At 34.4% G+C, this 121,896-nt stretch overlaps 14 protein-coding genes across 21 annotated transcripts in view; 5 read left to right on the forward strand and 9 right to left on the reverse strand.

Moving 5' to 3' along the window:
- The window catches only part of LOC120769127 (LIM/homeobox protein Lhx3), a 97,044-nt gene extending 63,142 nt beyond the window's left edge, over positions 1–33,902 (forward strand). For 3 of the 5 annotated variants that reach the window (XM_040095990.1, XM_040095989.1, XM_040095988.1), the window contains 6 exons: positions 28,732–28,906; positions 31,116–31,327; positions 31,431–31,623; positions 31,695–31,846; positions 32,001–32,192; positions 33,425–33,902. In XM_040095990.1, coding sequence (XP_039951924.1) covers positions 28,732–28,906; positions 31,116–31,327; positions 31,431–31,623; positions 31,695–31,846; positions 32,001–32,192; positions 33,425–33,618 — 1,118 coding nt within the window. In that variant the 3' untranslated portion in view covers positions 33,619–33,902. Of the gene's footprint in view, positions 1–20,740; positions 21,254–28,731; positions 28,907–31,115; positions 31,328–31,430; positions 31,624–31,694; positions 31,847–32,000; positions 32,193–33,424 lie in introns of those variants that run through there. The other 2 variants (XM_040095992.1, XM_040095991.1) reach the window with 2 other exon arrangements.
- A 7,873-nt stretch (positions 33,903–41,775) lies between these two features.
- On the reverse strand, positions 41,776–53,234 carry LOC120769461 (protein phosphatase PHLPP-like protein). Its single transcript, XM_040096472.1, has 3 exons — positions 52,827–53,234; positions 45,380–45,533; positions 41,776–44,759 (listed from the first exon to the last, which is right to left on the reverse strand). Exons 1-3 carry the CDS (start codon positions 52,995–52,997, stop codon positions 42,202–42,204), a joined length of 2,883 nt encoding a protein of 960 aa, XP_039952406.1. The 5' UTR covers positions 52,998–53,234; the 3' UTR covers positions 41,776–42,201.
- An 11,390-nt stretch (positions 53,235–64,624) lies between these two features.
- Positions 64,625–70,970, reverse strand: LOC120767949. 2 transcript variants are annotated; one of them, XM_040094335.1, is made up of 4 exons: positions 69,648–70,970; positions 68,469–68,603; positions 68,080–68,337; positions 64,625–66,688 (listed from the first exon to the last, which is right to left on the reverse strand). In XM_040094335.1, the coding sequence occupies exons 1-4, from the start codon at positions 70,350–70,352 to the stop codon at positions 65,066–65,068; spliced, it is 2,721 nt and encodes a 906-aa protein (XP_039950269.1). In that variant the 5' UTR covers positions 70,353–70,970; the 3' UTR covers positions 64,625–65,065. The 2 variants fall into 2 exon arrangements, with proteins under 2 accessions (XP_039950269.1, XP_039950268.1); XM_040094334.1 differs by having other exon boundaries at positions 68,080–68,349; positions 69,648–70,969.
- An 841-nt stretch (positions 70,971–71,811) lies between these two features.
- Positions 71,812–73,522, reverse strand: LOC120769011 (probable 26S proteasome non-ATPase regulatory subunit 3). The gene is made up of 2 exons (XM_040095855.1): positions 73,280–73,522; positions 71,812–73,213 (listed from the first exon to the last, which is right to left on the reverse strand). The coding sequence occupies exons 1-2, from the start codon at positions 73,441–73,443 to the stop codon at positions 71,896–71,898; spliced, it is 1,482 nt and encodes a 493-aa protein (XP_039951789.1). The 5' UTR covers positions 73,444–73,522; the 3' UTR covers positions 71,812–71,895.
- Positions 73,523–74,087: 565 nt separating this feature from the next.
- Positions 74,088–75,900, forward strand: LOC120768966 (FAD-dependent oxidoreductase domain-containing protein 1). Its single transcript, XM_040095759.1, has 3 exons — positions 74,088–74,536; positions 74,629–74,932; positions 74,993–75,900. The coding sequence occupies exons 1-3, from the start codon at positions 74,177–74,179 to the stop codon at positions 75,817–75,819; spliced, it is 1,491 nt and encodes a 496-aa protein (XP_039951693.1). The 5' UTR covers positions 74,088–74,176; the 3' UTR covers positions 75,820–75,900.
- On the reverse strand, positions 75,891–77,144 carry LOC120768967 (calcium load-activated calcium channel). Its single transcript, XM_040095760.1, has 4 exons — positions 77,003–77,144; positions 76,865–76,942; positions 76,305–76,479; positions 75,891–76,237 (listed from the first exon to the last, which is right to left on the reverse strand). Exons 1-4 carry the CDS (start codon positions 77,061–77,063, stop codon positions 76,000–76,002), a joined length of 552 nt encoding a protein of 183 aa, XP_039951694.1. The 5' UTR covers positions 77,064–77,144; the 3' UTR covers positions 75,891–75,999.
- A 589-nt stretch (positions 77,145–77,733) lies between these two features.
- On the reverse strand, positions 77,734–81,593 carry LOC120768278 (apoptotic chromatin condensation inducer in the nucleus). 2 transcript variants are annotated; one of them, XM_040094879.1, is made up of 5 exons: positions 80,220–81,593; positions 79,941–80,157; positions 78,920–79,115; positions 78,729–78,841; positions 77,734–78,660 (listed from the first exon to the last, which is right to left on the reverse strand). In XM_040094879.1, the coding sequence occupies exons 1-5, from the start codon at positions 81,428–81,430 to the stop codon at positions 78,457–78,459; spliced, it is 1,941 nt and encodes a 646-aa protein (XP_039950813.1). In that variant the 5' UTR covers positions 81,431–81,593; the 3' UTR covers positions 77,734–78,456. The 2 variants fall into 2 exon arrangements, with proteins under 2 accessions (XP_039950813.1, XP_039950812.1); XM_040094878.1 differs by having other exon boundaries at positions 78,920–79,160.
- Positions 81,594–82,619: 1,026 nt separating this feature from the next.
- LOC120768961 (twinkle protein, mitochondrial) lies at positions 82,620–84,785 on the forward strand. Its single transcript, XM_040095754.1, has 3 exons — positions 82,620–83,005; positions 83,059–83,490; positions 83,595–84,785. Exons 1-3 carry the CDS (start codon positions 82,771–82,773, stop codon positions 84,686–84,688), a joined length of 1,761 nt encoding a protein of 586 aa, XP_039951688.1. The 5' UTR covers positions 82,620–82,770; the 3' UTR covers positions 84,689–84,785.
- Positions 84,749–85,156, reverse strand: LOC120768962 (cysteine-rich PDZ-binding protein). The gene is made up of 2 exons (XM_040095756.1): positions 84,971–85,156; positions 84,749–84,905 (listed from the first exon to the last, which is right to left on the reverse strand). Exons 1-2 carry the CDS (start codon positions 85,123–85,125, stop codon positions 84,776–84,778), a joined length of 285 nt encoding a protein of 94 aa, XP_039951690.1. The 5' UTR covers positions 85,126–85,156; the 3' UTR covers positions 84,749–84,775.
- Positions 85,157–85,868: 712 nt separating this feature from the next.
- Positions 85,869–87,064, reverse strand: LOC120768235 (putative RNA polymerase II subunit B1 CTD phosphatase RPAP2 homolog). Its single transcript, XM_040094820.1, has 4 exons — positions 86,920–87,064; positions 86,750–86,864; positions 86,495–86,592; positions 85,869–86,436 (listed from the first exon to the last, which is right to left on the reverse strand). Exons 1-4 carry the CDS (start codon positions 86,943–86,945, stop codon positions 86,241–86,243), a joined length of 435 nt encoding a protein of 144 aa, XP_039950754.1. The 5' UTR covers positions 86,946–87,064; the 3' UTR covers positions 85,869–86,240.
- A 7,489-nt stretch (positions 87,065–94,553) lies between these two features.
- LOC120769027 (FK506-binding protein 59) lies at positions 94,554–99,619 on the reverse strand. Its single transcript, XM_040095868.1, has 10 exons — positions 99,412–99,619; positions 99,213–99,355; positions 99,012–99,132; positions 98,658–98,796; positions 98,211–98,319; positions 97,989–98,136; positions 95,272–95,366; positions 95,092–95,202; positions 94,901–95,038; positions 94,554–94,751 (listed from the first exon to the last, which is right to left on the reverse strand). Exons 1-10 carry the CDS (start codon positions 99,602–99,604, stop codon positions 94,635–94,637), a joined length of 1,314 nt encoding a protein of 437 aa, XP_039951802.1. The 5' UTR covers positions 99,605–99,619; the 3' UTR covers positions 94,554–94,634.
- A 637-nt stretch (positions 99,620–100,256) lies between these two features.
- LOC120769248 (ubiquitin carboxyl-terminal hydrolase 14) lies at positions 100,257–102,254 on the reverse strand. Its single transcript, XM_040096150.1, has 7 exons — positions 102,152–102,254; positions 101,910–102,085; positions 101,739–101,843; positions 101,299–101,684; positions 101,051–101,207; positions 100,922–100,987; positions 100,257–100,831 (listed from the first exon to the last, which is right to left on the reverse strand). The coding sequence occupies exons 1-7, from the start codon at positions 102,165–102,167 to the stop codon at positions 100,295–100,297; spliced, it is 1,443 nt and encodes a 480-aa protein (XP_039952084.1). The 5' UTR covers positions 102,168–102,254; the 3' UTR covers positions 100,257–100,294.
- A 2,432-nt stretch (positions 102,255–104,686) lies between these two features.
- Positions 104,687–105,530, forward strand: LOC120768135. The gene is made up of 2 exons (XM_040094693.1): positions 104,687–104,917; positions 104,982–105,530. The coding sequence occupies exons 1-2, from the start codon at positions 104,752–104,754 to the stop codon at positions 105,479–105,481; spliced, it is 666 nt and encodes a 221-aa protein (XP_039950627.1). The 5' UTR covers positions 104,687–104,751; the 3' UTR covers positions 105,482–105,530.
- A 1,177-nt stretch (positions 105,531–106,707) lies between these two features.
- Positions 106,708–120,594, forward strand: LOC120768654 (heart- and neural crest derivatives-expressed protein 2). Of its 2 annotated transcripts, none has more exons than XM_040095427.1 (5): positions 106,708–107,180; positions 108,867–109,010; positions 113,422–113,621; positions 114,801–114,956; positions 120,332–120,594. In XM_040095427.1, the coding sequence occupies exons 1-5, from the start codon at positions 107,075–107,077 to the stop codon at positions 120,410–120,412; spliced, it is 687 nt and encodes a 228-aa protein (XP_039951361.1). In that variant the 5' UTR covers positions 106,708–107,074; the 3' UTR covers positions 120,413–120,594. The 2 variants fall into 2 exon arrangements, with proteins under 2 accessions (XP_039951361.1, XP_039951362.1); XM_040095428.1 differs by lacking the exon at positions 106,708–107,180 and adding an exon at positions 107,697–107,736.
- The last annotated feature ends 1,302 nt before the right edge of the window (positions 120,595–121,896 follow it).

Below are 121,896 nucleotides of genomic sequence, written 5' to 3' on the forward strand. Positions count from 1 at the left end.
TCTTCGCCTCACCTTTGTGCCGGCTCATTAAGAGTGCGCCGCACTCCGTGTGCGGATGGGTGGCTGTGTATGTGTACGGTGACCTCACTTACTTACTAGCCACTAACGAAAAGCACCTGCGTAAGTTCGTTCATGTTCGCCCACGCATATAAACACACACAACGGAAGTATGACCGTGACATTCGGTTCGGAGGCAAGTTAAGGTACAAATGGCAAATGATAAGTAGAAATTGCACTTGTTTAACGCATTTCGCTTAGCCACAGAGCGTTGCCAGCGAAGCGTGTTACTTACTCGACCTACTCATCTTCAGCGGCGTCGCGTCGTAATTGCTAGTGGCTTCTTTTTGCCAGTATTATCGCATTACGATTATTTGCAACGCCACGCAAAGCCACGCCATATGTGGAACTCTAAAGGAAGTAGTCATCAATGATTGGGGTTGAGAGGGCATACACATACCAACTACTTAGCCATTTACATACGCAGGTTTGTGTGTGTGTTTTGCTGACTTGAGCGCTTGGTTTCACTCGATATTGAATTACTCGTTGGCTGAGTGTCTGGCACGTGTGCTACTTAATTGCAGCATTTAGTTAAAGTGTTTAACTTAACTTAGTTTATGCACAGAAAGTAAGTAAGCAGGCGATCGACTTTTACGGCTTTTTTAAACACTACGTGTAAGATTACATAAACACTCACATGTGTATGAAATCAAAGCAGTTAGCAGTAACGCCTCCATACGTGCTTACATATAATTTTCTTTGATCCCATCCTTGTAATTCGTCTTCATAAACCTCCTTAGTTGTTGTTTTAAAGAATGTAGAAGCTTGTAACAATTCTGAGGCACTTAGTGAACTTTCTAAGTAGTCATATTTGAATATAGATACGCATTATCCCTTGATACGTATAAAAGTATGGATGTCGCTATATGTGCGATCAAAGCTAGACAGATATCTATCCTCACTAGAAAAAGCATCAAGCTACTTTATTATCAGACTCGTTTGGGTGCCTGGTCATAGAAGAATCGCTGACAACCGCAAAACCGATGAGCTAGTCAGAGGTGACAACTTTGTCCTGCTCAGATCGGAATGGGTCCGAGTTGGATCTCCATTGACGTTTCGAGTTTTAGTACTGGGCCTATGGACATTCCCTGCGCTTAGAAAGAAGGAGATCTACATACTTAGTGAAAGTTGTATAGAGAGGGTGAGATGGAAACATCCAAACACTTTCTACTCCATTGTCTAGCCTTTGCAATACGGAGATACAAACATCTCGGCAGTCTTACCTTCGACAAACCAGAAGACATAGCCGAAATATATAATATATTGAAAATGTTGTAAAAGTGTTTTGGGAAGTCTACTTTATCACGAACCCAACTATTTGAGCTGCACAAAGCATTCCGTGAAAGTTGTGAAGTCTTCGAAAATTTATGCGAGTCGTCCATCGATTAATGTTAATGACGATATAATCGAAATTGTTAAAAAAACAGTGCTTGGAAATTGTCGTGTGGTATTAGAGACCCAGCAGAGAATCTCAACAACTCTTACGGATTGACTCAACCATTCTAGTTCAAGTTTGCGGTACGAAACTGTTTCCACCTCGGAAACTTTACAACAGCTGACATGAAAGCCGAATCGGGTGTCAACTGTCCAATGAGCAAAGCAAAGAAGGTGGTTGAGTAGCTGCAACCGGTATAAGCAAGCTCCCGAAGACACATATATAGTGCTGAATATTATCTGCATGCGTGGAGTTAGTCAGAGATTCCAAACCCTAATCGACAGCATCCTGCCTGGCTCATACTATAAGTAACAAAGTAAGTAACAAATGCCAAATCCATATTGAACAAACCACCAATCTGTATGCACGACACTTTAAGAAAGACCCCAGACATCATCACCAAGATGTCGCTTGACTGGAACCCACAAGGAAGACCGATGCCAACATGACTTGGAACGGCGTATTTTATAACTATCTGTTGTTTTCAAAATAAAGGACGTTTCGTTTTTTCTCTACTTCCACACACTGGGCATCGCAGGCTGTCGCAGTGTCGATACGCAGCTGTGTTTCAGGGCGATGTCGGGGGTGTAAATGAGGGCACAAAGTGAAGCTCCGTTTTAACTTAAAAATTACTATTCATTTTTTGGTGAGTTGTTAATTAAGGAGCACAACAGGCTTAAAATCGGTTTTTGGGAATCAACAAATCATTTCATAAATTGTTTTCAAAATTTATGAATATACAACAAAAAGTTTTGAAGAAAAAAATTTATTATTTTTCGAGTTGCATTGAACTTTCTACGACGCTAAAATAAGTATCCTCCACTGAATGAATTTTACAGGTTTTTGCTAAAATAACTGGAAGTCATTATTTGGAGAAATTATACGAATACAAAATATGTAGTCGTCAACGACCTGCTGAAAATCTTGAAGATTGTGGTGATTGCTTATGCAGATGACGTAGCAGTCATGGTCAAAAACAAGTTATTGGTATACGAATTGATGCAAAGGTATCTCAGCGCCGTGACTAATTGGGCAGTTGGAAGTAGCTGAGTAACTGAGATGATTTTATTTACCTACGACATAATAGTCAAGCGCATTATGTTCGATATTTATGTGGTGATGGGCCCCAGAAGAGACAACACTTGCAAGGAAGCTCGAGAGGCATTCTGCATATAGTACTCATAAATATCGCCGGAAGGAGTTTGGCCACGAAAGTTGCAATCAGATTCAATAAATCTGGGTTTTTAAATGAACATGCGTCTGAACATTCGGAAATCCATGCACACTCTGCCTTCATACGGCAACTTTTGGTACACGGATTCAGCAAACGAAACTTTTTATCTGCCTACACACCTGCGAGGATGTATAGGTGGGTAGAAGCCGATGGATGAAATGGGCAGTGAGCTTCTTTAGGAATGGGTGAAAGTTCAGAGGGAAGGTTGGTTGTAGACTTACTAACTATTGTACTGTTTTTCAAGCCGACATTGCCGCCATTAAAGTGGCGGTAGATTTGCTGTGCCGGAGTGCAGCCTTCTTTAGAGAAGTGACTATCCAATCCACTCTGGGCAGGACGGCGATACTAGCCTTATACTCACTAACAGTGCTTTCAAGGATGGTTAAGGATTCCCTCAACTCAAATTATCAATGACATCGTGTCATTTTATGATTAAACTTGTGTGGATGCCAGACCACTGCGGAATAGCAGGTAACTGTAAAGCTAACGAGCTGGTAATGAAATGCACCCTAATCCTGCTGTTAGTAGAATGGGATGGATGGGCGGTGTTCGAATCTTCTCGTGTATTCTGCTACTGGATAGCTGAGCTTCACGAGAGCTTGGTCAGCGCTGGGCTCCCATTAGTTCATGCGCTGTCACAAGATCCTCTTAACCAAAGATTGATTGTAAGAGATCCAGTGTGCTATTTTCCCTCAATATGACGGCCTAGTTGTGAATCAGCCATCGAACTTAAGAAAATATATTTTAGACATATAATCATAATTATTGATTTATGCCAAAAAAATTGAACTGTTAACAATACCACAGGTTGGTGTCGCGCTACCGGGCTGCCTACCAAACGTGAGCGCAGCACAAATACCCATAATGTGATTTATCTTCAAATTGAGTAAGCGCTCTCAGTGGATTATTATATTTAACATTAACTTTTTCAATTGAACGTATAGAATAACTTAATTCCGCCTTTGTGCCGATACTCAAATCACGACTCAAGCCCTAAATATATCATTTTAGATTTTCCAACAACAACAATGGCACTTACATAAACAAAAACAACAAGGGGCATTCGCAAAATAAAAATAAGAGACAACAACAACTCAGCATTTCGTCAAAGTGATTTAAGCAAACAAAGCATAAAAGCGAAACGGCGCTCAACCGACACCACCCCATTACGAATGACTTACCGACCAACATGCACACATGCATATGTACATGTAGCAGCCGTGTGTGTCAGAATTGCTGGTGTGCGCATCTGTTATGAAGCATTTATCAAAATGTCAATGCAGCACTTAAGCCGAATCCATTAAATAACTTACACTCATTCATTGGCCACGATGACAAAAACGACGAGGACGCCGACGAGCATTTACCGTTGCCTGCATTCCATTTACCAAATGTGTGATTGTGTGTATACGTATGTTTATATGTTTAAAAGCCCGCTGTTATGCCATTTGGGCAGGACATCGGCGCAGCGAGTGGGTGTGGTGTAGCAGCGCACCCAGTGCATTATCGCACCAGTCGCCAGCTCACACCAGCCGCTAGCGTTTTGATGGCTAATGGCATAAGGACACTAAGCACGCAACACAATATTCAACCATGTAATCCTTTAAGTGTATGCAAGTGCAATAATTTGTTTGCAGTTTCCGCTAAGTGCTCTATTTACTTCAAATGAAAGCAACAAACACACAAACACGCACAAACCGACAACAACAAATGCAAAAACCTCAACTAAATGCGACCAAAGTAACAATAGTGCTTAAGGAGTGTACCAACAACAACAACACCAACGTCATAAACATATCGCTGGCGTTTCGTTGGTAGACAAACGGGTGACGGGTTGCAGGCTAACGGTAATAATTCAAAAGGGTGTTAACATTTTCCCTAACAAAATCATTTCGAAACTTTAAATGTTGTGTGGGGGAAGCAGCGCGTAGGCGTGTAAAACGTGAAATGCAGTGGAGAAAAACGTCAGCAACTACAACGACCGACCAAACTAAAGCCTGCAGGGATATTTAGTGACATTATAGCAAAATGTGCTACCGCGGTAAATCTACATACATACATACATACATATGTAGTTAGGCGAGATATAGGCGCGAAAAACGCAGGACAAGCACGATGACACGAACAATACTCGCGTTTCAGCTTGCAGATGGTCGAAATGTAGCACATTTGATACAATTTTATTTTATGGTAGTAAAATCTGAAAGTACCCAGTTTCGTAAGCGCGTATTTCGTAGTAAAATTTTTGTCGCAAATCCGTCTCGCAGGCATTAAGTCGGTTTAAGACTATCGATTTTCGGCGATGTTTTTCAATGACCAACCTCACAATTAAGTACACAGCTCGAAAGATTTTGAGTACGGAAACTGTGAGGATGGTCTGTATTGTTGCTATTGTTGTAGTCCTTTGAAAAATATAAATCGGAGTTCGTTCCGGTAACCTTGATCAGACTGTGGTAGATCTACAAGTATAGCTTTAGTATATAAAGTAATTGTATTGCTCCTTGCGATTAAAAGATTTGTCAGTGGCAGTCCATATTACGGGTAAATTTTAGAATAGCATCCCCTGTTTTCGGGGTTAAAACGGATATGATGGAGAAGGTCATCCAGATCATGAAAATATATATATATATAGTTTCCGCTGACTTATGGTTTTTGAGATGTTTGCATAGTTTTTGAGATATTTGCATTTAAAGTTCAAAAATTCAACTATTTAAAACGCGTGTTTCTCCGATTTATAATGAATTTTACACTTAAATTTTTAATTTTTATATCCACTAACACTTCACTAATTCGTTTCTAACCATTTATTTTATATTATATAGTGCAAAAATAACTTTTATTCAATATTTAACTTTTGTTCAATTATTTTTGTTCACACAATAACAAAAGGGTTGCATTCTAACTAATAATCAGTGTTACCTTACGTACATATTTCACAGAAGAACCAAAAGAAATAATAAAACAAATAATACCCCAATGACAAGAAATAAATAACACATTAGTTTTTCGCATAGAATTCCTTTCTTGATTGGCGGCCTTTGACAATAATCTGCACTAAATTTCGTGAAGATATCTTGTCAAATAACAATACGTACAAGGATTTGGTTTTGATCGGCCAATTTATATGGCATCTATATCTTCTAGAGGTCTGATACCGGCGCTTTCAAAAAGCGAGCAGCTTCTTGAGGAGAAAATAATGTGTGCTAAATTTCAGATCGATAACTCAAAATCGGATATATATGTATAGGCAGACACGAATACGGAACGTCACTATTATTTATTATTATTGATTATTTTTTTACTTTTGCAGCATGTTGCTACAGACTATAATATAGGGTTATATACATATATAAAAATGATCAGAATGGCGGGAAAAGTTTAAATCCGGGTGGCTGTCTGTTTATCCGTCTGCCTACGAGCAACCTGTAACTTGAGTATAAATTAATATATAATAATAATCGGACCGCTTACAAGCCCACAAAACACCATTAATCGAAAAAAATGCCATAACTAAGCTCTAAATTAGGATATAGAACTATAATTTGGTACAGGAGTCGCAGTAGCAAGAGGCACCTGTGGGCTTTTCTTTCACATTCCTGTGCACAAATTAAGAAACAATTTAAATAACGTGTTTAAACTTCGCACAAATAATGCCTCTCGAGTATGCTACCTTATGACCAAAACTAGTCTAAATCCAACTAAATGCTCTTCAAAATCCCTAGCTCATGAAAATTTGGACGCCAGCCGAAATATCAGTCCATGTATGGGTTATACAATTGAAATTCAAGGAGAATCTTTTCTTTATAATATTGTAGTATATCTGTATATCAAAAATGGGTTGAATTGGGTCAATACTTGCCTGAGCCCGCATATAACTAGTAAAATATTTTCGAACTTCCGGATGACTTTATACCGCATCGGCCAATGTGAGTTGTCTTAATGAAAATGAGAGAGCCTGTTTTACTTATAACAGTGTATCTTTGTGCCTAAAATAGATAAAATTGAGCGAAAACTTAACCTGGCCCTCATATATGTAAGTAATATCAGGTTTTTTGAACATACGCTGTCTTTACTCCATATGATTGGTGATTATATGTATGAAACCTAGGACTCATTTTTTTAGTATGTGGCATGTTAATTGTAAGTGGTATTAGCAAAACAGATAATATCGGGTCGATACTACCCCATCTCCCAAACCTTTTTCTAACAAACCTTATGTCGAATATGTCGGTCAGAGTTTGAGTTATGTATAGTAGTCTAGTTGACGTTTTATACCTTAAGGTACTTCCATGGCTTTGCTTCTTGCATGTTTCAAGAGTATACAATTTTCGATTGTACCCGAACTGAGCCCTTCCTTACTTATTATAATGTATATGCTTTATATCTCCAACGTCTCCTTCTAAGGGTTTCAAACTTCGTGGCAAACACAACACACACTTCAGGGTATAAAAGCAACAGTTTCCAAAGCTTTTCAGTTCCTTGCTGGGTATTTACTTGTATGATATATTTATTTATACATGTCACTCATATTACTAGTGACTTCATTTAAATTTTTTGTCAGATATTGTGACTTTATTTACATTTGGCATAAGATATCTACAAACGTGCTTACATTCATACTCACATACAGACAAGTGAACATCAGGACATTAGTTGGCGGAAATCCCACTTTTGGTTTCGATATTTATGTGTCTGCTTATTACCGCGCTCTATTTAATTCATTCACCCTTCAGTCACATTAACTGTTATGTAGTCACAAAAAAATACAACAAAAAGTACTTGTGCGACGTAATGCCATTAAGGGCGACCGCCCAGACCGCCACTACCACGACCATATTATGCATAGTATACGAGGAGTCATCGCCGTCGTCCTTGCAATTAATGAATGCCATTCGTAAGTGCTTCCAACTTTTACTCGGATTAGATTCAATCAGGTTGCATAAAGTCAATGCATTATTGAAGATTATTATATTTTTGTTATTTTCTCTTCGAGCCCTAATTTGTTATTGTGAATTAGTAAGTTATTTGAAGAAGAGATAACTTTGCAAGAACTTTCTCGCTTTTAGCTGGTTTTCCGATATAAACTAAACAGTAAAGCCAAGCCAATGTTTGTCTTTTGTCTAGAGCTTTCGAGGTAATAAAAAATGTCTGAAATTAAGAACGTTGCAGGCTCCGCATGAACACCGAATATCTTCTCAAATAAGAGTATTCAAAACAAAATTGCCAATGTTTATCACATAGAAGAAAATTTCAATCCTCACAACATATTTGAATAACGAAATAACCTTTGATTAAAAACGCTCTCCAAATATGTTCGTTCCCACAATTTGTCTGCCTGCACAAACCAAAAGTGTATGACTCAATCATATAAAGCTAATACCAAGCCAATGGATGCAGCTTTTTATAAAAACATAAATTTAAAGAAGTTTCGGTTTGTCAAAGTGATCAAGAACTTTCTTTCAGTAGAATCGAACAAAACTTCTTTGGCAATGACAGTGAAAAATATGTAGAGTTTTAAAACCTTAACGCTTTGTCGCGACTAAAATTTGTCCTTATAGATATTTGTTGGGTTAAATCAATATCCCTTCATATCTGTTAACTTTGTTACCATAGATGGACGCTTATTCTATCAAGACATCAAAACACTGACTGTTTTTTGAGAACCCAAAACGAATATATTTAATTTCATCTATTTTAAAAAACAGTTAAATTTACTTGCATTCGTTATACATTCTCGAAAAGGAAGAACTAACAAGGATATACTTTCAACTAAGCATTTTAAGAGCTGCCTATAAAATTTGCAGTGAATAAAATAAAAAATATAATATGTATAAAATTTGTAGTGAAATAATTAGAAAACAAATTCTTACTACTTTTTTATAAATTTTGATTGACTGGACATCATATTTCAGGAAAGAGGCGATACTTTAGGATATAGATTTTGATATTAAAATTGTATGTAATATTTCGCAAGCTTTAATGTTGTTGTTCTCCATCTTCTCAGCCATCGATTTTTACGAGGATATTCGTCAAGTCCAAAAAATCGAAAATTTATAAAATACCTTAATTAAGCGACAAATTGAAATACAAAACACTAAATTGGTAAAGCGAAGCGAGTTAGGAGAAACCAAGTCCCATAATAAGTTTAATATACATAACTGAAAAACTACTAAAGTTCAGCAAAAGTTCGTGGGCCGGAGTTCTCAAAGAGCCCCATATTTTCCAAGAAAATAAGTGACTAGTTCAAAATAAGAATGCTTTTGAACGTTCCTTTAGTGGTTTAGCAAGATCTTAAATTTTCTTCGATCGTAACAGGACAGAATATCAGAACTAGCTACAAAGTGTCTACATGTTCTGCATGTTCAAAAACTTAATCCTGATAGTCAAGAGATTTCAAAGAACCCTGCTATCAGTAATTAGAGCAACAAATAAATGTTTGAATGAAATGTTTCTGTCTTCTTATTAACTGTCCCTCTATATTCATATGTTTCAGAAAGTCTATGCATGAACTGATTTATACAACATAAACAAGAAAGCACATTTGATATATGTGTAGATGTGATGAGAGCAAAAAGCATATTTGACTTATTCTTCAAAAATATTGAAGTAGTAAGTGAGAAGATAATTAATAAAATATATTACGTATTAGAAACATTTTAAGCAATTTTTATTTTCTTAATGTACATATGTATGTATGTATGAATGCACACAGAAAACTTCATATCGTTCCGATGAATATTTTCGAAGTTGCACGCAAATTTGGAAAGGCGCTTCAGAGTGATTGGAAGTGCATTCCAAACTTTAAACGTGGCTTTTAATCAAAATGGTGCTTTCAAAGTCGGTGACCAACATTACTCGAAGACGGCTAAGCCGATTAGTCTCAAATTTCAACACGAGCTTCTTAAATATATTTCTTAGTAATTAATCGTAAAAAAATTTTTTCACTGATAAATATTTTTTATAAACAATTTAAAGACGAAATTTTTGTCAAAAATCGATTTTTTTTTAGAAAACGCCATTTTGTCAAACAATTTTATTTTGCTTATTCCTTCGATTATTTACTATATTTAACATTATTTCAACGAAATCTGTTTGGTTTTTTTAATTTCAGAGGATACAGTACAAAGATATAGTGGTCACAGCAAAACGTCTTTTTTGAGAGGAACTCCCGGTACTTTCCAAATACATATTTTTACTAAAACTAATTTTAAAAGTTTTCTCAGAAAAAAATCCGGAAAATTCGTAGTTCAGTCTTCTAACTGTATATAACCCCTTAAAAAAGTAGAAGAAGTAGAAATGAATCACCCTTTACATATATTTTATATGGTCTCCTACGTTTCCTTTTGAGTGTTTCAAACATTGTACCAACTGTAAACACGCCCTTAAAGACAAAGTTATAAAAATGCCAAATTGAGATATGACACGTTCATAAACTTCTCACCTAAACAACAGATGTGTTCAAAATAAGAATCTTTAAATACAAATAAAACTCGCATACATACATATGTATATCCATAGACAAATTCAGACCAACTGTTAAATGTATGTTGTTATGAAAACACTATACGAGTGCAACTAAGTGGCCAATAGTGTTCGCAGTGCCTCGCGGTGAGTGCCGGATAACGTGCAAACCCATCGTTAGTTTGACCACACGCAATGCATTAAACTCTCTTCAAAGTTAATTTCAGGACATTTATTCACGCTTGCACAATATTTGGTCGTTTCTGCGCGCATTGCGTAAGTCCATAACGCCCCCTTCAGTGGACGCAGGTGTGTCAGTGTGTACCTATAATGAATATTTAAGTAGGAAAATGTTTAGCACGCGCCAGCATTTTGTTAACTCTCATTAAAAAGTCGCTCACTGACCAAAATGAGCAATATTTAGTTGCCGGGCGCTTATCTCACTTTCGTGTTATTTGCAATTAAAACAATGCCGGCTAACAAAAAGTTTTGCCATTTAGGTTCAAATCGTAATTTCTAAACGACCTGCTATAGCAAAAGTGCTTCCTCTTATACAAATGAATGCATATACGTACTATATATGTATGTATGTACGTAGGAAAATATACATTTTCGCAAGCAAAAGAGGTTTTGGTTTTGAAAAGATTTTGTTAGATAAATTTATTTATTTTAATTTTTTTCAAACGAAAGGTCTTTCAATTTATTCAAGAGAATTTAGAACCCTGAAATTCTGTAATAAAAATCAAGAACTGGTCAAATTTCATTTATTACTATTAATAAAATATAAAAATTAAATAGTTTTGTTGTAGTTTTTGTTCGTAGAAAATTGGACCGACTATTCAATCTACAAACGCCATGAATTTTTAAAAAGGCAAAAATTTAAAATTTCAATAATTTTTATGTGTATTCCTTCAAATACAAGCTCTAGACCTTAACAACGTTTGTATCTAATCTCACATGAATCTAACACAAATAGATGATTTTTGTTTAATTCCGGGTTGGTATGCATTTAGAAATTAGTCTTGAGTCTGTTGCACTACAATCGTGATTTTATAGTTTTAATACTCTCGCAACAATGTTGCTAAGGAGAGTATTATACATAGTTTTGTTCACATAACGGTTGTTTGTAAGTCCTAAAACTAAAAGAGTCAGATATAGGGTTATATATACCAAAGTGATAAGGGTGATGAGTAGAGTTGAAATCCGGATGTTTGTCTGTCCGTCCGTCCGTCCGTGCAAGCTGTAACTTGAGTAAAAATTGAGATATCATGATGAAACTTGGTACACGTATTTTCTTTCCATAAGAAGGTTAAGTTCGAAGATGGGCAAAATCGGCCCACTGCCACGCCCACAAAATGGCGGAAACCAAAAACCTATAAAGTGTCATAACTAAGCCATAAATAAAGATATTAAAGTGAAATTTGGCACAAGGGATCGCATTAGGGAGGGGCATATTTGGACGTACCTTTTTTGGAAAAGTGGGCGTGGCCCCGCCCCCTAATAAGTTTTTTGTACGTATCTCGGAAACTACTATAGCTATGTCAACCAAACTCTACAGAGTCGTTTTCTTCAGGCATTTCCATATACAGTTCAAAAATGGAAGAAATCGGATAATAACCACGCCCACCTCCCATACAAAGGTTATGTTGAAAATCACTAAAAGTGCGTTAACCGACTAACAAAAAACGTCAGAAACACTAAATTTTACGGAAGAAATTGCAGAAGGAAGCTGCACCCAGGCTTTTTTTAAAAATTGAAAATGGGCGTAGCCTCGCCCACTTACGGACCAAAAACCATATCTCAGGAACTCCTAGACCGATTTCAATGAAATTCGGTATATATTTTCTTAACACCCTGATAACATGTACGAAATATGGGTGGTTCACAACCACGCCTTCTTCCAATATAACGCTATTTTGAATTCCATTTGATGGCTTTTCAGTATAATACGAGTATATACATTAGGAACCAATGATAATAGCGGAATAAAACTTTACACAAATACGGTATTTGAAAAATATGTAAATGACGTATAATGAAATCTCGATTATCACTTTATCATGCGAGAGTATAAAATGTTCGGTGACACCCGAACTTAGCCCTTCCTTACTTTTTTAGTATAGTTATATTCTGTAAGTTCCTGGTTGCGTTTGAAGTTCAACTTAATTTGTATTACTTTCGGTACTACGCTTATTTTGGCACACAAGTCTTAATTAATCGATTTTATGAATTATATAGTTTAGTAGGCTAAGTTATGTTAGCCTGTACTGGCCGGCAATCACGGTATACATGAACCTACTGGTCCTGAGAAAAGCCAGATGAAGGTTCAGTTTAATTTGAGTTGAACGACATGCATAACGACAAAGATTTTTGCGAACTTTAAGAGCGATTTGATATCAAATTTTGGTATTTCATCTAGTCTCTTCAACTGCTTCTAAATATCTAAAAGTACTAGATAATGCTGGAGGAGGTGTTCCAGCGTCTACTTCATGCTTACTTCTCTGCACTTTCTGCATGTATCATCGTTACTTGTCTTTATCCGGCTCGCTTGCGATCTTCGCTGTTTTTAATATTCAGAAAAATACTTCCACAAATTTTTTTTACAAAATTTATTATAAAAGATAAAGAGCTGTATACTCACAATGTAATAATCTGAATAACATTGAAAAATATTAATTTTTACTCGAATACTCTTTAGTCTTTGAATTTGTCTTATATCTTTGGGCTTATATGTTTCTTAAAAATAGTGATAGAACTTAAAGATGCACTTTTCTAGCTTTGTCTAGCGATGTGTCACTCTCACAGTTACCCTATGCCTTGAATGTAACAAATACTTTTATTTCTCCAAATTTTCAAAAATGGTATTTGAAAACTCCAATTCGGGCTAAAACTCCTGCAAATTGTGTCAAAAGTGTACAAGATATATGGCGAAAATCGATTTTTTCTATGACTTTTAATAAAATTTCTTGTAAATTCACTATCAATTTCCTCGTATTGTGAGAATTTTGGAACTTCAGAATTTACGTGGCTTCTAGTTCCTAAATTTTATATACTTAATATCGAAGATATTTTGTAAAAATTTACTTTTGTTCGAACCACCTCATGAAACTTGTGGGTAGGTAGATAAGGGGGGCGGCAGAACATCCTTGGCCCCGGGCGCCCGAAGTTATTTACTGATTCGAAAAACACGCGAAGTATAAATTAAAAATTTACATTTCAATTTGATCCAGTATGTTGGCAGGTTTCTTTTCAGTTATTCACAACATAAGTTGTGTTATATGTATGTATGTATACAACCTAAGACCTCGATTTAGCCGTGTCCGTCTGTATATATATCTGAAATTTTGCACACGTGCTTTACTATCCAAACTGAACAATCAGGAAAAAGTGCTTGCATGGAAAGCTTTTCATTTGACGAGATATCTTCATGATATTTAACTTGGGTTACTGTCCAAGGCAATTGTGCAATTTTCGTAGAAATCATTCAGATCGGATCACTGTAACATATACCTGCCACACAAACTGTATGATCGGAATCAAGTTTTTGTAAGGAATATTTTGTATTTGTGAAGCTTGTAGCCTCGGTTCCACGTTTTTTCTTGTTTTATTGTAAAATAAAAAATCGATGTTCAAAGATATCCACTTAATTGATAGAGACTTATGTATATTTTCATCAATCTTCATCCGGTCCAATAGACAATTTAAGTATTCGTTAAAAATATTACATCTTAAATTTGCTTATACAAGAATCTACAAAATGGCAGCAACTGACAAGTTGATATGTCAAACAACTGAAATAATATTTTACAGTTGAGACGGACAGCAAATACAAGTATACATATATTCTCTTACAAAAGTTTTGTCGCCAAATTATATTTTGGGGAACGAAAATTAGAAAATACAAAATTTTTGCAACCTTTGTAACTACGTACGCATGTATGTAAACGTAAAAACTTTCTACGCATAAGTCATGGTATATACTATACAAATACCTATATTTTCAAGTACCGGTGCATCCTTATAAATATGTACATATATCTTATTATATATGAATAAACGGTTTTAAGTACATATATGTATGTGCATCGGGGTAAACGTCTCACTTATTCCGTATGCGAAAGAGAAAAAAATATAATTCCACCCCAAAACAAGCAATGAGTCCACCCACCTTTTTGCAACTACTCATTACATACATACATACGTATTTATTTACAAGAAATCGCGACTCCTCTGCACTTGCAACGTTTACAACCCTGGACATGCGTCGATATGAAGTCAACTAGTGGGGAGGCATTTGCGGCACGCCCTTTTTACATAAGTGTAAGGATACGATTACTCGGTTGGATTTTTTTTTTACTTCTTATCCTAGACATTGTTGACTTGTTTACTTTTAACGAATGGTTGCCATTTTATTGTATTTAATGACAATTCATGGGTACTCCCTTGGTGATGTTGTCACCGAGTTTTTTATAGTTTTATAGACACTGTAACAATATGCAACGACTTAATAGTGAATACTCTATATATATGTATATGTCAGACACGCTGACTTTTTACATTCGTAAATTATAGTTTCAAATACATGAGTGTAACTACATATTTATATATGTATATATCAGTGCCTACATAGATATATTTATGAATGTAATAGTAATCTGCAGTAATAACCTCTGGTCGGCGTTGTAAAATTCATTGCCTTTTCTTTCGAGTATCACAAGAAATGCAAAAGATCCATTAGCATACACAATAAATATTTTGAGTTCTTATAATAGGTATAACCTACTTATGAAAGGTTAACAGTGTTCTATGTAAAGAAATTATTGTTGATAACGCAAACTATTTCTGAAAGAACATCTTTTACGCTAACCCCGTGCTAGACGCTCCACTATATCAACTGCTAGTGAAACTATTAAAGAAGTGCGGGAGAGAGTATTGAGGAATACTCGAAAAAAGAATTTGTGCCTAAACTGCTTAATTTATATAGGAATATATACTACAGTAAAAAGTGTTACACATTGTGATTATGCCAACGAAACTAGTTTATAGTCATTTTACGCCTGTGATGTTTGACGCTGCTTCTTGCTAATTTTGAGTTACTAAAACCGAAAATGATAGTAAAAATTTCCTAACACGTAGGATTTTGTTTGTGGTAGTCAAGGGGAGGATGGAATCATGTGTAGAAGTGCACGCAAGTGAGGAAAGTTCTCTAATCGCCATTCACTTGGGAATGGTTAGAAACGATTCCCTTACATATAGACCAAGTATCCTCTGGGTTGCCAAAGAACATCCATTTGAAGGCTAGCCAAAGTGAGAAGGCGAACCATCCCAACTCTAGGTTATGCGTTGGGTTGGGACTCGCCACATAAATACGTCCCTAATGAAAACTAATCAACAGCCTCGGATGAGAGAACAACCGCGCCGTTAGTTCTACTTTCTGCAGAATGGATAAGGCAGTGAACGCAAATGGGTCTGGTGCTGAACGAGGGAAATATCTCCTGTTATCGTTTGGCTACTAAGCTCCCACGTCACTTTTGACAGTCATAACTTCGAAGTCGTAGATAATTCATCTATCTTGGAACCAGCATTAGCACCAACAACAATGTCAGTCTCGAAATCTAATGCAAAATATTTCTTGCCGACAGGTGCTACTTCGGACTAAGTTGGCAATTGACCAAAATCCTATCTCGACGAACAAAAACCAAACTCTTTAAGTCACTCATTATTCCCGTCCTGCTATATGGTGCAGAGGCTTGGACGATGATAACATCTGATGAGTCGAGGTTTTGAGTTTTCGAGAGAAAGCTTTTGCGGTAGATTTATGGTCCTTTGTGCGTTGCCCACGACGAATATCGCGTTCGATGAAACGATGAGCTATATGAGATGTACGACATTGACATAGTTCAGCGAATTAAAAGACAGCGGCTACACTGGCTAAGTCATGTCATCCGAATGGTCGAAAGCCAAGAAAGAAGAAGTCAAAGGGTGTAGGAGTCAAAACACCACCATTTACTAAAATGACAAGAATAGCTGTACGTGATGGAAAATTTTTGAACTCAAATTCGCAATCAGGACTCCTCAAATACCTCATAAACCTCTTAGTACGTCAGTAGCAAATATTTCCAGTATATTTGTTGAGTTGTGTAATTTATCACGGCAAGCGAGGTTTCTTATGTGGAGTCATAAAATATTTACAATATATCCAAAATTTCCTTAATAACATTTGTCGAACTTTAAACTTAGTTAAATATTCGGCAGAATTAATAATTTACCTTTTACAGATACAAGTTAAAGTTTTCAAAAATAATTTCAACAACAAAAATATGTTAATATGTATATAGAACCTATGTACATATATACATATAATTACATGTGGACTTAAAATAAAATTTATTGAAAATACAATTATCACCGTAAAATGCATGTAAATGTGTATGTATTATAAGTATTAAATATGAGGAACCAAGGAAGCGTTTACTATATGCATATACGTATATATTAACGCAGTATATTACACACAGTCATGTTCATATTAATAGCAGTTAGGATGTGCCTAATGCATAACAATTAAAAGAGGGCTAAATTCGAGTGCAACCGAACATTTTAGCCATCTACGTCAAGGAAATACCTTAAAATATAAAACGCTAAACAAAGGATCGGAATCTTAGCAATTTTATATATACATACATACATATACCAGTGGCGGATTCAGAGGGTGCAAATGGGGAAAACTTCAACACAGAAACCCAGCACTCAAAGATTGATGGATGCTGGATACAGCTCCATCTGTGATATGTTCGATTGATACATGCTCCGCGGTTTATCTTCCAAGTTTTCCAACATAGAAGAATTAGTAACCGGGAAAATAAGGAAATAGCAGGAAAAGTAACGATACTCAACGCAGCCGTGTGCAAAATTAAATTTTTAATTGGGATTTTTTGCCTATGTGATATTTTATTTCCAACTCATTGATTCAGCGTAATTCTTCAGAAAGAATGTATCGATCTGGCAAAGGCATCAAATATGATAGATACGCTGCTTGTAACGTTCCGAAATTGAAGACAAAAAGCTGAGGAACATTTTCGATCCATTTATTCAGACACGAAAAAATGGCGGCAAAACTGAAAGTTAACGAAGAAAAACCAAGAACCTGCGGACGACAAACAAAACGCGAAAATTTCTCAAAACTTCCTCTGTTGGATAGAATCGGCAAAGATTTGAAGACGCGTTTTTCTAAAGAAGAATTGGATGGGTTTCAACTGAGTTTGCTGCTTTAAGAAAGAATATGTTTGAAAACAAAAGAAATGGAAAATCTTACTGACTGCTTAATAGATAGATCGATATTTGCTTAAAAAGTCACCTATAGGTACAAGGTTCTAAATATTTGGTATCTAGTGGCCGATTACGCTAATTTTTGCACGTCATGTACCAAATTTGGTTGAAATCGGTAGAGCGGTGCCCCTCGTCCAATTTTTATCTCGACTCTGTTAGTCTCATTTTAATTACGGTAATTCACATATTGACCAATATGTTTGGTATAAGACCAACCCGTAGTTTAAAAATCTTTCTATGAAGTAGGTGTATAGAAGTTAAGAGAAATATTGACCCGATTCAACCAATTTTTGACGTGCAGACATAATAAAATAAGACATAGTCTCTAGGGATCACATTTTTGGTATCTAGGGCTGTGAATAGTTATGGTCCGATTTTGGCAAATTTGTATACTGGATTCAAATGGAATTTAAAGTTCTCGCACTGTAACATGAAAATGTCAAAATAATACCTTGTACCAAATATGGATGAAATCGGTTGAGTAGGCCCGGAGATTTGTTATTTGACCTAAAGGTGGGCGATTCCACACCCAACGTCCAATTTTGACAACTGCTCCTATGAAGCCCTATGGTGTCATCCATGGATATAGAATTTATGTAATTTCCGTCCTCCATCTATCTCGTCTAGTTTTAGGTGACACAAACAACCGTTAGGTGAAAAAAACTATCAAACTCCGTAGCAACATGTTACAAGAGTAAAAAACCGATCTATTTGCAATAGCAACTTCACTTAAAACCTTAAAATATAACGGTATAGAAAATCACTACTTGCTTCAAGTAAGCTTAGCCCTATATATGAGTACATTTAACCTCAATCGAACAATATATGAAGTTCAGCTATGTCATAGTAGTTCGATCAGAACAATTTCTTCGTCGCTTGTACCATTACTTGGACAGTAATATATATGTACATATGTACATGCCAAATTTTCTGCAGATATCTCGTCAAATGAAAGAGTTTTCCATATAAGCATATGTTATAGTGATCCGATATCGGTTTCTCCAACAAATGTGCAGCGACGTGTGCAAAATTTCAGTTTGATATCTTGAAAACTGAGGGACTATTTTGCGTATTTACAGACGGATAGACAATCGAACAGACAAACAAGCATGGCTTAATCGACTCAGCTCATCATACTGATAACTTGAGTTCGATAAAAACAGAGTCAAATTTCCTAAAATTGAGAAAAGAAATGTTTGACCAAAAAGGATAGACAAACAAATAAACTTAATGAAAAAACCACTGAATTGGTTAGAAGACACCCACATATTAGCTCTCAGAAGGTTAAGGGGACACAGCTCTCAGCTTAAATTCTTGCCAGAATTAAGGTGTCATATCTCCTATCGTGTACTTTTTTTTCCACCGAAGAAGGTCTGCACAGAATTTTTTAAAGACAACGATAATGACGAATTGAGCCCCATCAAATTATAATGTGATTTACACATTCGTGCATATAGTAGTAACCGAACATGAGTTGAGTTAAATTCGAATTATACTACTTTTTGAAAACATACTACCTTTTTTCATTCTGAATACTATTTTCATGAACATAACATAACTGTATATACATATGTACATATATGAACATTTGATAAATTGCAATTGTATATATGAAAATAGTATATATTTACTTATGTATTTATTATCAAACTTATTTATAGACATCTATATGTATGTACATATGCAGATAATTAAGCAATTTAAGGTCACTTTAATGTCTAAACCAAAAAGGCATAATAGAGATGACAAAAGTCATTTTAACGTCAAAGCAGTCAGACCTGTACATACATATGTACATACATATATACATATGTAGCACATTGTTAGTACTTAGTGTAAGTCTCTCGGTTCGATAGTTATGTACAAAGGCATAAGCTTTAAGTGCGTGATAGACTTATGTGCTTTATACATTCAACTGTACGTCAGCCTAGACATTCATACATATTCACTTCAACAGATATGTACTAGTAAATATGACATAAAACAGTATTTAAATATGTAACTGCAAGCTAAAGCAAATTCAAACCAAACTCACTAAATACGCACCCGCATTTCAACAAATAACCATACATATGTATGTATGTGTGTACATACATACATATTGACATCCAAACGTGCAAATAAATATACACACTTAAAAGACCACTCCCTAAAATTGTGAATCCACAAAACAACCAATCCAGATCAGTTGAAAAGCGCTTCAGTGCGCTCTCGCAATAGAAAATATCTCCATAACACACATACACACAAACTCTCTTTGTCGACCCTTCCCCGCTTTTCCAATTCGAGTCTCACAAAGCTGCCGCAAAAGCACTTTGTATCCTGGCAGAAGTTGGCAGTCCATAGAGCAAGTCGAAAGCATAGAAGGACCAACCCAACGCAGCCCATACACATGCATGCATACATGTAGATATATTTGTATGTGCGTATATACACGTTGTATGGGTAAAAACGAGCATTCGACCCGACTGACTTTGCTGGAGCTCAGCAACAACTCCATGAGGAAAATGCAACACTTACCCCGTGTAGTCGAGCAGCCAGACAGGCCGCCAGCCAGCCAGCCAGCTAGTCAGCTAACCATCCAGCGAGCCAGCCATCCATCCGATATAAAGTGTTGAGCGCACAATCCGCTCACGATGTACCGAAAGTCAAACGGGTACGAACAGCATTAAACCGTGCCAACAAACCGAATATACAGATTGTCAGCCAGCCAACCTCACGCCCACCAACCCCAACGTTACCTTGGAAGTTCATAGCAACACACTAACAAAAATACATACATTTGGTTGTATATATGTTTGTGTATGTTAAATGTACCCCTTGTGTTCAGTGTGTGCTGGTGGTTGCTCAATAGATTCAGCAAAGCACTTTCTTCCATTTTCCACTGGAAGCAACAATTTTCAGCTTGATTTTGAGGGTAGGGCCACCGCGCGATTATGTCAGCAACTTTATACAAATCTGACAAGAACAGCAATAACAAGAAAGGAAACAATACCAGCATAAAGTTATAAACTTGGTTTGTATTTGCTTTTTTATTTGTTTTTGTATTCGTATTTGTTATTGTTATTGCATTCGTTTTACAGTTATTTGTTTGTTGTTGTTTTCATAGCAACATACAGCTATTCATAAATGTATTTGTAGCTGTTTACCGTTTTTACCCCTGAATTACCGAGTGCACTTGCAGAGAGCACACCTAACCTAACCGTCCATCCGTAAAGATGGGCTTGTAGTGCAACGATTCGGTTAGCGTCAGTACGGTACGAGACGCACCTTTCGCGACGACGACTATTCTCTACTATCCACATAGTGGCCGATTTTTGAATGTGCTTTGCACTCGCGTTGAAGTTTCGCCGTTGTTCGAGAGTCGATTTTTACTTGTCCGTTATAGATCGTCGGTATTTTTGTGTGCCACTTTTTTGTTTAAGAAAAAGCTAAATTAATAATAAATATATTACTCAAATTGTAATTTAAGCAAATTTGTATTGTGTAACGGATGTGCGCGTAATGCCTCAAAATAGGTGGGCATATTTTTAATCGCAATTAATATGGATTATGTGTGAGCGTTGCAAACACCGCACGGTCGTTTTTTAGTGCTGTGCCGTGCCGTTTCGAAATCAACAGGATGGAACTTTTGAAACTTATGATGTTTAAAAGTGACTTTCTGTGTTCCGGTGGAGGAAAATGTGATGATCGTGTACCACCAATCAATTTAAGTCAATTGCCAGAATTTTTATTGTGTAAGTGTGCCAAACGAAATGCATGTAGTATGAAAACTGCAAGAAAATCTAAATAATAATTCATTTAAAGTGGAAAACAAGTATGCTGCCAGCTGCAATGCCTAAAACTTAGGAAAAATGCCAAAAGTACACCCTGTTTTTCATATACAGATCCAGCTTAAATATAAAGAAAGCGTCTTGTGAAATAGCTGAACTGGACTGAACTGGACATTAAAATTTTAGTCTGTAATAAATATTGTCAAATTTTTGTGTTGCACGTTTTTAGTTCACCAACGGCGGAAAATAATTTTAATGCAACTTTTACAATGCGGTTGTTAATTTTATAGTAATAACGAAATAAAGACAATGCTTTCATTTTCAATGCGAACGAATAAAAACAAAAAGAAAACGTTAGCTTCGACTTCACCGAAGTTCTAATAGCCTTCACAGCTGCATTTCTTATAACATAAAAATTGCTTTAAAAAATCCTTATATTTCGTTTGTCTGACAGATATGTATATCATATACACACTTGGCCGTTATCGTCAATTCCAACAAATGAGCATCTTATTGGAGAGAAAAAGACGTATTCAAAATTTCAAATCTATATCTCAAAATATAGGAACTAGTTCGTGAATATACAGGCAAAGAGACAGGCATAGCTAAATCTATTTAGGGTCTCCTGCGTTTTCTTCTGGATGTTACAACCTCTCAGTTTACACCCTGTAAATGTTTGAACATATTTCGGCCGAGTAACCGACTTTTAAAAGAAATTACTGTTTCAGTGTTTTAAAGACTATTCTGTTAAATTTTCAAGAAGCACTATTAAAAATTCTGCAATGTCAGCAATTGCTCTGAAGTGTTTAGAAAATAAGTTGAATTGCGATGCTGCTCATAACAATGTATTAGATCGGCTGAAATGAAAAATTTGTATAGTTAGATAATCGCTTTGACCAGGTTACACTAAAGGAATTTTTCGATATTTAAATTTTTCACTCTCTGAGAACACGTTGAAGGAAAAAACGCGATATTTTGCATAAAATCTCATAGTCTGTTATTGTGAAATTAAAAATATGAATAAACTCTCCAGCGTTACCCTTTAAATTATGTATGGAAATAGTGTTCCAATTTTCACAAAAATCGATGCAGTAGTTTTAAGTCATGAGGGGCATCAACTTTGAAAATGTGATTTGTGGGGAAAACGCTTTAAAGCTTTGAAATTTGGTGAAACTTCATAAGACAGACATATATGTATATACTCATAACTTCATTAATTTTGCTACAATCGACTTGCAATTTTTGAGATATTATGCATTCAAGGTAAAAATTAAATTAAAAACTCTGTTCCCCTCTTAATAGCAATGCTAAATAGCCTGGCTATTATCTTTACAGAATTTTTTTTCATTATTCTCGCATACTTGAACTGTCACTTTTTGTAACAACGATTTCCTAGAACATTGTTTTTGAAAAATTCAATAGTGTAATGAAGTAATGCTAACTGCATTACTTATGCTATTGGAAACTACTGACGCACGTTGTTTATGATGCTTTAAAAACAAACGAAGTTCCATCTTCGTAAAGCTTAGTATGTTCTTCAACTGATCTACAAAATCAAGCATTTCAAATGTCATTTAAAAACGTCTATTATAATTTAATACAACTTTGAAAAATAAAAGAACAGTGATGTAACGTACTGTTATAATTCTAATTATGAGTCTGTATGAATAAATGTTAAAAAACTGTAAAACTCTAGAAAACGTACGAAATACATACGAAGCACAAATGTTATAAGTTTATAATAAAGTGATTTGACCATTTCTAATTGTTTAATATAAATTAAACATTTCAATCTTCAGCTTTGAACGCAAGTACATCCTAATACGGTTTTTTTTATAATCAGTGAAAATAATTACTGCTTTTGGCTACATCCGACGGGAGAAATTAACTGATTATAACTAGAATCCACAAAAACTCAAACACATACTGAGGTAGCAGTAGATTCATTACGAGTACGAAAGGGCTATGTTCGGGTGTGACCGAAGAAAAAAAATAAATATATATGGAGTAAAGTCAACCGCGTATTCGAAAATCCTGATACTGGTTATAAGGGCCAGTTCAAGTTTTCGCCCAATTTTAAACATTTTATTCAGAGTTGCATTTTATTAAGATAACTAACATACATATCTGCCGATATATGTGGTATAAAATCACCCTGAAATTCGAAAATCGTTATATTAAGTATAGAACTGCTAAAGGAAGGATTGATTCGTTCAACTTATTCGGTTGAGCCGGTCCGAGATATGTGATCTCACCTAAATGAATGGTTCGGTTCGATTCATTATGAAAATCCCCAATAAAATTTTAAAATTTCCTTAAGCGTAATAACTCCCAAACCTAAAAAATTAAATCATTGTTTTAAATTATAAAATCGGACCTTGTCAAGTGAACACAAGAACTGAGCGAATTACTTAATCGAAATCTTAAGTCATTGTATTTAATATCAGTAGATAGGTTGCCTTTTATATTTCGGGATTCTAGAATAAAAACTAATTTTAATCATCGAAAATCACTCACCAATTCTCAAAGCACTTTTGACACTCTGATTGAGTTATCTCCAAAACATGTGTTCTGGACGCATCAACCGCCTCTTTAGATGTCAAAAAAAGTTGACCTCTTTGTTTATGTTTTACGTACAGAAATAATAAGAAGTCATTCGGTGCCATGTCAAGACTTTACGGTGGATTACTCATCAAATCGATGTTTTAAGTGCTCAAAAATGCAGTTGTTTCAATCGCTATGTGAAAGCTAGCATTGTCGTGGTGAAGAGTGATCCGTCTTCGGCGGTTGGCTTTCCTGATTTCTTGAAAATCAACTTGCAAACAAATGGTTGTATAGCACTCGCAATTTACTGTTCCGCGTTGTTTCAGTGGTATGGTTGCGTCATGTCCAGTTTTTCCAAAAAAACAAGCAACCATTTGCTTAGAAGTGCTTCATGAGCGGACAACTTTTGTTGGATTCGGCTTATCTTAAATCCATACAGTCTACTGCTGTTTACTTTCTGGCTCATACGCGTAAATCCACGATTCATCACCTGTCACGATGTCATAGACGTGTTTCGAAGCACCGCTGTCGTATTTTGTTAACATTTCTCTAGACATATCGATACGAGCTTTGTTTTGAGCGATTGACAAATTGTATGGGATCCAAAGTGTACATTTTTTTACAGTTATGAAGTTCATGCAAATTGAATGTATGTATGTATGTTAGTCCTACTAATGTCTATAGTTGTTTCAATCCCACGATAGATCACATGACAATCTTGCAATATCTGTTTGCGCGCAGCATCAATTGTTTCCTCAACAACAACTGATTTTGAACGACCTTCCGAAAGTCGTCTTGGAGTGTTCTACGACCTCAATTGAATTTACTATACCATCGATAAACACTGGTCCTTGTTGGAGCTCGTCAAAAATTTAATTAAGTTTATCTTTACAATCTTAAGAAGTTAAACCACATCGAAGTTGCAAAAAAGCGAAAATGTTCGTGATTTAATCCCATTTATTAACGAAAAGAATATTTTAAGTTACTGTAAACAATACAAATAGCGCTCGTGTGTCAAAACGTTTTGAGTATGCATACCATCAAAAATATCAAACGATACAAATATGGACGGAGATCGTAATTTTGCTGCTATTTGCAAAACACGATGATTGTTAGTCAAATCAACTAACAAAGCACGTCCAGGGTTAATACATATTATGATGCAAAAATTTCAAATCGACCTGCTAATATCAGATCCTAATAAATTGAAAAAATTACATTATAAATTGTGGACGTGCCTGTAACATACTTTATTGCAATGTATAATACTGCAGTCAGTTCGTGTATTGCAACGAAAAATTTCACAAAACAAAACAATGTGGGCGAAGTTTCAGAATCTTTCGAAAAAGAGCTCGCATTCGTCACAGGAGGTGTGAGGAATATGCGAAGAAAACTATGAATTATGGGGTAAACTATTTTTCTAGAAAATAGCGTCTTCAAATCTTCGCCGCTAGTATCCAACAGAGGAATGTTTATGTATTCTTCGCAACTTCTCACGCAGAAATTTTCGCTTTTTGTTTGTCGGTCGCAGATTCTTGGTTTTTCTTCGTCAACTTTCAGTTTCTGCCGCCATTTTTTTGGCCCATTTTCCCCCTCTGAATCCGCTACTGTATCTAAGTAGATGAAAGAGAAGAAAGTAATATGTTGGACTACCATTTTATATATGTAATTTCAGAGCAGAGATGGAATGGACTAACATATGTAAAAGAAAATAAGGAAACTTCAAAAAACGTACGCTTTTCTCGAAAATTTATTTTTATTTTTTTATGTTAGACTATCATTATAATTAATTTCAGAACAGAAATGGAATGTAAAGCAAAATAAGAAAACTTCAGAAAATGTCTGTTTTTCTCGAAAATTAGTCGAGTTTGTAAACTGAATTCGTATTAACTTTCGGACTAATCGAATTACACTAGGATTTTTGATAAGGTATTTTAAAATTACTGAAATGATTGAAATTTAATCTGATCATTAGTCATACATACAGGTCTGTACACAGGCACTTTGGAAAGAATATATGTAATTAGAGATATCTCATGAATATACAAGTATTCAGATATAACAGCTGTACAAATTTATTTAGCAATTTATGACCTTACATATATTAATATGATAATAAGAGTTAGTATACATTAATTAATAGATTAAATCAATAGTTATACAAATATATGTATGTATATTTATATTACTGTTCATAACAACTACATTCAAAATTTTTAAAAATCATTTAAAAAGTATGTTGATACGATATCATCATTTGTAGGACATACAAAATATATAATGGGTTGTCAAAAAAGTCTTGCGGTATTTTTATTGATTTTTTTTTAAATTGAAATTGAAATGAATTTTTGATGACTCATGCCCAGCTCTTGACCGATGCTACGGCTGCTACTATGCCGGTCTCTTTCGACCAATTCAGCGATTTTATCGCAGTTTTCGACGACAGGCCTTCCGGAGCGTGGCGCATCTTCGACCACCTCTACACCAGAACGAAAACGTTGAAACCATCGTTGTGCGGTGGAAATGGAAACTGTATCGGGTCCATAAACTGCATAAATTTTATTGGTGGCTTGAGATGCATTTTTGTCTTTATCGTAGTAGTACTGTAAAATATGCCGTATTTTCTCGTTATTTGCTCCATGTTTGCGACGCATATCTCACCAACGACTTAAAAGAAACGACAATCAATCAAACACGTGTTAGCGCGTGAAATGAGCTTTCCAAAAAGCTATAGCATGACCCGATGCGACGAATAAAACTAGAACTACGCGCTTTCAGCGCCAACTAGCGAAAATACCGCAAGACTTTTTTGACAACCTATTATAAAACATTGTGCAAAAGATATGCCCGTGATTGCGAACTTGTCTTACAGCAATCCAAATTATTTATTTTTGTGCTACATAGTAAATATCTTCTACAACAGCTAAGGACGTTCAAGCTGTAAACAAACACTTTCGCGCTGGCAGTGCAACATCGACGCAGAAGGAGCCAATTTTGAAAGTTTGTAATAAAACATTGTAACGATTGGTCCAATGAATTTTTTTAAATCCACTCAGTCATATTATTTTCCGGACAAACCCTGTACTTGCGCTGCACGAATTTGGTTGTTATAGCTTAAGTGGTTTAAGAGATACTTATCTACATTAAACTTATTAGAGCACGGGGCCACGCCCACTTTTTCAAAAATTTTTGATCACAGGTGCGCTTTGCCACTGCAATCGCCTGTGATAAATTCTTTAAGTTCTTTATCTTAATTAAGTCCTTAGTTATTGCAAATTATAATATATGTTTTCAGTTAATGGCTTTTTCTGGGCATGGCAGTGGTCCGATTACGCCCATCACGGACGACTAAGGATATTGTTAATCGTTTTATGTTAAAAGTAAAAACAATTCTCACATGTATATTTAAAAATCATAAAAATGTGTTTAATATTCATTTGAGAATCATTTGAATATTTTTTTACTTAAAAAAAAAAAATAATATCACACAACTACTGCCATGGTCGGTAATTTATATACACACATACATATGTATATGGAATATACTGATTGTTGTTAGTGGAAAATCCGTTTTTTATATCCTGAACAGGCTATATTAAGTTTGTCACGAAGTTTGTAACACCCAGAAGGAAGCGTCGGAGACCCTATAAAGTATATATATAAATGATCAGTATGTTGAGCTGAGTCGATTTAGCCATGTCCGTCTGTTTGTCTGTCCGTCCGTCTGTCTGTATATATACGAACTAGTCCCTCAGTTTTTAAGATATTTTAAGATAAATTTTCAAACGCCATTTTCTATACAAGAAGCTGCTCATTTGTCGGAACTGCCGATATCGGACCACTATAACATATAGCTGCCATACAAACTGAACGATCGAAATCAAGTTCTTGTATGGAAAGCTTTCACATCTGACAATGTATCTTCAAAAAAGTTGGCATAGGTTATTTTTTAGGGCAACAATGTAATCTCCGAAGAAATTGTTCAGATCGGTTTACTATAGCATATAGCTGCCATACAAACTGAACGATCGGAAAAAAGTTTTTGTATAAAAAACTTTTGCATTTGACGTGGTATCTTCACGAAATTTGACATGGATTACTGCTTTAGGTAATAATATAATCTTCGAAAAAATTTTTCAGATCGGATTACTATAGCATATAGCTTCCATATAAACTGAACACATAGTTACTAAAAGAAATGAATGGGTATATTAGCTTCGGTGCAGCCGAAGTTAACGTTTTTTCTTGTTTTGGACACACAATGTGGAACCGGCAGACCGGCATCGCCAGGCTACTTTGTTAGATGATGGACGAACGATGAATAGACGTTCATAACAAATCAAACAGAACATGTAACATAAAAAAATAACGGAATATCTGCAGTGTTGAGAAAAATCTCTTCAACTGACTTTTAAAACAAATAACAAATCTGTATGATTAATTTTCACCTACTCTCTCGGAAAGTTATTACTGCATTTCACCAAATGTTACAGAAAATAATTAAGCAGGGTAAAATTTTAACTTTAAGTGACAAACTTGCACAACTGTTGCAAGAAATTCAACATAACCTCAAATCATAGAATGTGAATTGTGACTTACAATGTGTTACACGCTGTATAATTTAGCTGGAACTTAAATTTGCCTAAGTGTATTTTGCACATTTTAATAAAAACAATTGTATTACCAATTACATATACATATAAAACGTTTCACGTTGAAGATTACGACCTGACTACCCACAGCTCTTTAATTTTTTAACCTCATATTATTACATACGTGCAAACATATGTATGTAATTATTAAAAATCTATCCAAAAAAAGTTTTTATATGTAAGAACCTCTATAAAACACATAATAATTAATTATAAATATTTATTTGCGAATATTTCTCGTTCCAGCTACTATACCGAAATGCGGAGGCTGTCATGAACTTATACTAGATCGTTTTATATTGAAAGTGTTGGAGCGAACGTGGCATGCGAAATGTTTGCAATGCAGCGAATGCCACACCCAACTAAATGACAAGTGCTTCTCGCGGAATGGGCAGCTTTTCTGTAAAGAAGACTTTTTTAAGTAAGTTAAGTTACAAAATTATTATTTAAGAGTTGTGGTATTGTTTTTAATAATTTTTACTAGGGATTGGGTACTTTCGTAAACATTTTGAAAACGAAATTTGGGTTTAATATTTCTTATGGGGATAAAATAAGCTCACTGTTTCCAACTTGAAGCGTTTTTAAGGGAAAAATAAAATTTTAAAACCTATTAAATCAATGGCTCCTTGAAATAGAGCGGATTCATTTTCAATTTAAAAACTTTTTTCATTCCGGCTCCAAGCTACCAACGATTTAAAAGCTTCTAAGTTTATGCAGCTGATTCCCATTTCTAAATTCTCCACTCAGCTAAATCTTAGTAGGGATAATATCTTTGTAATGAAACAAAATTTTTTTAAGGAGTTGTCCTGTCAATACTAGAGCCGATCGGTTTACAGGGATCCAAAAAGATTATGAATTCCATTCTGAAGAACTAAGAGACTATGGGTCTAAAACGGGTTTCGAGCCAGCGATTTTTTAGTCAACTTACAACGCCCCACGAAATCATGTGAAAGGTGTTTTTTAACATTCAAGTTGTCATAGTATTTTGTGCGACGAACGCAAATGAATTTGATAATGTTTCTTGGTACGCTGATACGCATGAAAATTTTGTCCAGTTTTGAAAGCACCAGACGATTCCTGCAGGTTTTATGATTAAAACTATGAAGATAATATGGATTTAGCAAAATTGGCTTCGCAGTCAATATGTTAAGGCTAATAAATTACTTAAGAAGGAAAAAAGATGTTTTATTAAGATCTTTGTCTTGATTTTGATCGGTAAGATTGAATGATAGCTATAGGCGCACCTGGTCCGATTTGAACAATTTGTTCGGAGATTATAGCGATAACTTACACATCAAATTACAAGTAGCCAACTAGTCAAATTAAAAAAAATTCCATAAAAAGACTTAATTTTGGTCAATCTGTATATGTGATAGCGATGTCCTTTAGTGATCCGATATCGACGGCTCCGAAAAATTAACAGCTCTTTTGGAAGGAAAAGCTGTTGCAAAATTTTATATCGATATCTCAAAAGCTAAGGGACTACTTCCAGTATACAGTCCGTCTGTCTGGACATGGCAAAATCTACTCAGCTCTACAACTTAATCAACATCTACTGATCGGGATAACGTGATTTTGACAGCACGTGGCGATCAATGTATTCAATAAGGTTTACCATTTCAGCAAGTCACTTCTTACTTTGGTATAATACTTGGAAATTGCCCAAGATTATTAAGCAAATTCACGTTCTCCGAAAAATTCACCAATTCAGGTTTATCGTAAAATCATCTTCTCAGATGAGCCCCATTTCTGGCTTAATAACTTCGTCGCCAACCGTTTGGTGCGAATTGTGGTATGGCGGCATCATCGGCACTTATTTGACTGACTTTTTTCACGGAATTGGATGAAGTCGAGGCGGGCGATTTGTAATTCGAACAAGACGGGACTTTTCGTGCAAAGTTTGGTAACTCATTACTTTCGAGAAATGGCCATTCAGATAGGTATGAGCAGACGACAAATCTTTAACCTACGTTGTTCAAAATGTTTTGCAAAGTCATGGCGCGTCAATAGTTAACTAAAAGTCAAAACTCTGCCCTTATATTAGTTGGTTTTCGCAGGGGAAATCCAACTACCATTCTTTTATCATAATCAAAAATGATCCAGACGATTAGTGGCTCATTCAGTGAACATGTGGAAGAAATTACTACAATAAAGCATTCAAATATCTCACAAATTTTAAAATATTTCCAACCAAATATCTGTAAAGATTCAAACTTATGGGCTACTAAATGCATGCTTTTATCATGAGTGATTAAAGTCTGCAAAAACCTAAGGTTAAAACACAGTTTTTCAGGCAGCAACTTTCTTCTAATTTCAAAACTTTATCGAAATGTTTACAATGCCTACGTAAACCGTTGTTGAAGACTCTATAATGGAATATTCAAGCTTCCAAAATAAAAGTATAAAAACATACAACTAAACTTAAACTAAAATTTAAGACTTCAAAGTCAAATAAAGCACTTCTTGTTGAAACAGCAGAGATATTTATATCCCCCTAATTAATTCATTTTTATTTTTTAAGTTATAATTACATGATGTAGTATATAATGTGATTTTAAAATAGAACAATTAATCTGTTTCAAATTAAAATAAGTAGCACTAATTAAAACTTCTGCATTTCCAATGTTCGGGCCTACTAGACGATATGGAACAAAGTGTTCCGCATGTGATATGGGAATTCCGCCAACGCAAGTGGTACGGAGAGCGCAGGACAATGTCTACCATTTACAATGTTTTCTATGTACAATATGCTCTCGAACACTAAATACCGGTGATGAATTTTACCTTATGGAAGATAGAAAACTAATATGTAAACGTGATTATGAGGACGCGAAGGCGAAAGGTTGGTGTGTGTTCAATAAATTAGTATACACAACACAAAAAAAATTATAACGCACGGAAAATAGGAAATACTTAATTAATCTTCATTATTGCCCTACTCGTAGGACTCTACTTAGATGGCTCATTGGACGGTGATCAACCAAATAAACGACCTCGTACAACAATTACAGCAAAACAATTAGAAACACTTAAAACAGCCTACAATAATAGTCCTAAGCCTGCACGACATGTACGAGAACAACTATCACAAGATACCGGACTGGACATGCGAGTCGTTCAAGTTTGGTTTCAAAATAGGTAATTTCCAAAAACGAATACCAAAAAGATTTCATATAGTAAAGTGATGTAATAATATTTATATTCAATAGGAGAGCGAAGGAGAAACGACTGAAGAAAGATGCTGGACGAACGCGATGGAGTCAATATTTCAGATCAATGAAGGGTAACTGTTCTCCGCGTACGGAAAAATTCCTCGACAAGGACGAATTGAAAGTAGACTACGACAGTTTTAGTCACCATGGTAAGTGCTTAGATATTAATGTTCATATTATTATGACAACTGTTTGTTTTTAATAGAAAAAATCTGAGGTAAAACCTTATAGAAAAAAGTACATGTATTTTATATAATTATAAAAATAAAAAATATTTATTTCGTTTCTTTTTTTTCTTTCTAGATTTAAGTAACGATAGCTACAGTACGGTCAATCTAGGTTTAGATGAAGGTGCTTCACCACATAGTATAAGAGGATCTTATTTGCACGGTAGTTCCAGTCCACCGCAATATCCTACTAGTCGATCACCACCACCTGTGGGGCACAATCACTCATTTGGTTCATATCCCGATAATATTGTTTATACAAATATAGGTAACTAATACACTTAAAATTATATGCTTAATATTATATCGAAAAAATATGGAAAGAATATTAGCTGTCTTTCGAAAGTGTCGAATCGAGCAAACAACTACCATAAATCGATAGGGTTGGCGTCTATTTCTTGTGATGATAGTTTGTCGACGTATTCACAAAGTCTCTTTTATATAACTATTTTTTAATTATTATGTAAAAAACATTATATGTAATTAATCAAAAATGATATGTTACCTGTTTATCCAATTTCAACCCGACATGCCAAAACTTTATCGAATTTTCTATACAATCGTTGCGAAATTGATTTTGTTTTTCGGTTTAAGCTCATTCTTGAAGCGCCTTCCGCTAGATTTTTACAGGATTTTGATGTCATATTCATAAACTCTTTTGTTACGCTTCTTTCTCAAAACATTAGCCAAAGTGTGTTAAATCGATCCACAAGGGATGTTAAGATCCTCTGCTATTTGTCTGAATTTTTTGTGCTATTCAGTAGTTGTCTTCGTAATAAAATGGACGCCCGAAAACACTGCCGCAGCATTTTCAACGATTCCGTATCCGTGATCCCATTGAAAGCATAAAATTTTGAGCAAACTCGTTGTTCAGTTTTTTTCGTGGTAAAAAATTCCAAACAAACTTTTCTCGTGATTGACATATTGAAATCAAACTTCACACAAACATAAGCAAAGATTGTGCCAAAAAATAAAAAAAAAACGAGTCAGAGTCCAATTTTAATATGTAAGTGCGATGGCAACCATACTAGAGTGAGAGAAAGACTAATAAGTTTAAGAAACTTCTGTAATAACCAAATTCGCTGAGGACATAGCTTTTTGGCATCTCTACTCACCCTGTGAAAATTGGTGAATTCGGAATTTAACCACCCACTTCCAATATAACGGTTTTGTTGAAAACTACTAAACGTGCGATAAATATATAAATAAATTTTACAGTCGTGGTGATAAGAGAAGGCTTTTAAGGAACCAGTGTCAATTTGGATGATAGGAGTGACACCATCCTCAGTTAGCTGAAAACCCATACCTCGGGACCTGCTCGACCGATTTCTACAACAATTTTCTAGAAAATAGAGCAACAACTTTATACGCTGATGCTAGAAATTCAAAATTTTCTTTAAGACCTATTTTCTAAACAATTTAAACAAAAACAAAACTTTTATGAACAACCATTTATTACAAAAAAGTTTCATAAACATATGTATTTATTTAAATTTACAGAACACAATACATCATCGAATAATGTGAGCGCGTCAAAGGCACATCGCGTACATGGCAGTGCAGTTTCGGATTTGAGCAATGATTCTAGTCCAGAGCAGGGCTATCCTGATTTTCCACCAAGTCCTGACTCCTGGCTGGGCGACTCAGGGAACACATCGAATCCGAATTCGCAAACACCAGGCGTTCATTACTGATACTCGTACACACGCATATTGCTTAAGTACTTGCAAATGCGCAACTACTCGTACTGGCGCGCCAAACAGCATGATCATGAATACAAATACACACACAAAATCCTATAACATTAAATACTAATTGCTATATAAATTAATTAAATAAATACATGTATATACATACGTACATACATGTGCATGTGTGTGTTTATGTATAATTGCATATTCTCACATTTTACGGCAAACTCTATTACACTTATTTATTTACACAGTATTTTTATTTTGTAAATTTTAATATTACTATATGTCTTTACATGTATATTTATAAAAATGTATATGTAGATGTTTTTTGTATGTATGTAAGTATTGAAACAAAATGTAATTGCTCAAAAAGCCGTATTTTAATTTAAAAACTATTCATGTTAATTTTTTATGTATTTCTTCATAAGAAATCAAGTGATTTCGATTTGTTCATGGGTAAAAAAACCACAAAATTCAAGGAAAATGTGTTACAATTTGTTCGAAACAATAAAAATCCACGTAATAAATAAATGTAAATATTGTATATACATATAAGTAAACATTAAGTATTCGTGTAAAATAGAAAGCATTTAAACTTAATGAGAATAGGCAAATTATTTATTAAAACATATGCTTTATACAAACTAGTAAATATCATTTACGAGAAAGTGATGTCATGTTTATATCTACATGATTACCTAAAAACTATTTGACACACAACAAAAAATAAAGAAAACTGTTAAGAATAATGCATTTTTACTTTTTTCCTAATTGTCTAAACAATAAAGGTTTGTAATTTTGGTGCGCTGGGAAAAGTGTGCATAGCAGAAATGTGGACTCAGTGCTGCGTTGAAATTTTGTTAAATAAATTATGACACAAAATCACCCGGAAATAGTAATTAAATTAACCGAGTAAATGATATTTAAAACAAGAAAAAACGTTAACTTCGGCTGCACCGAAGCTAATATACCCTTCACAAGTGCATTTCTGAACAATTTTTTCGGAGGTTACATTGTTGCCTTATAAAATAATCTATACCAAATTTGGTGAAGATACATAGTCAAATGTGAAAGTTTTCCATACAAGAACTTGATTCCGATCGTTCAGTTTGTATGGTAGCTATATGCTATACTTAACCGATCTGACCAATTTCTTCGCAGATTACATTGTTGCTTTAGAAAATAATCTGTACCAAATTTGGTGAAGATACATTGTCAAATGTGAAAGTTTTCCATACAAGAGCTTGATTCCGATCGTTCAGTTTGTATGGTAGCTATATGCTATACTTAACCGATCTGACCAATTTCTTCGCAGATTACATTGTTGCTTTAGAAAATAATCTGTACCAAATTTGGTGAAGATACATTGTCAAATGTGAAGGATTTCCAATAGTTCGAGCTGCAGAACTAAATAGAGAAGGTAAACAGAACTAAATCTGCTATAAGAGTGTACAGCTGCTGGCGTATGCCGATGATATCGATATAATCGGCCTCAACACCCGCGCCGTTAGTTCTGCTTTCGCCAGGCTGGACAAGGAAGCACAGAAAATGGGTCTGGCAGTGAACGAGGGCAAAACGAAATATCTCCTGTCATCAAACAAACAGTCGTCGCACTCGCGACTAGGCTCTCACGTCACTGTTGACAGTCATAAATTTGAAGTCGTAGATAATTTCGTCTATCTTGGAACCAGCGTAAACACCACCAACAATGTGAGCCTAGAAATCCAACGCAGGATAACTCTTGCCAACAGGTGCTACTTCGGACTGAGTAGGTAATTGAGAAGCAAAGTCCTTTCTCGACGAACAAAAACCAAACTCTATAAGTCGCTCATAATTCCCGTCCTGCTATATGGTGCAGAGGCTTGGGCGATGACAACAACCGATGAGTCGACGTTACGAGTTTTCGAGAGAAAAATTCTGCGAAAGATTAATGGTCCTTTTGCGTATTGGCCACGGCGAATATCGCATTCGATGCAACGATGAGCTGTACGAGATATACGACGACATTGACATAGTTCAGCGAATTAAAAGACAGCGGCTACGCTGGCTAGGTCATGTTGTCCGGATGGATGAAAACACTTCAGCTCTGAAAGTATTCGACGCAGTACCCGCCGGGGGAAGCAGAGGAAGAGGAAGACCTCCACTGCGTTGGAAGGACCAAGTGGAGAAGGACCTGGCTTCGCTTGGAATATCCAATTGGCGCCACGTAGCGAAAAGAAGAAACGACTGACGCCAATTAAGAAGAAGAAGAAGAAAGTTTTCCATACAAGAACTTGATTCCGATCGTTCAATTTATATGGCAGCTATATGTTATAGTGGTCCGATATCGGCCTTTCCGACAAATGAGCAGCTTCTTGAAGAGAAAATGACGTTTGCAAAATTTCAAAAGGATATCTTAAAAACTGAGGGACTAGTGTATATATAGTTGCATATATACAGACGGACGGACGGACAGACAGACAGACAGACGGACATGGTTAAATCGACTCAGGTCAACATACTGATCATTTATATATGTATATACTTTATAGGGTCTCCGACGCTTCTTTCTGGGTGTTACAAACATCGTGACGAACTTAATATACCCTGTTCAGGGTATAAAAAATGTATTTTGCTAAGTTGGTAGGACTATCCTTAATTACTATGCCAAATATAAGCGCGATCTGTCATCAGTTTGTATACAGCAGCTGCTTAAGTCTGCACACCACAGTAGTGCGTTGCGATTTTTAAAATGTATAAAAATATTGAACAATGAATTTGTCTCAAATTTGGTATTTCTAATCAAATTTCGTTTGCGGAATCGTTGCGAATATTGGATAATGCTTGGAGTGATTCAGTTTTATCAAAAACACAATCCTACGAGTAGTACAAAGCTTTCAAAGACGGACGAGAGATCTTTGAAGACCTGCCTCATTCTGGACGATCTTCGACCTCTTCAACTGATGAAAATATTAAAAAGTGAGGGATATGGTGCTTGATAATTGTCAGGCAAATGTTAGAGAGATGGTAAGGGAGCTCGACATCTCTCACAAGTCTGTTCGAATGTTTTTGTAGATATTTTGGGTATGAAACTCGACTCGTCTCGAGAGAAGTGAATTTTTTTTTTTCAAAAAGATTGCGATTCTGACCGATTTTAAAGACAAAAACACAATGAATACCATCGATCAACCACCGGAATAATCACCAGATTTGGCTCCGTTTGATTTTTTCTTATTCCTCAAACTGAAATTGCCGCACCGTGGAACCCGTTTTCAGCCTATCGAGCAGATAAATCAAAATTCGCTGAAGGAGCTGAAGACCATCCTAAAAAGTGCTTATGAATGGCATTAGTGCATTACATCTAGTGGGGATTACTTTGTAGGCAACAAAATAAGTATTGAATTTAATATTTTGTGTTTTATTTATAATATCTGGATACTTTTTTGTCACAATGTATACACACACCATTCAAATATATTTTCTTAATTTAATAGTAATTATTATATTTTTGGGTATATTAATTTATAATAATAAACAATTTTTTTAATTATTTTCTTTAAAAATTTGAAGTTTTCTGATTTAAGAATTATTGATCATAATTAATGTTTTTAATGATTAATTAATTTTTTAATATCTTTTATAAACACTTACTTTATACAGCTTTATATCTAGCTACATTCACACAAAATAATAAACTTTACATTTATTTGTAGATACTTAAAACTACTAATATATTGTTTCACAAACCAGATCACCCATTTTCCGAGCAAAATTCTTTATACTTTTTTAAATAAGGCGAAACAAGGGATAATATGCGCATAAAAAAAAAACTAACCTTATTGTACTTGATTTTCAAAAATGTGCTTTTATAATAGAGATATCACCAAATAACCAATTCTGTTTAAGGGAACTGTGATTTCGAAAATTACATCATATACAGCATATGGTGTAGGCTAAATTCAAGTTTTCTATTTACTTAAAAACAAAACTTAATATTCTGCATTTATGTTGTTTATACCCCGAACAGGTTATATTAATTCAGTGGCCCTATTAAATATGGTATATACGCTACATTACAGATACAGAATTACAGTTTTTTCTTGTTTTTTTTTAATTTGCAAAAAATAGTAAATTTTTATAATTAAATTGTAGAAAATATTTAAGGATACAATGTTTGAACAAATTATTACAGCTAACTTATTAGCAAAAAATAGGTAATAATTTATGAAAATAGGAAATTTAATTAGCCTTATATCATTTACATACTTAAATTGGTGAGTAGATTTTCATAAATAAAATATTTATTGCGATTAACCTTCTTTTTATTGGAAAAAATCATTATTAGACACTATTTAGAAAACGAAAATAGTTTTGGTGATTTTTGAACTCGGCCGAAAATTATATACTATTATGAGTATTGTATGTTATATTTCTAGTGTGATAAGGTTGAAAAGTGTTATTTTATATTTTGTGTACATACATTTATTTTACATATTTAAATACTTAAAGTTCTTTAGTTTTATTACGTTTTTTCGATAATTATGATTATTTATATGGAAATTTTTCTTAAGCTTGTTTTCTTTATTTATATATACGATTTCAAGCTTTTAATATTTATATTGTTTTTTTTTCAACAATTTTCAGTGGGTTGGATTTTAATCATTATACAATAGTAAGTTTAGTAATTTTAGCACAAAAATTTGCAGTTTATATATTCTGATTTTTAATATTTTTTATTAAATGATAAACATTGCGATTTCTCTTAAAATATTTATTTACATGACAAATTTCAAAAACTAATACATTTTTATTTCTAAAATTCTAAAACAATCGATATTCCAAAACTATGTACAAATATTATTCCAAGATTCCCTTAATAATTCCAAAAAATTATTGGAAATATAACGAAAATAACAATCATAACATTTTTAAATAATCACCTCTGTGTGTAAGCTCTCTTAAAATTATTCCGCAAACATTTTAAAATAACCTAGCTGAGTATCTAAGGTTACAAAACATGATTTTTGATGTAGCTATTTATAAGTATGTATGTATATCTTAAGTCAATTATTCTAAAAGTTACTCAATACAAAGTGAAATACGATTTTAAAGTTCCTTGCAGTGAAGTGGGTTTCGAAAACAGAAAAATGTCACAGAGAGTCAAATTATCGGTGACAGAGCGAGTACACTCATTAGGTATTTATCCAAAAAGTCAGTCACAATGACAGCGCAGTCAGGTCTTTTTATACACCCAACTCTTTTTTTACACGGTAGATACGTTCCTCAGAAGTCCGTGTAAAAAAAAGAGGCGTTTCCTATAGTAAAATGGGGGATACATTCTATGTCATCTGAAAACTGTGTAAGATGAAATAAAGAACTATATTTACTTCGAAAAACAGTGTAAAAAATGTTGAAAATTATAAAATTTCAGATATGCAAACAAATTGTATCTACATATGGCATTTTATTGAGCATTAAAAAATAAAAAAAATAATTCATACAGGTGAAAAATTAAAAATGAAATAAAAGAAATCTGTTAATCCAGAATTAAGAACAGTAAAATTAGAATAAAAACAAGAAAAAACGTTAACTTCGGCTGCACCGAAGCTAATATACCCTTCACATATTACATTGGTGCCTTAGGAAATAATTTATACCAAATTTCGTAAATATATCTTGTCAAATGCAAAAGTTTTCCATACAAGAACTTGATTCCGATCGTTCAGTTTGTATGGTAGCTATATGCTATAGTTAACCGATCTGACCAATTTCTTCGGAGATTACATTGTTTCTATGGAAAATAATCTATGCCAAATTTGGTGAAGATACATTATCAAATGTGAAAGTTTTCCATACAAGAACTTGATTCCGATCGTTCAGTTTGTATGGAAGCTGTACGCTATAGTTAACCGATCTGAACAATTTCTTCGGAGATTACATTGTTGCCTGAGATAATAATCTATACCAAATTTGGTGAAGATACATTGTCAAAGGTGAAAGTTTTCCATACAAGAACTTGATTCCGATCGTTCAGTTTATATGGCAGCTATATGTTATAGTGGTCCGATATCAGCCGTTCCGTCAAATGAGCAGCTTCTTGAAGAGAAAATGCCGTTTGCAAAATTTCAAAAAGATATCTTAAAAACTGAGGGACTAGTTTGTATATATACAGACAGACGGACAGACGGACAGACAGACGGACATGGCTAAATCGACTCAGCTCAACATACTGATCATTAAAAAATAAAAAAAATAATTCATACAGGTGAAAAATGAAAAATGAAATAAAATAAATCTGTTAATCCAGAATTAAGAACAGAAAAATTAGAATAAAAATAAGGAAAAAATATTTACATAGCAACATAATTATTAGTCGCTACTTGATAACAAGCGCAATTGTTTGCGACGAACTGAACTAAAGTCGGTATCAAGGCTGGAGATATCCATTTCAGCAATGTAAATATCATGCGAACAAAATGTGTAGGTAAGAGTTATCGAATAAGTTGATTTCCCAGTTACTACTATGTACATATGTTCATTTCAGTAATGGTGCTAAGTGTGGTAAAAACAAAGATAATTACAAGACAGTTATTTTGAAACCGTACTAGATTAAAAGTTTTTTGCAAAAAAATTTGTTTTTTTCGACTGTATTACTTCAAATCCGTGTAAAAAGAAACCGTGTAAAAAAAGAGTTGGGTGTACAAGTACAGCATTGATACGCTTCATACCCAAACCATTGACCAAAATGGCTGCAACTCAATATTTAAAGCAAACTTATTGCTAATTTTTTTACAATACAAATCAGAAAAATCTTTCAATTGACATATGGAGATACATACTAGTATATAAAATTTTTTTTCCTGGACGCATTTAAACTCTGGTCTAAATATAAAGGTCTATATATAAAGCTTTTCAGTTACGAATGGTGATGAAATATTTAAAGTAAAGACAAATTTAAATTTTTATTTTTATTGTATTTCTTAATGAATGTATTTTCAAAAAAGGTAATACTAGGGGGATGTTCGAGTCTCAATCACTGCGGCAATATTGCAGAGCATCATGTTCGACGCAAAAATGTAGCGTCTTTTGCAAATGTCAAACGTTCGAGGAACTCAAATTTTGACATTTCTTGCGCGCAAATATGACAAAATCGGCATCAACAAAATGTATGATGGAAAAAATGAGGCAAGCGAAATCGCTCTTTATTTTTGTAACAAATTATTATCATTGTATTTCACGAGACATCCGAAAATGTGATAAATATATACATATGTATATGGAGGATAAATTCGAATTGTTTTAAGAAGTTTTGCGATTTTACTATTGCCCTCTTCTTTAAAATTTCGGTCATAAGCCACTTTTTTACGAAAAAAAACTTTGTTTCCTTGCTTTTTTGCATTTAAGATTAATTATCCACCAAGTTATCCACTGTTAAATTGATTAAAAATTCAGTTTTAAGACTTCTTAATTTTCACTTCTTCAATGCACCTGCACGCCGCGCAATATATTTGCAAAATATTTGTTTAAGTATCAGCTGAGTATCTGCAAAAAAACATCAGGGTTGCAATATTGCCGCAGTTATTTGCTCGCTCGTCCCCTAGTTTATAAATAGTAACAATAGGTCATCTTTATAGCGGGATTCTGTAACCAGTCTCTAGTCTCTATTTGAGACATTTTGAGGCAAAGTCTCAATTTGAGACTAGTTACTATTCACTAAACAGTCTCTAGCGTTAGTCTCAAAATATTGAGACCTGGTAGTTAGCAGGTCACAAAACTAAAAAGAACTCTTGTCTGCCATTTTGAATATACTGAATAGAGATCATCATAGATATTAATCGATTGTCGTTTCTTTATATTTTGTAAGCAACTCAAACACGAAAAGGTTAAAAATAAACCAATTTTACATAAATTTCGTAAATATTATGAAACAAAGTCAACATATATTTTATTTTCATTGATAATTATGTTTTTTGACTATGTTATAGAAAATTTAATATTTGTTATCGACATATTTATTTTCATTCAAGTGTAAAAACATCACTGAATAATGAAATGTAATAGATTTTGTGACTGTCACTTACAGAATAGCAATATCATCTCAAGTCTCAAAAATTGTCTCTAACTTAAAATCTCAAATTTAGAGACTTGAGACTGTCTCAAGTTACAGAATCGCACGGTTATATTATCAACTTATGATCAGAGATTCATTAAAACTTCTACTTAATCAATTAATGCAATAAGAAATATAAACAATTTTTACACCGCCGGGTAGAGGGACTTCATTTCAAAAAGAATGGAATGCATTTCGAGTTGAGCGCTTAAGTTGAAAATATTAGTATAATGTCAAATTATATGTCAATATAAATTGCAACATAAACAGTTGTCAAAACTGTTATATTGAATTGAAAAATATGCACCGGATATTACTTATATAAGAGTGAGACGTAACTTTTTCTTTTTATTATGGCAACCCTTTTCAAAGATTTGTTTTGCTTCAAGCACAATAAATTTCATTAAAAAAAATTTCTTTAACAGTTAAAATTATAAAGAGAAATACGAACACCCTACGACATATACAAATATAGATAATATATGTATGTACATCTAGAGCTCTGTAGTCGCTATACCCCAATATTTTTTCATGCGATCCTCCTGTTCATCGTACTCGTCATCTTCCTCATTGAATGCTGTGCGATCCTGTGTAACTGTGAAATCATACTCCAAATTGTATGGCATCAGACGTTGTAATGAACCAAAGTAGGCAGCATTGGGGCCACCACTCCACTTCGAGTTGAGACCAACATTAACCGAATTTTGACTTTTCGATTCGAAGAGATTATAACGGGATTGCGTTTGAAATGAACGACAGCTGCCGAAGTGTTTTGACAGGAAAGATACTTGCTGTTGATGTTTCTGCTGTTGCTGCTGTTGTTGTCGCTGCTGCTGACGTTTCTCCTGATGTTTGTGTGTAAATGTTGTGAGCGGTTTTTTAATTTCACTGTACAACAGTTGCGGCGAACTATGCGATATAAAGCGATTGCCAAAAGTTTTTATTAAATTACTCTCCTTATATTCACTTTTATCCAGACTGATATTAAGTTCCGCCGGCAATTCACTATTATGATTTTTTGTTATCGATTTGGATATTGTGTTGAGTTCTTTGTCGAAGAGTAGTTGTGTATTTTGTTCCAACATGTATTCCCAACATTTGAATTGTTCCTCTGACAGCACTGAATCGGTTTCATGTAAAATTTCCAATTCATCATCGTCCTCTTCTAGCACATGTTCGGTTGCAAAGGCATATTCCTCGCCGTTTACACCCTTATTCAGAAAGTTTTGCACTTGATCGCTTTGGCCACTCGGCGAGGAACGATCGCTTTTCAGCATTGCGCCCATTAAGACTTGACGCGGTGAACAGCGACCAATTAGACGTTGACTACCGATCGAGTGCTTATCATCACAGTTCATATTTTGTGTGATGGGATTCTTGCGTACCGTTTGCTTTAGCTCTTTCAACAGATCATCCACATCGGTGCCGATATATCTGAAACGTACTATTATAACGCTCAGATTCTCATCTGCGCCGAAGCTTTGAGCAATATCTTGTAAACGTTTGGCAGCTAAAACTATATTTTCTTCACGTCGTATCTCCTGTGTAACGCGTTCTATATCCATAACACGCCAAATGTTCGCATTACAGAGCACTAAGAACTCATCGTCGTTGCTTAAAAACGTTTCGTGTATTGTGGGATCAGTGATGACCGCATTGGCTGAGTCCTTAAAATTATCGGCATGTGACAACGACGTATTATAACTGTCGCCTGTCAGGCAAATTGTCGACGTTTTACGCACAAGATGCGCTTCTATATTACCAATACTGGCGACGCGTAAAATGAAACGTTTACTGCGCTTTGGTCTCATATAATCTTTGAAGCCTGCGCTCTCTTTGGCAATGTGACACAACGCAATATGCAGATCATCACAGCCTCTCTCACTTGCCAAGCGCTGATAGACCGACAATAATGTATATTTCATATATTCTTTAGCTGTTTCTTTTACACTACGCTCGTGTAATAATATTTGTGGCACCAAATTAACGCATGTCGTGTTGAGTGCACCCAGAGTGGCCGATTCGAGCATACCAAAAAGACCCTCATCTTCAGCGAAATTACACAGACGTATTTGTTTAACTAACAATTTTCGACATTTCCCAATCGTCTCGGTAAATCCGGTCATCCAGGGCTGTCGCAAAACATTACTATCTTTCATTTCCGCCAATTTGTTTGTGGGCAAGGAAGCGCGATTTTTACCGCTCACATCCACAAAGCTCATTTTCTTCAAAGACTGACACATCTGCACTTGTCGCTCGTCGAATTGTAATTGTAGATTGCATGACAGATCCAAGTATTTTATATTCTTTGGCATAATACTCAAGAGATTTACGTGATCCAAATGATTGTGTGCCAAATCCAAAACTTTCAAATTCGCTAATTTCGTAAGACTTGGCGTTGTGTGTAGCAGATTCGAATGTAAACGTAAAACTTCCAATTTCGTGAGCACGCAAATATTTTCAGGTAGATTTTGTAGTTTATTCCCCGATAAGACGAGCACCTCTAAATCAGTCCAATTTCGTATAATATTTTCAGGTAGTTCACGTATGTTATTATAAGCTGCGTGTATGATGCGTAACTGTCTCGCACGCACAAAAGTGGAGAATATATTCTCATTCAGATTATTATTAGAGAGATATAACTCTTCCAAGCACCAGTTATCTTTGATGTCTTGACTATCCCCGACCGCACACAAGTTATTACACGAGACATTCAGCAGTCTCAGTGTTTTATGCGTGATGGCAAAGAAGTTGTCTGGTAATTTTTGTAATTTATTGCATTGCAAGTATAAATTTCCAACGGCACCGAAAATTAGTGTTGAAATATTCAGGGTTGTTAGCCGATTGTAGGCCAAACTGAATGTATGTAATTTACGAAATCCATCTGTAGCGAATATGTTGTCAATGGTCCAGAGACGGTTGTGTTCGACATATAAACTCTCTAAATTATAGCAGGCTCCCAACCAATCCGGTAGTTCTTCGAAATCATTGTAAGAAATGTCAATATTTACAAGATGAGTTGGCGGTGATAGCGCTTTTATTGTAGCAAGATCTGCGAAAGAGGAAAAAATTTAGTTATGAAAAATAAACTTTTCCAAGATGGTTTGAGGTGCGAGTTCTGCACACAGGAAAACCTAACAACAAATCTAAAACAGACAGTGTTAAACATCTTTATCTATTTCGAAAAAAGGCCCGAATCGGAGAAAAACTTCTGATAATAACATTAAAGTCTTAGTTTTACTGCGCCCAATAGCAATTACGAGGTTCGCCGATGAAAACTTCAACTTTTGCTTCTCGTGAGTGTTTTTTCGAATAGTCCTCAATAGTCATTATTTTTACAGTAGGCATTCGAAATTCTAACATCATTGAAGAAAAAAATTATTCCTCCATAAATTCACATGAACGCAAGGATTCAAATCCGGAGATAACCAACTTAAATTAAATATTAATGGGTCGCCGATTCCTCCCTTATAGTTACCGTAATAAGCAAAACATTTTGCATATAACACAAAACTCGGTACCTACTCTTTTTAGGTCAACTTGTAATGATGCAGCCGGTAATCTTTTTACATGTTACAACAAATGACCACATGCTGCATCCGGATCTTATACATGATCTACTAAATAGTCGGCTTTTCTCTCTACTTAAATTGAAAAATAAATAATACTTACTGTTGTGTCTTGCCGTTACTGTTTTTAAACTTTTTCCATTCATTATCAATTCTTTCAATTTGTTATGATTGCAAGTGAGGGTCTCAAGTTGTGCCAAAGAGCTCAAATCAAGTATATCCATGCCATTATCAGTGATTTCCAATTCTTTTAAAAACTAAAAAGAAAATAAATTTAGAAATTAATTTTGGAATTAATTCTGGGATCCATTATAAAATCCTACTGCAGAAGTTGTGGTGGCAAAACAGAGGCGTTTCCAAATTAATTTAATAGGAAATATATTTCGATGTTGTTGAGAGAGTTACCAGATTAACTGATGGTAATATGATACCCATATATTACCATAGATTTTTAACAGAGGTAAGAAGTTAGTCTAACTCTTGCCTAATGCAGTTAACCACCAGCTGAAAACCTATATAAATGCTTGAGTTGGAGTGACCAAGACCAAGTCCATAGATTTCATATTTATAGCTGAAGTGGTCGGTTAACCCCAATGATTCCATTTAGAGCAGTATCTTAAACATTTATTGCTGTTTACCACTCCATTCGGTTGTATTTAAGTTGTAGCAACTCAACTTCAGATCAAACAATTTTACTATTTCTAGTGGAAGTTTCATTGGTGCTAACGTAAAAAATTTAGATTTCACATATACCACTACTCCACAAATCGGAAGGAAAACGTGCTGAGAGGTACATGAGGTATTTAAGAAATCCTTATTACAAATTTGATTTCAAAAATGTTCCGTCTCGTACAGCTTTATTTGTAATTTTAGTTAATGATAACGGTTTGACCCCTACAATCCTTGACTACAACACAAAAATCTTATCTTACGTGCTAGAAAATTTTAATTTTCGGTCATTATAGTCGCAAAATGAAACGAAAAATCAAAACAATTTGATTTACAAGGTGCGTTCCAAAGTAAACAGGACTTAAAAAAAAAAACAGAACAAATGTTTTTTTCGGCAAAATCAATTTATTTTATTCAAAATAGTCTCCTTCTGCTTCACTACTGCTTTTTGCACGGTCCAAAAGCATGTCGAACGAGTGTTTTAGCTCGTTGGCCGGTATGGCCCCAGTATGGCGGTGCAAGCCTTTTGAAGGGCCTCTACGTCTGCATAACGCTTTCCTTTCATGGTCAAATGCATTTTTCCGAGAAGGAAGAAATCGCACGGTGCCATATCAGGTGAATACAGGGAGTGGTTAATGGTTAAAATGTTATTTTCAAATAATCGGTCACAAGCGTCGATCGAATGTTGGATTCTGAGCAATTTTTGGTCGTCAGTCAATTTGTGCGAAACAAACCGTGCACACACCTTTCATAAGCCCAATTGTTCGCTTAAAATGCGATAAATCGATGTTTTAGAGATGTTCAATTCCATTTCCATGATTTCGGCTGATTTTTGATGAATTCACGCACAGTTTCGATGGAATTTACGGTGATCACGGATTTTGATTGGCCCACATGTTTATCGCCATTTATGTCCTCACGGCCACTTTGAAAACGTTGAAACCACTCGTGCACTCTGCTACGGGATAGGCAATCATCGCCATAACTTCTTTCATCAATTGAAACGTTTCGGTAAAAGTTTTACCAATTTTAAAACAAAATTTAAGGTTGGGAAGCTCATTTTCGCTCTGATAACACAACCATACTGACACTTAAAACGCAATAACTTCACTTCCAATCTATGAAATGTCATGAAATTCTCACTGGACAATCGATAAAGATAGCAGATTCTAACGTACCATTCTACATATAAATGGCGCCACCAGGAGGCGCTAGATTCAAAAAGTCCTGTTTACTTTGGAACGCACCTTGTAGTTATTGCTCACGAAAGGATGAATAATTATTAAAAGGGACATTCGTTCTGATTTATATTGTGATGACAAAAATTTTAGGACAAAACTGATGTGCTGCGCATAAAAAAAACCTTCGTGATCACTCAAATCCGTTCAAACTTCCCAACCCCAAGTAAGCCAAAGTTTTATAGACAATTAAATGGCTTTTAAATAATGTTTATTGCAGATTTATAAGTTATTTTCGTTTAAATGATGAATCAATTTTTTTTTTTTACTAAACAAGGATGAAGGAACGTTAACAAAAATTCTCCATTCTCTTGTTGTCGGTAGTTATCAAGAATGCATTTTAAATGATTTTAACTTTAGGCAGAAATAACCTACGATATCTACAGTTGTTGCAAAACCTGCGTTTAATTTTATTGAACACCATATCCGTATTAATGCATAGTAGATATAACACCAATGGCTGAAGAGGAGCAAAACGCTTCAAAAAATAACTTATTAAAAATAGTTGAAATTATAAATAAAATAGTTCTTTTGACCCATTTTCTTTGATATTTCCTTTCAATAACTTCATTAAGGTTTACCTTTAACTGCTATTTAGCAATTGACATTTTTTAATACTCTAGTCAACCCCATTGGGCCAGAATTGAAAACCGTAATACCAAGAAAGTTAAAGTTTGTCAACACTCCAACCGAAAATGTTTTTTGTTGGTTGAGTTAAAACCATAATACCAAATTTCATAACTTGAACCAAAAGGCTGTTGTGTTGAAAACCGTAATACGTACATACATTATTTTTGCTTTAAATTTTAGATTTTATTCAGCTATTTAGAATATTTCGATTTGGTCTAATATGCACCGTTGTTTTTTGATAACATGCTTTGTTTACCTAACGATTGTACTACGTATCACCTAAAACTAATCGATATAGATATAGAGTTATATATGTATGTATATATAAAGGATCAGGATAAAGAGAAAAGTTGAAATCCGGTTGACTGTCTGTCTGACCGTCCGTGCGAGCTGTAACTTGAGTAAAAATTGAGATATCTCGATTAAGCTTGGTATGTGGGTTCCTTAGTACAAAAACATTTTCGAGTTCGTGGATGGGCGTAATCGGACCACTGCCACGAACACAAATCGCCATTAACCGAAAACACATAAAATGCCATAACTAAGCACTCAAATAAGATATAAACCTGTAATTTGGACAGAGAATCGCAGTAGCAAGGAGCACCTGTGGACAAAATTCTTTTGAAAAAGTGGGCGTGGCCCCGCCCTCTAACAAGTTCAATGTACACACAATTTGGTTGTATAAATCTTATAAGATCTTCTACCAACACTAAGGATTTCAGGCCCATCAGCCTCTCCCCTTTTTTACTAAACACTTTGGAGAGACTGCTGGACTGGTATTTAAGAAGGCGAATTCCGAGAGACTATCTATCAGAAGCGCAACATCGTATCGTAAAGGAAGGTCAGTGGACACTGCCCTGCACACTATCGTGTCGTGGCTTGAGGAAGCAATTGAGGCCAAGGACTTCGCTGTTGGAACCTTCCTTGATATTGAGGGAGCTTTCAACAATGTCCTGCCAGAGGCAGTCGTAACTGCTCTAGACGGTCTTGGGGTTGAATCGAACCTCAAGCACCTCATTTTCAGTCTTCTGTGCGACAGAGTGGTCGAAACAGAATGGGGCAGCGCAAGCGTGCGGTGGAATGTGAGCAGGGGAACCCCTCAGTGGGGGTTCTTTCTCGTCTTCTATGGATCCTAGTCTTTAACGACCTTCTCAAAAAACTAGAGGATCTTGGCTGTCAGGTGATTGCCTATGCAGACGATGTAGCACTTATGGTGAAAGGAAAGTTTCTAAGCACCGTGTATGAGTTGACGCAGGGATATCTCAGCGTTGTAACAAAATGGGCGGTCGGAAGTGAACTCGCCATCAATCCAAATAAAAGCGAAATGGTTTTATTTTTCAGAAGATACAAGATTCCTGTGGCACCGTTGCCGCAAGTGGGAGGTATTCGCCTGCAACCGGCGGATACAGTGAAGTATTTAAGGCTCATCCTAGATAAGAAACTTTCATGGAAGCCGAATATCAAGGAGAGAGCCGAAAAGGCATCCATTGCCCTATACTGCAGTAGAGAGGACCACCTTCGGTGAGAGGTGAAGCCTGCCCTGCTTTTGGGAGATCAAGACGCTTGGGGGCACATACCTTCAGACATCCCACCAATCTGGAGGGCGTAGAAATTAAGCGCCTTTGCAAATTTGTATTGGCTACTAAGCGGTTTGCCGATCTTTAAGTCCGCACACGGTAGTTCTATTTTCAATGGCTTCACAAAGGACTACATTAGTCCACGTGCGATCTCTGATCAGCCATTTAACCTAACCTAACCTACCAACACTCTGAAAATGGATGAAATCGAAGGATAACCCCGCTCATATAATGGTAAATAAAATACGCCAGAAGCATTAAATTTTACCTCCAAGATGGTATGAGAAGGCTTTATGACAGCTGGTGTGAAAATTGGACGATGGGCGTGGCACCGCCCACTTTTTGGTGAAATCTCATATCTCGGGACCCGACCAAACCGATTTCGACAAAATTTAATACGTGGCATTCTTCTTACATTCTTATGTCATATTGTGAAAATAAAGGAAATTGGACAATAACCACGCCAGCTTCCCATATAGCAAAATTTTTTACTTTCCAGTACACAAATCAAGAAGCAATTATTATTATTATAACGGCATTAAACTTTGCACGAATAATGCCTTTAGTGTATGCTACCTTATGACTACAAATTTTTTTAATCCAACAGAAACTCTTCAAGCCCTTAGGTACCAAATATTAGGACCCCAGTACCTATAGCTGACTTTTGATCGAAAATATCGGTGAATGTGTGAGATATGTAATTGAAGTTCAGAGATAGTACTTTTCTGATAATGGTATATCTTCATGTCAAAAATGGGTTCAATCAGACCCATACTTCCCTTAGTCCCCATATGCCTAGTATAAAGATAATCGAACTACCGGGTGCTTTGTACCGCATATATCGGCCAATATATGAGTTATCTCAATGAAAATGAGAGAGCGTGTTTTACTCATAACAGTGTATCTTTATGCTCAAAGTAGATAAATTTGACCGAAAACTTTACTTACCGCCTGTCTTTACTTTATATGATTGGTTTTTAGTATATGACATGTTAATAGCATGCGGTATTGGGAAAAATAGATAAAATCTGGTCGATGCTACCCCAACTTCCATATACTACCTGTGCCCAAAAAATAAGGTGACATTGTATTTATTTTGAAAATTCTTTTTTTATTCTTCCAAATCAATTTCATCCCCTTCAAAGTAATCCCCTCCCGATGCAATGCACTTATACCAACGTATTTTCCAATCTTCGAAACACTGGTTGTAGTCACTTTCCGGGATAACCTTCAGTTCCGTCTTCGCTGCGGGTTGAATCTCCCCTATCGTATAAAAACGGTGTCCCCGGAGCGGTCTTTTGAGCTTGGTGAACAGCCAGAAGTGGCACGGTGTCAGATCAGGTGAATACGGTGGTTGCGGAACGATATGGGTTGAGTTTTTGGCGAAATGATTACGAATTACGAGGGCAGTATGGGATGGTGCATTATCGTGGTGTAAAAACCAAGAATTGTATTTCCACAATTCCGGCCTTTTTAGACAGATAGCGTTATTCAAACGACGCATAACGTTCAAATAATATTCCTTGTTGACTGTTTGACCGGTTGGAAGGAATTCATAATGCACAACACCACGATAATCGAAGAAAACAGTCAACATGACCTTGATTTTTGAGCGACTATGGAGCGATTTTTTTGGTCTCTGCTCTCTTTTCGCACGATATTCGCTCGATTGATCGGCTGTTTCGGGGTCGTAAGCATAGATCCAAGTCTCATCGCCAGTTATAATGCTTTTCATGACACCCTGGTAGTCGGAAAGCATCGGTTCACACACTTCAACGCGACGTCTTTTTTCCAAAAAATTCAATGTTTTCGGTACCAGTTGAGATTTGATTTGAGGTCCAAAACATCCTTCAAAATGGTATTGGCTGAGCCTTTCGATATGCCAACTTCATCAGCAAGATCTCTAATTGTTAATCGACGGTTTTTCAACACCAAATCTTTGATTTGTTGAACGTGAGCTTCGTCTTCGACACGTTCACGGACGGCTTGGAACACACTGTACCACTTGTAAACATTTTTCTTAGACATAGCCTCATCACCAAAGGCTTTTTGCACCATCCTCAACGTATCCGCAGCAGAAAATTGATTCCGTAAACAGAATTTAATGCAAATTCTTTGCTCAACAAATTTCGACATCGCAAAAAACGAAAAACTCACTTTTAGCCGCTCACAAAACGACACGTATTTGAAACACTAATGAATATTTTGACATGAAATTTGACATAAATGTGACTGACAGTAACTTCCAGTACATAGTATAATATACTACTGTGATCAAATTGAAAGGTGAATTTTTAATTTATACTTCGCGTGTTTTTCGAATCGATAAGTATATATTTTCTGTAAGTTGGTAGTACTGTTAGCGACATCTATACGTCGAAATATAAATTAGTATTTGAGATCATTTAGCCACATTTTCAACTAATATCGCGTCGCAACTATCGCATGCGCCTAATTTACCTTCGTGTAATTTCTGGCTATTCAGCAAATTCACATGACCACTTCAAGGACACCGGTTTGTATTAATTGAGGATATAAAAGCTGAATCGAAGAAGGCTCTGATGGCCATCACGGCGGAGGATTTTTCCAAGTGCTATGATGACTAGTATATGTATATATAAAATTGCTTGGATTTTGATTCTCACGCCGACGTTTTACACCATAAAGTATATCTCTGGCTTTGATTATTAAAAGTGTCAAGAATATAAAATGTTCGGTTGCATCCGAACATACATATATATGATATTCATATTTGTTTGAAAGTAATTTCATAATGTCACTCTTATACATTATAAACCCTCGATTCTATTGGCAAAAAAACTGAGATAGTCGATTTTCTTATGCTTCTCCTTTCGAGGAAAATTTAAATGACTCCAAACGGATTTTTGTGCAATATTTAGCTCATGGGCAATCGAAACAGACGATTTCTATTATATTATCATCGATATTTTCGGCACTTGACCTTCCAGAGTGTTGTGCATGCTTGTCATCAAAATTACTAGAACGAAATCGACGAAACCCAAATTGCACATGAATGTCTACAACAGAATCAGAACCATAAACGCTATTCACGTTTTCAGCCACTTGGATTGCATTTTCACTTTTATCAGAAAAGATGTAATACATGGCGTATTTTCTCTTTGGTGGTAGCAAACAAAACTGAGTCAACCAATCAAAAAATTGTGAAATGAAGTTTACCATAACACAATCGCTCTTATAGAACGCGAGAAATATTTAGATTACTAAAGCCGTATATTGGAAAAATAATGGACTTCTTATTCGTTAAATTACTTTTTATATTATGTAAGAAAGGATAATGCAATTGCTAACTTTTGAGTCAAATAAAAACTACAGATGTAGCAAGAAAATGCAACAGACCGTGAAATTACTCAATATCCATAAAAGCAGTTTTCTTATTTTTTTATCCAACACTTACATCATAATTTCCGATTAATATATTTCCCCCAAGTTGAGTTTCATCGTAGCCTAGTTTCTTTTCATTTAAATTTGACTCCTTAACATTCGACTGCTCCAGAGTATTTGTTCTTATTTTCAACTTTGATCCCGTCATTTCGATGCAAGCCTTTTGCTTACCAGATTTAATCATTTTCTTTGAGGCACTTTACTGTTTTCGCAACAACTAAATGGGCACGCATCAGCGATTTCGAAATCACACACAATTCACTCTTTCTTGAATGTCGAATATTTTTGAAACACAACTTTGAACTTAACGAAAAACACCTTTATATTATGCCTTAAAAATAGGAGAATGTTTATAAGTTATTAATTATTTATTTATTAATGTTAATATTATTTATATTTTCTCTTTCTTGAAACACTTTTTGTGCTTCTAGATCTTTCAGCTGATCGTACTTTACTGAAAATGTATAGAGGTAAATAGTTACGCTTGGAAGAGTACGCACTTGTATACATACACCTGCCTTGCCAAGCTAACTTTGATGAGCACTTTGTGGTGGAAAACGAAAGGCACAAGCAAAGAAGAAGATGCACTGAAAAAAAAGTAGGTGTTTTCAAGCTTTCCATTTTTATATTCTTCAATTCGAGTTCCTACTTCTAAGTCTCTCTTCTTCTTTATTTGCGTAGCAGTAGTGCATCGATCAGAAAACCAAGTACGCGCCAGTCTTTGCTTCCAAGTCTCCTTTCTTACCTTGTAGCTGATCGGTACTGTACCTAAAACCATGTATTTTATATTATTAACATTCATTCAAAAGACATTAACTTGACAGCGTAGAGGTATTTGGTATTGATACTCGTATTTCTCGCACTGGCTTTATGATACATAGTGACAATGTGTAAAATAGAAAAGAAGCAAAACGTAAATTCGGATGCTCCCAAGCTATAAAACCCTTCACAGGTACATTCAGCAACTACATATGTATATGTACATATGTATATTCAAATTTGAAAACGTATAATGGGCCGATCTAAACAATTCATTCGCATATATAAGGGTATAACAATAATCTATGACAAATTTCGTGCAGATATCTTATGATTTAAAAAAGTTTTCCATACAAAACCTTTGGTTTGATCGGAAATTTGAGCCGAACGGATATGGCTCACACACATCATCTATATATACACTTCCCTTTTAAATGTCAGGATTTGGCAACCGTAATGTTGCAAACTGGCGACTCACATCTTTATTGTAAAGTTTGACATCTTTGATGTTATACATACTCAGAACGTTTTGACATACGACCGTTATTTGTGTTGACTACAGTAACTAGAAATATTCTCAACCAAAAAATGGAATGAAACCGAGAATATTTTCAAGTGATTATTTTTTACATATTTCGACGTGGATTAACTCAGCAGCAGTGCATCGATGAACTTAAATTAGTCTTTGGTGATGAATATTCATCAAGGGCTAGTGTTTATCGATGGTATGATGAATTAAAACGAGGTCGTAAATCACACAAATAAATGCAAACTCTCACATATCGACTTCATGTTTGAGTACTCAAAACAATAATTTGATGAGTCATCCACCGTATAGTCCTGACTTTGTACCGAATTATTTCTTTTATTTCCGTACGTAAAAATATAAACTAATAGATCGACGTTTTTCGACACCTGAAGAGGCGGTTGATGCATTCAGAACGCAAATTTTAGAGATACCTCATTCAGAGTGGTAAAAATGCTTAGAAAAATTGGATATTAATGGAGAATATTTTGATAAGCCGTGAGGCGATTTTCGATGATTAAAATTTGTTTTTTACTCTAATCCCCAAAAAAAAAAAAATTGTACAAACAGATGGTGTGACCATGAAGTAACGTATCTCCAAAAATATTTAAACTTCCAAGTTGCATCCAAAAGTGAGAAAAAGACCGTTTTATTATTTTCATACTGTACTTGAAATTGATCTCAAAAACACCAGTTTTCTCAAAAAAATTTAGAAATTCCATATAACCCCATCATAATAGTGTACAACTTGCATAAATTGACATTTTAACACTCTTTAAAAAAAATAATACTTTGTATGTACACCTTTGTCTTCTATGGTGGAGCAGCCTTAACCTCATTTTTATACTCTTGCTACAGAGTTTATAGTTTTCTTCACCTAACGGTTGAACGTATCACCTAAAACAAATCGAGATAGATATAGGGTTATACTATATACATATGTGTATGTAAATGATCAGAATGACAAGAGAAATTGAAATCAGGTTGACTGTCTGTCTGTCTGTCCGTGCAAGCCGTAACTTGAGTAAAAATTGAGATATCTCGATGAAACTTGCTTGGTATGTGGGTTACTTAGTACAAAAAAAATTCGAGTTCGTAGATGGGCGTAATCGGACCACTGCCACGCCCACAAATCGCCATTAACCGAAAACATATAAAGTGCCATAACTAAGCGCTGAATTAAAATATAAAGCTGTGATTTGGCACAGGGGATCGCAGTAGCCAGGGAAAAAATGTTTGAAAAAGTGGGCGTGGCGCCATCCTCTAATAAGTTTAATGTATATATCTCGTAAACCACTAAAGCTAGAACAACCAAATTTGGTCACCGTAAATATTACAAAAAGTCCTAACGATAGTGTAAAAATGGATGAAATCAGATGGAAAATCCCCATATAACGGTACTGTTCAAAACTACTAAAAGCGCGTTAAATCAATAACGAAATGTGCCAGAAACGTAAAAACTTCTCGCCGGGATGATGTGATAAGGCTTTATAGGGACCGGTGGGAAAATTAGACGATGGGCGTGGCACCGCCCACTTTTTGGTAAAATCCCATATCTCGGGACCCGACAAACCGATTTCGACAAAGTTTGGTGCGTGACATTATTTTCATATTTCTGTGTCACGTTTTGAAAATAAGCGAAATTGGACAATAACCACGCCTACTTCCTATATAGCACAATTTTAAATTCCACTGGATCCTTTTACTTTCCAATACACAAATCAAGAAGCAATTAATATTACAAAATTAAACTTTGAACGAATAATGGCTTTAGTATTTGCCACCTTATGACCAAAAATTTTTGAATTCCAACAAAAACTGTTCACTCCCCTAGGTACCGATATTTAACCCTTTCGGGACGGAGTTTTTTTGAAAACAGGAAATAGTCTCAACAAAAATTTCTGCTCATACTGAAAGATTGGGCTAAAAAATTATGTCCTGCATACTCAGAAATCCTAAAATCGTCCTTTTATCCTGGGACATATAATCCCAATAAACATTTGCTGTGGGATATAAAATCCCAATAAGAGTTTTTGACGACTATTGTAAATTTGAGAAATAAATAAAATCTTAGAAAAATAGCTATATTGTAATGAAATTTCATATTTATTTGAGTTATTATTAAGATAATTTTTATATAATGTGATGTAACTATTAATTTAATTTGTGGAAGGGTCCAAAACAGCGCGTTGTTACAGCCAGAGCAGATCATTTTAGTTCGCTTTTCGATTCCAAGTGAAGTGCAGCGGACGCAGCGGCAACGCTTCTCCTGCTCCACTGGCAAGTGATTTCCAACGTTAAGGCTATCAGTTTTTGTGCGTTTAGGAGTTCTTCCTCCCTGTCGACGAGGCATCGTCTCACGCCTTTTATTTCCTTCGAAAATCATTGCTTCAGCAAGGGGCACAAGAAAGTCTTTTAGTGATAACTTTTGCTTCTTATGTTCAGTATAAACAATCCATGAATTTGTGACGCTAACCATTAGTGGCTTGAAAAACACCTTTTTCCACCACTTTTGAGATTTGCGATTGAAATCATAAACAGTTGTCTTTTGGTCGGCCAAGTCGACCCCACCCACAATTTTGTTATAGTCACTGATACATTTAGGGCATTTAATTTTCTTCTTCGATCCGTCTTTTTGCTTCCTCTCAACGTCTACAAGCGATGGCTCATGACAATTCGAAGCTAAGAGGACTTCTTTTGAATCCATCCATCGAGCTGCCAAAATGCCACCAGAGCTGATTTGAAGCTGACTTTCTCCTCTTGCCAACTTTCCGACAAATTTAGGTGTATTCTTTCTGTTTTACATGTATGTCCCAAGCGCGGGATAAGTTGTAGTTTCTAACAGTTTAATTGAGGTAAAAAAGCGGTCAAAGGCTAAACAAACTTCCTTCTCACGAATTGAGGGAACCAATTTCAAAACGACTTTTTCTCCAAGAGTGGTAGGTACAGACTGTACAGCGTTTGCTTCCTTACCAGTATAAAGATTAAGATCGTAAGCGTATCCAGTCTTTGAGTCACATCGCATCCAAATTTTGATTCCGCCCTTTATTGGTTTCATTGGCATATATTGCTTCATACTTGATCTACCTTTGAATTTTACCATGCACTCGTCAATAGACTGAAATGAACTTTCACTTCGAGCAGCTGCAAATGTTTGTTTCAGACATTGCACAACATCGGAGATATAATAATCTCTGTAACTGTCGGCGGGCTTACTGCAGTCATTGAATTATAACTTCGATGACAATAATAAATAGCGATCTCGTGATAAACACGTTTTTATAACTGAATTTCCCATCGATGGATTTTTGCTCCAATAGTCCTTCAGAGAGGGCAACTTATTATAATCCATAAACAATGAAACGCCCAGAAATACCAAAATTTCATTAGCATCGGTTAAATTTCGCTTTGACTGAGCCCGACGATTCATATCTGTCAGACGCTGATTAGTACATTCAGCAATTCGAATGCACAAACTGTAAGGAAATATTGTGGAAAACACTTTGGACTCGGAGCAAAATCGAAAAGGATTTTGCAGTCTCTCTCAGTTGGGATTTCATACTTTGGATTCAAGTTCTGAGAATCGTCCGCAGCAACATTTACCCACTGGGCAACTGGCAGTATATCGTCGTTTATTTTTGTGGGCTTATCCGCCCCATTGATGTTATCGTCAGTTTCTGATGCAGATTCAGTGCTTTCGGAACTCTCAAGCAAATATTCACTCCCAGAGTCCTCAAAATCAACGTCCGAGTCTGACTCTTCAGACATACTACGCTCAATATCCTCCTGAGTTAGATACCTTTTCGTCATCTAAAAAACATATTGGGACAAGTAATCCCACGTAAAAAACTTATTGGGATTATATGTCCCAATTTTATAAAATGAACTCTAACTTACCCTATAATAGCAAAAAACACCACTAAACAATTAAATGTAACAAAGCGAACACTTTTTTATGCAAAAAAATGCAAATTTTGTTGATCACTCTTTTCTTTCGACCGATTTCAGCAAATTAGTAAAGACAACTGATCAAATTTCACGTATATTGCGAAATACTTTGTCATGTGGCGTTAATGCGCTGAAATTTACCGCTATCTTTTTGTTTACAATTAAAAATATACACTTAAATCTGTTTGTGGTACTAATTATATAGGCAATCGCATGCACAGTAAAGAAAATACGAAAGTTAGAAATTTAGTGGGATGTATTATCCCAGTAGTCCCGAAAGGGTTAAATAATTTCTTCGATTAAAACAAATTTACCGAACCCTTTCTGACAATGTACTTCTTTTGCTTCCCTGGCCCCTTCATGCTGAATCAGAATATTCGTTATCCCGGTGGATATACATACTCTTTGCAATATAGTAAATATTTCACAATTTTTCTCTTCGACAATTGTGGCTTGTTTCGTGGTATATACGCTTTAAAATCGGTTAAAAGGAAGAAGTTCTAAACAGTTGCCCTCCCAACTCATTGGTATTAGCCACAACGGATATTCTGTGGCATTCCTTTATACTCCAAACAACTTTATCTATCAATAAGTCTTAAAACTCCGCCAGTCTTTTTGTTTTTGAATTTAGCAATAATGTACTGAGTAAGGTGATGTGTTTTTTTTTTTTTTTAATATTGCCTATTTTCCGAGTACTTTTGTTCTCTTGTCAATATTTGACAACCAGAGCCTGTAAATCTTGAGACGTTTGTTTATTCGCAATTTTTTCTTCCAAAATTACAACCGCCCAAAAGAATTTCGCTTGCAAAATAATACATTTTGACCATAAGCAATTATTACCAGAGAAAAATAACGGTAAATTAACTGTCCAAGTTTTTTTTGCTGCTCAAAAATGCGATACTATATTTTTTCAATTATTAACATCAAAATTATTGTTACTTTTGGTTGGTTAAATAGTTTAATAGAAAAGTAACTTCATAGTCCTAAAATGTATTTATCTCTCCAAGTTTTTATACCCTGAACAGTATATTTAGTTTGTCACGAAGCTTGTAACACCCAGAAGGAAGCGTCGGTGACCCTATAAAGTATATACATATATAAATGATCAGTATGTTGAGCTGAGTCGATTTAGCCATGTCCGTCTGTCTGTCCGTCTGTCTGTCTGTATATATACGAACTAGTCCTTCAGTTTTTAAGATATCGTTTTAAAATTTTTTAAACGTAATTTTCTCTTCAAGAAGCTGCTCATTTGTCGGAACTGCCGATATCGGACCACTATAATATATAGCTGCCATACAAACTGAACGATCGGAATCAAGTTCTTGTATGGAAAACTTGCACATTTGACAATGTACATATGTATGTATCTTCACAAAAGTTGGCACTGGTTATTTTCTAAGATAATAATATAATATACGAAGAAATTGTTCAGATCGGCTTACTATAGCATATAGCTGTCATACAAACTGAACGATCGGAATCTAGTGCTGGTATGGAAAACTTTTGCATTTGACAATGTATCTTCACGAAATTTGGTATAGATTATTTCCTAAGGCAACAATGTAATCTTCGAAGAAATTGTTCAGATCGGTTAACTATAGCATATAGCTGCCATACAAACTGAATGATCGGAATCACATGCTTCCATGGGAAACTTCCTCATTTGACGATATATCTTCACGAATTTTGCTATGAGTTATTGTTTATGGAAATAATGTAATATCGATAGAAATTGTTCAGATCGGCTCACTATAGCATATAGCTTCCATACAAACTGGACACATAGTTACTAAAAGAAATGCATCTGTGAAGGGTATATCAGCTTTGGTGCAGCCGAAGTTAACGTTTTTTTTCTTGTTTTGATTCACTTTATATACGAGTATACTTTAAAGCGTAAACTTAATAAAACCCTGTTCACGGTATAAATATATTCAAGGTGAGTTTGTTTACAAATTATTTCTGAAATATTGTCAGTGTGTTACAATTTTGTCTTTATCATTTTATCTACACGACAACATACTATTATCGGAGCTACAGGCTTTTTAAGATTCAGGCTGGAACAGTCTAATAGGTGATGTAAGGCACATCCTCCTGTTATTCTTGAATAGACATTTCTTGTTTTACTTTTCAATCTAACATCAATAAGACACTTTTGTGGTATAACTTGCTTGAAATATTCTTCATATACTCCCAACGAAACATACATACATTTATGTATTTTCCTTTTCAATCTGCTAACTATTATGTCTATGACCAAATAACCATAACCAGACCCAAAATTTAAAGAAAAATATCAAAGTTTGTTTTTTTACTAAATTTCAGAGATCGTTGGTCTTTTCGTGAAAATGGTGTTTTTGTATAAAAACCCTAGGGCAACGCACATGAAACAAATCATTCTTCTATCAGCTGTCACTCATAATTTCTATCAAAAAATTGTTTACTGCATTTAACTACGATGTCTGACGAAAAGTAAGTGCAAAACTGTTTTATTTTAATTTTTGTATTGAAATTTAGTTAAATTATGTTAATACTAATTGTATAAATTATTATTTTTAAGTTTTTAGTGAAAATCTCAGTAATGCGGAGACACAGTTATTGCTAAGAGTACGGTTGAATATAGAAGGAAAAAAAATGCATTGTGGAAGAAAGTTGTGACCGAAGTTAAAAATGTAAATGAACACAATAAAAATTAAAATGAAGTTCATCAGAAAAAGTAATAAAAAAATTATTCGAATAAAGGAAGGTGAGGTAAAGTAAATTTTTTATGATGAAGACAGAGTGGTAAAATAGTTTCTTTTATTATCTGAATCAACACGGCGAATGGGAGCATCTTGAATTCCTTCGATTTCATTGTTGGTTTCCATATCGGCATGTGTTATTGTATCGTTAATATGTTCAAAATAACCTCCCTTATTTATGATAAAATTGTGTAAGATAGCGCAAGCGAGTATTACATTAGATATGGCTTTAATGCTCGAAGCTTCAATATAATTTAAAATTTCAAACTGTTCCTTAAAAATCCCGAAAGTTTGTTCTATAAATACTTTGTCTTTTAAAAGACAAACATTTGTACCTACAAATTTTTCTTTTTGACTTCAATACCCTTCTTTTTCTTAAATTTAAAGAAAATCTATCATTTCTTTGCTCACAAATTTCGTCTAGTGTTAGATTCAGCAAAATTTCCATTTTAGTATTATACGCGTTCAAAAATGCAGACAAATGTATCTGCAAATTGTCAAAAATTGTATAAGAAGTATCAAACGTCAAACTTGCAGTGTTGCTACTGTTGCTTATGCTGCAAGTCATGATGCATTTACGAACATAGCCAAACTTTCCATACCCATGAGATGTTTCAAGACAAGTCCAGTTACTCGTGGCATTTTACACTGGACACTGCAGGCTCAATTTAACGCTGGTACAACGTCTATGTGAGTCTGTGTGACAGAGGTGGGAAGACACAATAAAACTTAGATCGCAGTGCAAGCCTCAATTTATTTCTACATATCTATCTAGATCCAAAAAACGAACTGGACTATAGAGAAAGAGATACAGTCATGGACAGAGAAATAGCACACTTTCAAAATAAGTTATTCAAATAAGTTTTCAATTTTATCAAGTAAGGGAATCTTAACACTTTTCCACGTTAATATATGGCAGGACCTATACAACTTATAACGGTAAGCGTATTCCGTTAACATGCCAACTTTTTTGTTGTTACTCGTTTTACTCGGAGAGTAACGAAATTTGATTGGACAATGAAATAGCACACTTTTAGTCATTTGTACAAATATTCATTATTAATTAGCAATTGTGCAAAAAATACGCTGTTTTAACTATTATAACTATAAAAAATTAACATATTTTCAAAATGGGCAGAAATATGCATTGTACTCTGGAAAAAAGGATAATAATATTTGGTTGCTACAAAAAGGCAAAATTCCAACTCAGATTGCCGAAATTATGAGTTGTTCGAGGAATATGGTATATAACACCATCACTTTTGTTAAAAGGTATCCAATTTTGCTCAAAATTAAAAAAAATCACAAAGCTTCTGGGCGTAAAACAACGGAACTTGTCGATGCATCCATCATCAGAAAAAGTAAGGGTGATCCTTTTAAATCATACCGAGAGATTATGGTGGAAATAAATAACGAATTTGGGCTTAACGTATCCAGTAGATTTGTGCGAAGACGTCTATATGATGATCTGTTGTTTGAACGAATGAGTCGAAAAAACCCACACCTGGCAGAAAAAAACATAAGAGCACGGCTGGACTTCACTAAAAACATTTAGAAAAGGACGTCAAATTTCGGAAAAAGGTTCTGTGGAGCGATCAAACTAAGGTGAACCGTATCTAATAGGATGGAAAACCATTGTCCCAGGTGTCATGCGTATATCTCCAGATACACTACAAAAAGTGTTAAGCACGGCAGAGGTAGCGTAATGGTCTGGAGAGCGTTTTCCTAGTACGGTGTTGGACCATTGGTAAGGATAGATGGTAGAATGGACTAATTTGCACACCTAAACATTCTCAAAAATATCTTCTTTTTTTTAAAGAACTAAAATTTTTAAATTTTTTGTAAATAACTCACTTATTTCTCACTTTATGTGATGCTAATGAAAAAATAAAATTTGTTTTCTGTTTATATCGAAAATACACGTCTTTTTATTACATTCTCAAGGTGTGCTATTTCTCTGTCCATGACTGTATCAGTTTAAAGACGTTCTTAAATCAAGGGTCTACAGTATTGTTGACTATAATAAAATCCAGTATTACTGAAAACTTTAATATAGTCCACTTATTGAAAAGTTTAGCCCTCATACGAAGATTGTGTCCAGGTGGAACGGAACCGAATTTATACCCTGCCAAACTCTTCTAAGTGTTTTTTGTCGCTACAAGAACGACGACATAGATCATCATTCAATAAAGAACTGAAAAAACATAAATTTAATTTTTTTGTTTTTTTTCTTTTTTCAAAGGATTTAAGAAAAAATTTATTTCAAAATAAAACATAATACATGTTTTAGTTCAATGTCCTTTATATTTAATCTTATATATGTACATACATTTTAATAATTAAATTAATTAACCAAGTAATTTATGAATATAAAGTAGACGGCTTAAAATTTCGAAAGTAGGAAATAATATTTTATCAGTTAAAAGAAATAGTCAAGAATATTTAGCTTTGTTCACCTTAACTTTAAGCAGGAGAGCGATTTACATGTACAGGTTAATTGTAATTGTATATGTTGTAGTATATATATATATATTTACTTTCCGACTGCTAAATCTGTGCGAATATGTGTATGAGTATATATATACTTGTAGTATGTTCTTTGCAAATGCCATTGATCAGTAAGTTGCGAGCGTTTGTTCAAAAAATTGGTTTTAACACTACGTACATAAATACAAAGTCCAAATACCAACAATTAGAACAAAATATTATATGCAGATATAACTAGAACTTCATATAATCCTGCTACTTCGAATCGCACATACCTACATACATATGCATTTGAAAATCGTATGTTGGCGTATTTACTCAAATTCATTCGCCATTTTATGATTTTGCCGTTTTATCACTTCACTTTTCTACGTGTTTTCATATATGTATGTATGTATACAGAAACAGGGATATCTCTTGTCGGCGGTTGTTTACATATTTAGAGAATATCTGTAATTAATATGTATTGGATTAATATATACTCATATATGTGTATTTAATATAAATGTTTCTCATTGCTCTCTTCATCTCCAACTACTTTCTTTTTTCATAGGTTACTATTTAACTCTTTCATATCCTTCATTTAACAATAATTATTTTTTACTTAAATATACATTTATATATACTACATAGAAGAATGTGACTACTGTAAAACACAAATTATTAATTCCTAATTTGATTCATCTCCAATTATTTTTTTGTTATCTGATCCGAACGTACGAGTGTTATTACCACTTTTATACAGCGATGAAGTTCTGCATGGCACGGAGTATATATACTTATAGGCGTTTTCACGGATTTTATATATATATACATATATGCACACACATCTTTCACGTACAGTTATAGCAATGCGAACGAAATATTTCAACACAGTCAGTTAACGCACATGCAAAAATGCATACACATACTACAAACTTATAAATCATAAATTATGTACATATACGTAGTTATTAAAAAAGTTTTTAATAAAATTTATTACATGCAGCGCGAATTCTTAATGTACTAAATTATTAGAATATTTTAACGAATTAACTTCGCAAAAAAAAAGAAGACATTTTTTAATTTGTTCTAAAAGTGTTGACTTTCAAAGCCATGCACACATGGCCAACGATTTTAAATGGAAATTTAATTTTACTAAATAAATAAATATAGCTGACTTAATTACATTTTTTTTTTCAATTTGCTTACGAATTTATGTTGAGAAACATTTTAAGAGTATATAATAGTAATTGCTTATAATAAATTGTCATACTACATAATACATACAGTCCGAATTGAGTGTGTAGTAATGTGTTTAGATTTACATGGACGTACAATCGAGTATTTTATTATTATTTGTTCGCATTCCTATATCCGTATAATAAGTTTAGCAAACCCTTTGCATTTGTTATACCTCTTTAACTCGATTTCAGATGTTACACGCGCTAATTAATTAATTAAGTCTTATTCAACATTGAAATATGTATATATGTATTAATCATTTGTTATTAAAAAGTTTCACTAATTTTAAATCTTATGCGCTAGGAGAAGCGTGAAATTTGATTTCCGCTAATCATAACTGTATAAATCTCTATACTGCAAGCACAGCAAAGAGCTGGCAAGCCTCAACTATCATTACACTATATTTTCAGTTTGTCTTCCCAACCCGCCATGACTTTTTTATCAACTTTTCGGGAGTGATAATAGTTAAGTTTGAATAACACATACGAGTTATAGACATGCTGATGATGAGTGTATATGTTTTTTTTTCAGTTTTCAAACACCGCACTCAAAAATTTGCCAAACATAACTTCACTTTGTGTTCACTGCACTGGCGACGGGCGTGGACGAATGTAGTGTGGTCGCACTCGACTGTGTACCGACCAATGTTGCACCAGTTACTTCCACTGTGTGTTGTTTTTGATGGTGTTGTTGTTGTTGTTGTTGCGGGTGATGTTGTATTTGCAAAGAGTCTGTTATAGCCACACCACCACCAGTGCTACCGCCACTACCAGCACCACCTCCACCTCCACCTCCACCAGCAGCAGCACCGCCAATACCGCCAGTGCCCGCACTACCAACGGTCACACTATTCGCACCCGACGACACAGTTGGTGACGCACTCGACGAGCCGGAATAGTCTAATTTATATATAGCGCTGCGGGTAACGTCCTCCATGGACGCTTCTTGACAATCGGGCCCACTATGACTTTGCGAACCACAATTGTAACACGATAAATGTTTATTACTGACAATTTGCGCTGCCTGCGTGCTGTACGGCGTACCACCAGTCAATATCGTTGGACTGGCGACAATAGTTGGATTAGTTTGAAGCGCCTGCGCAGTGGGCTGTTGTTGCTGCACCTGCAGCACACCTGTAACACCCGATGTCACATTCGTATTAGGTGGGGGTGGCAACGCATTAGTCGGACGTAATGCGAGGGGAGGCGCGCCGGGCGGTGCCGCGCCTGGTATTTGATAATATGAATAAATGTGTTCGTTCGGCATAAGTCGTAATTGTGGCGGTGCTGGACCACCGGTATGACTCATCAAACGCTGATGTTGGGCAGTAGGCGCTGCATGATATGGGTAGGTGGCGTTATATTGCTGTTGATGTGGCGTGGGCAGGATAAGCGGATTCGGTGTCATATTTGTTATAATGCTACCACCACCACCAGCGACACCCGGCGATGGGGAACTCATTAAAACGGGATTAGTGGCTAGATTATTATTACTGGTGCCGATATTTGAAGTCGTATTAACAACTGCAATATTATTGCCAATGCCGCCGCTATTATTGTTATTGGCCAGCGATGTTTGCATCAAACCAATGCCACCAGCATTACCACCGGATGCTAAAATAATTTCAGCACCATACATTGGTTGTGACTGTTGCGTTAGCGCCGGATGTGTATTCATCATTGGTGTTGTATACATACCACTTGCAGCCGTGCTAACGGAATTTACAACAACATTCGCTGAAATCATTTTATCTGAGCGTCCGTTAAGCCTTGTATTCCCCGTCTGTTTATTATAGCCCAACTGTTGATGTTTTTGCAGTTGATTTTCACTACCAAGTCGTAAGCCAGGTACATTTGTAGTACCTGAAAGCGTTGGTGTTTCTGGCGGTGAAGCGTCACCACACGAACCATTGGAACTACCTGTATCACTGCCACCACTTTTATTCGCGTTTAACGATCCCGGTACTAATGTGGTATCTAAACCAGTACCAGCGCCATCAGACATTGACATATTCTGCATTGAATAAGCTAGAGCAGCGAAATTTGTTACCGGTTGGAAATGTGGATTCACCGCTAATTGTTGTTGCTGCTGATGAATAAGCGGTGTATAATTGCCTGACTTATGCCGGCGTGGATAACCATTGCGAATCAACGCCTGTAGAGGATTACCGGTGCCTTCGTTGCTTGCTACACCCTACAATGAATACAACATATAAATAAATTATTAATAGCTAATTATGAAAGTAAAGTACTGTTCATTCAATCAAAAAATATTTCAACTTAATATATGTAAGTATATACAGTCATGGACAGGGAAATAGCACACTTTGAACATTTAATACAAAACGACGTTTATTATTAAAAAAATAAAATTAATATTTTCATTAGCATAGCATTGATTGAAGAAAAAGTTATGTACAATAATTTAAATAAATTTTTTCATTAGTTCTTGAGTTTCCAATTGCTTATTTTCAACTAGACATAAAAATAGTACAGTAGATGCCTTCAGCGGAATTAAATAAATTTTATTAAAAATGTTTTAAGTACTTTGTAAAGTGTTCACAATTATACAAAATTGCTTGGTATCGCCTTGGCAAACTCTCCACTAACTTCTGGCACCTACTTTGACCGCAGTTCAAAGTTCCTCAGCATTTTTGAATTTTTTCTTAGCAATCTTCATCTTAACTGGGCTTCATACATTTTCAATGGGATATGCTTCAAGAATTTGCGCTGGCCCAGGACATCAATGCTTTCGGCAGTAAACCAATTTTTTTCATATTTTAAACTGCGTTTTTTGAATCATTGTTGGATCATGTTAAGGTATGAAAATTGATGTATTCTACAACCCATCCAACGCGAGCGTCCAACGCTATGACATACCGTCACTCTACCACCACCGTGCTTAACAGTTTTTGTGGTATATCTGGAAATATATGTCTGACACCTGGGGCAATGGCAAATGATTCGCCATCGGATTCAATACTATTCACCTTTGTTTTATCGCTCCAACGTACTCTTTTCCAAAATTTTACGTTTCTTTTCTAAATGTTATTTAGCAAAATTCAGCCGTACTCTTATATTTCTTTTGGACAGCATTGGTTTTTCCGACTCATTCGTTCAAACAAGTGAGCATCATTGAGACGCTTTCGTACAAGTCTACTGGATACGCTAAACAAAAATTCCTTATTTATGTCAGCCATAATCTCTTGAGAATGTTTAAAATGATCAGCCTTGATTTTTCTGATGATGGCTCTATCAGCTTGTTCCGTTGTTTACGTGCAGGAGCAGATTTTTTTATTTTTCAACAAATTAGGATCACAACAAAAATTAAACATGATAACGGCATTAGCTTACCTTTATAATTTGTGGTAGTCAAGACATACTCCAATATAGGAAATTTGATCAAATAAAAACTGATATGAATAATTTAATTTAACAGGGTGCTATTTTGTCCATGACTGTATATAGCAGCTAATGGAAAAATAATCAAAGGGATTGTTACAACAGATTGAAATAAAATTAGGAAAGGATATAATGTCTCATAGAGATTAGTGCATGTAGCAGTGTATAGTAATTGATACTTACATCATCTATATTCTTTATGTTGGTTGTCATATTAATGTCGTGTATCAGTTGTTGATGCTGCTGTTGTCCCATTGGTGGTGGTGTAGTTTCAGCTGATGGACGCCTAACATTTTTCAATGAGGCACTCATTCTTTGTGGCATATTTCGTGATTGCAACTGCATACCAGGTAGCATCATATTGCTACTTGCATTCCGATTTGGACTTGTGGTTCGACTACTTGATGGAGACGATTGTTGGCTTAGCATCGGCGATGCCGACTGCGGTGGATGCTAACAAAAACAAAAAAGAAAAAAAAAATCACTAATTAATTTACATTTCCATAAATCAACACAAAAATGAACAACTAAAAAGTAAATACGTTACCAACAATAAATAATTCAAAATTTACCTCAACCGTTTGGGGATACATCCGTTGCCATGTTGGCTGAAAAATTGGATTCGACTCAGTTGGAATGACATTTAATGGAATCATATGAGGATCAACAGGAACAGGGTGTTGCATTGTTCCATCTGCTTGAATGATCTGAAATATATAGTAAATATTTTTTTTTAGTGTGGCTATAATATGTATATTTTATATGTATAATTATGCAAATGTATTTATTGAGATTAAACTGTATAAACTCTAATTTTTTTTTATGATCAACTCGACAAATATAAGTGTGTGTATATTCCCCCGATATTCGGCTCTACGTAACCGGAACGGACCTGGATTTTTATCCGGTCAAGGAATGTTAACCCAGCAGCATTACTCTAAATAATTTCAGTAATATTTTCTGCCGGAACAACATCAACCGATTAATTTATTAAAGATCAGATGAGATGTTAGTGGAGGAAATAAATAATATAGTATGTAAATTATACAAATAAAGTTTAAAAAGGATTATTTGATGAGTGAAAATTGTTTATGTTAAAAAAATGTAATAAATGCCACGACATTTTTTTAGCTACATATTATATATATATTCCATTTAAATGGGTTTAATTTTAATTAGCAATTTCTTTGGATATTGTATTGTTAGCTTGGAAAATAGTCCATGCCAAAGTTTGTCAAAATATTTTGCCAAATCCATGCAAGAACCTGATTTTTATCGTTCAGATTGACTTTTCGATCGGCTATTTTGAAAATAAGTAAACGTTAAACATTTATATATTTCATTGGGTATTCAACGTTTACTTCTGGGGGCTACAAACTTCGTGGCAACCTTAATACCCTGCTCAGAGTATAATAAAGTTATGGTATTGTATACATTGTTTAGAGAAATATCTAAATAAATTTTTTTTGAAGAATCTAACCTAACAACATAGGATACATCTCAGAGAGTATATCCACAGCCCCAATTAATATGGTTTCTTTAAAACCAAAAAATTTGGCTACACTTAATAGCAAGTTACCAAATTTGTAATATGTACGTGTATGTTTATAACTAGCATAAAGCTTATATTTGAATGAAGTGTCATGTCAAACGTACGTAATATGCACATGGTAGTCCTAAATATAACGTAAGTACAAAAAGTTAAATATTTAATTAAATATAAATTATAAGCACTGGATAACTAATACTACCTTATGAAGACCTTGTGGAAATGTCATTGGCATGATGTTGACGGGTGTTAATATTTGTGGATGCGGTTGTCCAGGGATATGCATTGCATGAAGTAACTGCTGTGGAATTTCCTGGTGGGACGGAGGCAAATGTTGACGTGGTTCCTGCTGATGTTGAGTATGAACTAGCGTTGGGTCAATACTCGGCTGTTGAGGAAGCGGAGATTGAAAATCCGCCACCAACTTGTTTTCTTTAATTTTCTCAAAAATTTGAGTGCATTTGCATTGCTGATCAAATGAAAACACCGGATGATTTGCTGCCATAGTGTAAACCAATAAAAGTTCCTGTAAAGTATCTGAGTCATTCATATTAAGAAAGTCTCTGTCACCCCAACCATCCAACGTTCGAAATATCTCCGTCACACAGGTACGATTGCAAGCTCGTATTAATGCTAAATAAAGCGCCATTTTTCGCCTTATTTTCTTATCAGTTGGTTCGCCTTTCTGACATGCAACCATATCAGATGCCAAATCTTGCGGATTATTCACTCTTAATTCCATGCCACGCAACTCTTGCGAATCGCGCCGGCCCAACTCTTCTAGGCATGTCCCTAAGAACCGTAACTCAAACGGTAAACACATGTTAAGCAAAGTGCACATCGTGTCGATCCTTTTATAACTCTCGAGTTCTTTAAACCATTGGATAACGTCCTTTTTACAAATCATTTCCGCTGATACATTTACTGTCGCACATCAACCAAGTGAAAATCTGTTACAACGTTCTCTTTTCTCCTTTTTCTTACAAAATTCGTCTTTTTGATATATATTTGTGTAGTTGCAGTACACTGCAATCCTACACTAAATCTAGAGGCGCGTTGTTGCAATGCTGCCTCCGACAGCGTTTAGATCACCCAACTCAACCAAATATTATTTTTGCTATTGTTAATAAACTAGATTTTATACTTTAAGCACAATTTTTTAATTTCAATATTTGGCTTAAGATAGCCCGAGGCCAGAAGGTCGCACCACACATTGGCACTTGATTCTACGGTGGCAACTCGTTACTCGTTGAGTTATACTGGGCCTTGCAGCTCGTTATTTTGCACAATATTCTTTTTGATTTGCTTGTGCTGTTGATAGTCGTCGCTGCCGTCACTTTACTTTATCGTTTATCTTTCTTTTCCTTTAAACTTTTCTTATGTTGTGCAGATTTGTAATATTTTCTCACTACGACAACGAAAAGAAAATTCAACACTTTTGCCAATGCGAAACAGTATGTATAACCATGCTATTAATGCTTTCACTTTTGAAATATTTATAGAAGCGTTTCTTTATATTAAATTACTTTGAAACACAATAACCAAATGTATAGTCAATTTCATTCACGACAAGTAAAAACAGTGTTGCCGTACACCGACAACAAAGTACGCACAATATTGCCAGGACTGTTGAAAAAAGTGTTGTATAAATTAACGTAAGACATTTGATAACTTTTATCTTAAGATTTCTAAATTTAAAATTTTTTTAAATACACGCTCCAAAAAATATTTAATTGTATGCATAGCATAAAGAAAATATCTGGGGTACTAGTAATATTAAAAACAATTATTTTGCCGAAAAAACTATTGACAGTTCTATATTTAAAAAATGCGCTATCTGACAGTATTCTTGTTTACTGTCTGCCCTGCCTGACAGTTTTTTGTTTACAAAAAATGGCTGCCCTCAACTTTTTTCTTTTCAGCTATCTCTCATTCTACCAAGGATATTATAATTCCTGTCTGACGTCACAAATTACACAAATTTATATTTGAATTTTTTTTTGTTTTTTTTTCAAAAACGTTTATGAATCATTCTTTTCAACCTGCATACACACATCCTAAAACTAACGCCATATCTTTTAAATATCTGTAAAATGCTTAGTATTTAGTTAGTAAGCAAAGCAACTAAAAAAATAAACTATTTGAGAAAATTTCCTTATTTATCGAGAAAAGTGTATACAATACATGTGAGTTGAGTACAAGAACGTAATGCCATAATGGTGGGGTCTACGTAATCGGAGCGAACCCGTATTCTGGCAAAGACTGTCAACCTGGTAGCATTTCTCGAAATCATGTGAGGCATATTTTCTAAAGCTACAACTATGTAGTCTATACTGTCCTTTTTCACTTCAAGAAGAGAAACACAATTTTTTATAAGAATTATTTTGGGATTATATTTAAATTGTTGCGCGACAACGCTATCGGTTCATAAACTTTTTAAATCAAACTTCTTAAAAACCATCTTCATCGTCCTCGGCCATTTCTTTAGCTAATTCTAAGTCCTGTTGTTCACGCTCTCGCCGCTCTTCTGCGCTCTCAAGATCTTTACCATATGATTTCGGCGGATAACGCATGGCTTTTACGCTTTGATTATGCAAATCAAGGCAAAATGTAATACGTTCATGGAAAGCAAGCTGCGGTTCGCGTGTACTATATATATCTGTACTTTCCTTGCTTCTCATGTAATTCTGTTCTGGATCTAAAGTTGCTTCTATAACTCCATCACGAATTGCTTTGGACACAATGAATTCAGCATCTTCGGCTGAATCTAGCATTAAACGTTTTGCAATATCGTTTGGTGATATGCGTGAATAAGAGAGTCCAATTGAACGGATTGCAGTTTTTATAACATTGTGTCTAAGACGAATGATCAATGTGTAAGTATGATCTTGTTGAAATTTCGGACCGAAGTTTTCTACCACTTCACCAAATCGCTGAAGATTACCTAAGCGTACAGCTTGTGTAAGCTGAAAATAGGGTGCCAAAGATTTACGTAGTGCGGCTTGTCGGAAAATTTGTCGTTCTGGTATGTTTCCCAATAGCAACTCGACAACTATAATCAACTTTTGCACGGTTTGTCTAAATCCAACGGCCGCGTTTTGAGGAGCTTTCCTCAAAGCTTGTACTAAGTGCTTATGGGCATCACTATATTCAAGCTTTGCTGCCTTTATACGGCCCAAATAATATAAAAATCGTGCCCATTCATTGTTACTAGCTGATACCGGAAATACAGACTTCTTTACTAATTTGTCAGCTTGATCGTAAAGTGAATAATGCAAATAATTCCGTAATAAGCAATTAATTAGTACAGCTTGACCTTCGAAATCATTTCTCAAAGTAGCTGTTCGCAAACGAGCATGAAGAAATCCTCTTATGGTTTCTAAACAGTTGTTAAGCTCAATAACTCGCGAATAGTAAAAATAAGATTTTGCTCCAATCAAATCTAAAGTACGACGATTCTGCCCAGCAATTTTCGACATTAGTGCTTCGGAACACACAACTGCACGTTTTATGTCTCCTTCATCAATTAGCTTAACCAGCAATAGTAAATAAAAGTATGCATCTACTTCAGCAATTGGAGGCTTTGACGCTGAACGACTTCTCGGTATTTCAGTTTCTATGACTCCAGCCGGAGTATTCGGAATCAAACTATTTGCAGTTTCGCGATCAGTTCCGGCTGGATATATTGACTGAGCTATATTTCGGAAAATAGCAGCGCTTAGTTTCCTGCGCGTATTGGGAAGTGAACGCAGCACTCTCAAAATGAATCTACAATGACAACATTTGATTAATCATGTACATATATTAAACAAAAAACCAAGGTAAAAATTGTACCTAGATTCCTTTGAAGCTACGGCCCTCTCAATCTGACGTATTTGCTCTCGAATTTCCAATACTGTTGAGACACCTTGATCTTTTTTCGTGTCTCCTGCATTTTCACTAGATGGATCCACCTCCATTTCAACGTCCTGTCCTGAAGTTTCCACAGTATTTGTCATTTCTCCGATTTAATAAGAAATCTCACAAATCTAAATTTCACGGTTAACCAAAAATTGTCGAGTAATGCAAAGCAGGGAATATAAATTAAATGTCAAATAAAAAATCGCAGTGTTACCGTACCTTTTAAACTTGCATTCGTACTATTAATAGTGTAGTGAGATAGACTAACCATGGTTACTGCAGTATGTACTACTAATCTTTTTCTTCTTTATTGACATAGATTATAAATATTTGAAATTCTATATGTTTGTTTTAATAAACTTATTTTTCCATAAGAATTGTGATATTTTCTTAGCTGTATCAAATTTTTAAGTAGTTTGTCACAACTCATTATCAATCGCCGTGTCGTATAGGAATTCATTATTAGCAACTATGAATTGATTTACAGCCCTATTCTCATGCCCTCACAAAAGTCACCAACCTCACTTCAGTGATGTTTCTCACTATAGCGAGGGTTACCTTCTTCAAAAGCTCAAATGCTCACTATTATCACAAATATCGGTTACAATATTTGTCTGTATATGTCATTTTGCCTCTGATAAGATTATCGATTGCTATTGGTGTCTTCACAAGACCTCAAAAACGAAGCTTTACAACACCGCAAGGGTATAAAAATCAGCTGATATAAATTTAGGTTAACCTAAATATTTATTACATATTTCCAATTTCCTAATATTAGTTTTATGGCAAATAACTTATATATTTCAAAAAACACATAAATTTTTAAAAACAATGATAAAGAGCATAGCGTTTACAGAGTTATTCAAAATTCATAAGTTTTGCAGACCGGCTTTGATAAGGACTTTTAGTGATAATAATTCTGATCAACCACATCCAATTAAAAGAACTTTTAAACTTTTGGGAAATGATATGAAAAAAGTTAAAAAGTTTTTCACTCCCCTATTTGAGAAAAAACACGAAGATGTGGAAGCAAATGTTGAACCTTCAAACAGAATGGGTGACAATGAGTTTCAGACACATTGTGATATTCTCATAATTGGCGGAGGAGGTGTTGGATCAGCTGCTGCCTATTGGTTGAAGAAAAAAGCTCGTCAAGGTTTAAATGTTGTTGTCATTGAAAAGGATTTTTCGGTAAGAGTATATCTATAACAAAAATGCGTTATAAAATCTATTTTTTTATTTAATTAGTCAATTTGAATGGATTTTGCATTTACTTTAAATAGCATTTTAATACCAGAAATTGTTTAACGTTACCTACGGGATGCTTGCATCAGCAATTTCTTTTACCTGAAAATATCGAAATGTCACTTTACGGAGCAGAGTTTATGAGGAATGCAAAAGAAGAACTTGGTGTTGACGTTAGATTTGACCCTCACGGACACCTCACACTGGCTTCTGCGGAAAATGCGGAAACACTTAAAACGATGTCGAAAATTCAAAATGAATTTGGCGCCCGTACCGAAATACTAACTCCAGATCGTCTAAAAGTAAAATTTCCATGGCTAAACATTGAAGATGTAGCAATTGGTTTGTAAATAAGCTTCTATAAAATAAACCGAATTTTTTTAAATACACTTTTGTTAACAGGTTGCCAAGGTCTCGAAAAACATGGATGGTTTGATTCCGCTAATTTGTTATTAGGACTTAGGAGTAAAGCAATGGAATACGGCGCACATTTCATACAATCTGAATTGATAGACTTTAAGTTTCAAAACCAACCAGATGTTGTCATTGAAGGAGGATCTACAACCAGTACATATAATGCTTTGGAAAAAGCAATAGTCAAAATGCCTAATGGCGAAACACGATCTATAAAATTTTCGATTTGTGTACTTGCGGCCGGTACAAGTTCAGAGAAAATCGCCAAACTAGCGAAAATTGGCACGAGTTCCGGGATTTTAAAAATTCCCCTGCCAATAACCCAGCGAAGTAATTACGCCTACATGTTCAACAGTGATGATATCAATACCTTGGGTATCGGTACACCATGCGTGGTGGATTTGAATGGTGTATACTTTCGAAGAGATGGCCTAACTGGTAACTATATAACAGGTTTCAGTGCGCCCACAAATGCAGAAAATGGGCCAAGCGAAAACAGCTTCGAAACTAATGTTTTGCCTTATTTGATGCGTAGGATGAAAATGTCAAAAAAACCAAAAGTTATTGACGCTTGGGAGTATTCTTATGAGTATAATGTCTTTGATGAAAATGGTATTATTGGCCCACATGCCTACTACAATAATCTGTATATTGCAAGTGGATTTTCTGGTTTTGGCTTACAGCAATCGCCAGCTGTGGGTAGAGCAATTTCTGAATTAGTTATCGATGCACAATTTCGGACTATAGACTTATCTAGACTTGGTTTCGATCGGATTATCGTAGATAGGCCAATGTTTGAGCACGCTTTTATATGAAGTACACATATTGTTATTTATAAATAAATAATGTTTATGCAAATAAAGTCAAACCACTTTTTGTGTAATAATTATAATGAATATATTTTTTATATTAATATACACAATTATTTTCATTTTTTCAACTCCCCGAGTGAGTGATTTATGTCTAGAACACACATGGGTCAGCAGAATGTATGTTTATTTAAATTGTCCCGGTGTGGGTCCAAACAATCCTCCACCCTGTTTGCTAGCTGCTCTTGAAGGCGCAAAACCTAAAAGCTTTTGAATATTCTGTCTAATAGACATTGTGCATAGTATATAAAGGAAGATGAAAGAGCAATCGGTGTAATCATCACCAGACAAATTTCTATGGCTCAAACCCTGAATCCAAGAAATTGGTGTAAAGGGTAGCTGTGCTACGACGCGTCCATCAAAGCTGTTGTGGAATAATTGTAATGGTAAGTTTTCAATAACTCATATATATTCTTAATGCTGCAACTTACATGCTGTTGAACATACTGAGAAGCGCTGTAAATGCGAAGCCCGTCGCAAACATAGACTTCATTTTAACCAACGACAGATCTCTATTATTATTTTTCAGTTTCTCTTCATCGCGTTCAATTTTCTTTTTCTGTGACTTATCAAGAGATTCTCCATGGATTTCCTTACGCCTTTCTACTAAAGTTTTAAGAAATTATAAGTGTATATTTATGTGATGTTATACATATGTATAATATTTACAAATGCTTTTAAATTATTAACTATTCATAATATGGAATGGAGGTTTTAACAAGATTAATAATATTGTACCATTTTTAATACCTATATACATGACGAAAACCATACACTGCTTTTGGAAGGCTTGAATCAGTGCTTTGGTAGTGGTTTAACAATGAGGATAATTGTAATGTAAATTTAGAGATAATTTGGCAAACTATTCAAAATATGATGGCTAGCAAAAGACTTTGGTTAGAATTGGTGCTATACTTTCTAAAGCCACACTTTTATATCATTCGAATTTATTAAAAATAATGCATCATATCACTATTCTCTTAATACTTACATTTTTTGCTTTGCTTCTCAACTTCACCTTTCAACTTTTGATATTTTTCAGTCCTATATACCAATACCCAAGTAAGACCTTAAGTCAAAAACGATAATTTTTACTAAATTACAGGAATTATTCAATGAATTTTCAAACCTTCTCCCAAGAGCGCTGTGCAAATAGAAATAAATACTATTAAAATCGTATCACTCCACATAATTACAAGTGTAGTTCAATATATCTGTAGTTTAATAGGTTGGAATTGTTGATAAAAAATTATCACGACAATTAGATATGGAAAACATAAATCGATATTACTTAAACTATTTGAATTTATCGAGTAAGGGTGAGTTCACATAGAACATTGCAAGCACTCAATGTTAACAATATGGTATATCAATACTGTTCAATCGAACTTATCAATGAACATGTTTATCTTTCCACGGCCTGCGGGTATACATACGTAATAAGAAATATTTTTTTCGTTTAAGAACTGAAAACTCAACAGGACTTTTTTTTAATATTTATTTGAGGATTATTATTCCCCAATACAACATGACATCGATTGATTTTTCCAAAAGCGAATTTTGAAATATGACATTTGAAAGATATTCTTTATCTGTAAGTTGTTATTTTATTAATCTAATTTATTTTTATTGACTAAAATTTTTGCTTTACTATCTTCATTGATTTCAATCCGGTACTTGGAATAAACAAAATAAAAACGATTTAATTTTTAAATATTCGGGATTACAAAAAAATATTAGTTTGTAATTTTTTTATTTACAATCCATCTCAATACCATTCAGCAATTAAATTATTTTTTATGCACATTTTTCAACCCTGAAAATAATACTCGTAAAATACCTTTTAAATAAAAACAAATATTATTGAGAGAACTTATTGCCTTTTATTTAAATATTATCATTGAATTGTTTGTGTTAAAAATTCGTGGATTAACTCCACTTTACTGTTAAAATAGAGTCCGAGCGCTGAGAACACTTGTTGATTTCAACCGGGTTGCTGTTCCTCTCCGCTTGAAAGAACTTTCCCAGAAAGGTTTATAACGGATATTCAATTGTTTTAATTTTTTTTATCGGATCGTTTCCTAGAGTTTGTTTTGCAGCAATTGAAAAAAATTGAATACCCAATCTAAACTTTTACGGGTATAAGAAATATGAATTTTTCACGACATAATGAAAACAAAATAAATTATAAATAATTTTGTTAAACCGTTTGAATATAACGAAATGCTTCAATAAAATAATTGAAAAAAATTTTAAATGTCACCATTTATATAAAAAAAAAAGTTGATGGGCTTTTGAAAATTACTTTGGCGATGATTTTTTTGTGATCGTAAATTCTTCGAATTAATTTTGTATGTGAAATATCATAAATATCTTCGCCAAAGGCTAAGGGCATCCGGAAACGATTTCTATTATTTTTGCTAGAAATACTTGCCATTTTTTAATTTAAGAACGATGCTAAATGAAATTTATTTTCAGTTTTCGTTCACCATGCATTCGGTTTTGCATGTGTTGAAAAGTAATAAATTTCAAATGCAACGACGTCGACGTAATGATAATTTGGTTATACAATACCAATATTTTTTAGTAACGGCGTCGATCGCGACTACGAGAGCGACGATCACTGGATCTATTGCGTCTTTGATCCCTTTCTTTTTCACGATCCCTGCGTTCGTTGATTCGATTCCGTTCTTTCTCTCTTTCCTTTCCCTTTTCCAACTCTCTTTGCTTAATACGCTGCTTATGTTCTTCAAGTCGTTTCTGTCGGAATGCCTCTTTTTCAGCAATCTTAAGAAAAAAAATTAATATAGATCAAGACTATTATGTTTATAACAAAATTAGTATCCTATATTTACTTGTTCGGGTGTTAAAGGTAGCCAGTAAATACATGGTGTACTTTTAGTTTTGCGAAATAGATCATCTAGAAGTCTTAGAGGTGGATCATTTTCCTTTTTCTTGATTTTTCGTGCTGTGAAAAAATATTTTACGTGAATTGTAGAAATGTTGGAATATATTAAATAATTTAGCTACCCAATTATGCATTTACCTGGTGACCGGCTACTACTTCTTGCCTCAGCTCTTCCTCTCGACCGTGGTCTTCTCTCCTTGCCATTTCGATCGGGTTCCCGATTTCCAAAAGTAATTTCCCTCTCTCTGCTTCGCCGTTTTAGAATTTCCCTGGCCTTATCACGATCTAAACTTTCTTTCTTTCCAACATCCCATTCTCGAACTGGTCTCAATGTCTGAAATATATTACAAGCCGCTAATAACCCGAAATTCTTCTTTGTCTAGCAATGAATTTAAGGTTTTAAAGAAAAAAATTCAATTAAAATGGAGGAAGCGTACGAATATTATATTATTAATAATATCATTTATAAAGTTATATCGTATTATAAAATTTATTTTTAATATATTAATGTCACATTAGAAATGCCAATTTAAATACTGTAACCCAAATATGCTACATAATGGTTTTTGATATTATTTTTTACGAAAATGCAGTTTTGAGAAGTTTCACCATATTTTTTCCGATATTTGTGATAAGAATTTATATTGCAAGGAAATTCTTTATTTTCAGAAGCTTATTATGTTGTTCCTCTCATAGGAGCATAAAATATTAACTAAATTAGGGGTACTGAGAAAGATAGCTAGTCCGGATACAAAATCACTTTAACCCGGCTATTAGAAGTATGTTTTTATAGGAAAATTTGTTTCAAAACTTTCGTACAACTTTAGATTTCATTGCAGAATAAGATTTAACATTTCACGATAAAAAACTCTGTACAAAACTCGGCTTTTTCAAGAGATTGATACCTAAATAAAAGAGTAATTTCTCGGATTTTCGAAGTAATACTCAAAAAAAAAAATTTTATTCGATTTTCGATATTGCACATTTGGCCTGGCCGAAAATTCTTTTACTTAGGAATGCAATCGATTGCAACGTAATTATTTTTAAGGAAAACTTTGGATTTTTTGAATTTTCGTCAAAAGAAAAAGAAACTTGTTTTCGATTTTAGATCTAAGCGATATTAGACAACATAATACTGTTAGCTCCTCATTTCACTTACCCGTTTCTCATCAACACCATTCCTGTCTCTATTCCAACCCATACCGATGAGCACGTTATCTCTATGATTCTCTTGGCCAAAACTAGTTTGTTCTTCTTTGGTAGATTGGATGGCCCTATCCATATCAGCCCTTTTAGCAAAATCAACTATTAAGCATTTGGGATTTGAAACTGGCCAACGTACTCCATGTAGTGCATGGCGGGTTTCAATAGCTTCACTGCAATAAAAAATAATATATGTTTTAATAATTTAAATAAATAGCTTGATAAAAAAACTTACTCTTCTGTTTCATATTGTACATAGCATTTTGATTTGATACGATCAATCCAAAAGCCATCTTCCACAAGTTTTCCAGTACGAGCTAGCAAACCTTTCAGTTGTAATACCGTGAAAGGTCTCACGAGATTTGTTATGAAAAGTACATTACTCGCTTTTTTATTTCTCGGACTCGGGGAACGATGTTCGACTTTTATATTAACTTTGTTAATAATTCTTGGGGCAGAAGATAATTCTATTTGATTACGTATAGGTTTTTCAGCACTATTAGTACTTGTTCTGTGAACTTCTCTTTCTGGAGACGGTGTCTCTTCGCCTTCTTCGCGTTCCGAGATTATTTCTTGAACTTCTGGTGAAGACCGTATTTTTTGTTTCGGTGCGGAATGCACATCTTCAGGGATCGATGTTTCAGTAGTTATTACCAGCAATGGGCTACGATTTTGAACAGTTCTTTTTGTAATCCACTTACGTTTATTCAAATTTTGATCCGTTTTTTCTTCGGTAACAGTTACTTCGTCTGCAGGCGATGGATCCGCCTTTTCATTTATAGCATTATTAGTAGTGTCTTTCATTTCTTCTTCATCAACTTTATTTTGTTCTTCATTAATGACTTTTTCATCATCTTTTTTCTCTGGCTCTACAACATTTTCTGCTATATTCTCATTTTTACTTAACATGCCTTGGGTTTGTAACTTTTCTTCTTCATTATCCTCTGCTTGTATTTCTAAAACATCCAATGGTTTCATCATATCAACATTCGTTTTTGGGCTTGACGACACTGCTGTCTCTGTTAAATCTTTATCAGGTTTTTGTGCCTCTTCAATATTTTGATTATCTTTATTTCCAGGTTTATTATCATTCGGACAATCTTCTTTTATGGAGATATTTTCTTCAGGTATAACATCAATTTTGGGATCATTGGTAATGTTTTGAGCTTTCCGTTTGGCGGGACTGCTTCGATCCTTTACCGGTGTCCGATTACGTGAACGACTCTTAGCAGTTTCTACTACTGGTTCCTCGTTAGTACTCTCTTCCGGGCAATCTGCGTTAGCGATGCACTTCTCTGTAACATCATCCTGGGGAGGCATTTCAGGCTGTGCGCTTTTTTCGCTAGCGGTTTCAGATGTTTGGCGAGACCGTCGACTAGTTCGACGAGACGCCGGAGCTGGCGACGCGACATCAGTCGACTTTTTCCTTTCACTTCGTCGCCGCATTACGAAATTAATGCTTGTAATTTATCAATATATTCACGTTTATTTTGCTTTATGCTTGATACCTATTAATGATAATAAGTTATTTCCATAAAATATCCACGACTTTTGAAAATTCGATACAACAAGCACCACTCTGTAAAGAATGAAAGGGAACCATCTTGTTTTAAGAAGTACGTTCAGTGCATGAAATTCAGATGTTGCCATACTTAAATTATATGATCAATTTTTTAAGCTCCGTTTACACTCATCAATATTAACATATGAAAACATGGACTCTATATAAGCTGTTGGGATCACAGTTACTTGTTTAGAAATAAGTACATTTAAAAATTAAATAGTCAAATAAATCTTGTGTTTATAATGAATTTCAACACAACAGAAAAAATTAAAACGTTTCGGATTTACTAAAATATAAATCTAAAATTGTCAGATTTAGATTTAGTAAATGTTTAATTTCTTCTTCTTTTTTATTGGCGTAGACACCGCTTACGCGATTATAGCCGAGTTAACAACAGCGCGCCAGTCGTTTCTTCTTTTCGCTACGTGGCGCCAATTGGATATTCCAAGCGAAGCCAGGTCCTTCTCCACCTGGTCCTTTCAACGGAGTGAAGGTCTTCCTCTTCCTCTGCTTCCCCCGGCGGGTATTGCGTCGAATACTTTCAGAGCTGGAGTGTTTTTTTAATGTGTTATTATTATTATTTTTTTTTGCACAACTTACTGGTATCACCTAAATTAAAGCAACCTCGCACTTAAATTGTAAAATTAGTACACAAAAAATAAAATAGAATGCAAATGATTTTTTTAATAATTTGAGCAAGCATTAAAAATCACGTGTCAAGAAATTTTTAAGAAAAAATATAAACGCACTAATAAAACCGAAAATTTTACCCCTCAGCGCTGTCGTCAATTTTATTTGCTGGCAGACCTAAATAAATTGATTGAGCAACACGTGTTTTACACTTAAATAGTAAAATTAGTACAAATGAAATAAACTGTTTTATTTATTTCCTCGATTTCTGCAACCAACTTTATTTCTTAACGCGCTGTCAAAATCAAATTCTTCAAAGCTTAGCGTTGCCGCCGCCCATATTTAGGTGTGCGCTATACATAATGTATGGGTATAAGGAATTTTTGACAGTGATTTGCAGCTGCAGCTTTTGTTTAGGGACCGCAATTATTTGGTTTGTTTTCGACTATTTTGGATCTTATCGTATTTAATGCCTTATAAAATTGATTACAAAATAAATCGATAAACTATACCGGGCAAAAAAACCTCGAGGCTATGGACATTTTTGTTTAGAAAAACTGCAAAGTGCTTTTTTTGTGAAAGGCGATATAAAATGTTAACTTTATTAAATAGAAGACTGGGATTTCGCATAAGATACAACTTAGTTAGGAACTACGTCTTACCGGCGAGTACTGACAATACTGTTGACCCAAAGGTTATGTACGAATTAAAGAAATATTTAAGGAATCAACGGCTGCTTTTTAAAGATGGACCAACATGTCTACTTATGGAATGTCATTTATGTAACAACATATCTGGAAGTGAAGCATTTGTAAATAAACGAACTGGTGCGTAATTAGTTTTGTTGCGAAATAATTTTTTATTTTATTTACCTTTCAAGGTCTCTTCCTGTGTCCAAACTGTGATCTCAAGAAAAATGTGGTAGACATTCTTCATTTATACGAGAAAAATTGCAGAGGTGATGCGAAGTGCAGAGATGTGGAATATAAAAGTAAATTTAGGGACTTACAATCAGTTTCACAAAGTGTTTGTGACAAGCTTGGAATGAGAGGACTGCAGTCTGCAGACTTGGAACACTTGGGAGCACAATATGAACTTAATTCAAATTGTTTACGTTTCCCTTTAAAAAATGTGGCAAATAAAGTAGTTGGTGAAAAAATTCTTCACTTGTCCGATAGGAGAGACGAAACAATAGGAAATTATAACCAATCTGGTTTGCTATTGTCTAATGCTCCACAAAAATCTTCGCGAGTGGTTTTAGTATCTAATCTTATGGACTTCATCGTTTTATCGATCCAGCGTTTGAGTAACAGTAGGTAAATTTAAATTTAACTTGGTTTCCAAATGTGATATTACTTGAAACATTATGCTCTTTATGTGATTTTTTATTAATTGAATTTCTTTTCCGACATTTAGCATCAATTGCATGTTTGCCCTATGGCCTGAAATCTCTTCCTCAGGAATGCCTTCCATGCTTTGAAAAATTTAAAGAAATAGTTTTTTGGTTTAATTTCGAAACAACGGATTGGGATGCCGCAAAGAATTTTGCTAAGAAACTGGAAGAAAACCGTTGTTTTTTTATTCGACCTACTACCACGGAACCTGCTCCATTTGAAGCTCATAAAAAACGATTTAATTTACAGCATATTCTGAACAAAGCCACACCAATGTGCCACAAATCTATAACTACGTTTAGCGCCCTCAAAAATGATATCCTCAGTGAGCTGCAAAACATAGAAAAAGTCAATGGAGTAAAATGGAAACGATATCCCATATTGAATAAAATTCTTAAAGGACACAGAAAGGGTGAATTAACAATCTTAACAGGGCCTACTGGCAGTGGGAAAACTACCTTTATGAGTGAATACTCGTTGGACTTGGCTTTACAAGGAGTTTCTACTTTATGGGGATCTTTTGAAATTCGCAACTGTCGTCTAGCAGCTACATTACTACGTCAGTATGTTGGTTATTCGCTGGAGGATAAACTTAACGAGTTTGAATATTGGACTAGTGAATTTGAAAGATATCCCTTATATTTTATGACTTTTCATGGACAACAACCGCTTAAACTAGTTATGGAGGCCATCGAACATGCTCAGTATATTCATGACATTAGCCATGTTATTATAGATAATCTGCAATTTATGATGGGCATGTCAATCGCACAGAAAAGTGATAAATTTTGGGAACAAGATTCGATTATATCTGCCTTCCGTTCCTTTGCCACGAAAAATAATGTTCATGTGACATTAGTTATGCATCCGCGTAAGGAACGTGCAGACGAAGACCTTACCACAAGTTCGGTGTTTGGAACAGCTAAAGCTACACAAGAAGCAGACAACGTGCTGATTATCCAAGATAAGCGTCTAACATCTCTTCGAGGGAAAAAATATTTGCAAATTGTAAAAAATCGATATAGTGGGGACTTGGGAATTATGCCTCTGGAATTCGAAAAAGAATCCCTGAGCTATTCTACGTCAAATAAAAAGAAGAAAACAAGTAATTCTTAATTAAGTTTTAGTTACAAAAATTATGTTAAGCACTAAATGTACATATGTATGTTGTAAATATTGAAGTTTGTAATATATAAAGTTGTTCTAAGTGGAACTTTGTTTATAGTTTTTGGTATCGAGCAGCTTTTTTCCGCACATAGCACATATAGCTTTTTTGTAGGCACATGCTTGACAATAATGGGAGCCAATCTGATGTACTTTCTGCCTACATATTCTATGTGAAAAAAACGGTAATTACAATAGAATCAAGCAACGGTATAACCACAAACTTATACTTACCTACAAGGTGCTAAACTTCTAGAAATGGGATTTTGTCTATCTCTAGCAGTGGACAAAAATTTGTTTTCGTTGATTTTTCTTTTTCCTGTTCCATTTTTCCACGGATCAGGTGTTGCAATTTTGGACAACTTCGCTTCGCAACGATCACAAACCATTCCGCACAAATATTTTTGTTTATTTTGACTAAAATTAGTGATGTGAAATATGATGCCATTTCGATTATAAATTTAATACCTTGCCATATCTAACGCTTACTATATGCATATAACACAGTACAAAAGCTAATCTGGGGGGTGATTCCAAGTCAGGGTGATGGTACTAGGTCAGTATAGTAAAACCCTCAAAGGGTTTGGCGTTCGTATGTGTCAGTTTTTTTATGACCTCTTAAATTTTTCCTTATCTTGATTTTTTTTCGCTTAGTTGTAACATTTTGGCAAAAAACGTAGTTTAACATAAAAAAAAACTACGTTTTTGCCAAACTTAAAAGGTCATAAAAAAAAACTGACACATACGAACGCCAAGCCCTTTGAGGATTTTGCTATACTGACCTAGTACCATCACCCTGACTTGGAATTTCTCACCCCCCAGACAATAATCCCAAAAATGTTCCACAGTATAATCATATACATAATAGTATTATAATAATTTATAAATTTCACCGGAACAACAGAAGTGAATGAAAGAGATAGAAAAATAAATAAAATAAAATATCTTCAATCTATAAATAATATGGTGTGAAAATTTAATTCGTCATGCATTAATTGTAGTATACTTACAATTTGTGTTAAGAAAGTTATGATAATGCAATTATTATAAAGTGCCTGAAATCAATGCTACGCACTGGGTTGATTGGATTGGCTGTTCAGTTGGAACGGTACTATTTAAAAAATATATGAAATAAATCTATTGATTTTTATTAATTTTATTTATAAGCACGACTATTTTAACTATGAATTCTACACGTTGCTACATTGTACTTGACCTTCTTATGCTTTGTATTCATCGCTGAAGTATGTATTATCAATTACGTACTTTTATTTCATAATATTATATCTATTATTATTAATAGCCTTTTATCACACAATTTAAAAAAAATAGTTTTACAAGTTAATTTAATCCGTTTGAAGAGGAACGGATTGTAGGCAAATATTGTGTTAACGTTATACATTAAAAATTACAATATTATTTGTCAATATTTAAAGTTAATATTGTATTTTGCCGATTCTATTAAAGTTTTTCTATACGATCTAATGAAATGTAAAGTACCAAGTTATGTATTTTTTTCATCCAACAATTTGAACTCCGGTATTTGTTCATTTTGTCTCAACCAAAGCGGACTCACTAATATTTGTGATTTTATGAACTCGGACGCTTTGAAACACTGAGAGCTGCAAAACTTTTTACGATCCGTTATATCGTAAACCTTGTTTATAGTCGTCGATATTTGATATTTTTTTGAAGGCACTCTAAATAAAAATAATACTAATTAATGTAAAAATAGTATTAAGCTTAATTAAAACTTACTTTACCAATAGATTCTCACATAAGGGATACCCACATATTAGAAGAATGTGTCGTTCATCTACGATGTCTTCGTAATGACATTGATTAATATCTTTCAACTTGACAAAAAATACAAGAATTATGATAATTAAATAAAAAACATGTCAAAGTATAAATAAATTGACACTAACAACACACCATTTCGAAAATCTTGAATGTTTACTTATGAGCTTTTATCGGTAAGACAAATTGTTTTGATATTTTTTGTATACTCACCTGAGCTAGGAAATAATCTCTTGTAATGTTTCTTTCTAACAACGACTCAACTATTTTCTGGGCTGTTGCATTACATTCTTTTTTCTTCTGTATAGCTTTAAGAAGCTGCTCCTCACTATATACAAACGCTTTAGTTATTTAGATATTTAATTGTTATTGAATTTGTTTACCTGAGACGACGATTTGACTTTTGCATGCTACTTATTAGAGATGTAGATGTGGAATACAATTACTAAAAATTTATCGATGTTATAATTGTATCGGTTTATTTAGGGCAGCAAGAACAACACAATCTAACTAGAGAATATTCAAAAACATATGTTTTATGTTCTCTAGTGATCGATTTGAACCTGATAAATTATACCCTTATTATGGTTTTCAATTCCACTGGTTGAATTGAAGCTGAAACAATTCAATTTGATTGGTGTTGACATCCTAAAACAGAAAGGTTTGACAGATTATTGAACAGCTGAAAATTTTTAAATGAAAAAGCAAATCAATTTTATTTAATTATTGCTTTCAAAACGATGAATAGTTATTAAAGTGGACATTAGTTGTAACTTATATTACGATGACCAAAATGTTGGGGCTAAAGCTGCCTTCGTGATCACTCAAATCCCTTTGAACTTCCTAATACCAAGTACGGAAAGTTTTATTAATATTTATTTTTTTTAAATAATGTTTATTGCAGATTCGTAAGTTATTTTCGTTGAAATGAGAAATAGTTATTGAAGTTATACTTCTTATATGTACGAGTTCGGAAAAGGTTGCGTGAAATTCATAAATGCGCAACCTCTACCAACAACACAATGTTGCCATGCTTATATGCTATCGTTGTTTTTGTAGAACAATGTTTAAATTTTTGGTTGGTGACATATTCAATTAAAAATAAATTCTGTTGGGATTCGAACCTACGTGCTCGTCGTAACTTTTCAAGCGCTTACCACCAACACCACCATTGACGCTTGTATTGTGTTGTCCTAATTATGGTTTGGTTATGCATGAAAGAAATATACAATGGATTGCCGATTGTTACCTCTTTCCTTGCTGCTGCTGCGCATATTTATGTTTGTATGCTTGTGTATTATTGAAGTTATACTTCTTTTTCTTTCGTTTGTCTTTCATGTCTGCGAATGATGCATGTTTCATGAAGATCATCAATTTTCTTTGAAGGAATGAAGTTTATTTGGCACATCTTCACTTTGCAATAGTCGAAATCAATATAATTTATTTGAAATATTAATTTATTTAAAAATTAAAAAAATAAAATTAAAATAATTTTTCCTAATATTTCCCGATTTTGTAAAAAAAATTTAAATTTTTATAATTTTTCGGAAAAAATTATTCATTTGATACAAAATAATCACGCATATGTGACAATGGTTCATATAATATATATAGTATTATATACAATATAAGCATGCTTATGTGACTCAAAGAATGCTTTATTACATTCTCGTATTTATTTAGTCATTTTACATGTATTTCTGCTAGAGAACGGGCTCAATTCTGCTAAATAGCAGCGAATATCCGCTCTGTTAGCCGCGCAATCGAACCTTCATACAGAATTCAATTAGCACCTTTTCTATACTTTTATGTTCTCTGGTCAGTCTTCATTTACTTTCTTTGCAAATCGACCCGCGATGACGAGGTGACTATTCACATGTGTGCGCATATGTATGTTTGTATGCTTGTGCATTATTGAAGTTATACTTCTTTTTCTTTCGTTTGTCTTTGATTTCTGCGAATTCTCAACTATTTTATGTGACTTTTGGTTGAAATACTCTGGGTTAGTCGTTCAAAGGATCATTTTTGTGGACAGTGCTTATTTATTTATTCGTAATAATTATGTAATATTGACGTGATAATGTATGTAATATTGATATGATAATGTACATATGTAATATTGACGTGACAGTGATAATTTCTGCGAATTCTCAACTATTTTGTGTGATTTTTGGTTGATTGGCTGCGTTAGCCGTTGAAAAGTTATGACTTCACAGTGAATAGTGATTCAAATAACCAATAAACAATATAATAAGTGACAGTGATAATTTCTGCGAATTCTAAACTATTTTGTGTGATTTTGGTTGATTGGCTGCGTTAGCCGTTGAAAAGTTAAGACTTCACAGTGAATAGTGATTCAAATAACCAATAAACAATATAATAAGTGACAGTGATAATTTCTGCGAATACTCTACCATTTTGTATGATTTTTGGTTGAAATACTGTGCGTTAGCCGTTGAAAAGTTAAGACTTCACAGGATCATTTTTCTAGACAGTGTTTATTTATTAATTCGTGTTCTATATAATATTGACGTTACAGTGATAATTTCTGTGAATTCTCTACTATTTTGTGTGACTTTTGGTTGAAATACTCTGCGTTAGCCGTTGAAAAGTTAAGACTTACAGGATCATTTCTGTAGACAATGTTTATTTACTAATTAATTCGTGTTTTATATAATATTGACGTACTATTTGTAGTATTAGTACACAGTGAATAGTGATTTAAATAAACAATAAAATAAGTGACACGTGATAATACGCGGATTCCAGGTTATGTGAAGGTAAGTTTCTCTTGAATATTTTAATTGTCCGTAATAGATGCACCTTGTGCTCTCGAAACTATTATCAATTGGATTGGCAAAAATTTAATGTTTTGATTTTAAATTGATTTTACCGCGGAAAAAGACAGTGCAGCCCGTGTTTCAAGAGGAGGGAAAACAGCACAATATTATCGTGAATACCGAGCACGAAAGAAAGCAGAGCGGGAAAAGGCGAAATTAGAAATGATAGCTGGCACTCAATCGAGGAAGAGGAAAACAGCTGCGGAATATCAGAGAGCGCGTAAAAAAGATTCAACGTCTGCTGTTCCATCAATCTCTGCGGGGGCATCTATAACTACTGATGAATCAACAATCGTCAATTCACCGATAACTGCTGGGCCTTCAACGCGTGTTGATGGATTAATGACGGCTGGACCTCCGATCAATGTTGATAAAATAAATGACAGTGATAATACGCATAACACAGCGGATTCCAGGTTATGTGATGGTAAGTTTCCTTGAATATTTCAATTGTCCGTAATAGATGCACATTGTGCATTAAACTTGTGCTTTTGAAACTAATATTAATTGGATTGGCAAAAATTTAATGTTTTGATTTTAAATTGGTTCTACAGCGGAAAAAAGCAATGCAGCCCGTGTTTCAAGAGGAGGGAAAACAGCACAACGGGAAAAAGCGAAATTAGAAATGATAGCTGGTACTCAATCGAGGAAGAGGAAAACAGCTGCGGAATATCAGGAGCGCGTAAAAAAGATTCAACGGCTGCTGTTCCATCAATCTCTGCGGGAGCATCTATAACTACTGATGAATCAACGATCGTCAATTCACCGGTAACTGCTGGGCCTTCAACGCGTGTTGATGGATTACAAAATACGCATAACACAGCGGATTCCAGGTTATGTGATGGTAAGTTTCCTTGAATATTTCAATTGTCCGTAATAGATGCACATTGTGCATTAAACTTGTGCTTTTGAAACTAATATTAATTGGATTGGCAAAAATTTAATGTTTTGATTTTAAATTGGTTCTACAGCGGAAAAAAGCAATGCAGCCCGTGTTTCAAGAGGAGAGAAAACAGCACAATATTATTTGAAGCACCGAGCACGAAAGAAAGCAGAGCAGGAAAAGGAGAAATTGGAAATGATAGCTGGCAGTCAATCGAGGAAGAGGAAAACATCTGCGGAATATCAGGGAGCGCGTAAAAAAGATTCAAAGTCTGCTGTTCCATCAATCTCTGCGGGAGCATCTATAACTACTGATGAATCTACGATCGTCAATTCACCGATAACTGTTGGGCCTTCAACGCGTGTTGATGGATTAATGACGGCTGGACCTCCGATCAATGTTGATAAAATAAATGACAGTGATAATACGCATAATACAGCGGATTCCAGGTTACGTGATGGTAAGTTTCCTTGAATATTTCAATTGTCCGTAATATATGTGCATTAAACTTGTGCTCTTGAAACTAATATCAATTGAATTGGTAAAAATTTTAATGTTTTGTTTTTAAATTGATTTTACCGCGGGAAAAGACAGTACAGCCCGTGTTTCAAGAGGAGGGAAAACAGCACAATATTATCGTGAATACCGAGCACGAAAGAAAGCAGAGCGGGAAAAGGCGAAATTGGAAATGATAGCTGGCACTCAATCGAGGAAGAGCAAAAAACAGCTGCGGGAATATCAGAGAGCGCGTAAAAAGATTCAACGTCTGCTGTTCCATCAATCTTCTGCGGGAGCATCTATAACTACTGATGAATCAACGATCGTCAATTCACCGAAACTGCTGGGCCTTTCAGCGCGTATTTGATGGATTAATGACGGCTGGACCTCCCTGATCAATGTTGATAAAATAAATGACAGTGATAATACGCATAACACAGCGGATTCCAGGTTATGTGATGGTAAGTTTCCTTTGAATATTTCAATTGTCCGTAATAGGTGCACATTGTGCATTAAACTTGTGCTTTTGAAACTAATATTAATTGGATTGGCAAAATTTAATGTTTTGATTTTAAATTGGTTTTACAGCGGAAAAAGACAATGCAGCCCGTGTTTCAAGAGGAGGGAAAACAGCACAATATTATCGTGAATACCGAGCACGAAAGAAAGCAGAGCGGGAAAAGGCGAAATTGGAAATGATAGCTGGCACTCAATAGAGGAAGAGGAAAACTGCTGCGGAATATCAGAGAGCGCGTAAAAAAGATTCAACGTCTGCTGTCCCATCAATCTCTGCTGGAGCATCTATAACTGCTGATGAATCAACGATCGTCAATTCACCGATAATTGCTGGGCCTTCAACGCGTGTTGATGGATTAATGACGGCTGGACCTCCGATCAATGTTGATAAAATAAATGACAGTGATAATACGCATACCAGCGGATTCCAGGTTATGTGATGGTAAGTTTCCTTGAATATTTCAATTGTCCGTAATAGATGCACATTGTGCATTAAACTTGTGCTTTTGAAACTAATATTAATTGGATTGGCAAAAATTTAATGTTTTGATTTTAAATTGGTTTTACAGCGGAAAAAAGCAATGCAGCCCGTGTTTCAAGAGGAGGGAAAACAGCACAACGGGAAAAAGCGAAATTAGAAATGATAGCTGGTACTCAATCGAGGAAGAGGAAAACAGCTGCGGAATATCAGGAGCGCGTAAAAACGATTCAACGCCTGCTGTTCCATCAATCTCTGCGGGAGCATCTATAACTACTGATGAATCAACGATCGTCAATTCACCGATAACTGCTGGGCCTTCAACGCGTGTTGATGGATTAATGACGGCTGGACCTCCGATCAATGTTGATAAAATAAATGACAGTGATAATACGCATAACACAGCGGATTCCAGGTTATGTGATGGTAAGTTTCCTTGAATATTTCAATTGTCCGTAATAGATGCACATTGTGCATTAAACTTGTGCTTTTGAAACTAATATTAATTGGATTGGCAAAAATTTAATGTTTTGATTTTAAATTGGTTTTACAGCGGAAAAAGACAATGCAGCCCGTGTTTCAAGAGGAGGGAAAACAGCACAATATTATCGTGAATACCGAACAAGAAAGAAAGCAGAGCGGGAAAAGGAGAAATTGGAAATGATAGCTGGCAGTCAAATGAAGAAGAGGAAAACAGCTGCGGAGTATCAGAGAGCGCGTAAAAAAGATTCAACGTTTACTGTTCCATTAATCTCTGCGGGAGCATCTATAACTACTGATGAATCAACGGTCATCAATTCACCGATAACTGCTGGGCCTTCAACGCGTGTTGATGGATTAATGACGGCTGGACCTCCGATCAATGTTGATAAAATAAATGACACTGATTATACGCATAACACAGCGGATTCCAGGCTATGTTATGGTAAGTTTCCTTGAATATTTCAATTGTCCGTAATAGATGCACATTGTGCATTAAACTTGTGCTTTTGAAACTAATATTAATTGGATTGGCAAAAATTTAATGTTTTGATTTTAAATTGGTTCTACAGCGGAAAAAAGCAATGCAGCCCGTGTTTCAAGAGGAGGGAAAACAGCACAACGGGAAAAAGCGAAATTAGAAATGATAGCTGGTACTCAATCGAGGAAGAGGAAAACAGCTGCGGAATATCAGGGAGCGCGTAAAAAAGATTCAACGGCTGCTGTTCCATCAATCTCTGCGGGAGCATCTATAACTACTGATGAATCAACGATCGTCAATTCACCGGTAACTGCTGGGCCTTCAACGCGTGTTGATGGATTACAAAATAGAGATGATTACGCTGCATATTCTCTTCCGCAACGAAGAGACAGAACTACTTTCGGAGTCAAAATTTTTTCATTTAGACTTTGCTTTATTCTTCATTTTATGTGCATAATAAATTTATAAAATGTGAATTTAAGTTTTCTAGTTTTCTTTCATACAAAATTATATGCATTTCTTGGAATATCACTAAGAAGTATAACTTCATCCGCGGGTAGGGACTGCACGCATCTTTTCTTTTACTAAATGAGATGAATGAACGTTATCAAAAATTCTCCATTCTCTTGTTGTCGGTAGTTATCAAGAATGCATTTTAAATGATTTCAACTTTAGTCAAAACAACTTACGATATCTTTGGTTGCTGCAAAAAAAAAATTTTGATACTCCAGTCAACTCCTCTTGTACAGAGTTGAAAACAGTAAAACCAAAAAAATTGAAGTTTGACAACAATTGAACTTTTTTTTACCAATATGCTGTTGGGTTTAAAACCGTAATAGGGGTCTTAACCTAGACATTTGAAAAATAAACTGCGTTTCCTCATTAGTGACATTGTTTGTGCTGCCCAAGTGAAACAACTTACCATGATTGATTTCGTCCCTTCTTAGACGGAGATTTCGATATTATCGACCGTTCGTGTGATGGAGGGCCAATAACCTTAGAATTCGGTGAATTGGAGACTTTGCTTGATAAGGATTATTGTGAAACGCAAGAAGAACTTCAACATTCACCCGCCAAATCATTTCAAAGTGACTACATAAGTTGGGAATGATTCAGAAACAAGAAACGTGGGTTCCCTAAGACCTTAATACCAGGAGAGGCACGAAAAAGTGATTCTGCTGCATGACAACGCTCTGATCGATTCCCACGACAACCGGTTCTACGTTGCCGGAATTAACCCGGATTTTATCCGACTAAAAGCTGTTTTTTCGGCGATCTAAGCTTTGTTGTTTCAGTGAGTTTTAGATTATACAACGCTCTGTCTCATGTTTCCAAACACATTAAAACCTACCTGGAAACACTTAAATGGAAAGTCCTACCCACTATATTCCCCAGATATTGCACTGTCCGATTATTATTCATGCCGTTCGATGGCTCAGAAGTAGTTTCAGTCACAAGGCGTCATCGAAAAATTGCTTGATTCTTAGAAAGCATTACAAAATGAATAGTTTTACCGTAATGTTATTCGAGCTTTGCCAGAAAGAAGGGGGAAAAGTTGTACTTCCAATAATTCATTTGTAACCATTTTCTTACAATAAATTGGATTTTCATTAAAAAAAAAACATCGAGAACTAAGGTGCGCATCTAATGTTAGAAAGTTTAAAATATTATTACTTCAACGGAGACTTTATTTTTGTTAGCATATCTAAAATTATTGAAATGTATAAAATACATACATACATATAAGGCGTATAGGTGCTAAGTCACTCTGACAAATGAGATAAGCCTTAAACTATGAAATGGTACAATGGTTTTGGTGAATAATACCATGTAAAATGAAATTAAATATTCTGTTGTATTATTATTATTTATTTAATTTTATTAACTACACCAAATGTTTTAAATTTCAATTTGCAATTAATTTAAATCATAACAATATTATTATCGCGTTCGAAGGCCAAATCGACTTCGCGCTTTGCGTCTTCATCTGTCCATTCACCGCATTTCGTTAAAACATCAGGTTCAGTACTCGGTGTTGGCTATATACATAAATATTTATAATTCAAAAGTTACTTAAAACGAAAAATTGTGGAATTTTGTAAGTATATCTCAATAAAGATTATTTGTTTATAAGTATCTACGTCTTAAACTATATTATTCTTTTTAAATTATATTCTGTTTGTTTTACCTGTTTGTCAGCTGCAGACAATTTTTTGAACATATTTGCATAAATTTTCCTTTCTTTATCGTTAGCCTCCTTGATTCGCTGCTTACAAATTTGAATTTGATTTATGGCAGCTTTGTTTGTAGGCTCCAACTCGATTACCTGCATATAATAATTATAGTAATTTTAATCGGAAATATTTTTTTACAATATACCTTTTCAAAATCTTCAAGAGCCTCCTTAAATTCATTAATAGCTAGATTACATTGTCCCCGACGGTAAAGTGCTTTTATATTTAGGGGATCTAACTTTAGAGCTTCAATACACTAATAAAATATAGATAGACATGTGCACATTATTATTTCCGTAAATTTTAATTATTCCAAAAGTTATACCGCTTGTTTTCCTTCGAAATAATCATTTGTTTTCTGGTAACATAAAGCAATATTGCTGTTTGAGGCTATCTTCAACTTTTTCGATTCATCATTGTCTGCGAATTGATTGAAAATATAAAAGGTTTTAAAAATATTGTTTGCAGTTTTTTTTTTTATATTTTTTCCATATATATCACATATGGGCATTTTCACAAAAAGGTCCACCACGCGTGCAAAATTCAAACAGTTCCTGAAAACTTTCTGTTGATGAATAATAAATCTCAAATGTGTTTATTTTATAAATATAAAGGAATTTTTATTTTCTTCTAATTTTGAGCCGAAATATACAACGAATACACAAAATTTACAAAAATCTGACTTTTTTGACCAAATATACCAACGTTTTTCCTTGTTATATTCCCTAATTCAAAGTAATACTATGATGTTTTTATAATTTAAAAATCTTCTGCTGATAGTAACATAATGTTCAACAAGCAGACAGACTGAGTGGAGATCGAATAACGGTAGTTTTTTGTGTTTGCTTCTGCTTATATTCGTATGTCGCGTCCGTTACCGAAAAACAGCATTTATTGTTCTCATTAGTGAACAAAGTGTTGAAGTGTAAATTGCTTTCAGACTAAAAGCAGATACATCATTTCACTTAAAAAAAGTAATATTTGGCTCTCGGCAAAAACGATTAAAAAAATTTATTGGTGTTTGAAATTCGTCGCGTCCGTTACCGTAAACCTTAAATATTAAATAAAGTTGTAGAAATTGCATAAAATTAAAATTTTATTGATGGCAAAAACGGCAAAAGAAACAAGAAAAGCAATAACAATGAAGTATAGAGAGAAAATGAAAGAAAACGTCGAGAAATGGCAGGAATACAAGAAGAAAGAAGCAAAACGAAAGCAAGAGTACCGAAAAAGATTATCGCAAAAATTGAAAAGTGATTGCAATTTATTAGAAAAGAAGAAAGAAAAGGACCGTGTTAGACAGCAAGTTTTGCGGCAAAAAAAGAGCATAAATAATATTGACAATTTGAATTGCGAAATTTACAGCTGTAAACAAACGATAAGAAAAGCAATTAAAAAAGTTGAGGCTGCGCTACCTAAAAACCTGAATAGAAAAATAGCTATCCTCAAATCTTTATGCAATAAATATATTAAGCCAACAGAAACGATGAATGAAAATACAACCAAGTCATCAAAAAGCCAGATGCGCGAAAAATTAATTGAACAATTCTTTTTGCAAGATGGAATCAGCGTTCAAGCTCCTGGGAGAAAGGATACAATGATAATCAATGGGAAAGTAGCCTCAAAACGTTTTATGCTTATGACCTTAACAGAAGCATATCAACTTTTCAAAGCCGAATATACCGAAGAAAAAGTCTGCAAAACTATTTTTATTCGTTCTAAGCCAACTTACATTCAGTTAATCAATAATTTACGACACAATATGTGTGTCTGTAAGTACCATGCAAATTTTATTTTTCTACTAGAAGGCTGTGCAAAGATTATACCGCAGATTCCTGCCAAAGCTGAATTATTTCTTACATCAGTTTGCTGCGACGTTATGAATGAAAAGTGCATGGCTAATAATTGGGACAGCTGTGTACGCGATATTAAAGACGATCTAGTTCCAATACAGTTTATTAATAAATTTAATACGCAAATCAAATGGAACAGTGGAGTATGGTGGATCACATAACTTTAAACTACACTATTGGTCCATTAATCGACTTAATTCATGATATAGAGATTCAGCTACCAGCTTTTAAAATGCATTGTTTTGTTAAATGTCACCAACAAAATTACTTTGAAACTAAAAAAAAAAATGTAGCAGCTAATGAAATTGTTATGCAAGTTGATTTTGCTGAAAATTATCGTTTGACATTGGAAAACGAAGTTCAAGATGCCCACTTTAGTTATAGCCAAGTAACAGTGTTTACGTGCGTAGCTTGGGTCCTTGGTGAAACCAAGTCTTTTGCTGTTATCAGTGATAGATTGACCCACGCGAAATCTTAGAGTGGAATTTTTTTGCCACTTCACATGGCAAAGGTGCAGTAGACGGAATAGGTGCCGAAACGAAAACGTCTGGCAAATCGTTAAAGCAAAAAATATTGTTCTCGGTGATTATTCATGCTTCTATGAATGTGCTAAGAACAACATTCATGGAGTTAACATTTTGTATATCTCTGGAACACAAATTGATAGTTTTTGTAATCAACTGTCAGAGTTATGGCAAAATATTCCAAATATCAAAGCAGTTAAGAGTTTGCATTGGTTTTCATATTTCGACAGTAAATTTATTGAAGTTGCTTGGACCGCCATACTAAAAACTAATAACTTTCTTCTTAATTTTTTAAGTCATTTTTACTAAAATGTTACTTGAATTTTTAATTTACGTTATTGTTTTGCTTAATTTTCAATAAAATTGAAGTGTTATAATGAAAAAAATGTATTTCTTTGTTCTTGGAAGATTTTGTCGCGTCCGTTATGTCGCGTCCGTATTTCTTCTATACTCAATTAAAAAAAACTAAGGGAAAATTAACATATTTCATAAACCTACGAATAACAGTCGTCTATTCGCATTTATTAATATATATATTTTTATATATATATAAATCCTTAATTTGCTGAATTTTGTATATTTCTGAATGCGCCTCAAAAAAACTTCTATTTTTTGTCGCGTCCGTCTACAGAATTTAAATAGACATATTAATATTAGGTTCTTACCAATTTTTGAAATAATATCTACGCAGCTCTTATACATTTTTATAGCCAACGAAAAGTTTTGTTTAGAGAAATATTTTGTTCCTTTAGATTTATACAATTCAGCCTGTTGCAATCTTTCCTCATCTGACAATTTCCATTCTTCTATTCCCTAAAAGTAAAAAGTAATACCAACAACATATATATGTATATGAATATAAGACATACATACATATAAAAACTTACCTTTTCACAATCAATAAGTTTGACTATATATTCGACAGTAGAGTTTGGTGGAATGTTAAAAACATCATTTCCTTTACTTCCAAAGGCATATTTTGGTTGAATTTTTATTCTATAAAAATATTTATACAGGTCATATTTATGTATTTTTATGAACACAAGTTGTTATGTATGTTAATCACATAAGTATAAATTACGACTTCACAAGACAAAATAAAAAAAGGATAGCACAACGAGAACCTACGAGTTTTTATCACAGTTTACTCTAAACCAACAAGACATACCGAATACTTATTTATCGTACAACATAATTGTTTTGCGCATTGCGGTTTAAAATTTTTTTGTTTTATGTTTAAATACCACAAACTTTACAATACACTTAAAGCGTGTGAATTTTTGAACAAATTAAATGTAATAAAATTTAAATTATGTCTAATAAATATGAGTTACCTTGAAGTTTCGCCAACAGTCATTCTTTCCAGTGCTATCTCAACTCCTTCAATAATTGAGCAATCACAACCTTCACCATAATCAAATTCTACATCACGCTCCTCAAAAGTATTTCCATTATATTTTCCAATCAAATGAACTGTCGAACAGTGAATAAATTATTAAAATTTAAGTCATAACGAAAAAAATTATAACAAAATTGTAAGAAACGCATTAAGGATAGTAGGCAATAATTCATATATTAAAATACAAATACGTTCTCTTTGACAAAATATGTTTTGCTTAGTTATAACTGAATACAAAAATATTGTAATATACATGCTTACATCCATGTACATATATAATTTACTTTACCTTTAACAAGAGAACCTTCGGCCGGGGAACGTTTCTTATCACTGCTCTCCACAATAAACCTCTCTATGCTACCGTCCTTATTTGGGCTAACATCTTCTCCTTTCCAACCAAGCATTTCCAACTAAGTATATAAAAAATCAAGTACGTTGAAAATATTTGTTAAAAAATCTAAAAAAACTAAACTTTACTATATATGCATACCTCGAATATCAATGTTGAGTTCGGAGGAATGCTCGGAGGACTTCCAGCCGCACCATAAGCGTAGTCAGGAGCACATGTTAGTAAACATTTTTCATTCAATTTCATTGTCGCCACACCCATATCAAATGCCTTGATAACATGGCCTAAAGGAAAATTGTTATTACTTTATATTATTTGAAAGAAGCTTCTAGAAGTTTACCTTTTCCCAAATCGAACTCAAAAGGTTCGCGTCCTACACTAGAGTCAAATACAGTTCCCTCGACCAATTTCCCCGTATAGTGCAAAGAAACTTTGCAACCATTTAATGGGTATTCTTCACCATGACCTTCATTTATAATTTCTTTCAATACACCACCGTCTCCAGATAAATCAATTTTCTTATTTCCAGACATTTTAAATTGTTTATTTCAGAATTAGCTTCCCAACGTTAATATCGGCTGAACAAATGTGATTAAGAATTCTTCTTCTTATTTCAATATGGTATTCACAATCCGTGGTGTTGTCTTAACCCTGCAAAGGTGAAATATATAAATGAACATTTTGAAATCTGTGTTATTTGCATAAATTAACTAGAAGCAAGCGAATTATATATTTCCTGCTTCCAAAGACTTTACACTACCTATTATTGTGGTGATATTTTTGATAAATAAACAATTGAAATCACGGTTGTTCAAAATAGATATCAATGGTAGTTAGTTCATTAATGGCCCATTCACATACAACTTTCCTCGCTTTGCTTGACAATTCATACTTCAACACAGTAATAATAATGCCAGAATAAACTCCTTGCTTGTAGTGTTTCTATCTAAATAAAAATGTTTCTTTGCAAAGAGTAAAATGAAGAGAGAATCTAGAATAGTGACTAGCTTTACCGGTACTTTTACAGTCACAGCCTAAAATTTTTATCAGCGCATACACAAGTTTTTCAAAGCTTTAACTGCCGATCTAAATTTTCGTGCACTCTCTATTTATAACTGATTTTATTCAGATACATCACCATTCATCTTTGAAATTATGCGCACTTGTTTAATGAAAAATCTGCAGTCGAGTCTCACATGTATATTTTTATTTATTATTTAATTTCATTGTTTCTTTAGCAACTTTGGTCCATACAAAAGTACATAGGCACAATGCCAATCTCCACCTCCCGACAGGCGTAGTATATCATCAGTAGTTACAGAAGTAACCACATCGTCATCAAATTTGAACCAGATATCACCGGAGTGTTTTACCCAAGCTACATAATGACCAGAAGAACTTGAACGTCCTTTATGTGTTAATACAGCATGAAGAGTATAATATCCCGAATTATTGCTGCCTGGATCATTTTCGAACCAATAGTTTTCGGTTTCTACATTTTTTTCCACTTCAGTTGGAGTACTTTTATCTTCGGCGATAGCTTTAATATTGCCTTCCAAATTTTTGTCTTCAGCTTCTTTAAACTTAGCTCTCATAGGGCATAACTTATTTTGAAGTTCAGGGGTACATAACTCAAATGCATCAAATTCGATTGGAAATTTTATGTCTTTCAAAACTTTCGCGTTAATACCCTCTTTTCCTTTGTATTGAAAACGAACAAATTGTATTGTTAAATACGCCGGTAGGCGACTGATAAGAGACTGAAAAAATGCAATATTTTATAATTTTGAAAGTTTTTGAAGAAAAAATATCATAAGTTACTAAGAATTTCTTTCTTGTTTTCTACATACCGTTCTAATATAATTAGCATCTCGTCCCAAAGTTTCGGATCGCTTCACCAATTGCTCCTTCATTCGCTAAACGTTGAGAATACAATTGTTTAAAATAAAATTCGGTAATATTATTAAAATTCAATTTACCGATTTCAAACCGCTATGCATATATTTTACTTCCGTTGATATAAAACAGCTAAGTTGAAGAAATTGCTCTTTAGCTATAGTTGGCTCCTCATCTTCGATTTCGGCACAGCTCATTTTAACTTCGAATGAACCACCAAAGTATTGTTCTATAAATGAACTGAAGAAAAATTTCAGTAATGGTAATTTTATTGCAACTATTTAAAAACCTGTCGTTTATTTTAAAAATTATGGTTGACATTAATGCTTACTTGTACTTTTTAACGTCGCTTCCTTCGATTGCTTTGTCGTTAGAAGCTGGAATTTTTTGCTGCATCATTTTCAGTAATTCTGACCAACATTCATTGGCATCCTGCTGTCGATAGGTGCCATTCTCACCAACTTGTGAAAATTGTGGCGATGCCCGATGTAACGTTTGTAATAAAATTATTGGCGTTACTGTACTACCACGTTCCATTTGTTTAAATAAAAACTTCATGGCTGAAGCCATTGCAGTTGACATTGAACCGGCATCTTCACTGTCCACTCGGTATTTATCAAGAGCCTCGCGTAGCTCAGGCACTGCATGTAGACATTGTACGGTTGCATTCATATAACAAGTATTTCCTAAATTCGTGAGACCAGCAGGCAATTCCATCTTAAGAAATATGTCTTTAATAATTGTAATATACTTGGTGGTAAATTAACTTACTGCTGTTGCCATTTCGGCATCATTCATATCTTCTATAAACTTCACAGGGGTTACTGGTTCTTCGGGAACCTGTTCTTTAGATCCCAAGAGTAACACAGTTGCACCCTTTTATATATAATTTTTTTAATATTAGTAAATACTTTATCTATTTCTAATTCTATGTTTGCCTACATCTTTTAATTGAAGGTTCCATTCATTATCCTTTAAAATACCGCCTTTACACATTACTTTTTGACGATCAGGATGCACTCCAGTTAAAGCAAATAATTGAGCTTTGAATAACAATGGTTCTTCATCTGTGTTTGCTTCTATGTCCGGAAAAAGTTCACGTCCCCATTTTACTTTTACTGTTAAAAATATTATAGAACAATTATTATTTCAGAATTGTAATTGTTATAACTTTTACTATTTACCTTTATAGGCAGGCATTTTCACTTAAATTCTTTAAAAAATTGTTCAACAATCTCTTCGCTCTGTTAATAGTGGAATTAAAAAACCTAAAAGTCATTTGGCATATATGTGATAATCCAAAAACGTTTAGAGAAAGAAAAACAGGGCATGTTTAGTTCATATTTCATGAAGGATTTAGGAACACAGGGTGGTATAAATTATTTTTATAAAAATTTCATAAAAGATATTGTAAAATAATTGATAAGTTATGTAAGTAAAGTACAATTTGAGTTTTTTCTATGACATTGAATAATGTAGCAAAAAAGTTATGTCACCTAGATATTCAACAACTCTGACTAATACCATGTTCAGACCGACACTTAATCACACGATTTCGGCTGTTGAATGGATTATCCCACTAATCTTAAAAATTTATCAAGATTTCGCCATACAAAAATGACAGTTCCAAATCACTTCATTGAAATGATTTGAAACTGATCCACGCTAAATCTCTCTGTGCGACTCTGATTTTGCGCAATCTACTTGTCAGCACTGGAAATCTGTTACATTATCACAGCTGATTTAGACACTACAAAGGGAAAAAAATGTAAACAAACAAATTTTTTTTAAGCAATGAATCTAATTTTATCTGAAAATCGACTTTACAAATGAAAAAATGCATCCATTATTTCTATTATATGGAAAATGTTAAAAAACGCCGCCTTTTTATTTCAAAATACTATATGGCAATCTTTTCTTTTGATAAATATTAAGCGATGTGAATTCTTGAATGACAATAACAGCTGTGTTTTGATCTTTCTAACGGCAGTGAGAACACTGTTGGGTTATGAAATGTTTAAATATAATCTAATCTTTTAAATTTTCTGTCTGAACATGATATAACTCGGTTTACATTTAGTTCGGCATATGTTTGTTTTTTTTTTATCATTAAATTTTATTTAGTTCATATATGTAAAGTCTTGGACAGAGAAATAGCACACTTTAAAAATAAATTGTTCAAATCAGTTTTTAGTATATATAAAGCAAGTGCTAATTACAATCGCATTCTAACGAAATTTGTTGGACAAAGAAGAGTTAATTGGCCGTCGTGAAAAAAGACATTGTTTTAACTTTAGCTGCTAAATAAAATTAAAAAGTTTAAAAGATGGGTAGTATTTGCATTGTACTCTGGAAATGGAATGATTTTTGATCTACACAATAAAGGCAAAAATCCAACCCAGATTGCCTAAATTGTGAATAATGGAAAATGGTTTTAACACCATAAATTTTGTTAAATATGATCTCAATTTGTTGAAAAATAAAATAATCCTCCTGCTTCTGCACATTAGGCTGATAGGTACATAATTCCACACAGTAAATGCCATAAGTTAGTGGATAATTAGCCCCAACGATGCCAAGCAATTTTGAATATTTGTGGACACTCTTAAAAGTGGACTCTTAAAACGTTGTGAGTGATTGTACTTTTGAAAAAATCTTTTTAAATTTTGAACATAACTTTTTTCTCAAGTTATGCTATTGTAAAGAAAAAATTAATTATTATATTAATAATAAATGCAGTTTTATTTCATGCTTCAAGTTTGCTATTTTTTTGTTACTTGTGTTTTCGTCCATGTAAAATATGTTAAACGGAAACACAGTTTTCGCTGAAAACTACTTGAAAACTTACATTCCACTCATTATAATCGCTGCCTGCTCTAGTTTAACCGATGTTTTTGGAAGACATATTTTGCCGGACCTAAATTGTCACTTGATATTTGTTTACATTCCATATTCAAATACAGCTGTCACTTGATATTCTCATATTAGGGGGATTCTCTGGCTCTTACACAACTTTGCACGGTGCAGAAATTGCAGAATTTTCTTCTTGGTGCAACGGCACAACAACAATAACCCAGAAAATTATTTGCAATGGCTGTAAAATATGTCAGACCAAAACCAATGTTTATTTTCGCGCCGTCATATATCACTAGATTCTGCAATGGGTGCTCTCTTGGCCTTGCATATTTCGGTATAGGATTTTTGCATTTTGTATCATTGTGCAATCTTGCAAGAGAAAGAGAATGCCGCTATTGATAGTTGTCGGTGAAAACTCATCGAAAACACACATTGTCGGTCCGAACGACTTAGATTCCACAACATACAAATGTGTTTTCAAAATTTTTTCAATGTCGGTCCGAACATAGTATTAGTAGAGCATCTCCAGAATTAGGGAATAAAATACGTAATGGAGGCTCTACTGAAGCAGGGAAAAATATCGATAGTTCCAAGGTAGGTTGCCTTAGTTTTGATATATATATCGGAATATGGAACCCATTTTATTGTAGGATGCTATTCTTAAGTTTTTCTTTTGGATTGCAGCAAATGAAAAAAATTATTAAATTAAAATCTCGGATTTTAATAATACTTCTACAAATGTAGAAACGATTTTCACTCTGTAGAAAAAATGTTTGTGTAACCATGTCATAAGCTCGACTCGATAATTCTTGTCAGTTTGACATTTCAAAGAATTGAAAGATATCGACTTATTTTTATTTATGTATGCAATCACTATAAGTGAAATTACATATTACTGTAAGACATTGTAGATTTGTAAAAATATAACATGGAATTGCAGCAGTCACCTGAGGTCGATGATTTAGAAGAAAGGGTCAAACTTAGGCGAGAAGCAAGAAGGAAAAAGATTCTTGAGAATGCCAAAAGTCGGTTAGAAAAATTAAGCATGAGACAAGGTGGAGATGGCGACAGTGATTTGGTGCGCCGACGTTCTAGTAAGCTTATTTTCATTTTGTATACAACAACTTTGTTATATTTTAATTTTCTATAAAATTTTAGATCATCAGATACAAGAAACTATTGAGTATTCGGATCCAGAAGTTGAACCCGATATTCCAGAAAATTTACAAATGCCGTTTCAACATTTTCAACAATTTGAAAACACATTCAAAGGATTTGAAAGCAGTTTAAACCAAGAAGATGTACTAGAAAAAGAAAAACCGTTCTTAAAATATAAATTGCATGTTGTGTTAGCTGTGACAGTTGCATATATTACATCTTTAATATTAAATGAAAGTGAAGGAAAAACGTTTTTTGTGATAATACCAGTTGCCTTGGTTATTTTATCTGATCTTACAATATTTCGACAACAAAAGCAGCGTAATCCAATGATCAATATGCTAGTGATCTTTGGACTACGATCCCAAGAAATTGTACATGCATTAGATGTTGTCTCAAAACTACAAAACATTATGGCAGATTTGTCAATTTTCATTTTTTACTTTTGCATAGTTACTTGTTTTGGTAATCAATTTGTCCATCTAGCTGATATAAATTAAAAAATAAATATCATTATTTTATTGTGTGAAACTCACTTGTACCGATTTATATCTCAATTTTTTATTTAATATTAGTTAATTAATATGTATAGGTATATATGAATTGTAACGCATTGAAAATTAATATAAATGAAAAATAATTCTTGGTATTATTAAGATCAAATTAGAATAAAATATAATAAGGTTTTGAATGCCGCAATGTATTGAATTGACCTTTTGTACTACAGCTGTATTCCGATGCTTATTTTCACATGCGAATAAAAAACAATTGAGCAATTCACAATCTGTCGTAAAGCATCGTAAAATCGTAAAATTATAAAAAAACAAGTGTAAAAATTTATAATTTTACGATGCTTTACGACAGGTTGTGAATTGAACAAATGTTATAATATTGGTAAGTTTTTTAAAACATTTTTTTTATCGGTACAACTAATTTTGGTTTTATGCGATTGACTTTATAGCACAATTTATGTAGTGTTGACATTGACAAGTAAACGTACTATACAACATAGTAAGACTGTATACTACTTATACTATATTATAATATTTCAAATGCATGTAAATGTAGAATTTCAGTATTGAATTTACATTTGATACTTCATCAGCTAAGTTTATTTACCAAGAGATAAAAGATTCAAAGCACATGAGAGCACAAATTTATAGTGTAAAAAGCTGAGAGGGCTGCTAATTTCTAACAGAAATTTTTGTTAGCAGAAATTATGCATGTAACTGCTGCCATGGGAAGAAACAGCTGTTGAAGACATGTGTATAGACAAACGATATGCATACATACATATGACACATTTGCTTTGATTTTGTTCATTGTAATATTAGTTTCGAATTGTGAAAATAATAATTTTATTGATTAAAAAAACATTTTGGTATTTTATTATTAATTTTTGCTAGTTTTTCGTTTCTTTAGTTTTTCGTTGTTTTGTTCTTTACGTTAGTAACTTGTGACTTTTCGCATTCTTCTTCTTCCTGATAACTAGCAGCTCCTAGCATTTCAAAATCAAACCTATTTTTAATTTTTGTTAAAATATGCAAATATGAACATTAAACAATTGAAACATGGAATATTATAAAATAAGAATTATAATTAGTGAAGTAAATGTCGAAACGTTTTACAAAATTTCTTATTTTAAAATCTTCATTAGCACTTAAATATTATTTTAAATAACAGACTATTAAAATACAAAAATTTCACAATTTGTGAACTACCTACAATTATCGCAGCAACGCCACTAGGCGAAGTAAGCCATAAACAATACACACTCATTCGCACCTGAAATGAAATATACCAATAAGTCTTCCGAAATCAACCAATCAATTTTAGCTTCAGCCATAGCAGAGCTCTGATTGGCTGCTTGTGGAATTATGTTCCAAACAGTATTTACAGTTCAAACAGCACAATTCCCTTACCGTGCCGTTAGAAGCCAATTGTTTTTGCATTTGTTTAAGAGTGTTTGAACACGAAGGTCGAAAAATAAGCGCAAAGATGGACTTCTAAAACAAATAAAAATATAGTGAAAATTGATTTAGCAAAATTTTACTAAAAATATAAACAAACCTTGCGTTAAGTGAAAATAAATCATGGCGCGTTACGATCCACAAATATGTCGGGATTCACCAAATTGTTACAATAACGAGAATATATATTTTAACGATCTGCGGCTTAACGATGTTTCAATTATTGAACGTATGTGTTGCCATAATTGTTAATTAAGATGTAGTGGTCTTTTTTTATAATTGAATTTTAAATATACATACATAGATACATATCTACCATTAATAATAATTATTATTGGTGATTTCATTATTTACTTTAAACGTACAATAAATATCTAAAGTTGTATGTGTACAATGCAAATTTGGAAAAACGATATTAGTGAAGTGAAAGTGTTTAAACTTTTGAAGGACTGCGCAAAAAATATTAAACAATTATTAATAATTCAACAGATATAAAGCCTGCTTTAAATTTTGTTTGCTTATTTGTGGTTGCTTTAATAAAAATAAAAACAAGGAAAACCATACACGTACTTAATTTTGATAGGTCAGCTTGTATGACAGTGCAAATATGCTATAATGGTCCGATCTGAACAATATATTCCGTGATTGTAGCATTGCAAAAGAAAACAACTTAAAAACAAAATGACTGGTTCGCATACATACTGTCGGATAGACGGACGGAATCGACTCAGCTAGTCAAGTAGATGATTTATAGCGTCTCCGCTATATGATATATCCTGTTCAAGGTATAAAACAATTGATCAATGTGTTTTGTTGACCAGTTAAAACGTGATTCTTCGTTTGAAATACGAAATAAATTATTATTCAAATGACGACATTAAAATACGGTTGATTTATAGTATACAATATCGCGCATTAAATTTATAAAATATTTAAGCTTTTCAGTTAGCTAAACTAAAATAAAATAAAATAAATCGTGCACAGTTCTGCTTTGACTAAACTAATTTAGTTCAACTTTTCGGAACCCTAAACTATTCTTCAACTTTCTAAATGTCTCTACAACGCATATATTATTCAGATTGGGTGATATATCCCATACAAACTGTATGTTGAAAATCAATATAAATCTTTTCAAACCCTTTTATGTTAAAAGAAATGCACATGTGAAAAGTATTACAGCATCGGTACAGTAGACGTTAACGTTTTTTTTTGTTTCCCTTACAATCGTAACCTAAACCCTGTGCCGTCGGATGCCAACTGAATTAGGGCTTATTTAGGTACTCTCTTATGAACTCAGCAAATTGATGAACTCATATATTGGCTGATATAAGCGGTATAATGTCAAGCGGAAGTTCGAAAATTTTTATATTAGGTATAAGGGGCCGATTCACCGCATTTGTAGCACACAGATATACTACTATCAGGAAAGGATTATCTCTGAATTTAAATTTTATATACATTATGTATATACATATTTCACACATTGACCGATATTTTCGGTAAAAAGTTAACTATAAGCATACATATTCAATACCAAGGGGCTTGAACAGTTATGGTTCGAGTTCGAGAATAAATAGAATTTAAAATTTGTATAATATGAGAAGTAGGCGTAGTAGCAGTTCGATTTCGCCCATTCGACACTGGCTCCATTAAAAATTTAATGTCTCTGGCGTATTTAGTTATTGCTTTATCAGGCTTTTGATAGTTTTTCACAGTACCGTTATATGAAGAATGAACGGAGTTATCATCCATTTTCACACTGTTGGTAGGAGTTCATATAATATTTGCGCTAGGTGTATTGTGTTGTTGTAGCTTTAGTGGTGTAGGAGATATGTACATTTATATGTGTGTATGTACCTAAATGTGTTTCTATATGTTGGACTTTTATACTTATTTGTTTTTGTAATGCTTTTAGAACAATGGAGTGCTTCATATTGTTCTGATTCGAGTAACAATCCAGGCTGCTATATAACAAACGCTTGTTCGGGAGCAAATTTAACTTCCAACTCATTTTATCGGTCGCCACAATGTTGTTCTGAATCATCACCCAAATTTGATGGTAAGAAATAATTTAAGTTACATAGCTTATAGTTAATTTGAAATATAATATATTTAATATATCGAAGATACGTGTTGAATTAAGTTGTTTTAAGCATGACCAGTTTTATAAAAACTACGCAGTACGCAGGTCTTCCTCTTCCTCTGCTTCCCCCGGCGGGTTCTGCGTCGATTACTTTAAGAGCTGAAGTGTTTTCGTCCATCCGGCCAGCATGACTTAGCCAGCGCAGCCGCTGTCTCTTGATTCGTTGAACTACATACATACATATGCATGTCAATGTCGCCATATAACTGTTGCCAATGCGTAAAGGACCATAAACCTTCCGCAGAACCTTTCTATCGAACACTCCTGAGGCCGACTCATCAGATGATGTCTTAGACCATGCCTCCACACCATATAGCAGGACAATAATTCTGAATTGCCACCTCAGGCCGAGGTAGCACCCTGTTGGCAAAAATTATTTTGTATTGGATTTCGAGGCTGACATTGTTTTTAGTGTTAATACCGGTTCCAAGATACGCGAAATTATATACGACTTCAAAGTTATAACTGTAAACAGTGAAGCCAAGTCGCGAATGCGACAATATCATCGGCCTACACCACTAGCTGTATTATTTTCTCCAGCAATAGATTGATTCTCCTTGTCTGAAACCATGCTTAGTATCGAAAGGCTCGGAGAGGTCCTTCCCAATCCTGACGGACCTTTTGGTGTTGTTCAACGTCAGCTTACACAACCGTATTAGCTTTGCGTGGATACCAAGTTCAGTCATAGCGACATATAGGCAGTTCCTTTTCGTGCTCACGTGCTCCTTCCACGGGTGTTTTCATAGATTTGGTAGATAGTAGATTTTCCAGGTCTAAAGAAACACTGATAAAATCCAATCAGTTCGTTGACGATGGGGTTCAGCCTTCCACACACTACGCTCGATAAGTCCTTATAAGCGATATTAAGAAGGCTGGCAATTGGCGCAACTTTTGGGGTCCCCCTTTTTGTGGAGTGGTCAGAGCACTTAAGTCTCAATCGTCAGGCACGATTTCTTCCGACCATATCTTCTTATCTTACTGTGCGTAAATGGACGAAATCGCACTTCAGCCACGCCTACTTACTTATTACACAATTTTAAAGTTCATTTGATTCTCTCACTTTCCACTGTTCAAATCAAGAAGCAATTAATATAACGGTATAAAATTTTGCAGAAATAATGCTTTTAACTAAAAAAAACTGTTCAATCCCCTATGTACCGAACATTTGGACTCTAGTACCTGTTTGACTTTTTACCGCAAATATCCGTCATTGTTTGAGATATATAATTTAAATTGCTGATAATAGTATGTCTGAATGTCAAAAATTGGTTGAATTGGGTCCCTTAGCCCCCATGAAAACTTGACTTAGCCCCCAAACAATATGTCGAATAAGTCGGTCAGTATATGAGTCCCCAGTATGAGCAAAAAAGAGTAAGACTTTGTTCATAATTTTAAAACTTTTAATTTATTCTTCGAAATGTGGTCCCTTCAAAATAACTCCCTTTGGCACCAATGCACTTGTGCCAACGACTTTTCCAATCCTGGAAACAATTGTTAAAGTCAATTTCGGGAATAGCCTTCAATGCGCGTAGCGATTCACGTTTAATGTCTTCAATTGACTCAAAACGGTTTCTCCGGAGCGGTCCTTTGAGTTTGCTGAATAGCCAGAAATCACACGGAGCTAAATCAGGCAAATACGGTGGTTGCGGCGCGATATTGGTTAAATGTTTGGCGAAATAATCACGAAGAATCAATGAAGTGAGTTTCGGATCACCTTTGCCATGATATTCGGCCGATTAATCGTCCGTTTCTGGGTAATAAACCTAGATCCAAAACTCATCGTCAGTAATAATACGTTTCATGAGATCCTAGTAGTCGGAAAGCATTGTTTCACAGACGTTAACGTGACGTTGTTTTTGACAAAATTGAGTGATTTTGGAACCAATCATACTTTGACTTTTTCGATATTCCAACGATGCCAGTAAGATCTCTGACTATTAATAGTCGATTATCAATCTCCAATTCCTTTGTTTTACTGATGTGATCAAATTGTTGATGATAGCCGTCCCGAACGTGGTTCGTCGTCAACGTGTTCTTTGCATAATTTGCACTAATCAAAAAACCTTTGCATGGGCAGAGAATTATGACCGAAGACCTTTTCCAATATTCTGAACGTTTCGGCACCAGAAATTTGATTCTACACACAAAATTTAACCGAAATTCTTTGTCGAATAATTGCACTCATCGTAAAAATCGCCGAATACACTTTACGTAATTCAGAAAGACAAGCGTATACTTTACTCAGTGGCGTAGCTAGGGGGGCGAAAGGGCCGTCGCCCCGGACGCAACGTCTTGGGGGCGGTTTTTGATATTCAGAAAAATACTTGAATAAATTTTTTACAAAATTTATTATAAAAGATAAAGAGTTGTACCCTCACAATGTAATAATCTGAATAAGAATGAAAAATATTAATTTTTACTCGAATACTCTTCAGTCTTTGAATTTGTCTTATATCTTTCTTAAAAATAGTAATAGAACTTAAAGATGCACCTTTATAGCTTTGTCTAGCGACGAGTCACTCTCACAGTTACCCTATGCTTTTATTGTAACAAATACTTTTATTTCTCCAAATTTTCAAAAATGGTATTTAAAAACTCCAATTCAGGCAAAAATTCCTGCAAATTGTGTCAAAAGTGTACAAGATATTGGGCGAAAATGGTTTTTTCTATGGCTTTTAATAAGTTGTCTTCGAAATTTACTATCAATTTCCTCAAAAACCGTATTGTGAGAATTTTGTAACTTCAGAATTTACGTGGCTTCTAGTTCCTAAATTTTATATACCTAATATCGAAGATATTTTGTAAAAATTCACTTTTTTTCGAACCACCTCATGAAACTTGTAGGTAGGTAGATAAAGGGGGGCGGCAGAACATCCTTGGTCCCGGGCGCCCGAAGTTGTAGCTACGCCACTGACTTAACTGTAAATATTATGTTTATGTGACATTTGATACAGATGTCACTGACAGTCATACGAACCTAGAAAAAACAATACTTCGAAGAATGGGGTTTCGCGCGAAATTTAAATTAAAAAGTCTTACTATATTTATAAATGTCTACATAAAATTGCTTGGATTCCGATCCTCTGGTTGTCGTTTTGCACCTTAAGGTATTTCCCTGGCTTTGATTCTGACATGTTGCAAGAGTATAAAATGTTCGGCTGCACCCGAACTTAGTCCTTCCTTACATGTTTTCCTTTTGATTTGAATTATGTTTTTATTGTTCGAAGAATATTCCTTTCGTCTTTTGCAAAACTGACTCATTTGCTACTTTAGATTTTTCCAATTATAAATGATCCGATTTAGATCAAATATGCATATTTGCTCGTTAACTTGTTGATATTTTAAGGGTAATTCCATAATGTCACTCTCATAAAAATCATCAACCTAATTGGCAAAAAATTGTAATAGTCGATTTTCAGTAGCTTCTTTTGAGGCGAATTTTTCACCAATAAAATCATTTGCCATAGACAGGAACAGGTAGAAATCACTTGGTGCCAGGCCCGAAAGAGGCAAAAGAAACTTACAACCAATCTCGTGGAGCTTCTGGAGAGTCATTGTAGATGTGCTGTTCTGATGGAACATAATTCCTCTCTATCTTAGGCTAGTAGTCTATTTCCGATTTCTTTCTTTGGACAGTCCAGCCACAGCATAGGTTAAAAGGCGTAGGATATAGGAGTGGGGATTCCTTGCCGATCTCACCAAACAAATAACGAAACCTTTCTGATCGTTAATCTTGCCTTGGCTACCGTTTGCACCGACTCACCGTGATTCAAACACGACCGTTTTCGTTTGACGTTGTCGTAAGCGACCCACTTTTTATTGCCAATAGCCACCTGCTTCAAAAATTTATAAATTTTGTCAGCAGCGATTCACATTGCGGTCTCCATTAGCATAATTTTAGTAAGCTAATGGTATTTCCCTATTAAAAATGATAGTATATGTTATGTCAAAAATGATAGTATTGTTACTTTTACAAATGAAGTTGAAATTTTCTGTTAGAGACTGCCTTATTTATAACGCGATTGTTCGCAAAGATGGTTCTGACAGCAGCTCTCAATCTTAAGACAACTAAAATAATTTGAGCAAAAAAAAAAGTATAAATATATTTCGATTAGTGAATTTCCGGCACAGTTCCACAATTGCCCTTGAACCATACTAGTAAATAAACTTTTAGAAAATTTTATTGTATTCGTGTAGCAATTTTTAATGTCTCTTGTCTCTCTATTTGTACCGGAAACTATTGACTTTACTCATTACATATACCAATTGTATACAAACTAACAATTGTTTTTCTTAACATTTGCTTTATTCCAAAATTTATTTCAAGAAACGGGAAAAGACTTTCATGAGATTTTACTCACACCCACTTCAACGAAAGAAGTAGCTGCTGTGCCTGCAGTGCGTATAATTAAGAAAAGAAATACGGCCAACAAGAAAGAACGAAGAAGAACACAAAGTATCAATAATGCTTTTACATGTTTACGAGAAAAAATTCCCAATGTACCATCAGATACGAAATTATCCAAGGTAATTATAAAACATACGCATGTAAGTGTACTTACCATATCTTTCAGGACCAAAAAGAACTGTAGAATCACACTTATTGATGCAAATATGCGTATATGTGTATGTATGTACATATATTCGCAATTCCAATGCAGTGCATTAATACAGCTCTAGATTCGTCTTAATGTATCCACTTGAAAGAGGTAAACCACTTTTGTTAATATCTACGACTATGTATGTACATACATACTATATATACAAACAGCAATTGTTTACCTTAAAGTAGATCTAATTTGTATATTTCAAAGCATGAAAGTGCCTAGGGAGGTTTCAATGGCGGATCCAAAATTTCTTTCGGGGGGAATCGGGTTTTTTCCTTCCTATTGTTTTATATTGATGTTAACATGTTCGGTAATTCTTCTGAATTTTTGATTTTTGAGGAGGTTCTGACAATATAAAATATATACATATGTACATACATATATAAAATGTACAATATTTTCTAAATGTACATACATGTAGTACTATGTATGTATGTATGTATTAAAGTGAAACGGAAAAGTGTTATTGAACTCAACCAGTTCGTACCCATCATTATACGAGTATTCGCCATTTTGGATATATTTTTGCATAGCAGCGGGGCTGTTTAGCTTAACAACAACAACAATACGAGTATTTATAATATTACGTACAAATTAATTTTGTAAATTTGGTAATTAAGACTTGTTTCTATTGCAAAAGAAAACGTTAACCTCGGCCGCACCGAAACTATAATATCATTGCATAAGGTATTAAAATATATTTACATACTTATCTAGATTTTGATAAGCAAGCTTGTATGGCAGCTCCATGTTTTAGTGATCCAATCTAAACAATAATTTCGGTGATTGTAACATTGTAAATTTCGGGAAGATAATTTGTCAAATAAAAAATATTTTCATACAGAAAATAGATTTTGATCGGGCAGTTTGTATGGCAGCTATGTAGATGTTTTAGTGATCCGATCTATAAAATATTTTCGGTGATTTTAGCGTTGTCTTGAATAATAATCTTTGTTTATCATACAAGAACTTGATTTTCATCGATCGGTTTCTGTGACAGCTATACACTGTAGTTGACAGATAACGGCATTGGATTGTGTACTCCTTAAAATCTATTAATTTAAATTAATCGTTTTGATATATTTATTTTTATTTTCAGATTAAAACGCTAAAATTAGCTATACTTTACATTAAGTACCTGGTTGAAGTGTTGGATGGAGATCAGGATCCGAAAACAGGATTTAGCGCTGATTTGAGGCCACTACACAGAAAAAGTTCCAGTGACAAGAGATCTTACTTAAAACATGATTTAAAGGTAAGATTTATTGGTAGTGTGAAAGCATAACAAGTCAAGTTATAGAAATATTTATACACAATACACCGATTATAGGGTTCTTGCAATTTTTAAATACCATTCTTGGCGGATGATTTTTGTTATCCAGCGAACATTCTTTTGAAGTCTGAGAACAGGAAAAGGTGGGTCAGATTGAGAATATACAAATAATCTTGCGGACTTTTCTTTGTTTTCATTTGAAACTTAGGAAAGCCAGGTATTGAACAAAAAAAATTTATGAATGATTAACTTACCTGAAGAAAAGTCTGTTGTTTATCAATCAACTATTTGAAATCACCAAAAATTTTGTTCTCTTATCACACGAAAATCTTTTTTATACCAAATTTTGCAAAATATCAAAACGCGCGTCATTTAAATATATAATAAATCTCCCGAACCAATTATTCGACTTCTGTGAAATTGTCTTCTGAAGATTAGGGCTAACTGCAAAATTTATGAATTCGATTCCAGCGGGGTCCCCTCATAGAAACGATTGAATAATTTTCATGAAAATAATATAAGCTCTCACTAGAGTGGTAGAATAAATCGGAGCATATGCATCATTCCTAGGTTGGATGAACTCTGCATCTTTCTTATATTTGTTTTACCAGCTAAGAAGACTTATTGATCTTTACCATCGTCACTAATGATTTTTAGCGTCGGATTATTAATTATAGGAAACTGAGAGCACCCTCTAAAGCTGTTTGTACCCTCTGAAGGGACCAATCGCCCTGAAATAGCCAGCTTCGTCCAATAGAAGAGGAATTGTGTTCCACCAGACCAACGGCAGATCACACACATCGACAGTGAATGGCCAGATGCTACCTGAACTTGGTTGAGCGATTCTTATGCATCTACCTTATTCCCAACCTGGCACCAAGTGATAATACCTGTTTCTCTCTATGGCCAGTTAGTTTGTTGGTGAAAAATTCGACTCAAGACAAGTTTGTGAAATTGTGTTGTCCTAGTTTTTTGCAAATAAAATAGCAAAAAATATAGATCTTATATGCAACATTCAACACAAGGCATTTATGGTTTAGGGTACTCGTAAAAAATACGAATTTCAGTCAGTAGAACCGACTTTATCTCGACAAATTCTTACACGAAATTCAATAGTTTTAGTTGGGCGTGGCTTCCACACCTTGTAACGAGCAAATATAATATTTTGCATACTCCTATGTATTCGTACACAAATGAACATGTGAAACGTATGTTGTACAAGTGTAATGGTGCCAAAAAGTAAATATGTACATATGTATATATATAAATAAAAACTAAACACTTATTACAATTACGCCCCTTAAAACGGTTCTACTCATTTTTATTATTAAATAATTTAGTTAGCTTATAACAATACTTCACTAAATGTCGACAAAGGGTAGTTACTGATTTCTGAGGGGTGTTATGAAGTGAATGTTAATACTATACATGGTTTCTCCATAAATTCGGCGAATGTATGGTACATTAATTGCTGCTTCATTACAGTAAAAGCATAAATAGATAAGCCACACACACTTGACACTTGCCCGGCTGGTTGTCAGCCAGCGACAGATGCTGTTCCGCATTGCTGCTTCATGGGAGTAAGGCGAAGTGAAAGGGGCACGTAACAAGTGCATCTGTGTTTCGTTCGAATTTTTATACATACCCACACATAAAGTTATTTCAGAATGGGTGTTGCGATTAACTCAATTGTGCACTCCCACAAAATTAAAAACAAAAAATAAAACCAAAATAAAAAATTTATTGATATCACTTTAATGTGTGTGTATACGTAAATGTACATATGTACATATATGTATATCCGTTATTGATGATTTTCTCGTTTGAATTGATATCTAGTGCATTATTTGTATGAAGATTCCAAATTACTTTCAAGAGCTTAATGGTTTCGTTTCACAATTAAAGCCCTGTATTCAAGTACTTAGATTTGAAATACGGAAGAGAACAGCGAAATTCGTAATTAAATTAGATATTGGAATCTATGGTACATATACATATATATCATAAAAATTAATTTATTTAAATGATATTATATGAATAATATAGAAAATAGCGATAATTAAATTGAATATCCTACGAAAGAATAAGAAAAAATGTCGTTATAATACCCTTCTCATGTGCAGTTCTGATGTATATCTAAGGGCCGTTTTCTCTATGTGTGGTTAGCAGACATCTGTCATTAAGTTCTGATTAAAAAACCTTTCTTTACCGAAAGAAGTAGTCTAGGTTAGCCTTGAGAGCCGAGGTGCATGCTGCTTGGATCCCCTATATTGTCTCAAAAGGCTTGCCTTTCATCGGCCTTTTCAGGCAAGGAAACAAAATATAGTTCGGGGGGCCATAACTGGGCTATGGGGCGCCTGCGGAAGCGTTGGGATGCCGGCCTTGGTTAGGTAGCTGTTCACAAGAAAGGCGGTATGAGCCGGGGCGTTGTCTTGGTGCAACTTCCAATCGGCTGCCATATCTTGTCGGAGCCGATTGACCCTTCGTTTGAGTCTCTTGAGGACTTCTACATAAAACTTGGCGTTGGCGGTTTGTCCAGAAGGAATAAATTCATGATGAACGATGCCTTTGATGTCAAAAGAGACAATAAGCATCATTTTCACTTTGGATTTGCTCATTCTTCCCTTTTTTGGGCGAGGCCTTCCAAAAAGGCCTGGTGCCATCGAAACACACCATTTATTGCTAAAGCAACATCTGGGTAAGCCTGCTTGATCATACCAAACGCTATGTCGCAAATTTACCGAGTTTCACACAGAATTTAATCGCGTATCTCTGCTCTAACGAACGCTGCATTTTCGGCTTGTGCCACTCACAGAAACATATCGCGCGAAAATGTTTGTCCTGACTCTCCAGTTGCTCGTTCGTTAGGTAGGAACGCCCTCTACCGAATCCAGTCAGTGCGGAAGAAAATCGGTCCTATTACTTTCCGGACATACTCTGTAAACGTATATGGCGACTCAGCTCTTCGCGCTTACCATTTATTTATGTATATACTTTATGGAATCTCCAACATTCTCTACTGGATGTTACAAGCTTCGTGGCAAACTTAATGTGTCTTATTATGGGTATAAATATGCTTCATTTTGTGATATTGAAATATGTATTAGAAACATATTTGGTGAATATAAACGTAACACTCTTAATATATAATAATAATCTTATATAATAGGTCTTATAGAATATAACCTTTTAAGAAGCTACAAGTATTAGTCTTAAACAAGTAAGGAAGGGCTAAGTTCGGGTGTCACCGAAAATTTTATACTCTCGCACGATAAAGTGATAATCGAGATTTCATTATCAGTCATTTACATATTTTTCAATTACCGTATTTGTGTAAAGTTTTATTCCGCTATCATCATTGGTTCCTAATGTACTATCGTATTATACAGAGAAGGCATCAGATGGAATTCAAAATAGCGTTATATTGGAAGAAGGCGTGGTTATAAACCGATTTCACCCATATTTCGTACCTGTCATCAGGGTGTTAAGAAAATATTATATACCGAATTTCATTGAAATCGGTAGAGTAGTTCCGGAGTGCAGCTTTTTCTGCCATTTCTTCCGTAAAGTTTAGTGTTTCTGACGTTTTTTGTTAGTCGGTTAACGCACTTTTAGTGATTTTCAACATAACCTTTGTATGGGAGGTGGGCGTGGTTATTATCCGATTTCTTCCATTTTTGAACTGTATATGGAAATGCCTGAATAAAACGACTCTGTAGAGTTTGGTTGACATAGCTATAGTAGTTTCCGAGATACGTACAAAAAACTTAGTAGGGGCGGGGCCACGCCTACTTTTCCAAAAAAATTACGTCCAAATATGAACCTCCCTAATGCGATCCTTTGTGCCAAATTTCACTTTAATATCTTTATTTATGGCTTAGTTATGACACTTTATAGGTTTTCGGTTTCCGCCATTTTGTGGGCGTGGCAGTGGGCCGATTTTGCCCATCTTCGAACTTAACCTTCTTATGGAGCCAAGGAATACGTGTACCAAGTTTCATCATGATATCTCAATTTTTACTCAAGTTACAGCTTGCACGGACGGACGGACAGACGGACGGACGGACAGACAGACATCCGGATTTCGACTCTACTCGTCACCCTGATCACTTTGGTATATATAACCCTATATCTGACTCTTTTAGTTTTAGGACTTACAAACAACCGTTATGTGAACAAAACTATCGGGTGATTTTTTAAGAGCTTGATAACTTTTTTAAAAAAAAAAACGCATAAAATTTGCAAAATCTCATCGGTTCTTTATTTGAAACGTTAGATTGGTTCATGACATTTACTTTTTGAAGATAATTTCATTTTAAATGTTGACCGCGGCTGCGTCTTAGGTGGTCCATTCGGAAAGTCCAATTTTGGGCAACTTTTTCGAGCATTTCGGCCGGAATAGCCCGAATTTCTTCGGAAATGTTGTCTTCAAAGCTGGAATAGTTGCTGGCTTATTTCTGTAGACTTTAGACTTGACGTAGCCCCACAAAAAATAGTCTAAAGGCGTTAAATCGCATGATCTTGGTGGCCAACTTACGGGTCCATTTCTTGAGATGAATTGTTCTCCGAAGTTTTCCCTCAAAATGGCCATAGAATCGCGAGCTGTGTGGCATGTAGCGCCATCTTGTTGAAACCACATGTCAACCAAGTTCAGTTCTTCCATTTTTGGCAACAAAAAGTTTGTTAGCATCGAACGATAGCGATCGCCATTCACCGTAACGTTGCGTCCAACAGCATCTTTGAAAAAATACGGTCCAATGATTCCACCAGCGTACAAACCACACCAAACAGTGCATTTTTCGGGATGCATGGGCAGTTGGCCACCAAGATCATGCGATTTAACGCCTTTAGACTATTTTTTGTGGGGCTACGTCAAGTCTAAAGTCTACAGAAATAAGCCAGCAACTATTCCAGCTTTGGAAGACAACATTTCCGAAGAAATTCGGGCTATTCCGGCCGAAATGCTCGAAAAAGTTGCCCAAAATTGGACTTTCGAATGGACCACCTAAGACGCAGCCGCGGTCAACATTTAAATGAAATTATCTTCAAAAAGTAAATGTCATGAACCAATCTAACGTTTCAAATAAAGAACCGATGAGATTTTGCAAATTTTATGCGTTTTTTTAAAAAAAAAGTTATCAAGCTCTTAAAAATCACCCGATATACAACATTGTTGCGAGAGTATAAAAATAACGTTATAAGGAAAATGGTTGTAAACAACATTAATGTAATGTTATTAATGTAATGCTTAGTACACTAGCCTTTGTTCTTATATATACATATATACTTGCTCATACATAAATATTTTCATAGTTAAAAGAATAATTTGAAATTTACATACTTATATCCATCTACAGAATATGCAACGCTCAAATAAAGGACGCACTGGTTGGCCTCAAGATGTATGGGCTTCCGAATTAATTCCTGATCAAGAGTGAATAAACGTTTTGTGATTTCAACCGAACAATTTTATTGCTTGAAATGCTGTTTGGTGTATTTTGTTTAATTAGAATAAGTGTGACTTAAGTCATAATGTATTTATTTTATATAAATTCGGTTATTTTATTATGAATCGTAACCCAAAAACCAGTTAAAAATAAAAAATATGCATAAATTAAAATATTATGTTTTTTTTCATAAATAGTTTGATAAAACATTAGTTTATTTGAAAAAAAAATTGCACAGGTTTATTATTTGTAAGAATGTATATCTAATATAATATGCTTATGTGTATATACTGCATTGTCTGAAGAGTCGTTGACCCAATTTAGTACTCGTTGTTCATACGATCCAATTCCGCACAGTAATATTGATTTTTGATTATTTTACACTATTCGAGACAGTTGAAGAAAATAATATTATATAATCCAAATATAATGTTTTAAAGCTTGCTTGCCGACTTTTGCATTTCCGTGCGCTTTGGGTGACCTTCAACGGGCAACAATTATTCAGTGGAATGCCAATTAAACACTTGGGGTATTCACAACGTGTCATAAAGCATCGTAAAATCATAAAATCATAAATTTTTATACTAGTTTAAAAAATTTGTTGTTGGATTGCATACTAAAATAAGTTTACGCAAATACAACTCTGAACGCTATGTTTTCGGATCGTTATAACTTATAACTTTATCAGACTATGTGAAACCCCTAACTGGTGTTTAATGATGTAGTATATATTTTTTAAAAAACTAATTCTTAAAGCGTTTAATAGGATTTTTCTTTATACTTTTATACTTTTTGATCGATTTTGAAAAAACAAAGCGGCGACAATCTTTTCATTTGTAAAAAAAAATTTTATTTCAAGAAGACAGATTTATTTATCGGTCACTTAAAAAGCAATTCAGAAGTTTTCGCAACGATGTCATATTGAGTTACTGCTTCTTTCTTCCTAACGGTGGGTGTAATTTGTACGGGTGACCTTACTATGAAATTTGGCAAACCAGTAGTTAACCGTTAAATATGCTGGTGCAGATTTTCCGTAGAACCAATAAAGTTACTGCTCTACATCGAAGGTATTTTTCTCAATCATGACACAATGTTTTTTCGAAACATGTTATTCTTACATTGTAAACAAAAATAGCATAGATATCGCCTCTTTGAAATCAAAAACTTGAGAACGATTGAGTGAAATATAATGGTTTTAGTTTGCATGTCAACATTCGAGTTAAGGCTAATACTCTAAGAGCAGGATAAGGATATTTTGTTTAACGCGATCTCTTGGGCGAGCCAAAGACTTTTTAGCCCATATCTACTATATATGTACATACATACGAGTAAATAGGAATTAATACGTGTATTGGCACAGGTAATTATGTTTACATAGTCAGAAATAAACCAATTTATATACATATGTACATACATGTACTATACATACATACATACATGTGTATGTGCTTCGAATTTTTTAGAGTATTTCCAAA

This window comes from Bactrocera tryoni, chromosome 2 (assembly GCF_016617805.1).
Source record: "Bactrocera tryoni isolate S06 chromosome 2, CSIRO_BtryS06_freeze2, whole genome shotgun sequence".
In the NCBI taxonomy this organism is placed as follows: domain Eukaryota; kingdom Metazoa; phylum Arthropoda; class Insecta; order Diptera; family Tephritidae; genus Bactrocera; species Bactrocera tryoni.

Bases quoted from the DNA above. Each gene is read 5' to 3' on its own strand.
- LOC120769461 (XM_040096472.1), bottom strand. From the start codon at position 52,997: ATGATTAAATCTGGTAAGCAAAAGGCTTGCATCGAAATGACGGGATCA. The intron at 45,534-52,826 runs GTAAGTGTTGGA...TTTTCTTTTTAG, and splicing joins TATTAATCGGAAATTATGAT to TTTTTAAAAGAATTGGAAAT. The intron at 44,760-45,379 runs GTAAGTATTATT...CCTCTTTCGCAG, and splicing joins AGTAACGGCAAGACACAACA to ATCTTGCTACAATAAAAGCG.
- LOC120767949 (XM_040094334.1), bottom strand. From the start codon at position 70,352: ATGATTTGTAAAAAGGACGTTATCCAATGGTTTAAAGAACTCGAGAGT. The intron at 68,350-68,468 runs GTAAATTTTGAA...TGTTTTTGTTAG, and splicing joins TGTATCCCCAAACGGTTGAG to CATCCACCGCAGTCGGCATC. The intron at 66,689-68,079 runs GTAAGTATCAAT...TATTCATTGTAG, and splicing joins ACATAAAGAATATAGATGAT to GGTGTAGCAAGCAACGAAGG.
- LOC120769011 (XM_040095855.1), bottom strand. From the start codon at position 73,443: ATGACAAATACTGTGGAAACTTCAGGACAGGACGTTGAAATGGAGGTG. The intron at 73,214-73,279 runs GTACAATTTTTA...TTGTCATTGTAG, and splicing joins GTAGCTTCAAAGGAATCTAG to ATTCATTTTGAGAGTGCTGC.
- LOC120768966 (XM_040095759.1), top strand. From the start codon at position 74,177: ATGATAAAGAGCATAGCGTTTACAGAGTTATTCAAAATTCATAAGTTT. The intron at 74,537-74,628 runs GTAAGAGTATAT...TACTTTAAATAG, and splicing joins TCATTGAAAAGGATTTTTCG to CATTTTAATACCAGAAATTG. The intron at 74,933-74,992 runs GTTTGTAAATAA...TTTTGTTAACAG, and splicing joins CATTGAAGATGTAGCAATTG to GTTGCCAAGGTCTCGAAAAA.
- LOC120768967 (XM_040095760.1), bottom strand. From the start codon at position 77,063: ATGTGGAGTGATACGATTTTAATAGTATTTATTTCTATTTGCACAGCG. The intron at 76,943-77,002 runs GTTTGAAAATTC...TTTTGACTTAAG, and splicing joins CACAGCGCTCTTGGGAGAAG to GTCTTACTTGGGTATTGGTA. The intron at 76,238-76,304 runs GTAAGTTGCAGC...ATTCCACAACAG, and splicing joins CTCAGTATGTTCAACAGCAT to CTTTGATGGACGCGTCGTAG.
- LOC120768278 (XM_040094878.1), bottom strand. From the start codon at position 81,430: ATGCGGCGACGAAGTGAAAGGAAAAAGTCGACTGATGTCGCGTCGCCA. The intron at 79,161-79,940 runs GTAAGTGAAATG...ATTCATTGCTAG, and splicing joins ATGGTGTTGATGAGAAACGG to ACAAAGAAGAATTTCGGGTT. The intron at 78,842-78,919 runs GTAAATGCATAA...ATTTTTTCACAG, and splicing joins AAGTAGTAGCCGGTCACCAG to CACGAAAAATCAAGAAAAAG.
- LOC120768961 (XM_040095754.1), top strand. From the start codon at position 82,771: ATGTTAACTTTATTAAATAGAAGACTGGGATTTCGCATAAGATACAAC. The intron at 83,006-83,058 runs GTGCGTAATTAG...TTACCTTTCAAG, and splicing joins ATTTGTAAATAAACGAACTG to GTCTCTTCCTGTGTCCAAAC. The intron at 83,491-83,594 runs GTAGGTAAATTT...TCCGACATTTAG, and splicing joins GATCCAGCGTTTGAGTAACA to CATCAATTGCATGTTTGCCC.
- LOC120768962 (XM_040095756.1), bottom strand. From the start codon at position 85,125: ATGGTTTGTGATCGTTGCGAAGCGAAGTTGTCCAAAATTGCAACACCT. The intron at 84,906-84,970 runs GTAAGTATAAGT...TTTTTCACATAG, and splicing joins AGAAGTTTAGCACCTTGTAG to AATATGTAGGCAGAAAGTAC.
- LOC120768235 (XM_040094820.1), bottom strand. From the start codon at position 86,945: ATGCAAAAGTCAAATCGTCGTCTCAG. The intron at 86,865-86,919 runs GTAAACAAATTC...GTTTGTATATAG, and splicing joins AAGTCAAATCGTCGTCTCAG to TGAGGAGCAGCTTCTTAAAG. The intron at 86,593-86,749 runs GTGAGTATACAA...TTTTTTGTCAAG, and splicing joins GAGATTATTTCCTAGCTCAG to TTGAAAGATATTAATCAATG.
- LOC120769027 (XM_040095868.1), bottom strand. From the start codon at position 99,604: ATGTCTGGAAATAAGAAAATTGATTTATCTGGAGACGGTGGTGTATTG. The intron at 98,797-99,011 runs GTAAAGTAAATT...ACTGTTCGACAG, and splicing joins CGAAGGTTCTCTTGTTAAAG to TTCATTTGATTGGAAAATAT. The intron at 94,752-94,900 runs GTAAAACAAACA...TTATGTATATAG, and splicing joins TGTCTGCAGCTGACAAACAG to CCAACACCGAGTACTGAACC.
- LOC120769248 (XM_040096150.1), bottom strand. The intron at 101,208-101,298 runs GTAAGCATTAAT...ATTTTTCTTCAG, and splicing joins AGCGACGTTAAAAAGTACAA to TTCATTTATAGAACAATACT. The intron at 100,832-100,921 runs GTATGTAGAAAA...GCATTTTTTCAG, and splicing joins ATGCTAATTATATTAGAACG to TCTCTTATCAGTCGCCTACC.
- LOC120768135 (XM_040094693.1), top strand. From the start codon at position 104,752: ATGGAATTGCAGCAGTCACCTGAGGTCGATGATTTAGAAGAAAGGGTC. The intron at 104,918-104,981 runs GTAAGCTTATTT...ATAAAATTTTAG, and splicing joins TTTGGTGCGCCGACGTTCTA to ATCATCAGATACAAGAAACT.
- LOC120768654 (XM_040095427.1), top strand. From the start codon at position 107,075: ATGGCGCGTTACGATCCACAAATATGTCGGGATTCACCAAATTGTTAC. The intron at 109,011-113,421 runs GTAAGAAATAAT...ATTTATTTCAAG, and splicing joins ATCATCACCCAAATTTGATG to AAACGGGAAAAGACTTTCAT. The intron at 114,957-120,331 runs GTAAGATTTATT...ATCCATCTACAG, and splicing joins ACTTAAAACATGATTTAAAG to AATATGCAACGCTCAAATAA.